This window comes from Cyrtonyx montezumae, unplaced genomic scaffold, assembly GCF_038088225.1.
Source record: "Cyrtonyx montezumae isolate F1298 unplaced genomic scaffold, pur_monq_1.0 scaffold_3, whole genome shotgun sequence".
NCBI lineage: Eukaryota > Metazoa > Chordata > Aves > Galliformes > Odontophoridae > Cyrtonyx > Cyrtonyx montezumae.
The window spans coordinates 61,099,176-61,243,354 of NW_027072034.1; the positions used below are offsets into that span (position 1 = coordinate 61,099,176).

General features: G+C 38.5%; 5 protein-coding genes across 7 annotated transcripts; 3 read left to right on the forward strand and 2 right to left on the reverse strand.

The window, feature by feature from the left end:
• Positions 1-16,244: 16,244 nt before the first annotated feature.
• CCT8 (chaperonin containing TCP1 subunit 8) lies at positions 16,245-26,933 on the forward strand. The gene is made up of 15 exons (XM_065741786.1): positions 16,245-16,353; positions 18,255-18,345; positions 18,904-18,983; positions 20,366-20,515; positions 20,776-20,956; positions 21,630-21,691; positions 22,368-22,505; positions 22,892-23,070; positions 23,833-23,899; positions 23,984-24,071; positions 24,177-24,292; positions 24,940-25,011; positions 25,166-25,330; positions 25,450-25,569; positions 26,726-26,933. Exons 1-15 carry the CDS (start codon positions 16,294-16,296, stop codon positions 26,801-26,803), a joined length of 1,647 nt encoding a protein of 548 aa, XP_065597858.1. The 5' UTR covers positions 16,245-16,293; the 3' UTR covers positions 26,804-26,933.
• Positions 26,934-28,246: 1,313 nt separating this feature from the next.
• USP16 (ubiquitin specific peptidase 16) lies at positions 28,247-46,022 on the reverse strand. Of its 3 annotated transcripts, none has more exons than XM_065741802.1 (18): positions 45,941-46,022; positions 43,967-44,065; positions 42,703-42,881; positions 41,916-42,019; positions 39,400-39,503; positions 37,525-37,700; positions 36,495-36,587; positions 35,800-35,930; positions 35,341-35,428; positions 34,953-35,031; positions 34,245-34,336; positions 33,430-33,486; positions 32,107-32,274; positions 30,853-31,516; positions 30,161-30,252; positions 29,090-29,176; positions 28,669-28,825; positions 28,247-28,557 (listed from the first exon to the last, which is right to left on the reverse strand). In XM_065741802.1, exons 2-18 carry the CDS (start codon positions 44,025-44,027, stop codon positions 28,433-28,435), a joined length of 2,457 nt encoding a protein of 818 aa, XP_065597874.1. In that variant the 5' UTR covers positions 44,028-44,065; positions 45,941-46,022; the 3' UTR covers positions 28,247-28,432. The 3 variants fall into 3 exon arrangements, with proteins under 3 accessions (XP_065597874.1, XP_065597873.1, XP_065597875.1); XM_065741801.1 differs by having other exon boundaries at positions 37,525-37,703; XM_065741803.1 differs by lacking the exons at positions 43,967-44,065; positions 45,941-46,022 and having other exon boundaries at positions 37,525-37,703; positions 42,728-42,814.
• Positions 46,023-46,431: 409 nt separating this feature from the next.
• On the forward strand, positions 46,432-49,051 carry RWDD2B (RWD domain containing 2B). Its single transcript, XM_065741813.1, has 4 exons — positions 46,432-46,646; positions 46,781-46,848; positions 47,532-47,897; positions 48,641-49,051. Exons 1-4 carry the CDS (start codon positions 46,440-46,442, stop codon positions 48,876-48,878), a joined length of 879 nt encoding a protein of 292 aa, XP_065597885.1. The 5' UTR covers positions 46,432-46,439; the 3' UTR covers positions 48,879-49,051.
• Positions 49,052-49,647: 596 nt separating this feature from the next.
• LTN1 (listerin E3 ubiquitin protein ligase 1) lies at positions 49,648-77,632 on the forward strand. The gene is made up of 30 exons (XM_065741789.1): positions 49,648-49,722; positions 52,059-52,262; positions 52,595-52,693; positions 53,449-53,679; positions 54,447-54,499; positions 54,878-55,058; positions 55,454-55,627; positions 56,494-56,684; positions 57,992-58,136; positions 58,443-59,231; positions 59,760-59,801; positions 60,979-61,171; positions 62,539-62,778; positions 63,099-63,252; positions 63,505-63,655; positions 64,302-64,503; positions 65,355-65,514; positions 65,724-65,828; positions 66,102-66,244; positions 68,559-68,694; positions 69,605-69,749; positions 70,286-70,499; positions 70,793-71,030; positions 71,916-71,990; positions 72,877-73,063; positions 73,513-73,684; positions 74,886-75,106; positions 75,579-75,773; positions 76,367-76,534; positions 77,243-77,632. The coding sequence occupies exons 1-30, from the start codon at positions 49,681-49,683 to the stop codon at positions 77,303-77,305; spliced, it is 5,313 nt and encodes a 1,770-aa protein (XP_065597861.1). The 5' UTR covers positions 49,648-49,680; the 3' UTR covers positions 77,306-77,632.
• Positions 77,633-79,323: 1,691 nt separating this feature from the next.
• Positions 79,324-82,680, reverse strand: N6AMT1 (N-6 adenine-specific DNA methyltransferase 1). Its single transcript, XM_065744070.1, has 6 exons — positions 82,538-82,680; positions 82,320-82,406; positions 81,614-81,704; positions 80,749-80,832; positions 79,941-80,082; positions 79,324-79,555 (listed from the first exon to the last, which is right to left on the reverse strand). Exons 1-6 carry the CDS (start codon positions 82,678-82,680, stop codon positions 79,446-79,448), a joined length of 657 nt encoding a protein of 218 aa, XP_065600142.1. The 3' UTR covers positions 79,324-79,445.
• Between the last annotated feature and the right edge of the window lie 61,499 nt (positions 82,681-144,179).

Below are 144,179 nucleotides of genomic sequence, written 5' to 3' on the forward strand. Positions count from 1 at the left end.
AATCTCAGAATAATATTACAGGATTACAATCTTCCTTGGTGATGCATGAGTGAATCAGATTCTTCCCTGGCATCACTGCCTTGCAATCAGTGGAAGAATATTTGCATTTGGCCCATTAATCTCAGCCTTTATAAGCATTAATATTTAGCTAACAAATAGAGTTATTCCGTAGCAATGTTACACAATCATTCATTAGAATTAACCAAAGTCAAAGAAAATGTTATTTAAAAGTCCTACTTTTTCTTAAAATAACTAATATTCTAAAATCATTACTTTAAATAAATCTCATTTGGAGATGAGGATTTCTTTTTATGCTGACACATGTTAAATATCAAAGATTATTCCCTCTTTCTATTCTTCAAGGCACAAAAATTTGAACTGATATCTGTAGGGCAGAGATGAACAAAGGTCAAATAACTGCTGCAGTGTATGATTTTAGTCTCAGAGAAAGATCTCTGCTGTCAATTGAATACTCTATTGTGAAGTGCACTGCATCAGACTAACATTTACCTTTTCGACATTATTGATCTGTTTTTCTTCCTCCAGAAACACTTTATGAGAAGTGTTTGAGGCATTCCATTTTTTAAAAGACAACAGAACTGCTGATCCAAAATCGTTTAATCGTATTTCCCTTCTCTACTCCCCAGTACAAGAGGAAAAAAAGAGATTTTGAATGATAAGCACATCCTTGAAACAAGGCTGCTCATAATTCTGCATCATTCCCCTGACATCTACTGTTGCAAGTGGTCTTCCACTTAGCAATTCATATCAAAGCCTAAGAAATAAAAATGATGCATTCTGCTAGAGGGTTTAAACTTCCATAGCAATATTGTTTGGGATAAACCTGTAATTTTATCCCTATTACATACTCTGTGGTCATCAGTATCTTTAAATTAGCTCTCTTAACCATTAGCTGTTTGAAGGCAAGGATCAATACTCTTTCAGTAAGTAATGGTGATTTTTATCGTAACACAAAAGAAAGTTTTCATTTTATTCTAATTAACACACAGTCACACACACACAAAAAAAAAATAAAAGCAGAAAAGAAAAGAAATCACATCTTTATACAGAGCAATTACTCTGCTATCTGGTTTCTTATATTACATTAATACCTTCGATCAATTTTGTGCAGCATCCTCTAGCTCTTCATCACAAAAAGCAATGAGAGTACAGAGAGAGGTGGAAGCATTCTGTGTGCAAACAAGGTGATACAGGAAACACACATCTTTACTGCCCCCATCCCACCCACTTTCTCCACAGACGATGAACAGTATCGCTGTAGACAGAGATGAACGTGAGTGGGCAACCTGGAATTTAATGTCCTTTAATGAGCAGCCCCCTAGGTCATGACAATTGCCTATACACTGGCTGCTGATGCTTCATAAAAAGTCTGTAGAAGAACCCAGATAATCTAAGTGTTGTTACAGCTCTATCAATTTAGTTCAGTTTTCACACCTGTTGCCTTACCTCACTTAGTGGAGTGTCTGCACTTGTATAATCCAGGGCCAGCCACTGCCTTGGCTTGTCGTTGCCTTTATGGAGTAAAGCTTCAATAAAAGAAAAGGCTGCACCTGCTGCATAGCAACAAACTGACAAGGTCTGAGAAGCTGAGACAGCTGTCAGGGCAACATGCTGCTACCTGCACTTCCCATGGGCTTTGCCGTCCCAGAAGATCACCCTTTTCCGCTTTTCTTCACAATTCCGCTTTTCCTTCCCCTCCTTTCCAGTGGCGAAGTATTATGATGCTGTCATGCTTCAGGGAGGAAAAAATCCTTCTGTCACAGGCATTATTAAACAGCAAGCTGTGGCGAGCCCAAGATTTTTAATTCATTAGTCCTGGCAAACCTAAAATACAAACAGACTTGCTTCATAGGACAGGAATGTTTTCAGCATGACCCAATCAGTGTCTGTGTCTATTCCAGCAAACTGGCAAAGATAGCATGACTCCAGTCAGCAAAAATGTCTGTGGCTCCAATCAGCTTGGGGTGACATTGCCAACTTGGACCGGCTACAGGCGGACTATCAAATGATAGCAGCAACGATCAGAGCTAACAACAAGGGATGGGCTCGGTGTTTTGGGCTCGGTTCGCGCTGGCTGCGGTGAAGTGAGGCTCGGCTAATAGCAGGCGACAGCACTGCAGCTCCGGAGAGGCAGCGACAGATTTCAGAATGCGTGCGCCGTGAAAGCAGATGTATTTATAGATGAACTGATAATGATGGCGATAACTGAAGCTGACTAAATCAGATTTGACTGAACTCAGAGGATTTCCTAGTGTGATTTCTGATATCATTTCTCAGCTTTGAAACTGCAGGCAAGTAATTAGTAGAGAAATCTTGAACTGCCACAAAAGAGAAAAATTCCTCCTGTTTAATATTTTTATCAGGCAAGTGTACTGCCTACACTTTATTTGATTGACTGCTGTCACAGAAATTAAAGAAATGGAGAAAAATGGAGAACAACTGCAGAATGAGCACACAGAATATTGTTATTATTGAAAATGGTTTATATATATATATATATAATATTTTAAATTATGTTTTGAAGGTATATTTATTTTATATCTAACCCAAGTGGAGGAATTGCTAGATTCTTCTATTGGCACAGCTAAGATGTACAGTGGTTGCATGGCAAGTCGATGTATAAAGGCTCTCTGAAGTCAAATCTTCATCCTCACCCTCCCACCCCTCCTCAGTTTCTGGCTTCAGCCCAGGGTTGCTCTAACCATTGCAGATCTCAGGAACTCAGCAGTTGCCCTCACCAGACCTTTATCATACTCTGAAATGACCGAACTACAAAGATATTCTATCCACATTGCCCTTCCGACAGCAATGATCCAGAAGGGTATCAGAGAGCCATACCATTAGTTAGGTGTCTGTTGAGGCAATCTCATGAACTAAACTGTGATTTCAGAGCAAGCATTAGGTCCAAAGCGTTAGTCAAAACCACAAATACAACTCTGGCTATCCTTACCCTTTTCTTTTATCTTGATGTATTTCTGAAAACAAAACAACAAAAAAAGATGGTGTTTCCCTGTACGTCTCCTTTGGAAGGGGAGAGACAGAATTTTTTCTACAATCATAATCACTACTTCGAATAACTTTCTACAGCTTAATAGCATCAGCAGTTAATATTTATCTCCAGCTCTAGAACCAGCTATTGGGTAAGTATTTGGAAATAAAGACAATCCTGGATTCACTCAAGTTACTAAAAAATACTTTTTGTTCTGTTTTCAGAGAGCCATGGTTTCACCAAAATCAGTTTTGAGCCCTTCAATGCGAGAAAGACATAAAGGGTCTGGAGCATGACCAGAGAAGGGCAACGGAGCTGAGGGGGGTCTAGAGCACAAGTCTGATGTGGAGCAGCTGAGGGAACTGGGGTTGTCAGTCTAGAGAAGAGAAGGATCAGGGGAGACCTCATTGCTCTCTACAGTCACCTGAGAGGAGGTTGTGGCAAGGTAGTGGTTGGCTCCTTGGTAACAGTGATAGGATGAGAGGGAACGGCCTCAAGTTGCACCAGAGGAGGTTCAGGTTGGGTATTAGGAACAATTTCTTCTCAGAAAGAGCGTGAGGCAGTGGCACAGGCTGCCCAAGGAGATGGTGCAGTCACCGTCCCTGGAGGTGTTCAAGAGCCGTGTGGATGTGGCACTGAGGGATGTGGTCAGTGGGCACAGTAGGGAGAGCTGACAGCTGGACTAGGTGATCTTACAGGTCTTTTCCAACCTTAATGATTCTATGATCCTATGTAATGATTCTATGTAATCTCTTCTGCATTATGTGGACATTTAGATGGTACAGGTGGCTTCATCACATGTTATTACAGTAAAGCCTAAAAAATCGTAAGACAGGCAAGATCTTCACTAGCCATAACAGCAAGGGTCTCGATTGAAAGTATGGCTGAATACCTCAGGAGTGGCTTTTCCAGACAGCTCTGAAGCTCTGCATTTCCAGACTGACACTTTGGTTATACTCTGTTTAAACAGTATATGTATTTGAAAACAGAGTTCATCGTCACTTTATGTTTGGAATCTACTGTGCACATATTTTTAAATGGCAGTGTTTCTAGTTAAATCCATATTAGTGTACATGGTTTACAAAAGAAGATGGAAACACCTGTGTGTCACTGAATGTACACACTCCTAAGTTGGGTTCTTCCCTGGAAGGCTATTAATCATGAGCTAGGATATCAACATTACACAAAGCCATCAGCCTGTGATTTAAATTCATTTAAATATCAGTTCTATTCTTTACACTAAGCTTGGTCATCTGGAATTGCTACTTTATTTAAGGCAGCAGATTTTAAGAATCTGAGAACAGTGTGGAATTCTGTAATATAGGACATTAAATCTGAAATATCAAGTCAAAAGATTTGACCATAACCATTTTTTCACATATTTACTATTGGAGTGCTACAAAAAAAAAAATAACAATATGGACTTAAATAGTGCATTTGAAGAAGTTTTTTGAAATTACTTTATAGCAATAAACTGGAGAAGAAATCCTTTTTAAGCAATGGAGAAATTGAAGTCCAGGGTGCTCCACTACTATGATTTGCTGAAATGAGTAGTTAAATACATTGTAAACCTGAGAAGGAAATACATCCCACTTCTCCTGTTCTGTAATTTGATTGAAATCTATGTATCTAAGAAAACTGTTTTCCCATTTATTGCAATACAAAGAATACTTCTTTATAACAGTCTGATATACACCTTATTGCCATATTTGTGAAAATTACAGGATGCCTATAACTCTGTTATTTTATTTTATTTTTTGCGCTGGGCACAGCCTGCCCTGTTTCCTTTTCAGCATACTCTCAGACATCCAATGTCTAATTGTACCCCCCCCCAAAAAAAAAAAAAAATATATATATATATATATATCCTTTATCACACGGTGAAACCCGTGATAAGCTAGAAGAGGATACCATGAAAAACACCTTAAAGAAACATACACTAAATTGGAAATACTGAAATTCATTGATGTTCAGTAGCAGAGACATGAAAACTTCTAACAGTTTTGAAGATGAAGATATTCTACAGATGTAAAAAAAAGCCAATATCTGCTATCTAATAAAACACCTGTTGCCTTCTCTTTTTTAGCTGTGCTACTCTCAATTCATGTCAGCTTCCTAGTATAAGTAGTATTTTAGTAGCATATGACCTCATTCATGCTAAAATGGTGTTTCACAGATTGTCAGTCGCTATTTAAAAATACACTTTAAATATTCCATCATATGGAAGATGTCCCAAGGAGAAATGAAAAAAAAAAAATCCTTAGCTTAAAATTGCTCATACAGCAAAATCTTCATTTTACAAATTAATCTGAGCACAAACAGAACCAGTTTTGAAATTTTTTTATGTTGTTGCATATTATTGCTGTAACAAAAAATTGTTAGAACAAGCCACTACAGAAGACATTTGGTCCCCTTTGTTCACACTGAGGCTGATGAGGGTGAAGCTGCTCTTGGCAAAGGAGAATTTACTTTAAAGGCATAAACATTGGTGACTTACTCTTTTAGGTCCACATTACATTTATAATTAAAAAGAAGACAAAACAAAAAAAGCAAACACCTGCATTGCAAAGCTCAGAATTTGACAGACATGAAAAACTAGATGGCATATTCCATTCATCTGTCATGGTAATTGAAAAAGTGCCTTCACACCACCCACAAAAATAACATTTTGTTATCGATGCAATCTCTTCTATAAGGATAACCATTTCAAGTTGGCACAGAAATGAGTAGAGAAGTGGGTTTTTTGTTTGTTTGTTTTCTGTTAAAGAGAAATTTAAAAAATTGGCTTAGTCAAGGTAATGCAGAATGACAGGAGCTGACTCAACATTTTTTCACCTGCCTTGTGATCATTTGGAAATAACTGCAGTTATTTCAAGTCTGCCTTGAAAAGCATCAGCAATTTGTGGACAAAAACTGTGGGAAGCTAATGATGCTGACAGGAAGAAAACATAAACCTCCGAGACAGGAAGCTGCCAAAGATCCTCAAATATTTCTTGGATGAAGAGTAAGATGAAAGCTGAAGTTAGAAATATTACTGGAAAAGGATCACTGTTGTCAGAAATCAACAGGTGCAAACATACACATCACATCAGCACAGAGATGCAAATAACCTTTAGAAATTAAATACAGGAAGAATAGCAGCAGGTCATCTGAATAGGGAATGATGAAGAGGGATATGGATAGACAGTATGCAGCAATGGACTGGGAGATTAGCTGACATGTTCAAAGCTAGCACTGGCTAGAAAGAAATATTAGCACTTTCCTGAAAGGACTAAAACACAAATACATCAAGTTTATTTCCTGTGTCACTGAACCATATCCAACTGTGCTGGGACAGAACAACTCTCTTACAGTCATGTAAAAGTAGTCACTGCACTTCAGTTGGATTTGCCTTGTCCTAAGGAAATGCTTAACTTATCTTGCTTAAGAACTTACCCTGAGGAAGTACTGCAGAACATTACAGACTTTCTTGATGATGGCTGAGGTCATCATGCTCACATGGATACAGGCACGAGACTTTCAAACCAGTACACTTTTTCATCAAACTTTGTTGCTGTCAGGAAGAATTCAGCCGCCAGAAGAACCTTTGACAGAATCCCCAGCAGCAGCTGATACTCTGTGCCAATGGTTTTCGTACTTTAAATGAAATATGACTGCTACTGGATTTTTAACAGTATTAGCAGTAAAGACTCCCAAATATACTGAATAGATTTGAAAACTCTTAATCCAGACAACAGAGAATAAGTACTGATTTGGCAGTCCCATATTTATACCTACCTCATATTATGAATAGAAAATAGATACCTGCTCTTCAATGCTGCCCCTTAGAGGACACATTCAAGAAATTCATCCATCTACTTTCAAAGAGCCTTTGAAGATAATAGAAAGAGAATAGGATCAAAACAATAAAATGTTGTGCCATTTGAAACCTATTAACGATTTTGATTCTAACTGTTCGCCAGCATGGCATATAACATGACAGTTTCTTAGCCACTTCTAGAAAATGCCTTTGCTTCAGCATTTGTAAAAAAAAAAACAAAAAAAAAAAAACAAGCTTGATTCCCCATACCACTTTTGTGTAAGTCCTCTAGTGACATCCCAGTTTTAACCTTACGATTTTCTTCACACAGTTATCCACAATAATCCAAGAATAAAAAGAAATCTCCAAACTAAACATGCACTCTTCTTTTTAAAAAAATTCCTTTTCCTTTTTATTTGTTTCCTTTTGTTTAGTTCTGTTTTCAGTATCAGCTGATTGTCTTAACACCATGAACTATACCCAGGCTGCTATAGCTCCTGCTTGAGAGCTCCCAATCCTGATTCTCCTGTGAGAGTAACAAGAATGCCACCTTAGCAGGGAGGCAGCAGGGAATACTGATTTCTAAATTATCTGATTTGAGGGTTCCTCATAAAAATGTTGAACATTCCCATCTTTCAAAAGGCAGAAACTCTATGCATGAAGTTTGATCACACTTTGAATGCCAATAGATGTTTACAGTTAGATTGTAGTATTGAGTAACTGTCTATTTCAGATGAAACGCTGAAACATTATGATATGTAAGACTGAAATCTCAACTATTCTCCAATGGCATCAGAAGAAAAGCTGAAAGGTAGGTGGGGTAATACATTTTTGGGGACAAATAGCACATTCTGGGTAACCGTTCAGATCATCACTCTTTTGGCCGTTTGAGTATTATGTCCTTAAACACAGCATAGAACTAAAAAAGTGGCTATTGAATTAACTAAAATGAAAGTTACTTCTGTCTATTCACTTGATTCCTACACTTTTACATTCATAATACAATGTTACCAATTTAAAATTAACAAAGCCAGCTATCAGTACAGCCCATGTTTCTTGAAATGTTAATTCCAGTGCCAGTAGCACTAAACAGTTTGTATTACCAGTACTCTTCTATCAGACTGTGCAATATTATGCAAAAGATTCACTCTAAGGAATTTAAGGGAGAAACACCAGAAGTATATATCTGGAAATCTTTAGCACAGGCACTTAGGCATAAAGCATAAGAATTTATTGCTTTTAGTTTTAAGGTAAAAATACTGTTGTTGGCACCCTTAGAAATATACACATCATGTTTTAATATTTTAGTTTGGACTTTGATCCCGGTATGTAATGTCAACTACTAGCTCTCAATATAATCTAAGTCTCATCAGAACAGAACCATTTTTTCTTGTAGTTCTTTTGTATGTGTCACTGATAACAGAAATTCAAGACAAACTACTGCAGAGGACTGAAGGCATGGAGGAAAAATGAAGTACCTCACTGGGTGTCAGAGTTCAAACTCTCAAGCTGAAGGCTTGAAAGGCAGGCATCAAACTGCCTATGAGAGCAAAGGGAGTTACACGTTCCTTCAATAACATAAATAGAACCATATATTGCTGAATGACTGCTGTGGGTTTTTCATCTTCCCAGCAGATTTCTTTCTGAATCCTTTTCTATGGTGTTTTTCTGAGTTTGTGCACAAAGTAATTGTCAAATGTCTTCTTTTATTTCTAGATCAAATTAAGTTCAAATGAAGCAAAATATGCAGCGGTATGGTTCAGAATTCTGTAGACTCTGCCTTCCAACACTTCCTTCTGTGAAGGTGGTGTCTTCTGGGCCAACTTATCCACATACTTTTATAAGTGATCAAGTAAGCCAATTACTCCCTCAAAGTTTCTGGAGTTGTTAAGAACATAGATGACTTCCTCCTATACACACAGCAAGCTGATGTTCAAAGTAACAGAGAGAGCGGTGGCATGGCTTGTTGCCACATGATGTTCAGCAAGCACTGGTTTAACATCTTCTGCTCTTGTTGCCAGCTGGCTGACAAGAAGGACATCTGCTAGTGGATAACCAAGAATAATCAGTGTGAAGCTTTAGCATGTTTTGGGCCATTTTCACCCAAGAGAATAACTACCAGAAAATCTGATGTGAATCGCATGGCAGTTCTGGGCTTCACAGTATAAAAAGGTTCTTGAAAGCATCCAGAGGAGGGCAGCAAAGCTGGTAACAGGGCTGGAAGGTGTGGTCTGTGAGGAGAGGCTGAAGACACTTGGACTGTCAAGTCTGGTGTGGAAGAGGTCAGTCAACAGGAAACCTCACTGCTCCTTGCATCTTCCTGGGCAGGGAAAGTGTAGAGGGAGGCACTGATCTCTTCTCACTGGGAACCAATGACTGTATGAATGGGAACAGCACAAAGCTGTTCTGGGGTGGCTCAGACTGACATTTGGAAAAACTTTTTTGCTATGTAGTCACACACTGGAACAAGCTTCCTAGAGAAGCAGTTGATGCCCCACGGCTGTCAGTGTTCAAGAGGCATTTGGATAACATCCTCAGTAAAATCCTCTAACATTTGGTTAGCTTTGAACTGATCAGGCAGTTGGACTAGACCGTCTTTTGAAGATCCCTTCCAAGTGAACAGCTCTGTTCTGTTCTATATATTTCATTTTGTTCTTTTGCAGCACTGGTACGTTCACAGTTATCTGTCTTAAAGTGGTTATTAAAAAATGTTTGCTGCTTATTCTTTATATTTCAACTGTATTGCACTGCTTAAACGATACTTAGGCAGTTGTCCATATACAACATTTATATAAATACATAAATGTTGCTTTTTATCTACTGTATAACTTAAATACCCATAGTATATTTTTCATCTGATCAGGTTTTTTAAGCAGTAGGTGATGTGACTGCTGTTCAGACACAGGACCACAGTTTAGGGATTTAATGTGCAATATTGAATTCCTTATTTATACAATGTGTTATCATATTTCCTACTTTGCACAAGTGCATAGCATTTAGTTATTAGTATCTCTTTAAACACTTAAGGAGTTGTGCAGGAAAGACTATGCATCACTGTACAAGACATGATACTTAGTTACATCTTGGAACATTAATGCAGGGCAGAAAGGGCTGCAAAGGTGTCCTTTGAATTCTTTTGATTCACGACCAAGCACAAAGTCAGGCCAATTGCCCAGCTGCTGGCAGATATATGGGATTGAAAGAGCAGCCAGGAAATGATAGACAGAAGTTCCCTAAGTCATGCTTGTCGGTCACGATCTATGCTGGCAGCAGGATGAAGAGAGCTCTGCAGTCCCTGGGCCTGATGCCCCATCTCTGGAACTGTCCAAGTCTAGGTTGGATGGGGTTTTGAGTAACCTGACCAAGTGGAAGAGGCCCCTGCCCATGTCAGGAGTGTTAAGACTGTATAAACTTTAAGGTCTCTTCCAATTCAAACCATTCTATTATGCTATGATTCAGAAACAGCTGGCCCAGGAGACCTCAAGTTCTGGAGACTTCACGGATTTCTCAGCAGGTATATTCTGAAGACATAATTATGAAACCTAAGAGTAATCCCCAAATAAGAACAGGGATAATACGAGAAAAAAAAAAATCAGTTACTTGGACAAGGTCTTTAAGACTATTTGGGTAGAGAAACAAAGCATTAAGAAACCGAAAAAAGGAAAAAAATCACCTTTTTTTCTAAAGATTTAGTATTGTTTTAGACTAACCCTTAGAAAATTCCATATTGGGCCTCCAAGTCAAGGCGGGACACAGTGAAGAAAGACCCCAGACCTCAGTGGCCCAAGTGCTAACCAACCTAAGTTGAGGTCTTAAGCTCACAATCTTACCTTAGCTATATTTGCCTTTTTTAGTGTCAGCAGAGCGAAAGAAACGCAGATCATACGTGATAGCAGCTCTTTTCTAGGACTCTGCAAACAGTTGTCATTTCTTTTACTCTTCATGACTTCAACTGAGTGCTATTTCTGCAGAAGTCTTTGGCTATCCAATCCTCAGCCCACCATCCTGTTCCAGTATTTCCTATCTTTTGAAAGTACAGCCTAAAATGACTTTCCCCCACTCCTCAGTTTGATGTTCTCCAAGTTTCCACATCCCATACATGCTGATAAATTCTTCCCACCTCCAACAAGAGCAGCCAAACATAATAGCAGCTGGTTTGTATTTCCCAGATACTGTGTAATACACTGGAAAAAAACTCACATATCACCATTTCAAAAACTGAAGAGTGATGATTCTCCAGGCCTTAACTGTTCCTGGATTTGGCTTTTTCATGCAAGACAGAACTCACCATCTAGATCTGTTACTTTTACCCAAACAATCTCTCTATGTTGTCAAAAGCAGAAAGGGCTCAATGATTTTCCTTTCTCTCATAAAGTAGTTGTCCTTGGATTGTGTTTTGGTATGTAGTGTACCAGTGACTCATCATGATTTTATACCTGGATAGTACCTGCAACATCAAATAATTCTAACAGCCCCACTTCCATTCTGAGACTGTCAGCCTTTCTGATATTGATTAAAAAAAACTTTTGATCTCTTTCCACATATGCAGTGAGAATCAAATGTTATGGATCTTTAGCTCAGTGAGGGGCTGCAGACATTACTTGAAAATAAGTAAACCTGTTCAAAGAATTCTATCCTATGCAAAGACAATTCCCCTCTAAAATTCCCAGAAATGGGGACTTTAGAAGTGATGAGCTTATTGGATTAGCTATAGCAGAAAGTTCATACATTGAGTTAAAAATACACTGGTGGTAAAGAAATCTTGCGTTCCTGTCTTGCTTGTACCAGCAAGTGAGATAAGCCCAGGATGCAAGTAGCATTTAACCCAGGAGATATGCACCAATGATCTAAGAAGTAATTGTAGCTGATTAGAGCACTCCTTCTCATTTTGTGACAGGTGAGATAAGCACAGTCTGGAAAAAGATTATGTAACTTACTGCTGCCGTTATCAAGAGAATAATGCTCATCCTGAATGCTCAGTCCTATGTGGTTCACACTTCTGTGTGTCAGGTATAAACAAACTAAGCGTGATCCTCAGGTTTTCCTCAACATGACACATTTTTCATGGATTAGTGCCGTTTGACAAACACAGTCAGATATTTTACTCACAATCTCAGCAAACACTTCTGTCCCTTATTTTCCAATTTCTCAGGTTCCCACTGCAGAATAAGTAAATAGAATTTAAGCCCTTTAGCATTCTGTCCTATGTACAAACTTCCCAAGATCTTGTTAAATTTTAGCATCCCAGAATTCGACAAACATATGGCGACAGATAAGTTGGGGATTTCCATGTGTACAGTAATAGATTTGGACTGTTGAAAGGGCAGCCAACTGCCAATAGCCAACCCTGTGACCTTTGGATGGTCCTCTAGCATGGTGATGTCTGTGCAGAATATAAATGAATAGCTAAAAAAAGATCAAGGCCAAGTCAAAGTCATGATTAGACACTGAGTCCCAAATACCTCCTGATTATAACAGGAAGAGTATTTTAGTAATAGTTCAATATAGCTTAATGTATACATGTATATGTTCATAATAATGTATGTATATACATATATACATTCTAGATTTAGTAACATTCTGGCTTAGAAAAGTGTAGCTAGCATAAACTTCACTGAATACATTGGACCAAGAGAGCAGTTCCACAAATAATAGGAGATAGCATAAGGCAGCACTGCTGCAGAGACTGCTGCCCTGTTCTCTTCTTTCCTCCTTACAAACAGAAACAAACACTGAGTACATTTAATTCTCAAAATAAATAGATAGATAGATAGATAGATAGATAGATAGATAGATAGACAGACAGACAGATAGATAAGATGCCTAAACTGAAGTGAAATAGGCAGCTGAAATGCCACAACAATTCCTGCTGGCCTGCATGACTTCGCTTTTTTTGCTCCAATCCCATCACTTTGCAAACTACATTTCATGTGTATAACCATAGAATCATAAAATATCCTCTCTAAATAAAGCACTTGATCTGGTAGAGAGGGATGTGGGAGACTGTGAGATGGCAGAGCATCACCTGCATACACAGCTACTCCCTTGTAGAAGCCGTGCTGTTGAAGTCACTGAAAACGTGCAAAAAATGGCAACAAACTGGGAACAGGCCATTATTTTGTTAACATTGCTTGGGAAGCTGGTGCCCACCTGCATCTGGAGAACCAGAGAGACAGCAAGGAGGCTAGAAGGGAGTGATTTGGGACCACGTGGGGAAGGGGAAGCAAGGTCTGGATGAGGAGTCGTCCCATTCAGACACAGCTTTATTTGCTCCCCAACTCAAGTGACAACATCCGTAAGAGATGCTGGCACCACCAGTATCCTTGGAGCCCTCAGCTTTCCAGAGAAAGTCTGGGCACTGGTTGGAAGTGGATGGTTTGAGAGCACTTGGTGGAGTCACAGTGGGAGCTGCGCTGTAATTAATGAAGAACTGTTTCAGGTGGAAGCACTGGGAAGGAAAGGGCCTTTCAGAGTGTGTGAGACAGAAAGCATGAAAGGCTTCATTCCTCAGCTTTATGTGCATGGATTCACCCCACTGCAACGTGACTATATAAGAATTCCCTCACTTCCTGCATTGGGCAGAGGAGGGGGCACTTGCTGTTCATAGGAAGGTACAGCAGTTGCTCCACACCAACTCTCACACTGCTCTGGTGGGAGCAATGCAGGGTCCAATACAGTAAGCCTTGGTAGTGGAGCGAGTGGATAGGGGTGGCAATAAATGTTCTGATCCTAATTTCTTTCTCTGCCTTTGCAGGTACTGTAGAGGTAGCATTGCTGAGTTGTAGAAGTGTGGATAAAATGTATTTGGGTTACATCCAATGAGTATGGACCCATGGAATGGAAAGATAAATAAATGGAAATTAAATGTTTGAATAATCAACTGTTTTAGTTGCTATGTCCTTTTATTTTGTTATTTTGTATGTGTGTTTTTTTAATGTATTTGTTTATTTAATGGTGAAATCTCGGATTGATTTTGTATTTTGCCTCTCAAAAGGCTACTGCTAGAACTGATGGTTATAGCATCAATGTAAAGGTTTCCTGTGACATTCAAGCTCTAGGTTCTTAGCCACAGAGACTGATGTTTTTATGCTGCATGCACTGAGAGTGCTCATCTTAATGATGTCTTCTGAGGGAAAATTAGGAGAGACTAATTAAGTAGCAGCATTTTAATTATTGAAGACTCAGAGAACATCACCTTCTTAGTAGGATGACTGCTCACAAGGTGTTACTCTACCATTATTATGGTTATTGTCAAGCAATAATAAACCAACTTAATTTCTGAGCTAACATTTACCAAGTTTCTGAGAAAGCACGTGCCTTGGAAAGGTCATTCCTTAAAAATCAGACAACGGTGACCAGAAGTCATGAAAAGATAAATATTTATCTTTTCTTGTTATAGAAAGGTTGCAATGAATATAAACTTGAGAAGTGTTTTAAATAGTAAAATCCCATTTCTTTAACACCATAAACACTATCGCACTGAATCTTCTATTGTCTATCTTGAGAAAAATCAAGCAAGGAGAATAACACCGGTGTATACCAGCGAGCTCAGAAATATTTTTAGTACAAATCAGTAGTGTTTGGGGCATCATGATTTACGTCCAGCTTGGCACTCCACCTTGAATGATGTAGTGCTGGAAAGTGATCAGACCCTACAGGAGAACAGCCACAGGGTTCCTGGCTGAAAACTGCAAAATTTTCAGGAAGCATTTCAACATTTAACCATTATGTTTCCTATCTGGAAAAAAAAAAAAAGAAAAAAAAAGTATAAGACCTGCAATAGTGAGGCAGGTCCAGATGATAGTACAGAACCTGTAAAACATCTGGTAAAAAAAATGACAAAATTTTAAGAGTTGAGTAGAGGCTTGTCTGCAGGTCATGCAGGATGTTTCAGAGAACTGAAAGTCATCCTGTGGGTTACTGATTAGCAGTTCAACCACTCGAACTCTCCTTTCTCTGTGCCCTTAAATGGATATCTCTAAGTAGAAGCACTCAACTATTAAGACCCCTGACTTCATGCTCATATCTAGGAAAAGTCATCTGCATAGACTTAGAAGTGTCTCCTCAAGAGCTAGGAAAAGATTGCATACGTTGCTTTATAAAATTTAATCTTGTCTGTCGGACAGGAATTTCCTTATTCCTAAGATGCACTGTGATGAAGATACATTGGAAAGGAAAAAAGAGAGGTAAGTGGGGCTGTGCCCCTTATGCCAGGTATGAGCACTTCCTTGTGCAGGTTAGATATTAGGAATAAATTATTCTCCACAAAGAGCAGTGAGGCAGTGGCACAGGCTGCCAGGGAGGTGGTGGAGTCACCATCCCTGGAGGTGTTCGAGAGCTGTGTGGATGTGGCACAGAGCGATGTAGTCAGTGGGCATGGTGGGGGTGGGCTGACAATTGGACTAGGTGATCTTAAGAGGGTTTTTCCAATCTTAGTGATTCTGTAATTCTATGATAAATCCTCTAATGACTTCTAGCAAAAGTTCACAGAGAGTTAATAGAATTCACTTTATTTTTTCTTTTCATTGCCACTCCTGATTACAATGTCATGATAAGTTAAAACTGATGACATTTTAAGTACTATAGGTTGGTAAAACTAAGCCAAATCTGTCCTCTTGAGGATGCTTAAACAACACATCTCAAGTGATTTTATTAACCTGCAGATGGTCTACTAGCAGATGCACTACTAGTGCAAAGGTGAATTAACTCCGTTGAGTTACAGGCTCAGAGACTGCATGGCCTAAATGCAGCAGTGGCCATCTGGGCCAGTTTCATTTAACATTTTTATCAGTGAAATCAATGAGGGGATGGAGTGCACCCTGTGTAAGTTCGGGTGGGAGCACTGATCTCACTCCTAGGCTCTGCAGAGGAATGTGGATGGGCTGGATTCATGGGCCATGTCCAATTGTATGGTTAAATGCCATGTGTGAGAACCGTGTCATAAAAAACTTCATGCAGTGGGGATGACCAGCAGCAGAAAAGGACTTCATCAACAGCCAGACCAACATGAGCTAGCAATATGCCCAGGTAGCTAATAGAGCCAGTGACATCCTAGCTTGTATCATAAATAGCATGGCCAGCAGGACTAAGGAAGCATTCAGCACAGGTGAGACTCCACCTCAGGTGCTGTGCTTAGTTTTGGGCAGTTCACTACAGAAAAGGCATTGAGTTGCTCAGCTGAGTGCAGAGAAGACAGAAGAAGCTGGTGCAGGGACTAGAAAACCAAAGGGGTGAGGAGCAGCTGAGGCTGCTTAGTCTGGAGACGAAGAGGCTGAGGGAGGACGGCCCTCTCTACAGCCACCTGGAAGGATGAACCGGAGCGCGCATCCCGGCCGCGCTGAGGAGAAGCGGGAGCGCGCGCTCGATCTCCCCGGCAGCAGCTGGCTGTGCCTGCGGGCCCGCCTCTCTCACCGCGCATGCGCGCTGCGAGTCCGGCCATCCTGAGGCGCGGCGCTACTGGAGCGGAGCGGAGCGGAGCGGAGCCATGGCGCTGCACGTCCCCAAAGCCCCGGGCTTCGCCCAGATGCTCAAGGAGGGGGCGAAGGTGAGAGCGGCCCCGCGCTGTGCGCGCCTCCATCGTCCATCCTTCATCCTCTCCCTTCTCCCGCTGCGAGCGGGCGGGGAAGGTTCTGGAAGAGCGCGGCGGCTCCACGCGGCCCGGCGCGGCCTGGGCTCCCGGCTGCGGCCCCCGACCCCGCGTGGCTGCGTGCTGGGGGCGGCCTTCTAGAAGGCTCTGCTGCTGGAGCCTCGTTGCGGTCGGAGATAGAGCCGAGGTAGAAAGGAAGCAGCTTATTTTTCTTGTGGGTGGGGAAAAAAGGAGGAGAGTTCTTGTTGCTCAGCTCACTTGCAGTAGCGCCGGCTCAGCACGCTGTTTGCGCCTTGGAGAGAAGGAACGGCCTCTTCTAGGGGTGGGGGAGAGCAGGGTGCTCTAGGTGCTGGTGCTCCAAAGGAAGAAAAAGAGCAGCCGTAGGGAGAGCTGTGTTCTACCAGACGAGCGAGTTCTGAGGTGCTTTCTTCTCATTTAGAGAATAGTTACAATGGAGCCACATGCTTATAGCAGCCTTCCAGTAACTGCAGGGGGCTTACAGGAAAGCTGGGGAGGGCCTTTTTATAAGGGCAGGTAGCAACAGGATGAGGAGAGATGGTTTTAAACTAGGAAAGGGCAAACTTAGACTAGATGTTAAGAAGAAATTCTTTACTGTGAGGGTGGTGAGACACTGGCACAAGTTGCCCAGCAGTGTTGTGGATGCCCTCTCCCTGTATGCATTCAAGTCCAAGCTGGATGGGGCTTTGAGCAACCTGCTCTAGAGGGATGTGTCCCTGCCTATATATTGCAGGTGGGTTGGAACTACATGATGTTAAAGGTCCCTTCCAATCCAGACTGTTCTATGATTCTCTCTTCTCTTATGGGGTATAGTCTGTTTCTTGCATGGTTTATAAGTAAGGCCCTCTCAGGAGATCCATTCTTCTAAACTGAAGCTAGGCTGATCACCTTCTCAAACACCAATAGTTTCTGAATCATAAAGTCATTTAGGCTGGAAAAAGCATAATGATCATTAAGACTAGCCATCATCCTGACCTGAGTCTAATGACTAATCCATGTCACTTGGTGCATGGACATACACGCTCCAATGTGTTAAATTAAGTCACTGAATTAAAGAAGTGCAAACCATTTTACTCTTAAATTTTTGAGCCCCTCATTTGAATGTAAGACAGTTAAATGATTTTGTGAAACAGAGTTGTGAGTAAAGAAGCAAAGCACTTTGTCACATGCCCCTGCTCTTCCCTTCTTTCTCCAGGCTGCTCTTAGTTATTTTCTATCTTCGTTTAGTATGCCATTAATATTTTATTTAGTAGCCTTTCACCATCTAAAGGAGGTCTTTGAGAAAAAAGGAAACAGGCTTTTTATCAGCGTTAGCTATTATGATAGGACAAGGGAAAATGGTTTGGAATTGAAATAGGAGAGATTTAGATTGCATATAATGCAGGAGTTTTTTTTACCATAAGGGTAGTAAAGCACTGGTACAGGTTGCCCAGAAAGGTGATGGATGCCCCATCCCTAGAGACAGTCAAGGTCAGGCTGGATGGTGCTCTGAGTACCTGATGCAGTTGTGGGTATCCCTGCTCATTGTAGGGGAGTTGGACCAGGTGACCTTTCAAGTTTCCTTCCAACTCAAATGGTTCTGTAATTTTTTCTTGAGAGGAAGTAAGATGCAAGCACTAAAAAATCAAGTCACTTATACAGCTTTCTGTTTGGAAACTTCCTGTGCTTGCTAAGTTGAGTGGGAGCACATGCAACATCTCAGTGTCTTTGGGTAAAGTTTAGTTTAAACTTTTTGTGAAGCATCAGTTCTATCTGAAAGTTTTGCTAACTTGATAGATTATCACTGCTTCTTTGAAAATTGACTAGTTCTGAGCAGTTTTTCTTCATCTGTTTGCTTTTAGCATTACTCAGGACTAGAGGAAGCTGTCTACAGGAACATCCAGGCATGCAAAGAACTTGCTCAAACCACCCGTACAGCTTATGGACCCAATGGTAAGTAAATCCTGAAACTGTTGTAGCTGATGTGTCTAAAGGCTCATCCTGCTTTGACAATTGTTTCTTGAATGAAGATGTTGGACTTACTGTACAACTCCAGGTGTAGTTGTTGTGGCTATAATACTCATTGTTTTTGTCTGGTTAGTTCTTCAGTTATGCACTGTGTACCTGCCTTTCCTGGGTTTTTGTTCCTGTTTTGCTGCAGTTATGTTGTCCTCTTTGCTGTCTTACTGCTATATGGAAGACCTACAGAAATGAGAGGGAAGGTGGTAACCTTGTAGATAGTCACGATCAGTGTAATCGTACTGTGTTCTGATACAGCAGAACAGTGGTGTTCTCCAGTGGTAGTTAATTAAACCATACTCCAATATTTCTGAAAAGAAAACTGCTTGTTCAGAAATAAGTTCTTTGTAATGTAACGCTCTCCCTAGTGTTACTTCACAAAAATACATAAGAATCTGAAGTTAAAAACAGGGCTCATGTTTTCATGTACCAGATGAACTGGGAAGCTATGGGAACTGTATTTCTGTGCCTAATGGATTTTTTCCCCATTAGGAATGAACAAAATGGTTATCAATCATCTGGAGAAGCTTTTTGTTACAAATGATGCTGCTACTATCTTGAGAGAGCTGGAGGTGAGTTCTCTTGGAATGGGTCGGTTGGAAGAGACCTCTAAAGATTAAAGTCCAACTACCTGACCGCTTCAGGACTAACCAAAAGCTAGATGCCGTTGTTGGGAATGGTGTCCAAATGTGTCCTAAACACCAAAAGCCATGGGGCATTAACAAGTGCAAAAGCCTGTTGCAGTGTGTGACCTTGATGGTAAACTTCCTGATGTTCAGTCTGAACCTCCTCAGTACAGCTTTGTAAGTGGTTGTAACTTGTTCCTTTTAGCGTGGGTCACTGTGGCTCCGTTGTTAGGAATTTTATGTCACCCTCCTATTATATATGCCATTTTGTGTTTACATTTGTCATTGGATTTGGGTAAAATAACTGGACTGTACCCAGCATGAGGGGTTGAACCCTTCTGTAAAGAAGCATCAAGCAGTTGCAGAAGATGGTTAGTAAATGACTACTTCTTTTCCTCCCAAACCAGTGTAGGTTTATAAAAGAGTAAGTCTAGACAGTATGGTGTTTGGCAAACTTGAATGAAATAGCCTTTGTGTTTGTCTTGTGGTGGTTGCCACGTTCTTCTGTTTGCTTAGAATATGATAATTGGATTTATGAAGATGGGGATATAACAGCACCCACTTCTAGGTAAAGTAAAAAAAATTGTAGGAAGGATGTCAGATGTGTAATAGAAATTACTGAGTTCTACTCTTAGATAAAAAAAAATTATTCTAAAATAGTTAGCAGTAAACTTTGTCAACTGTAGGATAGTTTCCTCAAACCAGTATCATTATCTTACGTAACCTGTTGCATTAGTATGTGGTTGAAGTAGAATAACTATGCAAGACTCAAGTCAACTTACTGCTTAATCTACTGGGAAAAGCAGTATTGATGACATTAAAGTATCAGATACTCCAGTTATATTCAAGAATGTAGAGTTTTTATTACACTTGAGGGAAAACAAAAGGGAAAGCAGTGTAGTCTCTTAAGTGGATAAAACACTAGACTAAACTACTAAACTGTAGTTTAGAAATTTACTTCATGTGTTACACATACAAATTGAACTTGAAGGTCTAAATTCAGGATTCTTTCATGTTGCAGAATGTGATGGTGAGACTTGGGCACACTGCAAAAATAGTATAGAACCGATAATGAGAATGTTGGACTCAAGTTGTAGGGAAGATGTTCAGTTCTTTGTTATTTTTCATAGATATTTGTACTTTTTCTTATTATAGAAATTACCCAATTGATCTGTTCTGCTTTTTTTTTTCTACTTTCTGCATTCTATGTATCTTCAGATAGAACTGAAATGAGAGCGCTTCTCCTGGGTGCACACAAAAACCTGGAACTGCAGTATAGATGGGGTGGCAGTGGTGTTAGTGACAAAGGTGTGCACCTTCTTTTATAGGTCCAGCACCCTGCTGCAAAAATGCTTGTGATGGCTTCCCACATGCAAGAGCAAGAAGTTGGAGATGGAACCAACTTTGTGCTTGTTTTTGCTGGAGTCCTGCTGGAGTTAGCAGAAGACCTTCTGAGGATGGGATTATCAGTCTCAGAGGCAAGTTACATTGTTAATGCAGTACATGAGTCTTGAGTTCAGACTGCAGCTGCTCACTGTTTTCAAGTCAGAGTGCTGTGAATGGTGTATGTCATTTGAATTAATTTTTAATTAGAGATGTATTGTGTTTGCTGCTTGTGATTGCTTGTTTCCCTGGTATGCTTTTTCATCTGTTTGATTTAGTGAACTTCTAAAAGGAAACATAGGCAGTGTGAATGCACAGTGAGGTACAGTAGTAAATATTTGCTGTTGTTGCACAGGTGATTGAAGGATATGAAAAAGCGTGCAAGAAAGCTCTAGAAATTCTTCCGGATTTGGTGTGCTGTTCTGCAAAGAACCTTAGAGATGTTGATGAAGTGGCATCTTTGTTGCATACTTCAGTAATGAGCAAACAGTATGGCAATGAAAGTTTTTTGTCAAAGCTTATTGCTCAAGCCTGTGGTAAGTACATAAGAACGTATCTGTGCATGCATCTAAAAAACTGAGTGTTTTTGCTTGTGGTTCTTCACGGCCTGGATGGTTTATCAAGTTTAATGAAATACATTGGCCTCTGGAATGAGTATAATGTTTCTGGTGTTGAACTCTTCATTGACTTTGTGGCTTAGAAAAACCCTGTACTTTCTACTAGATTTGGAAGTAGTTGCTTACTTTTATGTCTTTCAAGCTGAAACCCATCTTTCCTGGCCTTTTTTGACTTGAAGGAAATACAGTCCACTTCAGAAAAGCTGTTGCTAGTCTCAGCCACAGAACAATGAAAGCAGGACTGTAGTTGTATTGAGCTGTTGGTTTCTCCTTTTAGACTTCAAAGTAAAACATGTAGTTTAAGTGCTTCCTAAAAATACTCTGGGTCAGGCTTCATTCAAACATGAGTTTCTAAATGGATCTTTGGATTTCATTCAGGCTGGCAGTTAAATTAATGTTGCTTTCTGAATACTGCTACGTTTTAAAAAGAATTTAGTGGGAAAAAGTGGGAAATCCAATTACCTTTAATTAGGCAGTTCAAACGATAGAACTCTAGTACTTCAGGAAAAGCTCTAGGTTTTATTTATGGTGTCGTAATCTTACTTGACTCATTAAGCAACACAAATATATATTTTTTTCTCCTTCCAAACAGTTTCTATTCTTCCTGATTCGGGTCATTTCAATGTTGATAATATCAGAGTGTGCAAGATTGTGGTAAGTTGAGTATAGATTTACTGTAAGCTAAGAAGTTTAATGAAATTACTTAGTTTTTAGGCCTTTCTACTTTTGAAAATGCCTCTACTGTTCTAATCTCTGTTGTGCTGTAGCATGTTTTGGAAATTGGTCTCCACGTTCCTTGTTTACTGCCCAGTAGCTGATTTCAGAAATAGAAATTGATAAAATTTGCATTAAATCAGATATGTTAATTATCTACAGGGACTGCTGCTTTGTAGTAGAAGCATAGAATCATTAAGGTTGGAAAAGACCCCTAAGATCACCCAGTCCAACCATCAGCCCACCCCCACCGTGCCCACTGACCACATCCCTCAGTGCCACGTCCGCATGGCTCCTGAACATCTCCAGGGATGGTGACTGCACCACCTCCCTGGGCAGTGCCTCACTGCTCTTGCTGAGAAGAAATCGTTGCTAATACCTAACCCGTTTTTTCAAAGTGGGACTTTAGGCCTCAAGAGATTGTGTAGAACTGGAGCAAAGATTTTTCCCCTTCCTATTTTTTCCTTAAGTCTTGTCTTCTGTTTGTGTGGCAGTGGGGATTGGTAGGTTCAAGTAAATGTAGGGACTGCTTTTGGAAAGTGTAGTGCAGCTTTCTGGCAGTACATGAAATGATGAGTGATGCGACTTTCTTTCCCTTCTATCTCTTTTCTACCAGGGTGCTGGTGTCTCTGCTTCATCAGTGCTACATGGCATGGTTTTTAAAAAGGAAACTGAAGGAGATGTTACTTCTGTCAAAGATGCAAAAATAGCTGTGTATTCCTGCCCTTTTGATGGTATGATAACTGAAACTAAGGTATGTAGAAGCTCAAAATAAATTATGTATCTACATATGCTTATTTGTGGCTCTTAGCCTCTTATTTTTAGACTTAACTATAAATATTTTTGACACTTGGTGATTAAGATATATTTGTTAAGACTGAGTTCATTAGTCTAAAAAAGTTCATAGAAAACTTCTGAACCTAATTTTGCTCGATAGGGGTTTTGATGGTGTGGGTGGGTCTTGTGTTTTTTGTTGGTTATTCTTTTTCTTTTAATCCTGTGTTGCCTGGAAAGTGTGTCAGTGTGACACAGTAAGCAGAATTGAGGTTTATGGATAGGTTGGGAGACAGTAATTTGTCTAAAACTTTTAGGGTTTTTAGTTGACACTGAATTGGTGTGTTTGCGTGTGTTTTATACTAGGGCACCGTGCTAATAAAGAATGCTGAAGAGCTGATGAATTTCAGCAAGGGAGAAGAAAACCTAATGGATGTGCAAGTCAAAGCTATTGCTGATAGTGGTGCAAATGTAGTTGTAACAGGTGGCAAAGTGGCAGACATGGCACTTCATTATGCCAACAAATACAATCTTATGATAGTCAGGTAAGCACTAGAATACATGAGACATTTGCTTTACCAGATGTATGAAATGTACATGGTGTATTGTCTCTGGCCTCTCAAATGACTTACAGTGCAGAGTACTGCAGGCTGTTTTTGTAGTAGTTAAAAACCTGAGGTGCAGTGGTGGTTTCCTAGCTTATGTTTCCTGATAGTATTTAACCTTTATGTGGTAACTAAGTGGGTACTACTCAGCTGCATCCACAAACATGTTATTATCATGAGGATTCTTCCTGGACAGTCATTATATGAAACATTTGCAATGATGAGCTGCATCTCTGTGCATCACTGTTACGCTGATGAATGGAAGAACTAATTTCTAATACTTTTCAGCCACTTCTGTGGACCTTCAGTCTGCTTAAAAGTACATTCTGCAGAACATAAAGACAAATCACGTGATAGTGCCTTTCACATCTTATGTAGATAAGTTGCTAAAAACTAACTTTATCAATGCTGTCTTAAAATTGTGAACTGCTGCAGGTGAAGCGTGATTTCTTAGATTATTACAGAGGTGGTGTAAAAATCAGCTGAAGTGTTATGCAGTACAAGATTGGTAATTTCCATCCATTTGGATTACTTGTTTTCAAACTATTAAAAAAGTCATTGTATAGAATCTCTTTTAATTGATGCAGTACGTTTTGTTGGATGTCATAGTTGACAGAATGCTGTCAAGTTAAGGGGAGAATACTTATTTGTGTTAGAACTTGTGGAACTTGTGAATAACCAGGCTGCTTTTGTTTTTGAAAGGTTGAACTCCAAATGGGATCTGAGAAGACTGTGCAAAACTGTTGGTGCAACGGCCCTACCCAGACTGGTATGGGATTTTCAGATCAGGGGTGGATAGGAGACCACTGATGAGTAGGATCGCCTCCTGACCTTTGTTTTTTTCTTCTTCCAGACCCCCCCTACCTTAGAAGAAATGGGTCACTGCAATAGTGTGTATTTGTCAGAGGTTGGAGATACGCAAGTTGTTGTGTTTAAGCACGGTATGTATGTTCTGTAGAGTTCTAATGCTACTGTTCTATGAGGATGGTACTCATGTATTTACATCTAAAAAATTAGCTTGGTAATGAGCATCTCTCTCCAAACAGAAAAGGAGGATGGTGCTATTTCTACTATACTCATTCGTGGATCTACAGACAATCTGATGGATGATATCGAGAGAGCAGTTGATGATGGTGTAAATACTTTCAAAGTACTCACAAGGGTAAGTACTTAGAATGTTTCTGTTGTCAAAACTGAGCTATGGATTAGTTTGAGGCAAGGTCCCTGTTTGCTTTGGGGTTGTTTGTTGTAAAGGCATTAACTTCCACTTACATTATCAATTCAGGAGCATTTTTGATGGGTTGAAAACACTGTGCAAAGAAGATTGTTGCCAGTGTTCTCATCAGTACATTTATGGCTGTCTGTAGATGGCTTATGATGATCACTTTTCTGTTGAGAAGACTGGGAGTTCTTGAGTAAATGCTGGCTTGCCAAAGGGTTATAAAATTTTTATGGTTTTTTTTTTTTCAAACACAAACCAAAACCATTGTGATAACTCTTGATATATTAAACTTAGCTTATAGTAGATTCATTTTATGCATACTGTTTCCTAAGTACTTAACAGTTAGTGGAAAAGATGGAAAAAAAAACAAAAAAACCACCAGGAATTCAGTCTTCAGCTTATGAGTAATTGAAATGACTTATACGAAGAGAACAAAATGAGCCTGCATTATTATCTTTCTTGAAGGATATTTGGAAGAAATGATTACATTCTGGTAAATGTCTCTTGATAAAGTGTTCTAAAAAATAAAATTTCTAGAAATGAAGAGGTAAATGAGATGTTTTCTGTTTTTTGTGGTCTGTCCATAGGATAAACGTCTTGTTCCTGGAGGTGGTGCAACAGAGATTGAATTAGCCAAGCAGATCACATCCTATGGAGAGGTACAGCTGTTCTTTTGGTTGTTTCTGGGCTTGTTTTTTGTCTTACGTACATACTTATATACATAACAGCTACATGTAAATCAGTAGAAGAATGGCAAGAAAGTACTTCCCTATAATACTGTTGTTTCAAATGCCTGCACTGTGTTCTCTTTAGACTTGTCCTGGGCTTGACCAGTATGCCATCAAGAAGTTTGCTGAAGCATTTGAAGCCATTCCTCGAGCATTGGCAGAAAATTCTGGAGTAAAGGCAAATGAAGTCATCTCCAAACTTTATGCCGTGCATCAGGAAGGCAACAAAAATGTCGGATTTGATATTGAGGTAAGCAGTTTCTCACATTACTTATGGAAAAAATTACCTCAGAAATTGTAAACTTGAAAACGTAGTAACTTACTAGATAGAAGCCTGTAAAATCTTAAAAGGTTTTTCCTGTTTTAAAGGCTGAAGCTGCTGCTGTGAAGGATATGTTAGAAGCTGGCATATTGGACACATACCTGGGAAAATTTTGGGGCATCAAGCTGGCTACAAACGCAGCAGTAACTGTCCTACGAGTCGATCAGGTAAGCTTAAATAAAAGCAGTCTGCGTGCTAAACTGAAACCTCTGCTATAACTCGGTGTATAGAAAGCTAATACAAAGTACGAGAGTGTTCTGGGATTACAAGGCATATAAATCCGATGCTGGAAAACTTAGTTTTGTTGAAACGAAGTTTCAAAAGTTACTCTCAAAACATGAGGATTTGGTTTCTTGGGGAGCTCATATTTTGGAATATGAGTGGAGATATTTCAACAACCGAACAAGTGCTGTTCAGTGTTCCTTTTCTAAGATTTGGCAACTGATACCCGTGCCGAGGGTTATCACAAGAAACCCTTTCCCTTGTATTATTTCTGCGTTAAAATCTCACCTCAGGAAAATGTTTATAATCTTAATGGTAAAAAATGTTCACTTGTCATGCAGAATTCTAGCAAAAATGTATTTGCATGTAAAATTTCTGTAGATTATTATGGCAAAAGCAGCAGGTGGTCCAAAAGTCCCTAAACAACAAGGACACTGGGATAAGGATGACTGGAGAGATGAGCCTGAAAAGTAGCATCAGTAAGCTCTGTCAGAGAAGTACCAGTGTGTGAGAGCATGTGTGAGCATACTGACAATCACATGGTGGATCTGCTTTCTTTTTGAGGGCATGTAACACCGCTGTTTAATGTGTGCTCGTTTCTTATTTCATCCTCATTTGTGCCATAGTAAACAAAGTCATATCTCTTCAATGAAATATTAGTTTTAAGAACGACGAGGATGGTTTTAGTCTTACCTGCCACTGGAACGAGTGCAGAAAATAAGCCTCTAACCAAGCAATGCTAGTGGAACTTGTGCTTTAAAGGGAGCATCCAGGCTGGAGTTCTGAACAATAGCTCTGATAATTCTGCTTGGTTTCATGTGCAACCTGTAAAGCAGTCACCACTTAGTTTATTTAAGTGCTTGTGTTTTATTAGACTAACCTATTTTGCATGTAAAAGCACTTTGTATGTCAGGGCTCAGCTGCCAATTTCAAATAAAAAATACAAGTATCAGTAAGTTGGATAATAATGATCACATGTTTAGGTTCAGAGCACTGCATAACCTGTGAAATATTTTCAGTCAGCATCATAGGACTATAAATCAGAGGTGAGAGAAATGTGAGTCTAACTTTGTTTTTTCTGCTTCCCCCATCATCTTCAAGATCATAATGGCGAAACCAGCCGGTGGTCCTAAACCTCCTTCAGGGAAGAAAGATTGGGATGAAGACCAAAATGATTGAACAACTTAGCTATACTTCTTAAGTTCTGTGATAACGTGAGTTTTGTAATATTCCTGTTGGGGCCTGTCACGATGTTTTGGTCTCTTGCCTTTAAGTTATGAACTGCATTCAGTCAAGTTCAGAACTTGGAACACTTAATAAACTTACTACTACTACTGCTCTGTTAACTGTGATTTTATTTGGAACTGTTAGAGTTGTCATACTGTTCTTCCCTGCTGGGCACAGCTGTGTCAGGTAGGGGGCAGCCCTGGCCTTACCTCTCCCTGGGGGCTGAGCATCCCCCTGCCTGGGCCGCTGGGTCAGACTGATCACAAGCCAGCTACAAGGAACACAACTGAAAGCACACGCATAACCTTTGCACCTTATTACAGTCCTTGTTCCTTCCTCTGTCTGTGTAAAATGTCAACTGAGTTTTGAAACAATTAAGTACAGCAGTCAGGCTGCAGTCTGTACCTATATTTTGTGTTAAGGTATCTCTTTCATCCTTGTGCGTTCAGGGGCTCTACGCACTCAAAACGTCAGCCAGACAGCGGTGAAATGCATCTCGTTGTAGCAGCTTTACAACAAATGGAGAGGAGAGGGGGTGAGCTGGGAAGTATTTGAGCACGTACATGCAGAGCACTAGGAATTTTTCACATATGCATAGAATTTGCTAAGGTTCTAAATAGTTTGTGTGCCTTAAGGTCCCTTGCAAGAGCTGTGCTTGAAATTCAAGCCACTTCAATAATTCCTTCTTTTATTACTCCTGTCCGTACTCCTTCACAGCCAGAAGGGAGTGGACAGCTAAATCAAGTCTGGAACTACAGCATGCCTAAATATGGTTGCCATACAGCAGCTACACCAGAGCTTGCCTTACAGTTGGTAGCTGGCATGGCTGAAAAACTCAGCAAGTTTTTGGAAGGATTGGCATACTGATTTCATCAGCTGCACAAGTGCTACTGCTGATGACTTCAAGGGTAACAAGAACACATGAGAGCACTCATTTTCTTAGTAAGGGTGTTGTGAAAAATGCACTGAATGTAAACAGCTGCTGCTCTAGCACAAGGAGCCAGGACTGTATGTGAACCAGGGTGAAGCCAAGCTAGGGGAGAAAAGGACAAGCTTTCTTAATGCTCCAGAACACAAATGCTTAACTGAAGCACCTGTACTAAGAGCTGTGATCACAGCCCTGTCGCTGTGCTGCAGTAAGGTGCCTGTACCAAAGGCTTCCTCGAGAGAGTGCAAATGGAGGGCGCTACTGGAAATAAACCAACAACACTAAGGCAGCCAATACTGAACGTGTCTTGGCTCTAACCCGCCTAGAAAGTTCTGAAACACAGAGCTAACAGGTCGCTGTAACCACGTCACAGCTCATCTCTGTGAAATGAAAGAGCTGCTTGTTTGTACCAACATATGAATACTCAATAGAAATGTCAAGCTGTAATTTTGGAAAAAAAAGTTCTTTGTTTGTAAGTAGTGAAAACACTGGAAAAAGTATAAGTTAACCACGTGTCGGTGTGTCTGAGAAGCACGTCTATCCTTGCAGTTGTATACAGCAGCTCTAACACATTTGTTAGTATGACTTACATGTCCCTGCCTTCTTTTAGGGCACTGAAGGTGGTTATACAGCAAGAGGACTTGTTGGATGAGTTACAGCAGTCGCTCATAGAACAGAAGATAGGCTTGTGAGCTCAGCACTTTTGATGTAGACACAGCTTGTACGTGGGTATCACTGATGTGGAACCACTGTCCTTTCATTGGTTCAGTTTCTAAGGCTGTGAAAGCAAAGAGTTTCCAGAGCAAAAGTTACAACCAGGTATCAAAGTACTCAGTCCTGTTAGTGTTGGGCAGTAAAAAGGAACTGGAAAACACTGTTAATGGCTTACCTTGAGGAGGCTGTCCTTGAAGGATGAGATCAGAAAGATGGTTGTTCATATTTCTCATTTTAGCATAAGCAGTGTAGTGCCCAGACCTCATTGTTCCACTGTGTTCAACAACTCCATACAGAGAGTATAATACCTTTGTATTCCCTTCAGCCACGTTCTGAAACAGTGGAGGTGAAGGCACGTCAGTCAGGTACTGGCTTTTACACAAGGCTAGAAACACAAACTCTTCACTTTGATTTGTCGGTCATCCGTGGCAGTACACAGACCCAAGTGCAAGTGGCACTTAAAAGCTATCTTAATTTATCACAAAAAAAAAAAAAACAAAACACCTGATAAGCATCCAACACAGATTTTGCTAAGCAGCAGAATTGTGAAAGCACATTAAAAGTCAGGACAATACGAATGATACTCCACTACTTACTTTACATTTAACTGTACAGAAAGGAGCCAAGTCTATCACTTCTGGAAATTTGATATGCCTGTTAACCTTCCGTAGATTAAATCCAGCCTTAAACAGACAAAAAGAAGGAAAATTCATAGTTTTAAATGCAGTGCACTAAAACTATGCTTAATTACTAAACACTTCAGGTGTTTTTTTTTCAGCAGTACAGACTATATTTTATGTTAGGAAAGATGGTAAAGAAGCAAAATTGTATCGATTTTTCTCCAGTGCCCAGGGTGTTCTGGTACTGCCTCCCTGCTCCTACAGGCTGCACAAGATGGCTCTTCAACTTTCTTACAGTAACTCAGTGGGTAGCAGAAGGAGAGAAAGTATCAACTCAGTATAGAATCCTGTAACTACAAAGACATCTCTTCTAGATACTGCAGTATGCCTGATGTCCTCAGCTGTCAAAACTGATGAAAATTCTACCTCCCAGTATCAAACTGGAAAAACAAGTGAAAAGGCAACAAATGTCGTTTCCCTACTGTACAATCATCTTCAGGAATATCCTATACATATGCACTTTCTCTGTGGGATTGCTTTTCATCTACATAAAAAGTGACCTCTCTTATTTTTTAATTTTACCTACTTTGACCAAAATATTTAGATGGCTTTGAACTGAAAAGACACAATACTGTCTGCTATCCCCATCTGTTTCCTCTTTTTTCCTTTTCCCTTAAAAATTCAAAGCCCTAATGCAAAGTTTTTCCAAAGTCTATTTGTTAAATTCTTTTAGTAAGGCATCCTGTTTCTATCTGTACAAAAATCTAAGAGTTCATCAACTGCTGCAGTAGCAAGGAACAATGTTAACATGCTACTTAACACAGTTTGCACTCACAGTAGTGAAGTATTAATATACTGCAAATAAAAAAAACAACCTGGCATATAACTGCCTCCCATACTCTGGAAGAAAAACACAAACAACCAAAAAACCAAAACAATATTAGAGAAAAACAGAAATATGCTGACACCAGACCTCAGTAAAACTAGAATAATATGCAAATATACATATGAAAAACACAAATTTTTGAAATAACTGCTGTTCATTACCTGCTGAAATCTCTTCAAGTGAAGAGTTAAAATGGGAGGAGCAAGAGAAATCAGCATTTGCTTTTTGGCATTAGTATAAACATACTTCTCATCTGCAAAAAAGAAAAAGACATCAGTGATTAACATCTACATCCAAACATTCCACTTTAACATGATGAACTGTAAAACAGCTGCCATCATGCAGCACTCAGATCACAGAATCACTAACTGCTCATGCCACGTCTACTCAGAGCTAGCACATGCAGGACAAACTCTTGCATGTTCTCTACAACTCTCTTAATCTGAAACTGTATACAGCCTTCGTTGGTCTTTTGAGCAAACACCGACATGATTTCCCTATGACTGTTACAGAAATTTCACGCTTGAGAGAAGAAAGAATAACCACTTAATAGGGTGGATGAATTAAGCTTTAGATTGAAATGAAGCCCCTAAACTAAACCCATGCCTCTTTGACCACTCTTCTGTTCCAGTCCTCCAGTATTCTGTACCCAAGCTTGTGAGCACGCCTAACTTTGCTTGATTAAAAGCTTGCATAGGCCTGCGTAAAAGAGGTTCTCACAACCTACAACTTAGATTTGAAGTTACACAGGCGCTCTTTTAGGAGCACCCCCATCAACCACCCAAGCAGCAACCAGGAATTCTGTTCATTTAAAAGATTAAATTATATACATATTTATACATCTCAATCATACTTTTTGTGTTCTTTGGTCCGTAACGTCTTTGCGTACACACATCACAGAGCAGTTTATTGTTCTCGCTAAGTTTCTCATTATGGGTAAATTGATACAAGCAGTGATGGATTGAGCCTTCTTCTGGGTTCATGTCTTCCCTGTCGGCAAGAGTACAAAAAGCCTTTTCTGCATCTTCGGTCACTATTTCACATGTCTTAGCTGGAACAGTTTGAAGGTCATCTAAGATGTTTATATCAGATTCAGCACTGGCACCCAATCGTAGTTTTGAGAAGTCAGTGGCAAGTCCTTCCTCATCTTCATTTTCTTCATCCTCATCTTTCAAAGATAGGTCGTCAAGGCCATTGACAAACACTACAGGAGAATCTAAGTCTTCCGTGGGGAGATCCACTACAGACTCCTTTTCTACACATCCTTGTTCTGGCTTTCCTGTATTTTCAGGAACGCTCTGACTGTCTGTACTACTTCCCTGTGTATTTAAATCATTCTGAGGTTCATCTCTGCAATCATTTGATGAGTCCTCTTCTTGCTTCACATCAGGAATTTCAGACTTAATTTCTGCCTCTCTTTCCTGGTCATATGCTACATCTTTTTCTGATCCTTCAGTAGTATGGATATCTGTCAATTGAAGTACCTTTCCTTGGAGTTTTTGCTGGCGACGCTGGCTCTGCAAATTGGTATACATAATTATGTAAGCATAGAAAAAGAAGAGGAAGTTTAAATGATACTTAGCATTTCTGACCATTTATTTATCAAATTCTTTGCTGCACCTCATATCTGTGTGGAAAAATACCTACAATTTAGTGATCTGATGTCGGTTTAATCAACACTGAGTTTATCCTTGCCCAGATACAGCTCTCCCCACTGCATCCTGTCACATAGTAAGATGAAGACACAACGGGAACAGTAATTGAAAGACACTTCCTTAAGCCTGTATTCTGAAGATCTGTGACTATCTTACAGCCAATGACTGGAGAAACTGTCTGACACAAGTACGTTGCCCATTTGAAGTAGCATTAATTCCACATTCTTCTGGATATTAACATATTCCTTGCATAGCAGCTCTTAACAGGACGTCTAACTTCTTCATAGCTGTGATGCACACAGAATCAGCCTTTTTGGTTGTGCATTTGACTGAGGAGAAATTCTAAGTTGTCCCTTCCTCCATCTAAACTGAGGATGCAATAAGAAACAACTTGTTTTACCCCAAGTTTCAAGTCATCCATTAGTATAAATGGAATGCTTAGCAAAACCAACCTTGGCTTGTTTTCTGGCCTGTTTCTTCACTTTTTTCTGAAGGTGCTTGCTTATGCCAGGGAACTCATCTCTCTGTTTAATATAATAATCGCTTTTATCCTCTTCCTCTTCTTCAGATTCCTTTCCTTTGTTTTTTTTAACATTTCTCTCATTTGTATTTTTAATTTTCTGGTAGGAAAAAAAAAAAAGAAAAGAAAAAAGCCACAAAATAACCACAGAAACAAATACATTACTGTCCTGAGTAACAAAGCAGCATTCCAGAGAGAACTACAGGAACGTTAAGTGGGTTTTGAACTCAAGACATAACATTTTAATACTAACGTACTACCAACTCATTGATGCCAGCAACCCTAATGCTTAGAAGAGATGGATCTCACTCCAGATGAAGCTCATGAGAAATGATGACTTGCAAAATGAAACAGTAGGAAAAAGTCAGTATATCAGAGCTGAATTCTGGACCCATAAAAGGACAATATTACCTTTGCCTCTAACAGATGAAAATCTCATTGAATTCACTAAAGAGTATTTCACACAAGTACAGACATCTGCAGTTGAATGGCATGCCACACAATTTGCACCATTGTCATTTATTTGCTTCTGCTAAAATGAAATCTGTTCATTGCAGAAGACGCATGATGCCTTCGGTTCAGGGGATTTCATTTCAATATCCATTATTTGGGCAGTGCTACATGGCAAATCTGGAATATTATACATGCTGATTATCAATTTGAAGCACAAAGCAGATCAAGTATTCTGAGCACTGATTTTTGAGATCAATCAAATCAAATAAGTATTCAGACACTATTCTAACAATGTTTCTCAATTTTACACAATATGATTTTAGATTATGAAAAGTATTATTGCACTGAGTGTAGAAAAACAGATGAAAGGTCAAAAAATCAATCACTGAAGTATACCAGTAGGCAACCATCTCCATCATGCCATTTAGTTCACTAATGACAGCAAGGGAAACTGGTTAACATTGTTCTGAGCAACTCAGTCTTCCACAGTAGTGAGATGGCATCTGAGCTTACCAGATTATTCCTAAGCCAATGACTACACCAGAGATATTAACCAACAAGGCAGGATAATCACCAATAGACTATCACTGATTTTACAAGGGGAACCTACAAGCTGTAACATACAGGAGTAACTCTCAAGAAAATCTTATTCTCTGCCTTTTTGAGGCATGAATAGTATTTTAATACGTAAAGAGGCATTTAGAATGATGCATATATTAATTCCCAAATGATTATATAACATAGGTACTTTAAAATAAGCCAACAGAATTAAGTCAGGTGTCAAGCACATACAGGTCCTTACCTGATCATCTAGTACAGGAAGCGACAAGTCAAGGAATGATTCATGGACCAAGGATACCTTTAAATGAATATTTAAGAGTTCAATTTAAATTTCTGGATATGGATACTCGCTGGCAATAAGTTTATCTGTATGTATCCTTGTTGCAATGTCTTCCCCCCCTACTCAGGCATGCAAACGTAAAACATAGTCAATCTATATTCACAAACAACTATTCACAACCAAATTCTATCAGTTCTATCACTACAGAAATAAATACTTCCCCAGGTTTTAGTTTCCTAGAACGCAAGAATACGACAGAGGACCTACGAGATTGATTCTGAGATCTGCCAGGACACTTATCTAACCCACTCACTAATACCCATAATGAGTCCATTTTTGGGATGCCCTATCCCCACAGCGCCCTCTTCCTTAACTACTTTCCTAGGAACTCCATGGTAATTCCCATGTGGGAAAGGGAGACTTAACTGTCTAATGAAAAAGAGAGACTCCTGTAGCATACTGCTGGTAACAGAACAATTCATTCACTATCATTTGCACCACTGGAACGTGTTTACCAGGAATCTGATGATAAATTCTTTGGTAGAGGCAGCTTGTTGCTGCCACCCTTTTTTTTTTGGAACTCTTGAAGAGGAATGGAATATTAGCTTTACAGCATAAGGGAAAACAGACTTCCAGCCAACCATGCAGCTCATCAGATTGTATTAAACAAAGAAGATCTCTCTAATTCCACTTATTTCTACAAAGTTACTTCAACATTCTTCTCAAGAGGACATAAACTCATACTCCAGAGTATTCAAAGCAGGTACTTTACTTACTGTTCTGCATTCCTCACACATAATAGTACTGGTTAATTCTCCACCAAAGATCCGATCTACAAAGCTTTTTATTCCCTTCTTCTTTTCAAATTCTGAGAATTGAAAAAGAATATATTAAAGTTAATAATACTGCATATAATGTACAGGCAACCCATTTAATTACAGCATACCAAACCTCTAAAAATCCCACCAACATTAACATGGCATGTGTTAGCCTGCTCTAGCCTACTCAGGAAGTGCAGTTAAGACTCTTAGAATTAGATCCATTTATATATTAAAGGAACAGGTGGGAAAACACATTTGCAAAAGACATTCTGACTAAACTGAAAACTCTGTTACTTTCTCAACTCAAATGCATTTTTTGAACTCCTCAAAATTACCATACCCCAGCAGGAGTTCCCATTTTCTCTCAGGATTTACCTCAGACAATTGTCTGAAGCTAAAACCAAGTACTGGCTTTCATCAGAATAAGTCCTCTATAAACAAATCCAGTTTCCTCAAGCTATACTTCCACTGCAGCACATATTGTCTTACTCCACTATAGAAAAAACACCACTGTATATCATTTAATGCTTTCAAGTCATATGTTCTAGACAGACACACATTCAAGATGTGGCATTTAACATGTATCTGTTAGTGACAACTGCTGCTCACAGAATGAAAAGGAAGAATTTAAATGATCACAGCATCAGCAACACATATCCTTACCTTTAATCTTCTTTTTCAGTTCTTCTTCGTTTTGTTTGTCTGAGTCAGTCAGGGCCTTCAGTATTCCAACACTTATTCGCTGAAATTTTCAAAACAAATACACATTGCACAATTTCCTAAATAACTTCAGATAGTTTTGTAAAGTGCTTCAAATCAAGAAAAAAAAATTATCTTTACTGTTAAAAGAATCCATACAACACAACTGACTGTAATGACAGAAGAGTTCCTGCATTTTGATGTAAAAAAAATAAAATAAAAAGAAAGCCAGTTTCTTTCTGACTGAGAAACAAACCACGCTGCAATTCCTATATAAGGAAATTAGTCCAAGGATTAAATACTTTACATTCTGAAGAAGAGACTGATATGCAACAATGAAACGAATGCTCACCTGGATTTCTTCTGCTCTCATTCCATCAAGTAAGTAACGAAGCAATTCCTGACTGTCTTGCTGCTGATAACCTTTAAATCGTATTGCTCTGTTAAAGTAAACAGTAATTGTAAGGTACAGCTGATATTAGAGATAAAGGAGTAAAACCATGTACCAGACACACAAGTACAGAATCTCAAGCATCCACATGTGTAAAAGTACTAAACATCTGTATACGGTAGCTTTTAAAAACGTGAGGCTAGCCAATCAGAACTTGTCACTGTATCATGAAATATCTTTCATTTTATTTCTTTTCACTTACATTTTGCTTTTTATCCTTACAAACTGAAAGTACTACGGTAGTTTTATATGTGGTGATGTAAGCTCAAGAAAAAGAAGAAGAAAACTGACCTTTTGTTTATACAACACTCTCCTCCCCCTCCTATACTCATTAAGCTATGCAATTATGTAGATACTCACTTTTTACAAACCTGAGCAAAAAGTTCCTTAGGAGTGACCACCCCTCTCCTCGTCTCTTGCATTTCTGTCAGGAATTGATGCATGGCTAAAGTCAAAGGACCCGGCTGCTCTAATTTTACCATCTGAGGTTCCTGTTTGAAAAAAAAAACGAGTAGAACCAAACCTTAGTTTGGTGACTGATCCTTCTGGATAACTTCTTTCCTGGTCTGATCTCTTCTTGAAAATACTCTTATAAAGAATACACAAAATTTCAAGATGGCAATGTGTTACACCAACAAGAACAAGCAACAAATGGTTTCTCATCACGTGATATCAAAACAATAACCTGAGAGTCATTAACTACTTTTCCGCTCACTTACAACTCTGCATTGCGTGCTTTAACCCCCTTTTTTTTTCCCCAGCCAAATCTCCACTGGATTTGTGCAGGAGACATTTTCTAGTTCTCTACATTATATTCAGACAAATGCAAAAATTACACATTTTCATTACTTTGATCATGAAAGAGCACTGCTGACTTCGTTTGCAACTCTGTTAAATTCAGTGGTGAAGTTCACACCAATTCTACATTTTAATCTTGTTAACAGTTAAGCAGTTTTCCAATCTAGAGAAGAGAGTATTGCTTGGTTGTTGTTTTTTTTTTTAAGCAGACTTGAGAAAAACAAACAAATCCACAATGAAGGTTGAAACATATATACCATGAATAACTCAGGTGACTCGATCTTAACTGTTGTGTCAGGCATTTTAGCTTCTTTAAGCAGCTCCCTCAGGACTGGGGTCTGTGATAAATTCTATAGAAGACAAAAGAAAGAAAAATAGCCAGAAAACAGGTAGCCAGGGAACAATAGGAAGGGAAGTTCTACTTGCCACATGTTAGCAACAAGATTAATGGTAAATTATATCAGGCAACCAGAACTAGAGAGTTAACAACCCTGGATACAATGTTTAACTGCCAAAAGTAAATCCTACAGAACTAAGGGGAATTGCAAATAACTCCTCTTTATATTTGCTAGGTCGCAGAAGCTCCAGATGTATTATTCTTCAACAGACTGATCTTTTGACAGTCTACTTACTAGTGTCTGTTTTAAATCCAAAGGTAAATGCAGTGTACATATTTCCTTGGCCTAAAACGTATTGAAAATAAAATGAAACCGTTCATTAAATTCTACAAGTGCAATGTGAATTTTGCTCAAGTAAAGCTCAGGAGCCAAAGAGTACAAGGTAACATGCAAGCTTTAGAACATGTAAAAGAGGAAATTTATTTATCTATGCACTTCTTAGCTAAAAGACATGCAAGATGGCAATGCCATGTGCTGATCCAGTTAATACTTTCCTCTATTTGATTTCCTGTTGCTTACAGTGAGTATTTTGTTTCAGTAAACATCCACGGTCTTCGGGTATTAATGTCATATTCTAAGAGGTCAGGAAGGGTAACATACCAGACTGCTTTACAATGTATTTTTATGTTATTACTAAATTAGGATGTTGGCATGCTTAATCTCTATCAATAAAAGATACTGTCCCTCAAAGACAAGGCAATTGGTTAGACCTTCACTTAGAGCAAGTCTGAACCTGCAGTGCCATTCCTTCATATTCCTCTGGGCCAATGCACTATTTTTAAAGCGAACCCATCATTCTTGGCAGATAAATATCATATCCTAGTGGTGTCATTTCTTTGCCTTATTTTTTTTGTTTTTACCTCTGTAAGAACAGGATTAACTACTGTACCTGCATCACTGCATTGAAGAAACATGTATTCCCCAGGTTACTTAGTCCTTTCACGGTCACTTCAGAGTTGGTACTGGAATGAGAACTCTCTTTCAGCAAAACTTCTTTTTCTTGCTCATTTCTGCTGTCTTTCTCTACCTTTTGATTTCCAATGTCTTTCTTCTCTCGTTCTTTTTCTGCTGAAACAAATACATTAATTCAGCAACAAGGAAGTGGCAATGAAGTTGTAATCTGCAGGAAGAATCTACGATGTTTGAAACTTGAACATACGACAATTCTGTAATCCTACAGATGTAAGGCTCTTAACTCTGATCACACAGACAGTCTAAAACAAACAAGAAACTCTTAAAACAGCATTTTGTGTCAGCTTAGCATTTAAACACGACTCTGAGCCCATTCATGCCAATCCCTGAAACTCAGCATGTGTTCTCTGAAACTTCACCCCCTCCGTTAGGAGTTTCTACAGCACCCAACAAGATGGCATCTGGGCCTCTTGATATGGCATTATTGTCTGAAAGCAACCTCAAAAGGATCCCCACTGTGAAAAAATCCTTGTGTTTTCTTCATGAATATAATACAGATGAAACCAAGAGGTACATATTCTTCATGACACATTAAAGGTATTTTCCCCCAAATTAGCTTGGTGTATGGCTCAAAATTTCAATGACTTGTTTAACAAAACCATAAAGGAACACCAGGTAGTTTTCAGAATAACACCTGTACTGGTTCTACCAGTTTGGCTGTCTACTTCTGATAAGGTTTCTGACGACTAGGGCTGGGAGTTGAGATTAACTTTTAAAGACAATGAAATGCCAGCTCAAAGAAAGCAAGAAAATAAGACAATATCACATTTGTTGAAGAACAAGAAAAGAATAACTGCTGGAATTTCTGAAACAGACAACCATAGGCGGGTATTAAATCAGCAGTCTTGTTCAAATCTGAAAACAAATATTCCAGCAAGCAATCTAAGTTCAAATATTACACGTAATGGAACTACTTATTCGGCAAAGAGGGAGCAAACACACCCAAAGATTCTGATCCCCTTTGGGAAAAGCTCAGCTGATTCCTGAACAAAATATGCAGAGACAACTACTTGGCGTTGCTGGTTTGGGTGTGATCTGTTTCCAAAAGGAGCTATGATGTGACTCAAGCGTAGGATGATGTTGGAAATCTTGGTAGGAGTTAGAGCATTTATTTTGCTATGAAAACTCCTCCAAGTGGAAATGCCTTACAGAGAAATAGTTTTGCAGGGCACAGCATGTTGTGGAAACTGGAGTGGGAAGCTGCTGTTCTTTGCTTTTAAACAACCGCATTTTGAAGGCAGACTGCATAGCTCTCAATTCTCTGCAGCAACGTGTACACCCGCAGAAAACAAATTCTCAAGTATCCCAATGGAAGGAGTACACATGCTGCAAGAGCTGAAGACCTGCCACTCTAGCTGGTACACTTTAAAATGTCTACATAAATACATAAAGAAGTAAAAATCAAATTACCTTTAAGCAATAACAATTAATTTTTTTCCTCAGATCTCAAGAGAGACTGAGCAATACTGACGAATAAAAATGACCTTTCTTAGCACTGAAATCAATTATTTACTCACAGAACACTCTAATACATATTTAATTTCCTGCTATTCTTTTATTTTTTGGCTGTAAAATTTAGGGGATTAAGCAAAATCTGGTCCAATTAAGTCTATGGGCTAGGATATTTTGCTTCCAGACTAACAAAGATAAATAAATGAAGAAGTCAGTCATTCAAATTACCATAAGATACTCTTTAGTAAGAAAAGAATTACTGAACGTTTTTGAGTTACAGAATTATCTGCTGTTTTTAAGGGACTTTGTGGTTTACTCTGTGGATACTACAGTTACTTACCTAAACGTGATGAGTTGACACAAACTTGTTTTTTAATATAATCCACAGTCTGGCCCAATCGTGTAGAAGTACTGTATGGAACTTCATTGTCACATTCATAGCACCTGTAGTGGTCCACCCGCCCCCCCAAAAAATGATAAAAAAAATAATTAGTCCTATTTTTTTCCCCATTACAATTCCTAAACTACTTACTTGCTTCATGCAATAAATTACACAAACATAAAACATTACAAGTTACAGGAGTTTGGTTTTTTGTTTTTGAAATTTTTGAAGTCTTACAGAAGAATGTTAAATTTATTTCTGATTAAGAAAGTAAGTACGTTTTTAAACTTCATTTAACAATGTCAGGATGCAGTGATTTACAAACAAAAAAGGGACTTTGAAAGGGATGTGCTTATAAACCCAGGCTGCATGCAAAGGAAGTGCTGGGCAAATTTTGCCCAAAAAAAGGAAGTGAGATAACAGGCCCTGATTATTTTTGTGCTTCATTGATCCTGCATGCTTTTTTTCCCACCCCCGTTTTTGATATTGAAATAATTCTATTTGTCTCTACACAAGCAAAGAAAGTACATGCTTAGACCACTGATCTGATTTCAGCATAATTTTGATAGAAATTATAGTGACAAATGCTTCAGTAAGAGTTAAATTTTACTGGAACACATACAGCATATGGAGAGTTGTACATATCCATTTTGTAGCTGTACCCAATCAGCTATTTGAAGAGGTTTTAAAAGGTACTGAAGGGAATGCAAACACTTCTGCACTTTCAAACATGGCAATTACAGTTATTAGGCACAAATGCATTTAGCAGATCTCAGGATTATCTGTAACTTTCTGACCTTAAAAGCAGCAGAAGCCTGCAGTAAATTGCTTCCCTTAATCTCTATCATCTTCAGTATTAGCTGTAATTTTTCTATTTTTTCCAATGTTTTACTAAAAACAAACAAACAAAAACAACAAGAAAAACCCTGGTTCTACCTGTGGAATCTCTGAGTATGTATTTATTGTCAGTTTGGTTAATTGTACAAGTTGGCATTCTTACTCCTGGAATAACAAATTATAGTTACTTCTGTGGGCAATCTTTAACCCAGTAACCTTTCAACAACTGTTTTTATAGGAAGTCTTGAAGAAATGAAGAGATTGAAATTAAGTTTTTTCAGAGATGCCAATTCACTCATGACTAATGCGTGAAAACCATTACTACTGTTATGTATTACATACAACTGTTATGTCATACTGCAAATACGTACAACAGCATTTCTTGTAAGCCCAAAACAGTAGAAGATAATGAATTACTAGAACTCTCCTCTTTCTGTCCATATTCAAAACCATTTTTTGGTAACTGCTTATATAGGTATTATTCAAGTCCAGTTTCAGTCATGTATGCATACACACTTTGTACATTAATTCATAAATTCGTAGCATTAACAAATTTAGCATTAACAAATTCTGATTAAAACTGCTCTCAACTTTTTGGTGTTAAGGACTAATACCACTGTGAAATACAGCTCTGGACTGTAGTTCTGATTAACAACAATACTTTACACCCAATATTGTTCTCTGGTTAACTTTTTGTATGTGTCTGTAGAAGAGAAACATTCGAGAAGGAAGGAAAATATCTTGTTTAGACAACTTTCTCTCATTCAAGAGTACTTTCATTTTAAAACTATTGGCATTTTCCAAGAGAGAAAAAGTACATCAAAATCGTAATTTTAACACTCATTTCAAAGCATAAAGCAATCCACATGTTCTTAAGTAATATGTATGTATTACTAAAAATGTCCATTTCTATTCTCGAGTAGATTAAAAATATGAATCATTACATGTACATGCGAAATATGATCAAGTAAAGAGACAGCCTAACATAAAATCAACATAATGTTGAATAATAAGTTTAGAAAAAGGTGACACTAAGCAAAATCAGAATTATGTTAGATACTATGTTTCTGTACAGCACAGTTAAGGATGCTACCGTTTTCCAATACACACTAACATACTGTTTCTTTTAAGAGAAGAGAATATTACCAGGACAGAATTCATAGTAATTGACTCAACAGCATCTTTTAATCCTGCATCTGTGCTTCCTGAACAATGCATCTTGTATTAAGAAGTCATAATTACTTTTATCTTCTCACTAAATGAGTTCTTAATTAAGTTTGCATCAGAAAGGGAATTGAAGTTAAGACTGAGAGCTATATACATGTTTCTGAGACTGAGAGCTATATACATGTTTTTCTATGTATATGTTCTATATACATTTTGACCAAGCAAAAGCAGTAACATAAAGAAATAAACAGCATTTACTGATTGGTCACTTCTGAGTTCAATTGTGGAAAATGTTCTAGTTAGGAGTTTTACAAGACAGCAATATTTACTCAGCAGATCTTAAAGATTGTTGCGTGTGGAAATGCTTTATGTATTTCTAAAGAACTGTCAGAAATCACAAAGAAACACAAATGATATCCCAGCCTCTGTTGCCCTCTAGCTACATCTTAACTGTTTCCTGACAAACTCACCACACACTCCAGTTGTCCAAACTGAGAACCAAACAATGGGGATCTGATCTTGGCGTTGTGTAATGCTTTAAAGCATGCTGCTCTTGAGAATTTCTGCCACAGCCCTATAATGTCGATAACCAGAAGTGTCACAAAATCCAGTTGACTATCAATGAAACATACACAGAGTCAGAGTATAAAGAAAGTATTTAAATGAAAACCAATCAATTATGGTCAACCAATTAGGGTGAATAGATGGCTCAAATCATTTTTTCTGCAGTCAGAAAAGTACCTTACTGAGTGCAGAATAACCAGAGTCTTTTGGGGGCTGAAAATCTAATTTACTTAATTTTATTCTAGTTTGAACAGCTTGAAGAATGCAACAGAAAACAAAACAAAACAAACAAAAAAGCCCCCGAACAACCAACTGTTTGGCATGCAGAGTTCTAACTTCAACAAACTGATGTAAGTACAAGATATTACGGTGAAAATAAAAATATTTAGAGCATTATCACATATTTATATTTTCTTAGAAAAATAATTTGGTCTTGCTAGGAAAGTACATCCTCAAGATTATATTTTAGCCTTAAGTCTGCTAAATGCCTTTGTGCCAACCTTCCAAGTACTTCATTTGCAATTCAAGAGCAGACCTTTTTCATGAGACTAACGTATATCAAATCACTCACACAGCACCATGTTTAAAATGATAATAAAAAGATGTAACTGTTCAATTAGAAGCTCTGTTGTTCCACTCTATTACGAGGCACATAAAGATGTTAACAAAAATTAACAACAAAACAAGAGATACCCTATGGCCACATTTTAGACATAACCATATTGAAGGGCTTTCATCAGTTTCTTCCTCAGATTTCTCTCGTGTCTTGTTGTCTGCCTTGCAGTCCTGACAAACACACCATTCCACATTCAACAGTGCCTTTTTCAGATAACTTTGTTCCAGTCCTTTACGAATATGCTTGCAAACAGGTTCTACAAAACATAAAGCACAAGAATCTCGTAGGTACCATAACAAATGCAGACGTCTGTGGACTTCAAAGACACAGGATGTAATCCAGAAACTGTGATGATCTCTCTAAACTCAAAGGAACGTTGATAGACAATTAAGCAGACATGACAGAAAACCCTTTCAGAAGCCCGTACTTTGTTACTTCCACTCACAATCTGAGGATATTTTTGATACATCCTAAACTCTTGCATTGCTAAGAAACTTATAATTCAAGTATCACTCAAATCTACATCTCATCAGAAGAGCTGTCAAAGCTTTTGGTTACAAACCTATCTAGTGAGCCAGGCTATGACCTCAACCACAGCAACAAAATGCTATAAAATGTTCTTGCTGAGATGTAACTAAAGTTGGTACCTACAGCTTTATTTCCATACAAGCATCCCAGATTTTATCACAGTACAAATGATAGGCAATAACAGTCAAAATACAGATGTTAAAAGCTTTCTTTTAAGACTTCAAAATAAATGACTAAAAATAAAACAACAAAATTCATAACCTTCACCTCCGTCTTCATTTAAACCAAGTTTTTGTATCTTGGCTGCTACGCTACAATGGAATTACTCGTAACGGTTTCCATCTGCAGCCATATAGGACTTTGTCAGGGTAACCAAATAAATGAGAGGGCACTGGCAGTTACAACATAACTGATTTTTTTTTTTAACTGGAAAAAGATAACCAACAATCATAGTAGAGATAGATCTTGACAAAAGGGGGGTAGGGGGGGAAAGAAGCTAAAAATGCCATAGTATACAGAAGCTACCACAAGAGCAGAACAATAAGTTCTGTACAACAGGGTGGTGACTGAATAATGGTTTTCAAGATAGTATTATCTTACAGCACTTTAGAAGAATTAGTCACGCTAAAGTTTCTTTTAAAACTTCAGTTTCAATTATACAAACCTGCACTTTGTAATCATTACTTCAAAGCCAGTGAGGCCAGCTGGTGTAAAGGCATTCTGATATTAAGGAGTATTCAAGCTTTCTCTGAGGTTAAAAGAAATAATTCTGTTTTCCTCTGTAAGCCTAGAGACTTCTCTGCAGAAACATACCCACTATATCCAGAGACTCATCAGCCTGTGTAGTTTTGCCTTTGGTGCGTTTCTTTCCCATATTCGTAACTTAAGATTTTCTTTACACACAAGAGTGACCTAGTAAAGGAAAATCAGAAATTAGGTTTGGGTTTTATCTGTCAGCTGCTGAACAACACACTGTTTCTATGGCCAAGATGTTCCTTCAGGTGGATTAGCTCATAGATTGAAATTCTCAAAAGACATTAATTATAATTTAACAGAAGCAATTGTAACTGTGCTAGAAACAAGATGTCAGTATGAATTATTAACAATGGTTTAAAACCTCAAAGTAAAAGCAATGCAAAGAAGAACAAGGTGAATTAGTTATCTGTCAAAAAATCCCATACACTTTCAGGACTTGGACTTGAAGTAACCAGTGAAACAGGCACTTCAGGAAATGAAACTGAATTTTTCCCCATTCTGAAACTTATCTCACAGATGTCAGAATTGATGCCAGCTAAAAGAGAGAAAATTTATGCTGGATATAAGGAAAAAGTTCTTACAGTAATGACAGTGAGGCAGTGGAACAGGCTGTCCAGAGAGGCGGTGGATGCTCCATCCCTGGAGACACTCAGGTTCAGGTTGGATAAGGCTCCAAACAACCTGATCTATCTGTAGGTGTTCCACTCATTGCAGGGGAGTTGGACCAGATGGATTTTAAAGGTACCTTCCAACTCAAATGATTCTCTGAGTCTATAAAAAAGCTCATAACTGAGTCTCTGTAGATTCATGCATGCTTTGCAAGCTGGCCTGGCTCTGCTCTCCACCATTCCAAGTCAGCTGCAGGTAAATGTGTAAGCACAGAACTCAGTCTGACTCATAACATCCATCCTTTCAAAATGCTTGAGCTTGGAATCAGTACCACACCAGCAAAACAGCTGCCTGCTTGGTGCTGCCACTGCCAGAAAGAATCAGAGTAACTGAGATAGGGAGACTTTAGAAACAGCACATAGAAAGGATCTTTGCGTATGAAAAACCCTTTAAAAAGCATGCTTGTAGAGCTGACAGCCCAGATGTTAAATAACAAGTAGCAGAATGGTTAAATAACTTCAAGAGCAGATCCTAGAGGCACTCAAGGCCAGTTTGGATGGGGCCCTGGGCAGCTTGAACTGGTGGGGGGGCAGCCCTGCCCACAGCAGCAGGTTGGGGCTGGGTGGGCTTTGAGACTCCTTCCAACCCAAACCCTTCTGTGATCCTATGGTCACATTTATAACTATGCATTCATTTCAAGAATGAGTTCATCCAAAGTCACTCCACAGCACCTTTTTTTTTCCCAGCAGAAAATTACAGCGTTTGATCTTTTACAATCCGTTCTAAGCCATTACAGCCCTTCCCAAATTGCTTTAGCCCCAGCCATGCTGACAGGTCAGCACCAAGCTGTTCACGTAACCTGCTGCGGTCGGCCAGACGTGTCCGACAGGCTCTCCACAAGCTCTCCATCAGAAACTTACACTGGGAAGAGGGACACAGAACCCAACACCTAACCCAACAAAACGCTAGGGTCGGTTTCCCTTCACGACGGCTTTATTTTTCACCAAAGAGCACTCTGAACTGAAAAGGACCGAAAGCGCATCCGCACCCCGAGACACTCAAGGGCAATGCCCTCAGGCCTGCAAAGCCCGGCGGTCCGCCAGCGGGGAGCCGACACCTCCGCCCCGCTGCAGGAGGCGGGCAGGGCCAGAGGGTCTCGGGGTCGGGGTTGCCGCACTCACCGCGTCCCGCGCCCCTCACGTGTCACGCTCACGGCCCCGCTCCGGCCTCGCCGTGCACCCGCACGCGGCTCCAACCCACTCGCTTCCAATTGGCCGAAAACGCCCCCACGGCTTTACTGACAGGCGGAGCAGCCAATGGGAAAAGGCGAGCGCCTCGGCTACAGGAGAGACCGCGGACCGCCAGCGAAGCGAACCTTGGGATTGAAATAGCCGTGATGCTCGGCACGCTGCCGCCCCTCACCTGCTACCGTCGTAGCGCGGACGGCATGACTGCACGTGGCTCGATCCCGGTCAGCCGCGGCCGCTTCACCTCATCCCCGGACAACTTCCGGCGCGATGCATTGTGGGCCGCGAAGGCGCGGGGTGGGAGGTGGAGGAGAACGGGAGGCGGCGGCAGTGGTGCTGGGAGTGGTGGCGCATGCGCAGTGGGTGGGTCGCGGCGGCGGAGCGACGGCCGAGGGTCTGGAACGGATGCAGGTGAGGGGCAGCCCTGCCCACGGTAGCGGATTGGGGCTGGGTGGGCTTTGGGCTCCCTTCCGACCGGAAGCCCTCTGTGGTTCCGTCCCACAGCTGAATGGAATTGTCACCGTGAAGCTCACGCTTTGCCTTAACATACGTGAATTAGTTGTGATGGAGTTGGTTATAAAGACGAATTGGCTAGTGTGGGGGTAGACGATTAGCTTCACACATTCTTTTCTTCCCATACGCTTTTCTTCTCCTTTACTTAGGAAGCTGCAGGAATGACTAACCGAGAGGAAGCTGAGATACAAATATCGGAATTAGATTTACTCTCTAGCATGTTTCCCTATGAGGAAGAGTTCACTGTGACTGACCAGCTGGCCGTGGCAGAGCTAAAGCACTTTGTTGAAAATGATGCTGCAGAGATGCCATCTTCAAAAGTTCAGTTTATACTGAACGTGAAGCTAGAGGACCCTAACACCTCTATGGTATCCTAATGACATCTTTTTTCTGCGTGTTTTGTTTTGGAGAGAGTGTTTTGTTATTTTATTTCTTCTCTCCTAAGAATATATTCTGAGATGTTGAGGTTTCCTGAACTTAATGTATGCTCATTTGTTTTTAGGTAAGATTTTCTATGGTCTGTGCTTTACCATTTAAATATCCCTCTGTTCTACCAGAAATTACTGTGAGGTACGTTATTAAAAATACTGCTAATAAAAATACATAGAAGGCGTTCTAATATGTAAATAAAAATCTAATATCAATATACAGTCTCTTTTTTTTTTTTGTTAATTTACTATCAAATTATTCAAATTTGTTTACTGGTCATATTTGTCCAAGGTGGACAGTGGTGCTGAAGAAAGTCAAACCTAAAAGAATTTGATTTCTTCAGTCACGTTGGCAAATAAAATAAAAATGGGAATAGTGAGGAGGAGTTCCATCTTCTGTACAAAGTTTGTTAGTCCGATGCTCATGCAGAGTATGTTTTCCATTTTGACACCAACAAAAGGAGTGAAAAGTAACTCACTACTCTTTCTATTTCTTGACCAAATGTTATTACTTCCAGACTTCAGGTTTTTTTTTTTCTTGAACATTTCTCATTAAAGAAGTATTTTCTGTCATTGTGTGTTACAGAACATTAGTTTAGTCACCATGTTTTCTTCTTATGTCCCATTTTCTTGATTCTGATTTTTTGTACTCTATCTGTATTCAAGAGTTAGCACAATAGTTGAATGCCTTTTATGACATCTATAGCTCAGATGTCTTAAGTGTCAATAGCAGGTACATATAGCCTGATTTGTTTGGTACCGTAAGTAAACTGTCTGAAAAATATGGTAAACTGTAAACATATTACTTTTTTATTTTTTCTTTAGGTCACCATTATTAAGCCGTTCTCAGCAAGTCCAGCTGAACTCAGATCTAAAAACGTATTTGATGCAGAACTGCAGTGGCGAGCCTTGTGTGTTGAGTGCCAGAGAATGGGTTAAAGACCAGGCAGCTGCTTACATTGACAGAGAACTTTCACCTTCCTCAGTGACGACATCCAGTGCTGTGCAGTCAGAGGACGTTGTTTTCACTAGATTGTGGATCTATAGTCACCATATTTACAACAAGCAAAAAAGGAAGAATATTATAGAGTGGTCCAAGGAACTTTCTCTGTCAGGGTTTTGCATGCCTGGGAAACCAGGTGTTGTTTGTGTAGAAGGCCTGCAAAGTAGTTGTGAAGAGTTCTGGTCAAGGTTAGCTTTTTTTTGTGCTTAAATGCCATTAATGTGTGAAGTACTTTGTTTTTGTTTGTTTGTTTGTTTTTTGTTTTTTTTGTGTTGTATAAGTGGGCAAAGATATGACACCCAACCACCTTCCAACCTATAAAGGTCTGCAAACGTGGTGTTTTATTGTGTTTTATTTATTTTTGTCATAATGTGCTTGCTTCTCTGAATATCCGCTGTACCGATTGCTACAGCAGTCAAAGCTACTAACACTGCACAGTGCACTTATATTTCTGTTTTTATCTTGCTCTGTATTTCAGTGATATTGCAATGGACAGCATTACTCTAGTTCTATTAAGATGTGTATCTGGTTAAATTGCTTTATGTTTGTAATTTATTCTGCTCTCATCACTTGTATGGAGTGATGAGACTAAATGAACATCACTGTTTGACTAAAAGAATGTGAGAATGCGTGGTAAAAATGTTAGAATTCTTAGAACATCAAGGCATAAGTGAGAACTGAAATTGAAAGCACACTGTCATCAGTTATTTTGTGAGATGCGTAAGGGTTTTGAAAGAGATGAAACAAGCTGCTGCTTGTGGGGTATGTACATGCAAGCAGTATTCCTGTAAGCAACTAAGGAGCCATTACTTCTGTCCAGATAGATGTAGAAATTAAATTTGTTGGCTTTTGTGATAATTTCTATTTCATGCTATTTTCCAGAAGAGTCTGTGTTTTATAGGTAGATTGACATTTCTCCATTTTCTTTCAGAATAAGAAGACTAACATGGAAAAGAATACTGATTCGGCACCGAGAAGATATTTCTTTGGAAGGTGGATGTCTTGCTGAGATTCAGAAACAAAGAAAGTTCTCCACTTTGGAAGAAAAATGTTTTGATGCACATGGTGCTAGAGGAAATCATATGGACTTGGGGCAGCTGTATCAATTTTTAGAAGAAAAAGGATGTGGTGACATTTTTCAGATGTACTTTGGGGTTGAAGGGCATTAAATCACCACAGGTCCAACTGCCTACATTTCTAAGTTAATCCTCGTAGCAGATTCCTTAGCTGCTCTGCAACAGTTGATCAGAGAGGAAATGAGTGATTCTCGCTTAATGTGATGAGTCCAGTTTTCTATGAAAACAAGTGTTCAATGAATAATGAAAGTGACAGAATGAATGGACATCTGTACAACATGCACAGATACTGTTTTAGCAGAGGGTTGAACTCAGTTATCTCCAGAGGTCTCTTGAACCCCTGTGATGTTGTGATTCTGTGAATGCATTGCTACAGCTGCTGGTTTAAAGGACCTTTGGGTACACACCTAATTACAAAGAAACTGTGTTTGGTAACCTAATGGGTAGGATTATGAAACGTGGAATCGTAGTGCTACACTGAGACTTTTTCTGATCGTGTTTTCTTCTGCTTTCTTCTTGAAAACTCATGAAGCCATGAGGTAAATATATTTTTCTTTTAAGAGCAGGTTTGGAAAAGCCTCGTTTATGCAGATAGGATGAGGTCAGAAATCTTCGGTAGCGAGAGTTTGCAGTGGTTGTGCTTGATGCACGCAAATTTCCCTGGCTGAGGACATGCGAGTCGTGAAGTTCTTTTAATTTTACAAGATCACAGCGACTTTAATAAATGCCCCACGCCCTCCTCCAGGTGTGGGTGCGTTGAGGCGAAGGGGCGGGCTCAGCACATCGGGCGGGCTCATGAGGGAGGCGGGACTTCCGCTTGCCCCGCCTTTCCCGCGCGTCGTTGCTCGCCGTCCTTCCGGGAGCGCCGCGTTCGGCCCGTGCCTGTGCCGCCGCCATGGGGGGCAAAAACAAGCAACGGACCAAGGGCAACGTGCGGGTGAGCGCTGCGGCCTTCCCGCCTTGCCCCACTCTGCAGGGCTGGTGAACGGCCTGGCCCAGCCCGAGTGGGCGGCGGGGCCCTGTCTTGTGCTTCGTGGCCTCCGCCGCCAGTAGGCTGTTGGGGCCGCCTTTCTCCGTCTTTTGCCTTCGAAGGGGCCGCAGCTCGGGGTTGCGACATTGAGGTCGGCCGTGTTTATGCAGGCGGGCAGCGTAGCTGGGGCTGCGAGGCGGTTTTTCGCTGGACTGGGTGAAAGTTGTCCGAGGTTTCGGTGGGTGGTGTTTAGGATAACTCTGACCCAGCCTGCTGTCTTCTGAGAGGGCATGTCCCTGCTGCTGTGGTTTTACGCACAGGAAAAGTGTCTTACTGTTTTGACAAGGTGATTGGGTAATGCGTCTGTGTGTCTGATGTTCCCGAAGGGAGTTAGGAAAGTAGGCTGAACCTCAGCAAGTTGTTATTACCCGAGAACCAAGCTAACGATTGTTAGAAATAAAAAAAAGGTATTTGATGTGTATTCGTTTAGGAAAAGTTCTGCAGAGGGATCAGCAGTGTGTGGTGACTGGATGAGGGGAAGTGGTCACAAATTGAAGTATAGGAAGTTTGGCACAAATGTGTGTGGGAACTTCTTCACAGTGCAGTGACGGAGCAGTGGCACAGCTGCACAGAGAGGTGGTGGAGTCTCCTTCTCTGGAGACGTTCCAGACCCGCCTGGATGCCTACCTGTGCAACCTGGGCTAGGGAGCTGCTTTGGCAGTGGGGTTAATGATCTCTAGAGGTCCTTTCCAACCCCTACAATTCTGTGATCTGGTTAGACTGAATCAGGTTCCAGACCCGCCTGGATGCCTACCTGTGCAACCTGGGCTAGGGAGCTGCTTTGGCAGTGGGGTTAATGATCTCTAGAGGTCCTTTCCAACCCCTACAATTCTGTGATCTGGTTAGACTGAATCAGTGGTCTGAAGGAGCTCTTTTGAGGTCTGACCAGGCCAAGTACTGGGTCCCGCGTTTTGGTCACAGCAACCCCGTGCAACACAGCTGGCAAGCTATGCGAAGGAAAAGATTGTAGAAGTGTAGGTCATCAGCCAGTTGAATGGGAGGCAGCAGGGCATCCTGGTAGCCAGTGATATCCTGGCTTGTATTAGAAATAGTGCGGCCAGTGGGATCAGGGAGGTGGTCATCCCCTATACTTGGCACTGGTGACGCTGCCTGTGGAGTACCGTGTTCAGTGTTGCACCCTTCAGTGCAGGAAAGGTGTCGATCCAAAGAAGGACAGCAAAACTGGTAAAGGATCACGAGCACGGGGAGTGGCTGAGGAAACAACAGTTCAGTCTGGAGACCTCTTTGCTTCCTATAACCACGTGAAAGGTTGTAGCAGAGTGGGGGTCAGCCTCTTCTCCTGGGTAACAGTGATAGGATGAGAGGTAATGACCTTAATTTGTTCTGGGGAGATTCAGGTAGGATATTAGGGACAATTTCTTGTCAGAAAGAGTGGTAAAGCAGTGGCACAGTGTGCCTAGGTAGGTGGTGGTATTAACGTCCCTGGAAGTGTTCAAGAATTGTGTGGATGTGAAGGATGTGGTTAGTGGGGTTGGGCTGATGGTTGGACAGGTTGATCTTAGAGTCTTTTCTGATCTTAATTATTCTGTTGTTGTATTCTGTGATACGGTATTACAGATAACTTTAAAGCATCCCTCAGTTTCAGGACAGTCTCTTCAGAGGAGCATACTTGAAATAAAAATGAGGCCATTAGCATGAGCAAGATATTGACTTAACTGGGGCAAGCAAGATTAAATGCTCATTCCAAACCACTCACTGCAGTCTGATGGGGTAGAGTTACATTGTCTTATACATGTATCATTTTGCTCCATTTTTTTTCAAATTGTTCCTGACTCTTCCTGGTAGCATTCTTAGCTGCCTGACTATATTTTCCACCTAACACTATGAATATGTCATGGGAGCTATGTTGGTTTATTTACAATAACGTGAGAACTTGGAAAAAGCAGCAATGACGAAAGAGAAATAGTTTCTTAATAAACTGTTAACTTATGGAAGGGCTTTTCTATTTTTTTTTTGTAATTTTTTTTTGTATGTGTAAAAAATAATATAATTATTGTTCACTGATTAAGGTCATGATAAGGAAATGCAATGTTGAGTCTAAGGAGAAAAATAATTTTCTAGGTCAAATTTCTGTGTTTAAACCATGGATTTCCCTTTTAGTAAGGCTTTGTTTTAAATAGAAGATTATATAATATAAATAGTATCATTGTTTTGAATGCCTGATGCATGCAAAATTAAATAAGTGATTGATTTCTGTAACTGATTTCTCTGTTCTTTGTTAGCCTTCTAGCAGCGGGCGGGCTGCAGAGCTCCTCGCCAAAGAACGTGGGACAGTGCCTGGGTTTATTGGCTTTGGAACATCGCAGAGTGATCTAGGTTATGTTCCTGCAGTTCAAGGTGCAGAGGAAATAGACAGCCTCGTGGATGCTGATTTTCGAATGGTCTTGCGAAAACTCTCTAAAAGGGATATCATAACAAAATTAAAAGTAGGTGTATACTTTCTCCCCAGTAAAATTTTATGTTGGAAGATCTCTCCTGATTTTCTTAAGGTTGGGAGAGAAATCTATCAAGATGTTCAGTCATACATTCTTACCAATATATTTACTTGAGCTGCAGTATAGATGGTACTTTGGAGGTCTTCTAAGACTGCCTGCCAGGCAGTGCTGATAGAGCATTCATAACATTGACTTTATGGTTGCTTAATTTCAAGAAATAAATTAATTTTTGAAAGAGAGTTGACAGTTCTTAAATTTGACAGTTTTGTTTGACAGTTAAGTTTGACAGTTCTTAAATCATGCTGTTGATATCTATCTTTTAGGCTATGCAAGAGTTTGGTACCATGTGCAAAGAAAGAGAAGCAGAAGTTGTTAAAGGTGTTCTTCCTTATTGGCCAAGAATTTATTGTAAAATCTCACTAGTAAGTATAAAACTATGCAAATGAGAAAATTCCCTGGATATTTCCTGTGAAAACATTTAAGGCAGTCTTATCGATACATATATTTTTGTCGGAATTACTGTCTTATTCTAGGTAAAAGAAAACGAAGGGAAGTAGCATTCTTTGTTAGTAAAATGTTTCTGTACTGGTAGTATCTTCAACTGTTGATGCCTGGGCTCTGTCTGCACCTTGCCATTCTTTAATCATGCTACCTCCTTCTGGAATGGCTACTGTTAAAAATGTGATATTAACTGAAATGAATCATTAGGATCCACTAGAATTGTTCTTGATGTTTCCTTTAGGAGCCAAGAGCACAGGAAGTCATGATGTAAATTGGTGCACAGATAAATAAACAAACGTATACAAAGAAAATGGCAGATAAGTGCACAATTTGTGTAGGACTATGGTTGTTTAAATTCAAAAAGTGTCTTCAAGGCTTTCTATTTTTCTTCTGTCTTTCTGTTAAATGTTTATTTAAAAAATAGATGATGACTGTGGTTATGGAAATCTAGGAAAGGTTACAGTTGTAGATGTGTAACGTATCAAGAATATGTTGGTGTTAAGTTAGGACTCTTCTTTATTTAAGAGAGTTTGAATATTTTCAAATCTACATAGCTTGATTCATTGCAAAAATGGCCAATCTGAGAAAGAGCTGCTTCTGTTTATGTGTGTGCAGATAATTTTCTTTTGCTTTGAAATACTTGGCAACAAAAATATACTTCTTTTTGCTTCAACAGGATCATGATCGCCGTGTTAGAGAAGCAACTCAGCAGTCTTTTGAGCAACTGATCCTTAAAGTGAAGAAACACTTGGCACCTTACTTAAAAAGTATCATGGGATACTGGTTAATTGCACAATGTGACACTTACTCCCCTGCTGCTTCTGCTGCAAAAGAAGCTTTTGAAAAAGCCTTTCCTTCAAGCAAACAACCTGAAGCCTTAGCATTCTGTAAAGATGAAATTCTTAACGTGAGTTGATGTTTCTTTAAGGCTTTGTGTGTTTATCTCAACTTTTTTTACAAGTTTAAAACTCATCCTGTCACCTATTCATGGTTAAATTTCAGTAAGATAAATTTGTTTTTCACCTGAAACTATGAATGTGAAGAAAAGACTGATACAAAGATACCTTTTTTTTTTCTTTCTGTCATGTTACGATGACTGGAACCACACAGCCATAGAAATTAATGAACTGAATGTTTCTGCATGCATTTCTTTGTATTAATGCTTAGTCATTAAATAATGTTGCTGACAGGTAGAACAATGATGCAGATTAGCTGCAATAGTAGATGATTAAAGAATGCTGAGTGCTGTTTCAGAAAGCCTCAACAATGGAGTTGTTACCAAGGTTAATACTATTCTGCTATTCATATGTGAAACTGAATTTTAAAAGAAAGTTTGTATTGCCAGCCCATCACATGCCTACTTAACCATTTTGCTTTGCCTCAGTTTATTGTCTTTGTTTGCCAGAAATATGTCAGCATAGGACTGCAGCTTAAGAAGTCTTACCAAGTCTGGATTTGAGAACAGCTACTGTGTTTAACAGGGGTCATTAAAACTGTGTTCTTGCTCACTAGCGTGCCTGTAATACATTTGAAGAGGCTCAGCTCAGGGTTTCTCAGGTTTTACTGTAGAGCTGTTTCTGAGTAATATATAGGCTATACTATTCACATAAGTATTACATTCTTGTGTGTGTGTATGTATGTTATATATATATATATATTATTTTTTCTCTGTAGGTTCTTCAAGATCACCTTCTGAAAGAAACGCCTGATACACTCAGTGATCCTCAGTATGCTAACCTACTTTAATGAGTTTAAATCTTGGTCTTTTGGGTTGGGTTTTGCCCTCCTTGTTGAGGTAGTATTTCTAGCTCTGTTTAAAGAGAAGGAATGGTTGTGTGAGTCTAGATCCCAGCATCTTTCCTTGGGATTTCAGATTTGTGAAAGCATTTATACTTATCAGTTTCCTAATTCACATTTCTTTTAGAAGTTTTTTTCCTAATTCACACTTCTTTTAGAAGTAGTATTTAAGAATAACTCTGGAAGATAGGATGACTGGAAACTCTAGTACTTTATAGAGTAATTTGGTAGCACTGGAGCATATGGAAAGCCTGTTGATTGAGAGCTTGCTTTAATTTTTTCTTTTGTTTTTTTTGTTTTTTTCTGAGAACTGTACCAGAGGAAGAAAGAGAAGCCAAATTTTTCCGGATTTTGACCTGTTCCTTGTTAGCTTTAAAAAAGTTGCTTAGCATGCTGCCAAAGAAGGAGATGCAGTCATCAAAGGACAAATTAATGTCACTTCTGTCTCAAACCAAATTTTGGAAATATGGTAAACACAGCATGCCACAGGTAATTTTATGTTGATTACATTGTTGAGTTTTCATTCAAGATAATGCGTTTGATCTAAGCAGGTGCTAATTTCTTGTGTCTTTCAAGAATGAACTCCGTATTTTGCTGGATTATGTTTGAAACAGTTCTCAGATTTCTAGAGTGTAAATGGATAATCCTGTTCTAAAATTTCCCAAATAGGAAATGTATTAAGAAGTGAAATGTAATGTTAGTAAAATGCATGTTATCAATAGTTTAAAATATTAAATGTTATTTTATTTTACTAATACTTAAGCCTTTGCTGATGTGCTAAAATATGGAGCCTGCCTGTTGTCTTCAGAAACAATGATAAAGCTATGTATAGCAATAGTGTATTGTCATTTATTTAATGATTTTGTTCTTCTGTGGTCTGTCAGGTTCGTTCAGCTTTCTTTGAGCTGGCTTCTGCTTTTTGCCAGTACTTGCCTGAGCTGGTGAAAGCTGAAGCACCAAGAGTTTGTCCTGCTGTTCTTCTCAGCATTGATGACAGTGATGCAGTGGTGTGTCCTGCTCTTTGGGAAGCTGTCCTTTGTGCTATTGCCACCATTGAGGTAACATAATAAACCTAAGGGGCAGATGCTTCACTGGAATGTCACATTTAATTTTTCACCAGGTGCCAGAGTTACTTGTGTAGAATAAAGAACAAGTTATCTGGGTATTCTTCTTAATTAATAACATGAAATTATCAATGCTTCACACTCCTTCCTCCTCCTTTGAATATCAGCATAACTTTCAAATCTGTTGTATCCAACATTGGTATTTTTATAAGTTTATTAAATTAACCTGAATCTGTTGGATTAAAAACTGAACTTTTTTTCTTGGTTAGAGAAGGTCACAGAAATGACCTTCAGTGTTGTTTTTTTTTTTAATTTGTTTGTTTTCTCTTATAATTTAATGCTTAATCCTGAACTTTTAGTAACAGGACAAGCAGTGCTCCCCAAAAACATACATTGTATATGTTAAACAGCTTTGATGTAGATATCTTGAACGATGATAGATCAGAGGGTAAAGATCTTTAATGCGTGAGAAGAAATTGCTGAGGTATTTTGTAATTATCAGATCTTTTCAGGAAGTTTTGAAGTTAGTGATGCTTTCTATAGTTAATATTTTTTAATCAATGCTTATTCTTAATGATAAAAGCAGAGAATTAAATATAGAAGCAGTTAAGCTAATGACTTTTATGAAAGATTCTTAAGTACTGGATCATTAAAGAGAAGTCTTTAACTGCAGTTTTATCAGAATAACCTATAAAAATTCATGAACTCAAATAAGAATTTTTAAAAATAGGGGCAAATCAACTTAATTTTTACAATAATTTGCTTTAGCTACAACATAGCCAGATAAATTGAGTGTCCATCTAAGGAGTTCCTCTAAAGCAATGTATTCTCTTTTAATTTAAGTATATTTTTTTCTCTAGGACTGTTGGAGTCATGTAAATGCCAGAAAAGGAGTTCTACCAAAACTGTGGACAGTACTTCGAGAAGGTGGACGAGGACTAGCTACTGTTATATACCCAAATATCTTGCCATTCATTAGCAAGGTACCTCCTGACATCACAGCACCAAGGCTGGAATATTTCCGAACTTTTTTCAGCTCCATAATTCAAGGGTATGAACCACAAATTGTAATAATTTATTGTCAGTTTTGTGCTTAGAAATAGAACAGGACTAATCTTTAAGCATTTAAACATAGGTAACTATATCTCTTTGTTTGAGGGTATTTAAATATGCGTGTATCGTCAAGGGAAAGAAAAATACCTTTCTTCACTATGGTGTCTGAACATTTTCAAAGTACTTTTGCATATCCAATGCTAATGTCAATCCTTTGCAGCTATTCCTGTCCAGTTGAACCTCCTATGTGATTTTTATTACATATTTGTTGCCAAAAGCATTCTTTCCTTGTCAGAGTTTTATGTTTATTCCATGGTAAGCTTTAAAAGGAAAAATGGGAAAGAAATTTCAAGTTGAGTTACTTTGGAGAGATTAGGTTCCTCTTGCCGGCACAAAGGTCTCTATTATAGAGATGATTGCGGGTTAGCACTGTGGCTGGGAAATCTACTAGGTGCAGGAAGTTTGTTTCTCTTCATATTGATTTTGGTGGATTTGAACTGCTACAATTTTCCTTTAAAATGTCAAAAACAGCTGTCTGTCAAATGTAATTTATGTATTATGTATGCATTGTATACACAAACTTACATCTGTCTTTTTCGGAAAGACTAAAATTTAAGCCAAACTTCTTTAAAACCAAAATCACTTACTGATAGATGGTAAGGTGATCATTAGCAGAGTTCTTTGAGAAAGTAGTATAGTAATTTCGTGTGGTCTTTAAATGGTGAGTTAAACATTACTGTTGCTCTGAATCAAACTGATTGTGGTGAAACCTTCTTTCGATGGCTTTTTGTGTATTTTTTCTTCTCTTTGCTGTAACGATTAGTTCCTTTCTTTTTGTATTTATAACACAAGCTATAGGCTTAGTAAAATCATATAATCACCAATGTTGTGAAAGACCTCCTAGGCTGTCCATTCTGACCATTCACCAACCAGCAGTATTTCCCCACTAACTCATTTCCCGTAGTAAAACAGCTAAGCATTTCTTGAACACCTAAATGTGTTTACTGTGTACAGAAAACTGCAGCTAGGTTTAGACAAATAGCTGAAACTGTGAACTATATACTTTATTGGATAAGTTTTCTCAGTTTCCATACTTGTTTCAATATTAAAGTAAAAGACAAGATGAAAGTTATTTTAATATAATTTGCATGTCCTGTTGAATTCATTTCTATCTAACAACTAAATGAGTTTTGTCTGGATAAAAGCAATGTAATCAAGTTTGCATTGAAGTATTTCATGGAATTTCTCTGAAGCTTAGTCAACTGACTGTTCCTACTCCCACCTCCCAATGTTACCTTTCAACAGGTTGTCGAATGAGCGAGCACTAGCCAGTCCTTCAGAAAGTTCAGCAATTATAACTGCATTTATGGAATGTCTGCGCTTTGTCGTACTACAGAAAACAGATGAAGATGAACAGAGACAAATGCATCAAATGCTAATATACGAGCAGGTATTTGTTAGAACTACCTAGTGTTTTCTTTAACTTTGAATTATTATGAAAAAACCATCAACTTCTGTAGGGACTTATTTCTAAAGACTTATTTATTGAAAGCCTCACTAGATCTTATGGGGAAAAAAATAACATTACCAAAATTTTTCAATATTTTCCTTGCTATAAATTCAGTATTAACAGTTCTAAGATTTTTTGGTATTGCCTCCAGAATGTTTTTCAAAATTATAGAATTTCCTGCTATTATAAATGACAAAAAGCTTTTCTAGTTGGGTCAATTTAGGTTTTTTTTTTTTTTTTTAATAGCTAATTCCTCTAACTGATGCTGTACTTCAGGAGCCCAGGTTACAACATGGACCATTATTTTATCAAATAGCAGAAACACTAAGCTCCTGGGAAGCTAAAGCTGAAGTCTCTAGTGATGATAATACAAATGAAGTTTACCAGAAACTGTTGTCAAACTTTTGGGACCGTCTGTTAAAAATGTGTATACTACACGTTGATAAGTTGGAGGCTGATGAGAAGACGTTGTTTGCCATATCTGATATGCTGGAAGTTCTTCAAAATCCGAAGACTGCGACAAAACCGAGCATCAGAAAGTCTCTAAAAGTAAAATTCTTGGATGAAGATGAATCTGAAAGGAACACGGAGAGTGCAAAGACGACGGAAGTGAGGAATAATACTGACTCTGAAATACAAGCTGACCTTCAGCATAGTTCAATTCTAAGGAAAGAACCATTAGAAAATTTGGTCTGCAACCTTTCTGAGCTGAGTATTGTGTATGTCAATGAACAGAAGTCAGAGCAGCATTTGAAATTTCTTTCTGCCCTCCTCAACTCTTTTTCTTCAAACAGAGTTTTTCAAGTTCTTTTAGAACAGGGAACCAACACAAGCTGTCCTCCGGCTGAATCCCAAGAGGACATAAAAGTTAATAATGAAAATCCATCTGTACAGTTTCTGTATATGAATTTAATAACTTGGCTGAAAGAAGACTGGAGAAAAGACATGCATTTTCTGGTTGATATCTTGTACAGTGTGCTTAATTGTTGCAACAGTAATGATGAGAGAAAAATCATTCTTGATGATTTAACAAAGGTATGTCTCGTATTTTCTTTGTAGATTTTATTGAAGTTAGTACTTTTTTTTTATGGCATGAGATTGTTTAATTTATTGTGGGGATGTGGAATGAGTTATGTTCTATGTGAACTTGTTAACAAGTTCAACCTAACAAAAGTAGATTTAGATTTAGGTTTAGAAAAGGTTGACATTACAGTGTTGGAGTCATTCTTTTTTATTTTTGTATGTGTTTATATTAAAAACATCTGTTTATAGGTATATTTACATATATAAATAAAAGTAACATCAGAAGTTAGCTATTCCTACTTCTTCATACAATGTGCTTTTATGCTAGTCATGGGAGGCCTTTCTGTTCAGTACAGTCCTATATTGGTGCTTTAGGGATAACTGGGAGAAAAAAATAACTGATAAATATCTTTGTGACTGAAACTTAGCAACTTGTGCTTATTACTTGCAGAAAATGCAATTTTACAACGGTTAAAAATGCACTTCTGATACAGCAAATACTTTCTATTAAATTTCCTTGATTTTTGTTTTTTCTTCTAGATGGACCTGAAATGGATTGTTTTTCTCCAGATAATTCAGAAGGTACCTCTTCAGACTTCTTTGTTGCTTTGCTTAGGTTTTTAATATTTTTCTGGTTTTATCTTCAAGATTTAGATGTGTTAGACCCTTTTTTTTCTTTTCAAAGCATTCATAAAGTAATGTAGCAGCACTTTCAAAGTGGTTCTTTTAATCTCACTTACATCTAGAGCTAGTCCTATAAATGAAGTGATAATTTAAAAAGTAGAAAAAAATAACAAAAACAAAACAACAGCAACAACAAAAAAACTCACAAAAAAGCTCACACACATGCACACAAAACCTCCATGCATGTGTATCCCTTCTATTTTTGATCATCTTGCCCTTTAAGTCGGAGGGATTCCTAATTGATTTCCAGTCCCACCTTCAAAGCTAGAGAAAATGGAGTTGGGTATTAGAGTGATAATTTTAGGATAATCATTGGTATTTGTGTGATCTCTCTCTGTTGATTATCACTGAGTTCATGTTTACTTTGAAAATAGATATGTAAGCTCCTGTATTGTTTTTGAAGACCATAAAATAGTGATGGATTAGGGATCTAGACAGCATGCTGTCAAATGATTATCATCTGTACATTGTTTGCACAAGAAAAAATATAGTGTCCCATTATTTCTGTACAAGGATATTGAAAAACTGGTATGTATGTGATTGCCTGGGATGAAATATTAGAGCATATTGCAAATGTTTGGACAAGAACTTGTAGTATTTGACTGATAATCTGCTGGGCTGACGACAGTGCATTTCCTCACAGATACTGTATATTTTAGGAGCGTTTATCACATTATTATTTACAGTGCTTTTCTGATTGTCACCTGTCATCTGGTTTTAGAGAAATCCAGCCAAAACTTTTAGTTATCTGAAAGTTGGCTTTTTTTTATGCTGACTTAGGCATTCTATGATCTCTGTAGTTGAAGAGGAATAAAAACAGACAGCTTTTAGAAGGTGTCTTGCTTTACCCTAAAGTAGAAATCTGGTTTAGCAGTAAATTGTTGTTTTGTTTTGTCTTTAGCCAATAAGGAATTTAGGGGAATGATCACAGACATATTCTTTTTAGAGATTTACTGTTGGTGATGCAGTAGGATTCCTGCTCTGCTTGTGTAGGTTTGTTTTCTTAGGACTTCATAAAATAAGTGTAAGTTAATAACTTCAAAAGATTATTAGAATTATTTTTTTTGTCACTCAGGCATGCTCTAGCGCAACAAAACTTTCATTAATCTCTGACTGGCTGAAAGGAGATATGCTTGGAGAAAGACTTGTAATGCTGGCAGATGATCTGTGTCACCTGGGTTTAAAACAAATAGCAACCTCAACAGAATCATCCTCTTCAGAAAGGTGGACCGTCCTGAGCTTGGTGTTGTCACAACACGTTAAAAATGGTAAACAATTCATCTTTGGAGTTTGTGAATTGTAAATACAGCACTTAGACTTGTTTTTTTGTTAGCAGAATTCTGGAAGTTTAAGTATAGAGGAGCACCAGGGGAACTCCTTCCTCTCTCGAGGCAGAAACTTCAAAAAACTTGATTCCTTATAGTTCAGTGGTGTTCTAGGACTGATTTCTCAGTGACTTGGTGGTTTATAAACTTGCAGAACTTGAAGGTATTGCTAAGCTTAAGACATTGATTTAGTGTTGGGTGCTGTTTTACTGCAGGTTGGATGAAGTCTTAGAGACTATAAGGATTCTTCTTGACTTCCTGATTTAGGTCGAAGTAGAATATATATATATGGACTTTCAAAAAGATTTTTGATGTGTTCTCTCTTCATGATAGTTTACCTTGAGAAGTACAGAAATAAAAGGAAAGGCTTTTCATGGGTCAATAATCTATTAAATGATTGTAATTTTTTAAGATTGTAAAATTGAGTAAAGATAATAGGAATACAGGTTTTTAGGAACTACTGTGAAGAAAAACTGAGGATCAGTGAATATCACTGTTATCACTATGATGTCAGTGTCTTGATTATGATCTGTAGTTTTGGCCACTTCAGTATTCTTGTTTACTAAAAAAAAAAAATAAATAAAAATGCTGTAATAAAGTCAGAAAATATCCAAAGAATTTGTTAGACAAAATAGTGGTTTCTGCTTAGAATCAGACTAATGAGAACTCTTCTGCTTACAAAGAAAGTTTACAAATGGGATTGTTCATAATAAAGAATCATTAAATCCATAATTCATGTGGAAAATGTGGATAAGGAAAGGGTATTCTCATTGTTTCTTAAAAGAGAAGAACTCAAGGTTTCTATGTTTAAAGCTTGAGGAATGACATAGGTATGCTGCTTCATACAGTTGATAATGAGTGGAACTCAATGCAGCAGTGTGCTGTAGGGTTTGAGTATAAATGGGAGTAGTCTACGTAGGTTCAATCAGAAGGGGGCTGATATTCATAGGAGATGGATCTGATGCTTAATTATATCTAATGTCCAGATGGATTCTCTGCTCGCAGCGGATTACCAGAAATTAGAAAGACAGAAGGGGTTAAAGGTATCACCCTGCATTTACTCTGTTCTGTGTCTTTGATCTAAGCCGGTTTAGGTAGAGAAAGAATATATGTATGTGTGGATCCTTGGCTACATGATTCAAGATGGCTGCTGAATGAGAGTTGAGCTATACATAAGGCTGAAACTACTTTGCCCTCGATTTTTGCATTCTGTATTAGTAAATAAAAAGAAAGTATGTACATACTGATATGATGCATTTGAGAGATTGTCACCTTATCAAAACTCATTGTCCTTTTCCTACTCCTAATAGAATCTTTGATTGGTGAAACTTATGTTGAAAAGATTATTGACAAACTTCAAGCAGCTTTGTCTAAAGCTAAGGACCTTTCAGAAGCTGGAAATACCGAACCATCAGTGTCTTTCATCTGTGATGTAGCCTCAAGCTTTTTCAGTTCAGTTAAAGGCTGTTTACTGATGCCATCCTCAGAAGACTTGCTGCTTACCATCTTCCAGCTCTGCGCTCAGAGACAGGATGCTACGCATTTAACAGGTGATCTGAAAAACAAATTGTATTTTTGACCGTGTCTGATTTTGTACTGCTATTTTCTTCTTTTATTTTACCTTACCTCTTAGGTCTTGTTGTGAGATGGATTATTAGCTAGAGGAGTGAGAAAACCCCTCTAACTCTTGTACACAAGTAATATTTTATCTGAGATTAAATTTCAAGTTGTTCTGCAGCTAGAAATTTACATATTTGCCCATGACAGTAGTCATATGTAATAATGTAGAAAAGAGAATTCTCTACTTGCTCTAGCACCATTAGACATGTCATCATTACAATAAGATGCAACTTTTTGTTTTTTACAATAGATTTACTGGTAGGCAAGTTGAAGCACACTTGGATATCTGGTGTAAATTCACTTGTCCGTCAACTTCGGAGCGTGCAGAATCAGAGCACCTTTTTGCATAAATCTGCACTGTGGATCAAGAATCAAATTCAGTTGTCCTTTTTGGATGTCAAAAGGTAATTGTGATGTGCGTGTCTATGTCATGATATGCTGTTCCCCAAAACAAATTAAGATTAAAGCTATACAATTCCATATTTACTTGATGTAATGCATTATTTAGAGGTTTTTTTAAGCCTGTCAGAGGTGGGAACTATGGCTTAGAAGCATAATTAAAGCCTATCATGTAAGTAGCATTGTATATTGTATAAAACAACAGGACTTTACTAGATAGTGCCAAACTTGTTTGCAGCACTCTTTGTTTTTCTCAGCCTTCAGATTTTGATCTCTGCAGTTAGTGATTTATTGTCTGCGCTTCTGGAAGCTGACATAGAGTCTGGATGTCTTGTGGGAGCTTATGTTGAGCATGTTATGCCCAACAGAACTGAATGGGAGAAGCTGCGTGAAGCTCTTCCTGCTGAGGTATGAAAACCATAATTGACTTTCACACTGTAGTTAGTCTTAACCTGTTTCCAATTGCATGACACTGCAGGTGTGATTATAGATGTCCCATGATTCTTTTTGGTCCCTCTTCCTGCTGTAGGACAAAATCTGTAAGCTTATGGCTGTGTCAGTACTACTGGAGGCAAGCAAAATCTGTGAAATAATACTTATCAGCATGAAACATTGGCAACTTTACAACTTGGAAATTTTGTCTGACATGAAGATATTCTATAAGTTAACTATTCTATAAGATTATTTTTTGTGAAACACTAATATCTGCAGGGTAAAATGATGTGCTGTTTATAAATGAAATGTTGGCATAACTAGATTGGGAGAGAGAAATAATTTTCTGTCCAACTACTAATCTTCAGTAACCCTATTTTTTTTTAAGATGTGTAGTGTTCTAAAGGTACATATTTCTGAGGCAACAATGCAGTCTCAAGTAACTGTTGTGGATTTATTTCTTATATACTTGAATGGGTGAACCTCAGTATTATGCTCTTGGTGTAAATTTCTGTCCTTCCATGGTTATTTGTTAATCACTGTGAATTTTTAATATTCAATATGTCGTGTATCATTACAATGTTAATTACTTGTTCTTATATTTTTTATGCACATTTTACAGTGGATGCACAAACCTCTGTTGGAAGGGAGGCTGAGTATGAATTGTGAGCATTTGGGATCGTGTGTTAAGCTATGTGGCACAACTAAACTTCCAGGACATCTGTGTACTTCAGCCTTATTAAGTAAAATGGTGCTGCTTGTACTAGAAAGTGATATGGTGAAAGGAAATGAGGAAGCTGAAAGAAAGAAAATGGACAGTATAAGTAAGTTACAGTGGTAAAACTTAAAGGAGTTTAATTTTGTAGTAGTTCTAATTGTCAACTCCGGTTGATTTAGAATTGAATATGAGTTTAGCATATAAGTACCAGAAATATATATATTTGCTTTAGGTCTCCTTTAAAAGTATGAGTATGTTCTTATACTTCTAGGGCCTTTTGCTTTATATACATGCTATCTCAATAGGATTTTGATTTTGAGATTCACCGTAAATTCAGACATCTTTAAAGTTGTTCCTTGCCAAAGCATGGAATGAGTGGACAGCAGTAGCTGTATCTGTGTCATCAAATAAAAGCCTTTAGTGTTTAGTTGTAATTTTTCTGAATTCTGATGGATGAAATTTCATTTCCTTTGATTTATAAAAATGTAATATCAGGGATAGCATTGTCAAACTAACAGTTCTACCTTTTGATTTCCTACTGTGAAGAAAAGTGTAATTGTTCAATGTAGGTCTTTGTGAGACGATTTAGGAAAAACCAACCACATGCTAGCTATCTATTAGCATCAGATTTGCTTGTAGCTTTTGTTTCCTGGACTTAGGTCTTGATTGCCTTGTCTGCAAGAAATGTATGTTAAAAAATGAAATGCTATGGAGGGGATTTAAAGTTCTTGTTGTGTTTGACTTCCTTTAAAACTTCCTGTACATCTAGGGTATTTTATTGTTTTTCTCCTTTTGTGTTATATCATATAACACAACTTGTGTTCTGAAGTATGAGATTGTATATAAACGTTGTTGTCTTAATGCATTAAAAATATTTTATAACAACCCAACAACAATAACAAAAAACGAACTTCATATTTATGCATTGAATATACTCAGCAGTTAATTTTGTTTTAGTTGCAGAACTGTTGTATTCATTACAATGGATTGAAGAATTGGAGAATCCTCCTTATCTACTTCTGGAATATCTTCATATGTTAGAAGAAATGCATATCACGTATGAGAAGTTCAGTGCACTTAGTAATACTGCTAACCTTCAGCAAACAATATTTGATAGGTATGTCAGAAAAAGTAAAACCTCAAACACAGTACAGCCCTTAGCTCTGTCTTTATACTTTGCAGTGTGCAGAATAACAGCTGTTAAGCAATTCTCTTAAGTGCTACAATATTTCCTTTTGTATATTGATTTGTATTTCATCCAAACACTTGTATTGTGAACTGCTTGTGTGTAGATATTAACCAGGGTCTCTTTTTCTTCTTTTAAAGATCAGAGGAACACGGAAGACTCTGGTCCTTAACCATGGCCAAAGTGATTCATGGAGAAAACGCTGTATCCTGTGAGATGAAAAAGCTTTTTAAAACGAGTGAAGGGTATCTAAATACTGTTGCTTATAATCTCTTAAGCAAAATTTGCATTGCAGATATCAATGATGTTAAATGATACTGATTCTGATGATTGATACTTGAAGACTGAAAATTTGTTGATATATGTAATATGTAAAAATAAAACACTGTGTATTGTGTGGGATTAGTTACACTGCAGGATATTAAGTGGCCTCTTGATCAATATGAACCAGTTATCAAAACTTTGAGCAGTAAGCAAAATGAGATTGTTTATTTTTGATGCTCTGCTTGTTTGAATAGGTTTCTTCCATTAACAGAAGGCAGATTGCATACACTTCAGTGCCTGTCATCCTTTTTAATTGAGGAGGAAAAGAAAGAACTTGTTTTCCACTGCGTGGCCAAACTTATGACATGTACGCAGACAGAGCTCTCCAGTACTGATGGTTAGTAGTGTTTTCTACCTCAGCACACTTCATTATAACTTATGAACATTATTTAGTACTAATGTTTGCTTTCATATGGACTAACTATAATCATATCAATTTTACTAGAAATGAGTGTGTTTGCAGTTTGTATATCTCTTCTAGGCTGTTTGGCATTGTGGTTTTCTGTCTTTTTAAGGAAGTGTGGCTATACGTGCCTAGTCCAAAATTAGAACTTAAAAGATTGACAGTATCAGTCAGAAGTATTTTGATACAACCTTCTTATTTAGTCTGTCTGATTTGGACACATTTGCAAACACAGGAGTTTCCATTTCATCATTTAGGCTTTACGTAGCATGCAAAATACTTATATTGTATACTGGTAGTGTTGTGACTGGTTTTGAATGCTGCAGTGAGAACTCCTTTGAAATTCAAATATAGAATCATAGAATGGCCTGGGTTGAAAAAGAACCTCAAAGATCATCTAGTTTCAACCCCCCCCTGCCATGGGCAGAGTCACCAACCACTGGACCAGGCTGCCCAGAGCCACATCCACCCTTGCCTTCAATGCTTCCAGGGATGGGGCACCCACAACCCCCTCTGGGCAACCTGTTCCAGTGCATCACCACCCTTCTGTTATAGGTGTGAAAAGAACGATACACACCATTGCCAATAGTAAGGAATTTGAGCAAGCAATAAACGAGCGAAACAGCACTGGGCGGCTGGGAGTTTCTGCTCCACCAGAGGCGCGCAACAGGGGCCTCCCAGTCCCTTTTTATTGTCTCTTATCTCTGCATTCATGTTTTATCTTTCTCTTCCTGGGCTGTACCAGCTGTTATTTGGGGTTCGTTCTCTGCCTCCTGGTGATCAAGATGATGAAGGCTGTAGTCCTCTTCAGCTCCGATCATGCGCACTTAAGAGGAGATTTTCAGTTATTTTTCTTTTTCAGTTTCTCTTAGAAGGTCACTGCTATCCTGTTGTTCATTGTCCAGGTGTTAGAACTAAGCGCTGTGGCTCCAATTTGCACAGACTACAAAGTTTTTAGACAAAATATTTATATATCTATTTTGAGACTTCTACAAACTACGTAACTTTCACAAAAAAAACACTGAAAAATACTGATACATCTGTCTTGAGTTGGTTTGATTAACAAATACAGAACTTATTTTTATCACACTTCGAGTGGAAAAACTTCCTTCTAACATCTAACCTAGAAGTCTGCTGTCCTAGTTTAAAAATTCCCCCTTCTCCCATCACTTATCAACCCCTGGAAACAGTCATTCCCCCTCCTGTTTATACACTCCCTTCAAGTACTGGAAGGCCACAGTGAGGTCTCCCCAGAGCCTTCTCTTCTCCAAGCTAAACAAGCCCAGTTCACTCAGCCTTTCCTCACAGAAGATGTGCTCCAGCCCTCTGATCATTTTAGTGGCCCTCCTCTGGACCCATTCCATGAGCTCTGCATCTTTCTTGTGCTGGGGACCCAGGCCTGGACACAGATGGGGCCTCAAAAGAGCTGAATGTGTTTTTTTTTAGTATAGTTTTTATAAGGTTTTTTAATAGTTTTTGAGTAGTTCATTTAGTGAATGTCACTTAAGTTGAATCAGAACTGCTGTACATGTATATCTAACAGATTTTGAAAAATTACCTAATGAGATTATTGAGATGTGTTATAATTGCTTTGAATGTCCTGTAGAAAAAACACCAATTTTCACAAACTTGAAAGTCTTCAGAAATGCACAAAATCCTTCTACATGTTTGAATTACATGTGATCTTAAAACAAACAAACAAAAACAAACAAAAAACATTTGATCTTCTCTTGGTACTTTTTCCATGATTTCTTGCACATCATGTTATTGGTCTGCATGAAAAATTGAAAGTTGATTCGTATATTTTTGGTTTTTTAACAGAACTATGCTTGAATTGAAGGAAATCTCTCTGGTCACTTTAAACTGTTGACATCTCTCCCTTGGTAGCATCCTCTTGTTCTCAGACAAGCTCTGTCAAATGAATGTCTTTGAAGTATGGAAATTTTCAGTATTAGTTTCATGCAGCAACTGAAGACAATGTTTGTACTGTTAGAGTTTCCATAATGCTTGTTCCTCAGCCTTAGTATGTTGTGAATCTTTCAGGAGTTTTTTGGTCATTGGTTTGAGCATTTGGGTTAGCTATAGTATTTTTGATTTAGCAATGGCATCTGTGGATTAAGTGTTAAAAGAAAATAGCTTAACTGCTGTCTGATCTCTGTTATTAATATCCAATCAGTACGCATTCTAATGTTTGTCTTACCTTGATAATTGACACCTCCTGAAGGATAATGTTTTTATTCTGTTGTAGGAGCTTTTGGGTGTCTTTCCATTTTGAATTCCTGCTTGAATGACAGAAGTTTGGGTTGTGATCACCTCTTACCTGGAATACTAAAAATTATAATGTCTTGGAAAAATGATAATGAAGACAGCTTTCTTTTTAGCTGGTAGGTACAACTTTGAGATAATTTCACTGTTTTTCTCAGTTTCTAAAGAGTTTAAAAATACAGGGTGGTTGTAACTCAAACAAGATGAAAAAAGTGATAACTTAAAGCTGTCATCCAGCATTTTAACACTATATTTTTAAGTTGTTGTCGAACTGCATCTTGCAGTTTAATATAGCTGTGTTTAAGTATCTAATAAGTCATACTGAAGGGAATTACCTGAAGAGAAGCATGCATTAAAAAAAGTCAGTCTGATAGTAATGTACGCAAAGCTAGGAAACAAGGAGTGCTTTTAAGTTATTTTCAGAGCATCCAGAACTGACAAGTTTTGCAAATGTAGCTGATTATTCAGTTCAAAATTCTGATTGCTTAAAATAGGATAAAGACACTTAAGTCTGCTATCAAAGTTTTCTAAAGTTCTGGACTTGACATTATAACTTGCAAATCTAAAGTTTGAGTGAGGAGATAAAATATGCCAATATTTCTTTGAGTAGTGAGAAAAGTCTAGGCAATACCTTTTGTAAGTAATTTACAATACTGGGACTTTTGGGGTCTTGTATTTTAAGTTATTAATTAAAAAATTGTTTTTCTTGCACTGATTTTGTTAAAATTGCTACATTTTGCTGTTCATGTAGGCATATCACTTGGGTGAATATGTAAATTTTACAGTTTGCAGAATCTGTTAACATACAAATGAGTAAATACCTCTGATCATCTATTTTGTACCTGCTGACTTTTAAATTGGTAGTTAATGTAGTATTCTCACTTTGAAAGACAAAGTGTCTAAAGCGCATAGGGCAGAGAGCCTGATACAAGGTGAATCTATCCTAAATGGGAGAAGCAAAGGCAGGGAAATGAATGTTTTCAGTTACAACATGACAGTACATGAGCTTTAGTTGTATTTTTATTTCAGCAATCTGAAAGAAACAAGTGCTCAGTTGCTTGGTTTCAACATAGAGATGATCCGTTACCTTCCTATATTGCTGAAGTATTCTACAGCTCCTTTGGATGATAATGAATGGGATTTTATCATGTGCTCCATGCTGGCTTGGTTGGAGGTAATATGAAACGGACAATTATTAACCATCACACTGTAGTTCATAATGCAATCCTTTTAATGCTCTTGGAATGGCCTAGGCTAACTTAGGCTGGGGATGGTAGCTACATCTTTATAGATTTTTCTTTTTCCTGCAATTTGGAAATGTAGGCATGATATGGGTATGATTTTATGTTTGGAAAAGTGAAGTGATTTCATATTGCATTTTTGGTTCGCTTGGCTGTGCAAGTGCAGTAGACAAGTTACAGATGCTTACATTTCTTTTTTAATCCACTTGGTGGCAGTTTCTTGTCTATGATTGTAAAGAAGGTCATATAAGGGAAGCAGTCTAGGATTCTAAACATTGGTGAGACTTAAGTTCATTTCATCATGTCTTATTAAAACACAGATTACTTTTTCAAAGTCTTTGAATAGTTATAAGAGTCTTTGCAATTGAGTCCTCTGTGAAACCGTACTTTGAGCTATAGGGAAGGAATAAAACATCTACTTTAAGCCAAATATAATTATGAAATCTTCCTCCAATTTTTTTCTTCCTAGACAACATCAGAAAACCATTCACTTTATCATGTCCCACTTGTGCAGATATTTGCCTGTGTCAGTTGTGACCTGGCATCTGCCCTCAGTGCTTACTTTGAACCTGCAGCTCCTAAGACTACTGAGAACCTTCCTGTGAATTTGGTCAGTGAATGGAAAGATTTCTTTTCTGAAGGAATTCACAATTTGCTGTTACCTCTGTTGGTGAAAATCACGGGTGAGTGTATGGTAACTAGCTGTTGTTGAAACATAATCAGGCTATGCTGAAGTAGAACTGGATGGGCCATATTTTTTAGTTCATAGGAATATAATGTTAGCATAATATTATGTTTATAGTTCACAAAAGTGAAATTGTTCTTTTTCAGTACGTGCTAGTTAGTACAGTAATTGTACTGCGTTCCTTTTAAGGTAGATTCTTATAAATGTAGTCTGAGTTGTTCCTAGTTATGCTTGTTTATGACAGTATCCATCTGCTGTGTGTCACTGCTTACCTGTCTCCTTTTTATACAGGAGAAACAAAAACTGCAGCTGAAGGCTCTTTTCAGAACTCTGTATTAACATCTTTGGGTGAAGCTCTAACTTACATCTCAAGGGACCAATTGTTAAACCATAAGCTACCAGCAAAGTTTGTTGCGGGTCAGAAAACAAATCTTCCAGATAATCTACAGACTCTGTTAAATACATTATCTCCGTTGCTGCTTTTCCGGGCTAGATCTGTACAGATTTCAGTCTACCACATGTTATATAAGTAAGAGTCAACATATGTCTCACTGTTTTCACTTTCTTCCCCCTTATTTATTTATTCTTAGAATATGTTCTAGAAGAGGCACTTACCTTTTTAGCAAATTGATATGCCTTTATAGGAAAAAAAAAAAAAACCACTTAACTGGACAGCTTGTGTTCTGGATTAGAGCACAGGATATAAAGCCATGAATGCTAACTTTATTTGTATGTATTTAGTTTACTTTTATAATTAAGTTTTACTGCAGTATAGGAAAATGTGATTTTATTTTCTGAGCCACAGTTAAGTAGATATTGCTGTAACTGAAGTATTTATTATTAGCACATGTTTTAATACTCTTTAAATCCCGAAGTGCAAACTGAGACATTCCAAGTTTGATTTGGTAACCACAGTATTATTAAATAGTCTGACTTTTTAATTTTCACTAACTCAGATCAGAAAATGAAGAAAGTAAAGAAAAATGTGTCGTGTTCTTGTAAACTTTTATCTTTAATGAAAAAAGAGCAAATATAGAATTTAAAGGTTGGTATGTGCCTTTGACTGTTCAAAATGCAGATAGCGAGGCAGCTGACCAGACCATAAGAAGCTCCCATTATACTGAGGCATTAAGTTGTAAGAGCTTTGTTCTGAGATGGAGATGTTTCTTTAAGTATGACTTTGGGTTGTTGGGAGGTTTTGGAGAACTAAGCAAGGCTTGCATGCTCTTTGGCTGTTGTCAGTCAGGGACCAACTTTAGATGACGTGACTTAGAGTTTGTGATGTTATTAACAAGTAATTGCTTGATTTTTATTCATTGCCAATAATATTGACGTTGGTAATTAAAAAGCTATGCATTGGATACATTAAAAGTAATTAAAAATTAAATCTGCTTTCTTTTTCATTTTCCTATAGGTTAATGCCTGAATTGCCTAAATTTGATGACGAAGATCTCAAGTCCTACGGTGATGAAGAGGAAGAATTAGCACTGTATGTATTTTGCCTTGTTTTTTTTCTTTTTAATACTGTTTTACCTTTTATTATTTATTAAAAGAGTTGAGAATTGCAACACAATAGTGGTCTTTCAGAAGCTGTTAAAATTTAAAAATGACATGATTATGACAATAAGAAATTTCAATATTGAAAGTATACAATATAGTTGATTACATCTATATTTTTACTAAAACTGGAAACAGTATTACTAGTTGTTTTCTGGATGCAGATACTAAAGTAGTTGGACCATGTATGTTCTATTGTAAAATCTCAATAGATGTTTAAACCAAATTGCTGAATTGAGAATATTTCTTGCTGCACCAGTAGCTTCAACTTCCTGGATTGTTCCTTATATGTGAATTTATCCACAAAATAAATTAAAAATGAAGCTCTCCAAAACTGACCTGGGTATTTCATATAGATTGAATCTGAACAAGCCAACAATTTAAATGGGGAATATGATAGTTGATTTATTTATTTACCACAGTCCAATGATTAATATGTTTTAGAACAGCTGCAAAAGGTACTTTAATCTGTTGCCATAACTCACACCCAACTCATTAGTTGCTCCATTGTTGGTGTATCTTTACTAAAGAAAAAAATTAAGCATTTTATGATGGAGTTTAAATCAGCTCATAGACCAAATTCATCCTTTCAGATTATGATCAGCATTCAGTTTATAACTTTATTCTGAGAAGGAGATAAACTTTTTTTTTAAAGGAGAAAGCACTATTAAGGTCTAGCAGTGGTGCGTGAATCTGAAAATAAGCTTTCCTATAATGAAAGACTTCTGTGTTTTACATACGTGGCTTTATTTAAAGGATGCTGGGAAGGTTGTGAATATAAATTCAGTTTACTATGCCAGATAACATTTTTTTTGTAGATCACCTCCAGCAGCTCTCATGTCTGTCCTTGCCACTCAAGAGCTCTTACTAGAAAACATCCTAGAATGCATTCCAGTTGGGGAGTTTGCAGTTATTCAGCCCCTGAGTGATGAGTTCTGCCTTGTTCTAGGATATCTTCTCACTTGGAAGTTAATATTAACTTTCTTCAAAGCAGCTTCTTCTCAGGTACATGCTCAGTTTTTGTTTGTTTTCCCTTTCAAAATAATTTTTTTGTATGTTTACTAGATTTGGGTTTTGAGATTTTATTTGGCCTCTTTCTTTTAATTGTATGTTGTCCTACTTCCTCTAGACTTAGTGGGGTTCCATTCCAAAAGCATCAGTAGCAGTAGATGTTTTACGGATGGCAGTATTAGAGTAATGAAGATTTAAAATTAATGTTTCTTTTTGCTGGTTTCAAACAAGCTTGTGACATTTTATGATCAAGTCATTCAGAAGGTTACGAAGAACTACATCACTCTTGTAAACACTCATCTTGAATCTCAGGATAGCTTGTTCTCCATATAGGAACATGTTCGTATTATTTGCAGAGTAAACTTTTTATTCTCATCTTTTTTAATCTTTTTTTTTTCTTTCTTTTGTCTTTGTTGCTTGTGTCTTTGTTCAAACACCATCAGCTGCGAGTTCTGTATTCACAATATCTTAGAAGAACAAAAAGCTTGAACAAACTCCTTTATCACTTGTTCAGGCTTATGCCTGAAAACCCTGTCTTTTCTGGGGTGACTTCTGAAGTTCCAAATAAGGATACAAAAACCTTCTTTACTGAAGAGCTTCATTTAGATGTCAAAGGTTAGTAAAAATTATATTTGTGTATTTGAGAATTTTAATACCTTTCAGGCTTAAAAAAAAAGTTTACTTATAAAATAGATGTATTTGTGTTTATGTACACGTGTATATGTTTAATGTTTTTTCCCAGTAATTCCCCATTTGAAGCTCAAAGAAAGTTAATTACTTAACTGGAGAGAAAAAAAAAAAAAAAAGAAGAAGAAACAAAACCAGAATATATTATATTATATTAGTTACCTAGTAATTATGTATTTTTTTTCTATGTATGCGAAGATTTTTGAAATACAAAAATACCTAATCTACCCTGGAATTTCTCAATTTCTTAATGCTAAATTGATTTTTTTTCTCTATAAAAACAAAATTAAAAAAATGTTTCAATATACATTTTAAAATATTTAAGTTTTTGAAAGATTAAATTGTCTGTGTTGCTTTTACCACTGTGTTCAGAAGAGTCTTGATCATTTCTGATAATCTACCACTTTTTCTAGCTAAGAAACATGGAACAGAGAAATGGTTTTAAAAGTTGCTTCATTAAAAATGTTTTTTTAATGTACCTGTATAGCTGTTGATACATCTATTGATGTGCCTGTGAAGACACTGAGTTTTCATTTCTTAGTCTTGTGCTTGAACATCACTGTATGTTGTAAAGCATTTATCTGGATGACAGAAAGAAATAGGGTAGTCTGGGGAACTACTAACACAACATTCTGAGAGAAAGATTTCCTTCAGCACAGAATCATAGAATGGCTTGGGTTGGAAGGGACCTCAAAGATCATCAAATCCCAATCCCCCTGCCACAGGCAGGGTTGCCAGCTGCTAGATCAGGTACTAGATCATCTCTTTATGCACTTCTGTAGAGCACTGCAAATCTCCAATGCACTCCAAACATCACTCCAAAGTAAGCAGTTTGTAATTTCCAGTATTCTTGATTTTGAGTATTCTACCTAGTGTTCATCTAAAATTAGAAGATGCTTTCCTAGCTGTTAAGGTATTCCAAGAAACAAAAAAACAAGGCAGATGGAGAAAGGGGTATTCAAACAAACAGTTATACTAAGAAATACAGAAGTAAACAGAATTTCAGTTTCCACAGTTATACTGGTATCAGTTAGTTATTTTTCTCTTGGCTGTTTCTGCACGTGATGTAGAACCAATATTTTTGATTAATGTATTATAGTATTTTAATGTCCTTTCTTTTCTCTCACAGGGACAGGAGCCCTGTCATCCCAGATTCCACATTTGGCTTGTTCTGTGTATCATATAACACTGAAAGACTTGCCAGCCATGGTTAGGCTTTGGTGGAATAGCTGTGAGAAACGTGTCTTCAATGTTGTGGATAAATTTACAAGCAAGTATGTCAGCAGTGTGCTTTCTTCACAGGAAATATCTTCTGTTCAGACTAGCACGCAGCTATTTAATGGCATGACGGTTAGTAAGACTTCTTGTCCCTTTTTTTTTCCCCACTTTTTGTAGAACTTGAAAGAAATAGTGTTTCTTTACTATTACAGTATTTTACATGTTTGCATTTTAATATTCTACACGGCTGATGAGAACATACTTAGTTTGCTATCAATTCAGTAAGTTGCTATTTATGAGTATTCTGTTCAAGTTAGAAAAGAAGGGTTTATGAATGTTAGAAAAGGAGAAGAGGTTAAGTGGAAGATTTTGCTTCATTTCTTTTTGGTTCATAAAAAATCAGTCATTAGATTGAAAAATGGCTGTTAATTTCCTAGATTGCCAAGAGTGTTTTTTCTTTTTTCTTTTGAGAAAAATGTTTTTCTAGTCTAAGAAAACTATTTAATGTTTGTAGTACTTACAGGTCCTATATTTTAAGAAGGCTAGAGGAAGACTTCTGTCTTTCTGATGGTAGAGGTTTGTAATATTTGCATTTTTTTCATAGGTAAAAGCTCGGTCTGCTGCACGGGAAGTCATTGCCACCTATTCAGTTGATGATATATTTATTGAGCTAATAATACAGCTTCCATCCAATTACCCACTGGGGTCTATTACAGTTGAGAGTGGAAAGAGAGTTGGTGTGGCTGTTCAGCAGTGGCGCAACTGGATGCTGCAGTTGAGCACATATCTTACACATCAGGTGAGTTCCGAGAAAGCCTCTAGTTTTGAAAGCATATGAGAATACTCCTAGTAATATACTGTTTACTTATATAATACATCTCTTCAGATCTCAAACTTCTTTCTAGAATTGGTCACTCTTAACATCTGCTTTTCTCCAGATGTTAAAACAAAGAGGGACATAAAATTATCTGCATAGTTAGTCCTGATAACTCCATAGCCAAAATTCAGAATTATAAGGTCTCGTAAGGCATGGGCCAGTAGCCACAGTATGTGGCAATGCCATCTCAACTATAGTTTGAAAACAATATACATATTCCTGAGATTGGTGTTGCTGAAGTTGCAACATCTGTTTAGAACAAAGAGAAAATGGTGACTTACAGTTCTGGAATCAAAAATGCATTCTTTCCTTCGTGAGGATTGTTTGCATCTCTTAAAAATTAAACTACTATCTGTAGTTCATATCTTGGTTTTGTAAATTACTTAACTGCATATGTTGCCAATAACATGAAATTTTTGAGTCTTCAGGCTTGATTTTCTTTATGTACTTAAGAATATATTTACTGTAATACTTAAGGAATTCTATAATAGTGATAACTGTTTTTCTTCTGTTAGAATGGAAGTATTATGGAAGGCTTATCACTGTGGAAAAATAATGTGGATAAACGTTTTGAGGGCATCGAAGACTGCATGATCTGTTTTTCAGTCATTCATGGTTCCAACTATTCTCTGCCCAAAAAAGCTTGCAGAACATGCAAGAAAAAGTTTCATTCAGCTTGCTTGGTAAGTACTAAATCCTTTGAAACAGGCAAAGTATCTTTTAATAGTTTCAGGCAGGTAGTTCCACTGCAGTGCCATCAGTTCTCCATTGTGTTGCTGAAGTATCTGGGATTAAGTGAATTCAAAATAATTTGCATGAATTCTTTGCTAAGATGCAGTGAGGGCGGAATTCTACTCTGGAGTTTATTTTGTATCTAAAACATAATCATTACATCTGGCAAGGGTTTAGCACGAGCATCTTGATGTTAGCAGATTAAGGAAAGGAAGAGAAAAAGTTAAAAATAGTTTATGCAGCATACTATTCATCTGATCTGCTAAACTGGACTATTAACTACATCTAAGATGTCACAGGCATTATTGTATGGTTACTGACTGTCATGGAGCATATTGTCATCTGTATTGCCAAACAAGAGAGGAATTCCTGCTGCTATGAAAACACTACTTTTGACTAAAAATAGTTCGGACAGGAATCACTTTGTGTGTGCATTTGGTATTTGTTTTTAGAATAAAACTTCTGCACGTGCTGTGTGTGTGTATATACACACGTATGTATGTAAGGGGAAAGGGCTTTTTAACTGTTTCTTGTGTTAAGTAAAATAAATATTCTGACAGTTAACTTCATTCGCTAGTAATACTTATTACCAGTGACAAATCAGTGCTCATGATACTTAGCTTGCATTCATCTACTAAGCTGTCATATTTCTTTTTCAGTACAAATGGTTCACGTCAAGCAACAAATCCACCTGTCCACTTTGTCGAGAGACATTTTTCTGAAATAAAACCATCTGTCTTTCTGTGAGCTAAGTAATAAATGAAGAAGAGGCAATAAACTGTTGAGAAGCAAACTACTTGGATATAATATAAATTACCTAAAATTCTTGACTGTTGGGACATGACACATTTACCTCTGGACTGTTTTTTGTAAGAGTTTGAAGAGTCTTCTTTGATACAAAGAAATATATAAGAATAATTTATTTTAATTTGTATATTTTTAAGGTATTAAGATACATTAAAAATTCATTAGTGATGTAGAGTTATATCTGAAGAGTGGTGTTTAAACCACAGCATAGTTAAACCTTATTTTCAGTATCATGGTGGCATGCACTTTAATAGGCCAGGTCATGCCTATTAAAATGCCAGGTGAATTTGATTGCAGTATATGTGGGTTCCTTAAATGGGGAGGTAAAAATACATAAATCAATAAATGAATAAATGTTGTTGCTGTTAAACATTAAGGCATGGAATTCGGGCAATAACTTTCTGTTAAAGTGCAAAATTTGAACACAGCATGCTCTGAATTAACATTTATAAGATGAGCTTTCACCTTCAATCATCTTATTTATTTTCTGGAAAAAAAACTTCAGCCACCCACCACTTGAAAACCATGAAAACCCTGAAGCTTAAGAGAGCACTGTCATTCCTGCATGACAATGAAAAACACTCCTACTTATTACAGATTGGCATTTAAGAAGACATGCACACCAGTTAATTCTTGTATTTTCATTCAGTTAATGTCTTTGTTAGCTGATGCATAAGCTATGACTGAATTCCAGTGTCCCATATCAATAAGGGCTCTAAATGAACATGATAGAAGTATCAGAAGTTAACGTTTTCTTCATTCCACTAGTCTAATTTCATGGTTTGTGTTTTTTTGTTTGTTTTTTTTAATAGGAGTATGGTGTTATTATATGGCAGATTCCTTGGAAAATTCTATAAAAGGGGAGGAATGAATGAATGTTGTTAGTCTTTGTAGTTTCTGGATTTTCTCATCCTCTGTGTGTTAAAACTTCCAGAAATTAATAGTACACATTTTCAGATGGTTTTTAGTATAATCGATTGGCTATCCCTCAACAACTGATTGTTTTAGGTGCTCTGTTCACTCAACGTTGGTCCCTTTTGAGAGCAACTTTAGAAATAATTTTTAGTTGCTAAGTCTTTAACATAAAAAAAAATTCTCTTCTGGAAGTTTCAGTGTTTGTTTTGTTTTTGAGAGAGAGAATTTCACAATTGGTATTGAAGAGGCCTATTTGGAAACACAGGTTAAAGGAGTAAGTTGAATTATTTTCCTAATTACTGAAACTCTGGTTATTTTGTCTGTTGTATCACTGTTTCAGATAAGACTATCTGACTTAATTGCAAGTTTGATAACTGTTTTGAAGACCAACTGATGTTAACCAGGTATTGCTTGAAAAGAGTGACGTGAATCTCTTCTGTCAGACCTAAACTTGCAAAACTGTCTGAGTCTAAATAACTGGTTTAATTGTGTAGTTTTTGTCTTAGTCTAACATAACCAAGTGCAAATGGTGGCATGTCTTTTGATATGGGTATGGGTGCCACTGTCTGTATCTGAAAAACAGCTGACAAAATTAAAAAAAACAAAAAAAACTTGTGACTTTAGTTAGCTTTTTCCAATGGGGACTAATCATTTAAAGTTTCTGTTAACACAGAACCTTGAAAGATCAGTTTCTATGTAAGATGGCCCTCATGTTACATCAAAATGAATAACGATGATCCCAAATTTTCTTTTAAACCCAACAGAGGTATAGACTAGCTATTAAAATAGGAAAAATTACATCAAGTACATTCTTTCAATAAGACACACAATAAATACACAAACTCCTACTTATGAAAGTAATGAAGTGCAAAACATGCATTGTGGTATCTTCCAGTTCACCCACACTTCTTGTGTGGATAGCCAGGGAACAGCTGTACCTGACAGCCAGACAAAAGCTGGCTGACATCCAGAAATAAAAATAAGGACAGAGTCTTGATCAGTTTCATAACAATGATCAGTTTCATAGCAACAATCAGGAAGTGAGGATGCACCTCATCCAATTTCACTTAAAAACTGATTTGACAACTAAAGTACTCTGTATCTGACCTTCTGCATGCCTATAATAGGTAACAAAAACAGTTATCCAGGCTTCCTAAATTTGAGGATAGTAAGCATCTCTTGTCCTGCTTGTCTGGAAAGCAGCTGCGTGCCTTCTAAGCCATGTTTCTTCATTGTTTCCAGAATTTCATCTATAATGAAAAGTATAGTGTTACAGTAAGTTTGCATGCAGAGAAGTCAGCTACAATAGGCAATACTAAACTGTCTGCTAAACATAAGCTGCAAAGATTACAAACTGTTGTATTAGAGAGTAATTTATAGGCAAAGTGGTCTTCCACCCCAAACAAATATAGTTTACATTTTGCTAACCAAGACTGAGTATTAAATATTAGTAATAACAATTAATAATACACTGTTGCATTTCTAAAAAATGGGCAAGAATACCTATTTGGATTTCAATCTACACCATCAAATATTGTACTATTTCTACAACAGATTAAACTTCTGTACTAAGTTCTTGTTTGATTAATGGTCTTAAATCTGGTTGGAACAAAAGGGTCCAAGGAAATTGATCACCTGGGTTATTTTCTTTAATTGTGACCAAGTAGAATAATCCTCCTGTCGAAAGCAGGTCTGCTACTAATGGAAAAACTCTGTCCATTACTTCTCTGCCCTTTTTGCCACCAGCCCAGGATGCCTCTATTCCATGGCTTTGCACCTATAAGGAAAGAGAGCAAAAACCATCTTATTCAATACAGAATGACAGAGATGTCAGTGGCTCAGTATCATCTGTCATTAGAAATCTGATGGTTTTGATTCAGCAGTTTAGTTTATACAGCAGAATTACTTCAGAATTACTTTTTAGAAGATTAATGTATTACGTTTGTTTCAATATCTACTTTAACATCAAATTAGAAGAGCTGTATTTTAAGCATGTTTTATGTGTACTTCCTTGTACTACGACATTTGAGTGGCTTTGAATATAATTCTGAAAGAGTCAATCTGTGAAAGCAGAGTATATTTATAATGCAGGAAAAAATGTGTTTTTCATTGAAAATCTGATGTATTAGCATGTTTAACATAAGTCTTACATGGTTTATACTCAATGGAGGAACTAGTGAGCAGCAGCAACTAGCAATCCTTGTTCCCACACAGTCTTATAATCAGATCTAATAAATCATTTTTGCTTAAAAAATTCCATTGTAAGTACTAGTTCCACAACACTATTTAATATGAAAAGCAAAAACCAACCTGAAGCTGCAAATTACAAAGAGGTAATTGAATCGTTACAAGCTGAGTTCTCATACCTCAGCTGATTTGATTTGCCAGCTTTCCTGACAGCAAAAACAGTACATTTGTGTATTTTACATCTATTTTTTCCTACCTCTTCAGAAGGTGTTACCACATACGGTGGATTAAAGAGCAGTAGATCAACCATCCCATTTAATCTTGGTAACAGTCCTTTGACCTGTAGATGAAATTGATTCTTTTGGTTTTTCTTTTTATTTATTTCCATTTTGTAAAAATACAGTTACATATTGGCTGGCTATTTTTCCTATCCATTTAAACTGCCACACAGCCAAACTTGAAATAAATTAATCAACAGAAGAAGGTGTAGCAATAAGTTGCAAAAACTTGAATTGAGTAATAACGAGAACTCAGACCCAAAGATAATCTAAGAATAACTAGGACGTGTTTAATAAATTTGTTTCAATTCTGAATAGTTACAGGTTGTTTTATATACAATGGTAGATGTGATATGTTTGCCAATTTTTTGTAATACCACTCTATCACCATTCTAGAAAACAAGGTATTTGTCCATCTGTCCATTCTGTGCAAGTCCAATAAAACTGGAATAGTACATATGGATTCTTATTTGCTTTCTTCTTGAGTGTAGCATGCTGTCAGCTTTGGTCTGGTTCTAAGCACTTTGGCCTGACCAGATTTTCTACATGCAAGAGAATCAGAACAGTATTCCTAACACAGTGTTACATGACCTGTAACAGAACAGCAAGATTATATATATATATGTGTATATATATATATATATATATATACATACACACACACACACAAACACAAAGGTAATGTTTTATTCTTGCACTCTGTTTATTTCACTGTTTTTCAGTTTGTGCTTATGAAGAGAATGTTCTCTAGAGTTTGTGGTTACTTTTCAGTATCTCTAAAAAGATACAACTATAAAGAAAATTCCAAAAAATATTAAGAAGTTATTGTTGAAGCTATCTTACCAAGTCAGTAATGACTGGCTGAAGGTGAACATTGTTCAGCTGCGCTGTCTCCAGTGTACAGTAAGCTGCCATAGGATTGATGTCTGTACACCTTAAAGCAAAACACTGTAAGTTACTGGTCCCTGTATCTGCAAGATGAACGCTGCAAATTGTATGGTGACTAAGGCAATCTCAAGAATAACCTTTACTTTAAAAGAAACAGTGACAAGTAGACAAGAAAATGTACATAACGTATCAGCAGCTACACCAGTCAACACTATACTGGAAGCTGGGTGCAGGGAGTAAAACTAGATGATCCTTAAAGGTCCTCTAGAACTCAATTCTTTGAGTTCATAATGACTGAAAGCAATGAAATACCAGCTCTGTATGTAAATATATATGCATACGCTCCCTAGTAAATCTCAGTTACCAACAACCAGGAAACTTAATGTTGTGTCATCAGCAGGACTAGTCAGAGGCTGAGATTTTAGATTAAACCCAGAAAACAACAGGTGTAAGTTTAGCAATTGGTCTAGGGAGTGGGAAAACAGAATTCAATCCACACCTCTACCTAATGGGTAAACAGCTAAGGCTCTGTTCAGTCTGACTATCATCTCTGTAGAACTGATGTGGTATTTCTCTGTGAAAAGGGGAATCTTCAAAGTGAGAAGTACACGCTGCGAGGTCTAGGAAACTCTTCACGCAGCAGTCTCACTGTTATACTTACAGGTAGAGTGCACTGGCTCCGACGATGGAAGCTAGGAATGCTGAAACCACACCAGACCCAGACCCTATCTCCAGGCAGACGTCGATCCTAAAGACAGCAAACCGGCTGAGTTTTTTGGTGACACGAGCCCCTCCAGCAGCCACACTATCAGTCAGGGCAGCGTTAGGACGCGTAACCCACCCCGTCCCGCCTGCCCCACGGCTGCGTGCCGCGTGTACCCCGCCTGCCGGAGCTGGGCCGCGTCCCGCTCCAGGGCGTCCAGCAGCAGGAAGGTGTCCTCGGCCGGCTCGTACACGTCACGGAAGGGGCCGCGCGGCCCTACATGCTCGTACCGCGGCGTGGGTACCGTGGGCGCCGCCATCAGCACTCGGACAACCGCGCATGCGCCCGCCCGCCCGCCCCTACGTCCAGGGCACGGGGGGAAGGGCTGCGCCACCAATGGGAGGGCGTCGGATTCGCCCCGCCCCGAGTGCCGCCCTATTGAATTTCAATTGGCGCGCTCGTGGCTCTGTTGTCTCTGGGGGGGGGCGGAGGTACCTGCGTCCGCAGTGCAGTTTTCAGTGAGGCTCTGACTGGTTTCGTTTTATTCATCCGCGTTTATAATCTTCACTAGTCAGGGACTTGCACCTGTTTAGAGTCACAGAATCCTTAGAGTTGGAAGGGACCTCTGGGGGCCATCTAGTCCAACTCCCCTGCAGTGAGCAGGGACACTACTGCTAGGTCAGGGCCTGATCCAGCCTCACCTTGAAGGTCTCCCTCTTCTCAAATCTAGCTGAGAAATAGCTCTGCACCACAATTAGCAGGAAGCCAAGCTGAAGGGGCACAGCTGATGCCCCTGAGTGGAAATTCTACAGCAAAGAACATAGCAGAAAAGTTTTCATTGCCACTCAGTGTTCACACAACTACGTATTTAAGGATATGCCCGTGATTCTTGACATCAGTCTCAGCTGTATGAACACCTCATCTCAAACTGAAATAAAGCCCTGCAAAACTGGGAATAGAGGCCAGCTTCAGGACAGAGATCAGGAGAAGAGCAACTTGCTTTTGATAGCAAATGGAGGAGGGTCAGAGTTCTAGTGACCATGAAACATGTCCCTTTGTCTGTGTGTCCCTCTTGTTCTGAAAGTGGAACAGATACTTAGATCAATGAAGGACACGTGCAGAGCTATCAAAGCATTTTTATAATCATTTCAAAATGCTCTTTGAAGATTAGCAAAAGAACAGAATCCAGTGAGTTAATTTTTGTTGATTAAGGAACTTTAAGGATTGAGGTGTTTGGGACAAGCCTGCTAGTGAGGCATCTGGAAGACTTGGCTAATATTTCAGTATTAGTGCTGCCTGCCTGCCCTACATCCACCTTTTTCTGTGACCCATCTTCAACATTTCCTGTAAAATCTGCTCCCTATTCTAGTCACAAAACCAATGTTTTTCCAGTTAGCTAACAGAAATTAGGGAGAGTCATATTTAATATATCAGAAATATGTGCAGGACAGTACGATTAGCTGGTAAGCTATTTTACCCCACACTTTTGGGTTAAGTCATTGCAATCAGAAATGCGGAAATTAATAACCAGAGATCCAACGATGAGTTTATGACTCAAAGATCATTTTCGTTCCTTTACAGAAATGAAATCAACAAGATCTGTCTTACAAGAGTTCAGGTTCCCTACACCACCATTCACTTGGATATTTTCAGTTTTCAGACTAAATTTATTCCTGGACTCGATCTTATACAAATATTACCTTTTAATTTGAAACATTGTTTTCTCTTAATTTATTCCACCAAGTATATTGAGAAGTATTGTCATAACCAATCTAAGCATTTATTTTGCAACAAAATTAACAGTTGTTTCCTTCTTATTTATCTCTGAATCCTGCTCTGTCCTGCATTTACTTCAGTAAATTACTCAGTCTTTCAGCATGGTGTCTTCATAGAGCCTAAATGAGATCTCAGTCTGTGAGAAGTTAATCATAGTTTTCTTTTTTTTTTTTTGTAAGTTCCTTGTCTAATGCCCATTAAAATTATTACTGTTGATAACTGTGATAATTCTATACCTCTTTCTATGTTATCTTCATCAATTGAGGCAGACAGGCTGTTTCAGGGAGCAGCAGTGAGTAGGAGCCTGACTGGAGATGGCACCAGGTTTTCAATGAAAAATGACATTCATTGGATACTCTTTCATTTCATCCATCTTCCTAATTTGCTTCTGCACCAGAGAAACAAGTACTTATAAAGCATTTTAAGTTTGCATAAAATTCCATTACTTTGGTAAAATGACAAGACTGTAATAACAAGATTAAGAGAGAGAGTTTTCCTCTCCATCTGTATTAGGAAAATTAATTCTTGGGATATATTTTTAAAATCTCCACAGGTGGTCAGGCCTTGGACTGCAGTAGAAGAAATGACTTCACCACCTTCAGCTGTACAAGTTGTTGGTTTTGGCTGTTGAATAGTTCATGAAATCTGGTTAATTATTATTGTTTGTTTTAATACTTATAAGTCCTTCTGGGTGAATTTTATAAAACATTTATTTTTATTGCTTATATAACTACCTAAAATGTTTTTCTTGGTGGGTAGCTGTACTGTTTTTGCCAAAACAGATTCTATTTCAATTTGGGGAAATTGTTGGAAAGTTAATATTCCCATTTTCAGTGGTGCCTGTGCCATGCTATTAAGCTGAGCTTTACAGAGATGAAAAATTGCTCTTGACAAGGATCATAGCCATCTGTTTACCCTAACTGAGCTGTGTGGCCCTGTCCCATTTGGAATTCAGTGCTGGTTCTCTCTCACACAGCGATCCTTAACCCATACCTTCCTAGCTGCCTGTCAGCCCTCAGTGATCTCAGTCTTAAACTTCTCCAACATTCCATGGTAGCTTTTGGCCATCCATGTCCTAAGCAAGATGTAGGCCTGCACTGGACTCATGAATGTCCCTGTTCCTATGCATGTGAAGAAACAGAGCAAGCAGGAATACTGCAAGGTCAGTGCTGCTAAAAAGTAGGCTAGAAGAAATATCTCTGTGTATGAAATCCAGCAGGCAGCTACATCTTACAGTATCTTTCTTAAAGTGATCAAATGTGTTCATAAAAGGAGCTAGGTTTCTTAGCTGTCAGTATTTCTAATGAAAGGCACTTCATTTCAAAGGCTTCAGTGCTCCAGTGGTAACCTTGTAATTCCCAGTGTTAAGGTGGTGGTGGTTAAGGTTCATACTCACTTATTCTGGCAGCTTTATCAGCTTAAATAGTTCACAGTTTTTGTTTGATAGACAAAGAAAGGCTCTCATCAGCCTTTGTTCTGCTTGACTAAATAAGAAGTTTCCTTACCATATTTTCAGACTGCGTAAGGATTCAAGTGTGACTTAACCCTGAATTTTATTTGCACAAAATACTCCACTAAGGGTAATTCCATAGTGCTGCTTGACAAAGTACAGTGGCAGTTTCATCTGGGATACCACAGTATCATATTTGCATTTTCCTTCAAAAGTGTTAGGTTTATTTTATTTTATTTTATTTTATTTGTATTTGTTTATACTTTTTACCATTTTGTGCTCACCTGTTTTTCCTAAGCTTTTCCTCAGTAGTTTCCAGATAACGGATTATAAAGTGAGGATTCTATAGTGTGTTATGGTTTTACTAGTCTACTTCAAGAGTCTGTTGTTCATGTTCTGATCATCTTGCTCCCTCTGTGTGATGTCTCTTGACTACATATTGTCATCAGAGTGATGGCAATGATGACAAGAAAAAACATTAAGTTATTTCAACCCCAATAGTGATCTTTAAGGAAGTCAGCATTAAAGACTTACTTTTAACTTGATATTATCCCTTTTCAATATGATATATGGCTGTATCATCTGTATTGAGTTCCATGTTCACCTCTTGTTTCCTCTGCCAGTGCCACCATCCCCAGCTTAGCATATACTTTTCCACATAACACCACATCAAAAGCTTCATGGGAATCTAAGTAAATTCACTATGTTTCATTTTTCTATTTTAATAATGGAGGCAGACACTGCAGTAATGCAGTAAGATGTACTGCTGTTGACATCATGTCCAAAATCATCATCTGTCTGTTTTTAATCACTAACCCAGCTTAGTGGTACGGAGGTCCTGCTTCTTTCCTTGTGTTTCCTCAACATGTGTACAAAAATTTTACTTTATTTTTTTAAATCTTCATTGAGAATACTTCAAACGTTTTTAACAGTTCTCACTTTACATTGTATTTTCTTGCCTCTGAAGCATAGGTTTCTAACTGATCCATCTTTTTTTCTCTTACCATTTGACACTCTGTATAATATCTAGAAATATCTTGCTTGACACAGTTATTTAACCAATTAGATCCAAAGCATTCTGCATGCATTCATACCTATGCCTCCCCTTTAACCACCATCAAATATTTTCAGCCCTTTTGACTTGAAGCAACACAGTCCCCTCCACATTCACTTGCTGAAATTCAGTTCATAGTTTATTACAATCAATTACTTTTGCAATTATCAAAGCTTATCATTTCAGAATAGTGAGGTTTAGTTACAGAATTGCTTTTGTTTCTCCTTTGTTTAATTATATTAAATTATTCCCCAATGAGCCATGAAATACTTAATTTCCTTGATATACCTGAAGCAATGAAGTCAAAAGTCACGAAGTAGTAATATCTTTTATGATATGAGTACTGTAATATTTTTACTGCTTCCTTGAACATTGAGTGAAAAACTCTGCAACTGTTCACGTGAAGAAAATTTGGATGTTACACGTTTCTAGTCTTCTATTTTTCCAAATGTCAGGTTTCCCAATTACATTTACCTTTCAAATTGCACATAGGTCACTCTGAAACTAATGCCTCCTGTTTATTTCCATGGAAACTACTGAACAGCGCAGTAACACTATTTGATAGAGCAAATTCATGGCTACAAGACACTGTTCTTTAACATAATCACCACTATTAGTTGTGCATTTTCACCAGCAATGAAGAGAAACCTGTGTGCAGCGCTTGTAAAAATCTGCACCAACAAATCTTTCTCACTCCACATTCCCCACAGATGCTGTCACATGAGTCAGTGCTATTTTTTACACATTTCTCTTTCTTTTACATGTCTACAGTTTGAATCTTTGTTCATTTCCCTACTTCCCTACTGACTGGTGAAAATTCTTGCCCTTACGTCATGACATTGCTTCAATACACTGTGGCATGGTAATGTTTAATCACAGCTATGGAATTTCTAAACCTGCTAAGAAGAGGTCCAGAGATGACATACTGTAGAGGAAGAGTGATGGATACTTGTTTGTATCCCATCCTGGAAAGATCCCAGAGCATATACTAAACTTTACAAACCAATTACAAACTATTATATTGAAGGAATTGCATCACTCATCATTGAAATGCAGTTACCTCAGGGAAAAGGTGAAAAAACATTTTAATAGTATACAGAAGTATTTCAACACTTTGGGAAAGAAAATGAGTAATACCGTATTCAGCTAAGCAGAAAGAGAAGATTTAGTTAAGGAGTCATATATAATTATTTTAACTGGATTTGGGCCAGAAACCAAGTAAAAACCTACTGCTAATGGAAAAAAAAAAAAAAAAGACGGGATTTTTAAGTCACAAATGATCAAGTCCTTTGACATTACATCTTAAAATATAACACCTAAAGCAGCAGATTTGTAGTGCAGCTTTTATAACTGAGTTACCAAGATTGCTTCCTTTAGAGGTTAGGAGTGATGTCTGATCTCCACAAGAAACTACAACAATGTATCTGGAAGCAGATAGGCTCCTTCAACTATTTTAAGAGCATTGCCTCATTTTCTTGCCATTATAGACTGTTAGTTTTGAAAGGAAACTAAGGCTAAAGGTGTTTTGTATCACTGGTTTCTAACAAACAAAACAGCAATATTCACTTACTTCCTGCCTGCCAAATAATGAGGTGCTTGATCGTGACTGCTAGTGTTGACATTGCTTTCTTACTTTGTCTCCAAGATCTCTGGAGAACTAAGAGAGAGAGAGAAAGCACGAAAATAATATGCATTCATATGGCAAAATGCTAATTTTCCTTCTTAACTATTATAGATGAATGGAAGTCCTTTTAAGAAAGATTAAAAATAACATGAGTTAGTTAGCCTGCACAGTAGAATGTCAGTAGTAGTCATGGTAGTCTAAAAAGCACTTTCTGAAGAATAGATTAGGATGCTAGAGAAGGAAAGAGTAAGAATAAAATGTGATTGAAACTTATAAAACTGAATGTTGAAAATACACTGCATGAACTGAAGACTTTGAAACATGGAACAAGTTCTCAGGAACTTGTAAGTAAGAAATACTTTTTTTTCATGGTATATAATGATGCAATAGAGCTAATTTTCAAAAATATGTGCATGAAACCAATGGTCTGAAGAAGTAATTTACTTAATAAATAGTCAATTTAAGACATTAATCCTTCATGGGATGCAGCCATCCACAAATGGTCATTTAGAATAGGATGTATTAAACAGCAAGTTTATTAAAACATTATGCATTTAGTTTTAGTTCTGATGTTGTTATTCTACATGAACAGTGGCTGCTGAGAGATGATCACATTAAAAAATGTAATTTTCTGATGACTCACTGAAGTGTGTTACACTAGAAATGTAGGGAGAAACTCATTAATCAAAGTGATTCACTTTTGAGTTACCTTCTTCATTCTTAATTATCCTAAGAACATCCAAGCATTGTGATAAGGCTTGAGTTGTTATTTTTTAATCTTGCTATTTCTATTGATCTAATTACAGGATGAAAGTGTGACCCAGGTGGAAAAGACCATGGAAGGTCTCTGGCTACATTTTTTGCCCCAGGCAGACCCAGCTCTGGCATCAGACCAGTCTGCTCGGTGCGCTTGCCAGCCAGTTCTGAAATCCTGTGAAGATGGAGCGTGGACAACCTCAATGGCAACATGCTCTGCTGCCTGTCTCTCAGGGTGAGAGCATTTTTCTTTAAAACCAGCTTGAAGCACATATTTCAACCTGTGTCCATTGCATCTTAAAACTCCAGATCAGAACCGGTCCTCTGAGACTGCTGTCATCCAAAAACTTGCTTGGGGATTGTTTATTATATAGCACAGTTGCAAAAATGGCACTGAAAATACCCACCATGTTGAAGACTCTGTGTACCTTCTCCTGACTGATGCTGCTGATAATGATTACACTGATGCTGATCTTAGATTAACAGGCAGTGATTCTTGCACTTCTAAATATTATGTCTCTTTTTATCTTTTTGTTTGGATACGTTATGAACATTTTGCCAGCACAGTCTTATCCGTATTATTTCCTGGACAATGCTAATGTGTTCAGATAACCAGTGTGACTGTTATGAAACTAAACATAATCTGCATGTAATTACATTTTGGGTGGCAGTTTTCCCTGTGTGTATTTTAATATGAAAATCTAATAAAGAAATATTAAAAAGGATTTTTGTTTCAAAACAATCTTGAAATGTCTTTAATAATGACTCCATTACTAATACTCATGGTTCAAAAGGGGGGGATGTCAGGCAACTGTCTACCAACATGGTGACTGTTGATACAGCAAGCTTGGTACATCTCATTACACACATCAGAAGAAAGATTTTCTTGAGTGTTATGTAAATAAAGCATCTTGACAGACTGTAGGAAAAAGACACTAATGTAAAAAATATGAGGGCTGCTCTGAAATGAATGTGTCCTATTTTGTTATGTTGGCCCACAGCGTCTGAGGTGAATGTTAGAGGTATGGCAGTAGAGGTTGAATCTTCCCATCAGTATTCTGTTGTGTTTTGTTGGTATACGACAGATGGCAGCAGAGGAGCTGTGTACAGAGCAGAATGTCAGCTTCAGTGCATTGGAAATGATGGTGGCAACATTGGAATATAGCAAGGGTTGTGCCAGGAAGGTCCCACAGATGCTAACACAGGAACACAAAGAACAATGTATACAAGTTCGCCAGGACCTATTGAACCTAATATAAGGCTAAAGGTGACAGTTTTCTGCATAACATCATTACTAGTGACAAGATATGAGACAGATTCAAAACAGCTGAACATAAAGTGGCAACATATGAATTCCTCTTTGAAGAAAAAGATCAGGACACAGCCCTCAGTGGGTAAACTGATGTGCACTGTCTTTTGAGACAGAAAATATTTGATCCTTTTGGATTTGGATCAACTATCAACTCTGGCTGCTATATCGTGTTGCTGGCTAAGGTGGAGGCTCAAACTTCCAGAGTCAAGCCAGAGAAGAAGACAACCTTTCTCATGCAGCATAACACCAGGCCCCATACCAATCTGAAGTCCACAGAGCACATTGCCAGTCTAGGCCGAACTGTCTTGCTACACTCACAGTATGATCCAGATTTGGTGCCTTCTGATTTCTACCTGTTTGGGACAATGAAAGATGGACCACATGGGCAATATTTTCCTATCAATGACACCACTGTAGCAGCTATGAAACAGATGGTCACCACCCCTGGTGCAGATTTTTATGAGCGCAGCATGCAGGCTTTTGTTCATGAGTGGCAAAAATACATAGCTAATGGTAGTGACTATGTTGAAAAGCAGTGTTTTGCATCTGAGAATTTGGTCTAGGAAACAGTGCTATTGTGCTCTTCGTTGTCGTTTCCATGGAAATAAAAAGAGACATTACTTTTGGAGTGACCTGTGTATATCTTGTTTCTATAGCTGTATGTTTTGTAGATGATTGATGAGTATACACTGAAAAAATTCAAGTCATACTTATTCGTGTAAGGCTATTTTAGTAGAATCATTCGTGAAGTCATACATTGTTTAGTAAAAAAAGAATAGCAGAGGTTGGCCCCCTGTGAAAGAATTCATCATAGCACAAGGCAATCAATACAATATTGCCACCAAAATATTCTAACTCAGTGCCAAGGTCTATGAATGGGTCTCCACATTTGCAATGGCATTCTGTAGCAACAAACATCTACTAGCACTTCATAACTCATGATATGATTCTGTATTACATGGGTAACAAAAAAAAAAAAAAGACAGAAAGAAAGGAAACATATTTTGTGGAGTCTGCAGATTATCTTCTTTCTGTTTGAGTGTCTGCAATCAGAATGAGAGATTTGGGGTTTTATTTTTTATTTATTTATTTATTTTTGGCTTGTAAGGCTACATAATGTAACATTTTCATTGGACTACACTCAAGCTGAGGCTTTGTCCAGCAACAACAATCTCCTTAGGCTATCCTTGTTTTTTTTCACATGCACACCTGTTAATATATTTTAAAGGAAATGCTAAAAATATGTTACAAGTAGAGACATATGTCAGTATGGATTAATGAGGTGATTTAGAATTGTATTAAAATCTTCAAGATGCCTGGTTGGTGAGCCATGCTCAAAAGCACTGCTCATTGACCTCATCTGGAAACAGGATCCAGCCAAGCAGGAAAAATGATTGCAACTGATCCTTGTTACTTCTACTGTCTCTGTGTAGCACATTACATGTAGACTTTTGTCTTTCATCGTGGAACTAACATTTGTAAGAGATGTCAGGTCTGTGCTGAATTGAGTCAAAGCTCTGCAGATCAGCATCTGTTGCACTGTTTCTTGTAAACTTGGGGAACTGAACTCAAAAGACCCATTTTGTTTCTTTCAGCAGAAAAGAGGGAAATAAGAGTGGGGACTTAAAACTGTGAAGGTTGAGAAGTTGAAAAGGTGCTCATGGGACAAATGTTCCAGCAAGAGGAAGCATTTTAAGGCACAAGGTAAGCTCAGTGTTGAAGCAGGGAAGAAGTTATTTGCTTTAGAATGATCAAAATATTTTTGTATCTGCGTCTTTACCCGCATTCTTCAACTCTCACCTGTCTCAGTAGTAAATTGGAATGTGCCAGGAGAGTCGATTTTATGGACTTTTGGTCTCTGAAGATATATATGTAACCTGGAGGCAAGGATTGGCAGTATTTGCTTTTTTGGAGAGTTGTTTCCAGAAAGCCTGGGGAAGTCTGCCCTCTTAAAGCATGCCACTGAGTACATCACCAGAGCTGATGGCTGCATCCTTCCCAATCAGGGAGGGTTTAAAGTCTTTGAAGACCACCAGATGTGTACAGGCATAAAGATTGGATGAGTGTCTACAAAAATGATTAATGGATGTGTTAATTTAAATGTTAGACTACCATAAATACAAATGTGAATAATAGTTAGAAATAAAAATTGCCATTACATTTTTTCACCTAAACAGTGCTATACATCTTGAAGTAAATATTCCCTCAATTACTGACACTCTCTACAATACTCTCACTTTAAAACGATTTCTGGAAACATCACTTTAAAAACTCTTAATAAACAGATGTTCAATCAGATGTATTTTGTGAGAGATGTTATAAGCTCTGGGAGGTAAAATTTGGAACTGAAATCAATATTTATAAATAGATACACAAACAAGCTCACTATCTAATAGGTCTACAAACACTGCATATGGAAAAAATGTTATACATCCTTTCTGCCTGCCATAGTCCAGTACATATGTTAAATAAAGTAAGACTAATCAAATACTGAAGGATGGGCTGGTGGTCTGATTAGCTAATATAATTCTCCTAAATATAATTAATTTTTCTAAAATATTCTAGACATTGCAGTTAAAACTACAAGTAGAAGACCATATGGCCATGTTGGTTTTTCTTTTTTCTTTTTCATTTGCAGCTTAAAACAACAACGCTGACCTTGGCATGAGGTATATTTTAGAGATTAATGACCAGTTTGGGTTAATGATCCTTGGCCGTACTGCTGACCTTCATCTCCTCCCAGCCAGTCATTAATCCTCAGGAAATTCAGTGCACCTTGGTTGTTATTACTTATATGGCCCATATATAAACCTCAGGAACTGTGGTAAATATGTAAGTGGTGCTTCACTTACAGAACCCTTACTTTTCTTTGTGAAAACAAAGCAAAAGCAGCTTCCAAACTTTTAAAAGGCAGAATGGCAAATCATATGATCAAATGTATTAATAACCTTACTTTCATTGTGCGCTGTTTTCTCTGTATGAATCTCATAATATTTGAGGAGGAATACTGCAGAATTTGAAAAATGTAGTATTTGGCATTGACTGTCTAGTTCAGGTATTTATAAAACAGCTATCAACTTTGTATTTAGAAGCCAAATACAATGTTTTGCTTTGGTGTAATTCTTCAAAGTACCACTCATCCCTCTTTTACTGGCAGTGGTGGAAATCAGAACAATGCATTTATAAATGTATAAGATGAGTGAGTAGGAACTCAGGTTTTTGCTCCTCAGTTATTTTTCCATGTCCACCTTTCAGATAGTTAACTCCAGTAATGAGCTGCAGGTGGAGATTCTGAGGCAGAGAGATTTGCTTAAGTCCTTACAAATAGTCACATATGGAGTTATAGTTAGCAGATGAGTTTTTTTCTAGTTATTGCTGATAGTGGGCAGAAACTGGAACAAAGGAAGTTCCATACTAACATCAGGAAGAACTTTACTGTCAGAGTAACAAAGCACTGTCACAGTTTTCCCAGTGAGGTTGTGGAGTCTCTTTCTCTGCAGATATTTAAGACTTATCTGTGCAACCAGTTGTAGGGAACTTTAGCAGTTAATTGGACTCAGTGATCTCCAGAGATCTCTTCCAACCCCTACAATTCTGTGACTCCATGATTCTGTGATGTCTTAGTAAGTGGTTTTGTGAAGGAGACAGGATCTATTTCAGTTGTAAGTCATGTGATATTTTCTTCCATTGTTTTATGTGTCCTCATTTTGTTTTTCTACCTAACTAGGCTCTGCATTGCCTTCCAGCAGTGTTTTGGTTAAACATGTCTAGATGAGAAGCTGTGGAATACAGCCATATTTTAACCAAGTAGGAAGGCTCTTATTTTTTCCTCCATAAACAACTGATTACAATGACTTCCCATCATTCGCAGGTTTGCCAGGCTGAGATGCAAAACAGCCACCCAAAACACAAAAGCCCCACAAACCAAACAGCAGGAATAGAAATAAACCAGCTAGCAAATGTTTAATTTCTACTATAATTTCTGGCTCTGTGCATATGCAGACTCACCATGCAAAGGAGTGATTTTCCTAAGAGAAGCACGCACATGAAAATACAGTTACTATATAAGGACTGTTGTTAAGGCAAAAGCATTTTTTAATGTGAAGGAAAAGAGTCATATTTATTCACACACTATTTATAACTTCATAAGTCCTTCCTTTGAACTATTTGTATGCAATATAAGCTGTACTAAAAAAAAAAAAAAAAAAATCAAGACAAAACAAACCAACACAATGAAAACTCTAAAAACTCTTACAAAGTCAACATTTTATTGGGTTTCTATTTTGTGTTTTTGTAATACACAATTGAAAACCATTTAACTTTTCTCCAAATCTGGGAAGATTTTACTGAGATGAAGGACTTCAGAAGTGAGTCAAAAGCCTGGTTTTAGTGCAAATGAATCTCTTTGCAATGGAAGGGAAGAAGAAAGGGAACTGACTCAGTTTACTTCTGCAAACTGTGACCAGATGAAGATGGATAAAAATTTTCAGTCAGTACAAAGATGCTTAGAAAAAGAAGTGGATTCTGCTAAGGATTTATTTTCTGAGGCCACTGGTGAATGCTGGTGAGTGAACAACCAGGCATCTGGTTGCCATAACAAGGAACAAATGGCTAAGATTTTCAGGGGTCAGCCATTTTGGCTGCAAAAAAGGAGGAGTGAATGGGTGAAAAAATGAAGGCAGGAATAGGCACAATCCCCCTCAAGTAGACTGCAACAACATTGCAGTCTATCAGGCATCTTGATGCACATATTGGATTACAAGCTAAGGTGAAGATTTTTACTTTTTTTTTTCAAGGAGACTGAACTTACTAAGAAAATGTGCATGAAGCAGTACTAAATACAGAAAACATGCATACATTTAGTACTGACAGAAGTAGCTTGGTGTCAAATGAGATTTTCCAAGATTCTTGCAAAATCCTACTTATCATAGAATCATAGAATGGTTTGGGTTGGAAGGGCCCTTAAAGATTACCTGTTCCAACCCCCCTGCCATAGGCAGGGACACCTCTCGCTAGACCAGGCTGCTCAAAGCCCCACTTAAAGAACTGTTTTGCGAGATTATGTATTTATGGCAACAATGTGGTGATTTTTGTTAGAAAATCCATTTTTAAAAGATGCAGAAGATAGCATATCCATCTTTTTAATAGATTAACAAAACATAACTTTCCATGGGAAATAAACTAAATGTTCATGTAATTAGACTATGAAAATACAGTACGTAGAGTGAGGGCATCAAATTAATATTGCCTATAGATGAGCTGATTTATACTCCTAAACTTTTGAATGCCTTGCTTTACAACCTTAATTTTCTTTTAGTGTGGTTGAATTGAACAATGCAAATTACATGGAGAGAAGAAATTTAAAGGAAGAAGAAATATGTGTATATATCTATAGATATATACATATATCTACATGTATATATCTATATACCCATATAGATATCATTTATATTTCACCCAAAACCTGCTGTAAAGGTAATGGATATTCTTATGCTAACAGTAGCTTGTCTAAAGATCTTCATGTTGACATTTTTCTTCATTTTTAGTGGTGACATTTTCATAGGTTCATAGGTTCATAGGTTCATAAGGTTGGAAAGGACCTATAAGATCATCTAGTCCAACCATCCTCCTATCACTATCCCTACCCAACTACTAAATCAAATCCCTAAATCAAATTTTACTGCTTCTTAGATCCTGCACCAAACGGTGTAGATAATTTCATATTATCCTCATTATAATGTTATTGAATGTTTTTTGCTGTGAGGAATTCACATGAAGAAAAGGCAAAAATATGTCAGGAAACAAGATTCAAAGGATTGTTATGGTTTTCAACTATATATGTACATATATAAAATCATAAATCCTTTAAGTTGAAAGGGACCTTTAAAGGTCATCTAGTCCAACTCCTCTGCAATGAACAAGGACACTGATGGCTAGATCAGGTTGCTCAGAGCCTAGTCCAGCCTAACTTTGAAGATCTCTGGAAACAAGTCTTCCATATCACTGGGCAATCCGTTCCATCTCACTACAGGTAAAAGACTTTTACAGGTAAAAGACTTTTTCCTTATATCCAACTGAAATCTTCCCTCTTTTAGTTTGAAACCATTTCCCCTTGTCCTATCATCACAGACTCTTCAGCAGAGTCTGTCCCCTTCTTTCCTATAGCTCCCCTTTGATACTGAAACACCCCTGTCAGGTCAGCTGGGAGCCTTCCCTTCTCCAGGGTCAACCAGGTCTCCCAGTGCTCTCAGCCTGTCCACCCATCAAACCCATCTCTCTTCAATTTTGAGAGAAGGCTGCTGGAGGTACCTTTTAATAAATAATCACTGAACACCATTTTACTCAAGGAGTATGTGATAAAAGCTACAGCAAGGGCTACACAAAAGTTCTTTCCCAAATAAAACTATTAGTGCTTAATTTCTTGCTACCAATTTGAATACATGCTGCAGTTAAATACGGTCACACCCAATTCACACCATATGTGCCAGAACAAGAGTAAAACAATTAGTTCTTCTGTTCTATTCAAATCGAATTCATTGTGAAGGAAAAAAGTTTCTTTCTTTATGCAGGAAGATTTTTAAAAGGGATTCTTTTTCTCTCTAGCTAGGCCAACATTCTTTTCACATTAGGAAACTTGAACAGATTTAAGCCCTCATTCAAAGTACAGTTTGTAGTACAAACATGCTTCAGTTCTCAACACACAATGCACAAACACACAGGGGCAAAAATAGACAGAGTGAAGCAGGCAAGTGCTCCTATTGCTAAACTGCTGGTGGGAGGAGGAGTGAAACTATTTTTATAAACAGCCAGCCAAGCTCATCGAAGTCTCAGAAAGTCTATATTTGGAGTAATTATACGACTATGTTACATCTTGGCTAATTGAAGCGGACGTTAAATAATTAAATTATTCAGCCATTTCCTTTTGTGTGAGAAATGGTCCCAGATGGTCACTCTCATCCATTTCATACCAGTGCAGCATAGCAGTACTGCTTATTAAGAGCATATGGAGGAAATATTTTAAGTGTAGTGTAAGTAGCTTTATACTGTAGTTCATTTTAGAGAAATAAGCAATCTGCAGTAATTCCTTGAATTTTTTTATTCCAAAATAAGTGCCACAAAATTCTTGTTATAGTCAGACTGTTGCAAAATAATTTGACAAGGTGGCATAAAATCAGGTGTTATAAAAACTAATCACAGTTCTGTATGATTCATGACCCAAAAAAGTGGGAAAACTGACGTTGCTTGTAAGATTTAATATACATGTTCAATAAGAAAAAATGTTCAATCTCTATAAAATACAGTTTACCTCATCACACTTCTGCTTCATCTTCTTGGATTCCACAGGTTGGATTTATAACACAACCAAGGAGACAAGAGTTATTATTGAAATTCCACCTGTCCCACTGGTATGTACCCAAAAATGATGCCAAGTCTCTCATGATGTCAAAATGAATTCCCTCACAGAAGAACAGAATCAGCCTAACTGCAATCATTTGACATTGTCCAGACACTCTTAGAAGAGGGAGAAAATTTAAACTGGGATGAATTTTGATCAGGGAAAATATTATGCAAAAATGAGATGCTAAGATTTCTGCTGAATATTCATCTTTGAAAAATACCTCATCAGTCTTCTCATTTAGTGCTTTGGTACTCTGGGTCAGTGTTGTGCAGCAGAGCAACAGCAGTAATATACACAAGGCTATCTTATTGCATCCTAATTGAACGCTTCAGTGTTCTCTAAATGGTTATGCACGTCATTAAAGCCAGTATTAGTGGAACAGCTCCTGAGAGCCTTAACCTCAGAGATGACAGAATAAAGCCAGAATCACGCAGTATTTCTGCATTTCCAGTCCCAATTTGGTATTCAAGAGATCAAAAATCTCTTTATTTATTCGCTGGTGGCCACGAATGCTAGTTTCAAGATTTTCATATATGCTATTTTTTACAAAGTGTTTCTGAATTAGAAACCATCTGGAACACAGTTCTGGATGAGGTTTTTCAAGATTCCTGAAAGCTATCCTTATAAGAAGCATAGGTTGCCTAAAGTGGGGACTTCTGTAATTTAGTGTTGAAATTGAGAAATATTTTGAATTCAGTGTCTTAAATAGTATTATTTCCTATATCTGGAAGTATAACTTTGAGAAGATCCATAAAGACACAAACTTAGAAAGTCATGCTGCAGGATAAAACCAGTCTTACCTGAGTAGAGGTCTCTAGCACGGGTGAAGGAGGGGGCACTGAAGAAGCTGATTATGAGTGCACTGTGGGTTTAACTGGGGAAAATTGCTTTGTGTGTGAAATTGCAGAGGGGATGTTAAGTGGAGGAGTGGAAATACATCAGTTAGGAGGTGAAGTAGAAAGTGTGAAGAGATTTTAAAGAGGATACAGCCTCTCTTTTACTAATGACAATTAAATGGCAAGTGAGGGAACAGTGAGGGTACCAATTGTTAGCACGAGTGCCTACAGTACACTTTTTAGTGTTCTTGATGCTTCTGGAAAAAACTCAGCAACTGTTCTTGATGCTGCTGGAAAAACAGGCAACGAATTCACTGGAAGGCTGGAAGTAGCATGATGTGCACAAATCTTTTTCAGAACAGAAAAGATTGTCACTGAGGGATTTCATGTATGATTTCTGTAGACAATTATTTTGCATTAAATTGCTGAATCATCACTTTTAGTGTCCATGGGGTTCATAAGGGTCAGCGTTTCTTTCTGGTGTCATGTTGCAATGCAGTTGTTTAATGTAGTAGTTAGCATACAGCTTTTGAACTTTTTTTTTCCCTTGAAAAAAAAAAAATTAGGTGAGACTCCTCCCTATTAACTCAGGCAGATTTCTCAAGAGGGTGGAAAAAAAAAAAGAAAAATGAATAAAAGAGAAGAAAATGAGAAAAAGATCCAGTATTCCCTGGCTGATGAATCTGTAATGGTATAATGGCTTATCCAATGGTTATAAAAAACATTTAGTGTTCAGATTTGACAAGACAGTTGTTCCTTGAGAACATAAAATTCATATGTGTAAATATTGGAAACATATTGTAATTAAAAATGCTGCTTTATTAATAGGTGGTTTATGAGCTATGTGATTCTCCACCCCAGCAAGTTGGAAATAGGACGAACAGCCATACTTTATGAGCTGAAACAGTACCAAGAAATTTAACATAAGTACAATCTATGACATATTCAAACTGGGAAAAAGCATCCGTATGGATTAGAATACAGCATGAAAACCTATGAGATTTTGAACTGGGGCTCCAAGAATCTTTATTTCTGTAAGTGCAAATTTTAGTCTGAAATCTACATGATTTCCTTTGTCACACAGTACATGAGATCATTCCTCAAAATGTCTTAGGATGGCTCTACTGAGACTTAGTGTTCTAAGAGAATGATATTTGTAAGACAGAGCATTCCTAGCACATTGCCATCGCCCAGGCACTAGAAGGTGCTATTGTAATAGCAAAAGATGTCTCTTGATTTGACAAATTAGTGCTTAAAATAAATCTGCCCATCGTGTAGTTCAGCATCTTGTATTTCAAAAGCAACCAAGCCAAATGATTGCACAATCTAATTGTTTTTAATCAAGCAAGGCCAGTTTTGGTTATTGAAATTATATATATAGCTATACTTTTCAAACAGCTTCAGTTGGTCTCTTGGGTGTCTTCAGGCATAGATTTATAAATTGTATAAATAGATCCTATTGTCAATGTGAGGGATTTGGCTAAGTGTGAGTAAATAAATGTCAGTATCACACGTACATCATGCAATGCTAGAGTTGACATAGACTCTGTGGTCTCAGGCAGGGAAATTTTGCAGGATTTCCTCACTGTGGCCTGGGAGAACAAGTAATTGGATAATAGTTTTCCACACATTTATTCCAGGTCCTAACTTTACATGGAACTTTCTGTAGGATTAACCACTGACCCAGTTCTTTTCCTTAAACACTACCCAATATCCTGGTATGATCTGGCTCTAAAGCACAACCATTTTTAAAATGTTAGCATCTTCTGTAGAAATGAACAGAACAATTTCAGTTAATTCCTACAAGATCTAAACCAACTGGTATTTTCTGGAGGAAGATGGCTCTGGTATTCTGACTACACAGGAAACATTTTATTGTGCTCCTTAGTATCAGTATACCAAAGCTACCATTCTCAAAGGTTATTTTTATGATTCTCATAGATCATGATCTTTCCTTGTTTGAAGATATTCTGTACCAGTAAGAAAATGCTGTGAGGTGTAATATTATGAGTTTAGCAGGTAATGAGAGAACCATGAGTACTTTAGCTCAGGTGCACCAGTAGAGTTAGTGGATTCATATATACCTAAGTAGATAAATGCAGCCTCATTTTTGGGGGTGTCCAAGCACCTGTAGGGAGGTGGAGCAGCAAGAGGTCAGTGAGTATGACAGCCCAAGTGTTTTATGATGACTGCAGATGCCTATGAAAACTTTGGCAGCTGTATTTTAGTTTTGGCCTGAGGGGCTTATTTGACTGCAATTAATTAGAAACATGATTAATTAAAGATATTTTTACACAAGTTTTTGGGTAATACTAATACCTATTTGTAAAATAGATCTAGCTTTTCAGTCTATTTGTGGCCTTTCCTATTAAAAGTATTTTAGAAGTAAGAGTAAGCTGCCTAACATATTTTTAGAGTCTAGAAAAAACTCTCTTAAGTTTCTTGTAATATGAGCAAGTGCTAGTGAGACTACGTTAACTACATGATCCTATATTGGCTTGTTATCTTCTTGCCTTGTAAATTAAGGCATTTTAATAGAGTGGATTTGGAAATGAGCCACCAAAGGGAGTCGCACAATTAGCAGCACAGATGGGACAAGGCAGTTCAGAAAAACGTCATCAGTAGGTAACTTTTATCATATACACTCGAAGACCACACTCTGAGCTGGTAGCCACTGCCAGTTGGAGAAGCACTGTAATAGGGACTCGCATCATATATACACAGGTGATCAGTATGGCATGGAAACCTGTCATAGAACATCAGTCTAAGCTGACCATGTGTATTACTGTCTATATTTCCACTTCCCTTGCTTTCTTTTACTTTGGTTTCTCAGTGAATCGGCAATTTCGGTGTTGCAGTTTCTGCAATATATAGACATTTTGAATATAAAACATCTTCAGGGAGTACCTGATAAACACTCTCAAAATTGTCAATTGTTATCCTCTCTAAACTGACAAACGCCTTAGAGTTCAGGTTTACTGATGCATGTCTGCATACAATGAAAGAGCATCAACATACTTCTATAACTCTTGATTATTTTTCTGAGGGATTCAATTTTAAATACTGAATGTAACTATCAGCAATTAAATGGAATATATTAACTTGATGCTATTTCATTTGGGAAGAGCCTTTCCAGTGTAGAACTATTTTGGGCAATGAAAAGGTATCCTGAGGGGTATTAGCCATTTGAACTGCAGTGTAAAGCATTCAAGGTGCACTTTCTTTTTTATGTAGGGGGAATTGAGGCAGTAACTCTAAACATACAGAGTATTTTAATTTTCTTAAGCACTTGCACAGTCTTCATTGGTGTAGCACTTGACCTCTTCAGTCAGCAGTGTGTAAATATTATCAATATACTTGTCGGGCAAGAAAGGACTATTGCTCAATTGTACTGATAGGGCAATTCAGGTTCAAAGAGATGAATGGCCTTTGTTCAGGTTGCTGAAGATATATATTGCAGAGTAGGGAACAGAAAACACTTCAGATCAAAGATTTTGACATAAATGTGCTTTCTCTCTAAATTAACTGATTTTTTTTTCCTGTTTTAGGCTTTCTATGAGCTCCTACTGTATATCTCTTACTTAATGAAAGCAAAGATCAGATGAAAACACAAAAAAAATTATTCCGGCTTTTAATTTACTTTGAAAGAGCCTTTATACCTGGAGAAAACTTTACGTACCCTTTTATTGTTGTAAAATAACTAAATTTTCATCAGACTTTGGAATAAAGGAAAAGAAAAATGCCTGGAAAAGATACTTCAAAACCTTCTCTCATACAAGTAAAGACTGAAAAATTCTGATGCAGGACATGTGGGTCATTACCACTGACAGATGCAACATCAGCTACAATTAAAAAGTAATCCACAATGATTTTACAATATAACCACCCAGTCAAACTTAGAATTTCTTAAGCAAGTTGGATCTAGAGCATCCATTTCTATGGATGGACATAACAATTTTTTGGGCAGGGTGCTGATGGTTTGATGGTTGGCTGAGATGATCTTAGATCTTTTCCAACCTTAATGATTCTATGATTCTGTCAAATAGGAAGCAACACTTTTTTTTAATCTTATATTTTTAAGGAAATATTGCCAGCTGTGCTGTCAAAGGACTGAATAGTGCCTTGCTAAAGAACACATAATTAATTGGGTACACAAAAGAGATTATAACTCTTTGATAGCATTTCTCCTTCATACCTGAGACCACTCCTCTTTGCATTATCAGGAAGAACTGATATCAGGCATGATCCACCTAATTTTCTGTCCAAAGACCCTCAGTCTAAAGACTGATCTCTATCCTTTCACCTGTACTGTTGTCTCCTACAGGAAATTTGCAGGAAGATCCATGTAGTCCCTTCTTTGGTAGAGGTGTGTAACAGTGCCGATTCTCCACACAATTTTCTCTTTGAACACTACCTGTAAACAGAGCACCAGCTATGTTCTCAATTTGGCATGGCAACAATATTGCGTGTCTGGGATCACAAAGAGAATGCTGCAACGCTAGGAAAGATGTGACCCCATTGCCATGGCAAATGGGAGGCCACTGACATGGTGTGTAGACAGGAGAAAGACCTAAAGGAGTTTAATGTGCCTTGGGAGTAAAGTCAGCAGCTCAAAGCGAACCCACACTACCCTGCGAGGGGCTGGGTGCAGCCACTTTGTTTAATATGGATGTTTTCTTCCCCATCCACAACTGTCTTGTTTATTGCCACTTGGAGATGAACCAGCGGAAGTGGTAGAGGTTTTGGGGTCCAGTCCTGCTTTGTGGTTTTGAGGGAGGATGAATGAGTCTGTTTGCATTTATGTTCTAAATGTGAAGCTTTATTTACAGCCTACCGCAGTTGTCCTTGTTAGCACTGGTATGCACTACAGACTGGAAAGATATGCCAACAAGTTTCCATGCAAGATTTGTCACTCAAAAGAAGAAGAAAAAGGAAATTTTAAATGACATGATCACATCTGTAGTCAGTAGAATTCCTATATGGCAAGGCACAGAATTATGGATTTAACACATATTGCCCCAAATGGACTGCCATGTTCCTCTGTACGGACCTTATTACTGCAATAACTTTGATCTTTAAGAAGGCAGAGAAACTCACACATCCTCAAACAGCAGCACCAGACCCCCTCGTATATTTTGCTCGGTAGAATGTACAAACAGAGAAAATAAGAGATAAAGTAATAAATACACCTGAAGAATCATTCCTCTTTCCCTAAAGGCAACTCTGCTCATTATAGTGATATCCACTGTCCTGACAACTTGTCATGCTTGAACTTATATCCATGCTTAATTTAACATGAGTATACAAATGATGCACTTCTCTATTAACAGTGTCCTGGCCTCTGCTGGTTTTGACTGAGGATTGGCAGGGATTGGCTCATCCCCAGGCTCACAGTACAGTTTCCATTTGTCCATTTCCATGTGTATTCTCTGCGAGATTCGCTCCTTAAATGGATCTCACATTCCACCAACCATCCCTCTCCCCACAACAGATGCCCGTCAGAGGACAGATCGTCATGAATGGAAAAGAGCCAGTGTGGTCTTATTTCTTTGATGGATTTTTGGCAAAGGAGCAGACACTCTGGAGCATAGATGAAGTTATGAAGTGCAACTGCCAAGTCACAAGGCATTTTCCTTCTCCTGATCAGCTCCTCTCAGCTTGCTCTGATACAGAGGTTTCAGCACTGCTGCCTCATGATGTCTGTGATTTTTCACCACCCAAGTATATCAGACTGAGCAGCGTAGTTCTGGTGCTTTCCCTCCTGCAGCCTGGCCTATCAGCACTGAGAGGGAGAGGTGGACTACCAAGCAGAGAGGCTAAAGGAGGAACCCTTGTGAACCAAGCATGGTGCTTTGTATGGACAAACGCAATGAATATCACCGGTCAGAGGCAGACAGAGCCAGGAGTGATGCAGCCATTCTATAAACTTCATACATATTTTTAGCATGGTTGCATCCCCTCTGACCTTGTATTTGTCTTCCTTTTGAAAACAACCTGTCAGTCATGCACCACTGAGCACTGCTTTTACAGTGTGCAGGATGACCTCTAAAGACATCATTAAGATATCTCAAAAACTGGGCTTCAAACCTTCCCATTTGGAAGTGCTGGATATCTGCTTGAAAGCACTCTGACATCTTGCAGAAATCCAGGCTCCCTGTGCCCCCTCTCTCCTTTCCAGAACTTGCTTTATATTGAACAGAGCTGGAGGAAGTTTATTTTGTGCCGAACATGAGTTTAGTTCAGGACTTTGTAATCAGTTAGCTTGTTTCACATAATGCTGACTGTGGCATGCGGCAAATGATTGCAAAATGAATAATAAATCAACTGCAAAAAATGCAAAGCTTTTGCTCGTGACAGATTTCCAAACAAAAGTGTTGGAAGTAAGATGTTATTTTGATTCCTAACACCTGCAAGTGCAAGAAGATTTCTTTCCCCACCATACACAGATGCTACAGAGCTATTTTGCTCACACTGCCAACCTGTTCAACTGGAGTGTAACTTCTGATTAAGCCTTCAGGTAACAAAGCAATAGCAACCATTAAGTTGTGCAGTTATGCCTACTATAGTAATGCTGTGCTTCTTCATCAGATTTTAAATTTTCATACAGGCATTTATTCTTCAGTTCATCCTGGCAGCACAAGAAATATTCTTCATGAGTCTCTTGAAATCCTATGAGAATGTATGTGTATCCTTTGCATACATTCATATAGGAATGAGTTTCTGACAGTCTATTAACAAGTGTGGAAGCTATTTCTAATCTGAATGCTAGCATTTGTGTAGGTGTGCTATGGGATACTCTTAGTTTCCTATCAATTTTCATGCAAGCAATTGGCTCCATCGGCTTATGGAAAACATTGTGTGATTACCATGTATAACATCTGAACCCAGGGCTCCCATTATGCTGGACAGACAGTGAATTAGTGGATTGGTTTTCCAAGGATACAATAGATGTTTTTGTATGCAATACATTAAAATATGTTTACATTTTGATATCTTTTTGTTCTTCTCTTGCATTCCCCGAAATTAGAGAAAAACACTTTAAATTCACTTTGATTGATGGAACCTTAAATATTTTTCTTCAGTGGAACTTACCCTGCTGGTCAACACACATTAAACACTTGCTCTATAAAAGCGCTATTAAGCTCACCAAATTCAGATGAAAAAAAAAATCCACAAGAATTTAAAAGAAGTTAAAGGAATAACCTAACTTTGGGCTCCCTGGTACAAAAAAGACAGGGATCTCCTTGAAAGAGTCCAGCAGAGGGCCACAAAGATGATAAAGGGCGGGAACACTTCCCTTATGAGGAAAGGCTGAGAGACCTGGGTCTGTTCAGCCTTGAGAAAAGAAGACTCAGAGGGGATCTGATCCATATCTATAAATATCTAAAGAGAGAGAGGCAAAGGGATGAGGCCAGACACTTCTCAGCAGTGTGTGACAATAGAATGAGGGGAAATGGCCACAAACTGAGGCAGTGCAGTGACGGAGCAGTGGCACAGCTGCACAGAGAGGTGGTGGAGTCTCCTTCTCTGGAGACATTCCAGACCCACCTGGACGCCTACCTCTGCAACCTGGGCTAGGGAGCTGCTTTGGCAGGGGTTGGACTCCATGATCTCTAGAGGTCCTTTCCAACCCCTACAATTCTGTGATACTGTGATTCTAAGTTTAAAAGAATGTAAGTCCTTCTCTTTGTCTTATATATGCATTTTTAAAACAAAATGAATAGCCTGTAAGTGTACCTCTTGGTATATTCCACTTTAGTTTTTTAAGACTTGTAATTATATATGAAATCCAACGATAAAGCCTTCGGAATCATTCTGTGATGAATGTGCAAGCATCAGGAGAGCCAGAAAAAGATGCTCTCTTACAGAGACAGTTTCCCTGTTAAAATCTCCACCTGGAAAGCAGATCTGATGATGATTCCCTTCTTCCTCCACTAACAGCTGTCTGAAAGGTACTTCTGAACTGTGGTGGGCTCTGGCCAACTTTAAGGATTTTGTCTCTGGCACAATGGGACCAAATATGGGCTGCAGACCAATGCCTAGAGGCTGCCTTGTGAGCTCACAGCTCTCCAGGCTGCATCTTTCCAGGAGGCGGCCTACTGGGTGCATCTCCACAGAGTTCTGTCTTACTTTTGACATAAAGTGCAGGCCTGCCCTTTGAGGTTTAGTTTGGATAAACGAAAAAAGTTTTTTACAATAAGGGTGATGAAACACTGGAAACAGTCTGACACTGTACTTGAATCATTAACATACATTTTTCTTGTAAATTTTGTGGGAGCAACTAAATTGTCACCCACCATATTTGCTACCACAGCAATTACATTTTTGCTGTGAAAAATGTTAGGTTTGATATTTCCTTAAGTTTAACACTTCTTTCTAGGTCTCAAAATAATGCACATTGGATAGCAGCTGTGGCTCCTGAGAGCTGTTAGCCATTTATGCGAAAGAGTTGGATAGAATTGCTTTAGCTCTTGGGGGCTTGCGTTTACATCAGTGTCTTCTGCCTTCTAGCTCTCCCCTGCAAAATAGAGATAGCATTGTGTTACTTTGCCTGTTTCAGAGGAGACAGGGAAATGTTTTCCTTCATTTTTGTACTACTGAAATGTTGCCAGGATCTGTGTTCACTATTTTAAATACTGTATTTAGTTAGAGACTTTCCTCCCTACATTCAAGCTGTTTCCTTTTTTTTTTTTTTTTAAACCCTCAGTTTATTTTCTCATCTTAAATTCTGTTTAAAAATGCCATTCAGATTTGTTAACAGTCGACTGCTTATGTTGGAAAATAAGCTTCAAGAAGATATCCAAAGCAAATGTTTTTTTGTGCAGTTCTTTAGATTGTGGATACAAAGTGAGTGACTTGTATCATTTAATTAATATACAAAATCACTATTTATTGAATTACAAATTTAATTGGCAGTATGTTAAGAATTCCAGAAATAACTGAAGTTTTAAATTCCTACACAAATATGTTACTGAGTTGTTCTGCCTCAAATCATCGGGAAGAATGCTTTTGTTTATACAGCCTGTACAGTGATTAATCTGCTTATTTCCAAATAAAGCTGATCTGGGTCTTTGCTAAGAGAATGGGTTCTCTTCAGACTTTGTCAAAGGCTGAACCTCATCCATCCATCTCAGAACAGATGTGGAGAAGGTAAATTACAGTCTCTCAAAGCAAGTAAGGAAGAACAGCCAGTGCTGTTCATTTCACTGGACTGTGAACTCATCTTCATGAATAGATACCAGGGTGGCCATACACCAAAGCACTGCTCTCGTCCTAAGAGGGCTCACACTGTATTAGAGAGAGTGTACATCAGTGTACAGTTCATCTAGACCGACTGAAAAGGCAGAAATGAGCCTCACCTGAGTTGCACTGAACATAAAGTTCTTTGGTTTGTTTTCCAGCCTAAGAGAACTCTTTTGAAAGAGTTTTAATTGTGATATTCAACAAAATTGGAGTGGTGCACTCCTGTCTGGAATAGCTCTAGCAGGAAATGAGGAAACAAAGGAGCTGGCTTGCAGACTTTGTGCAGATGGCTCGATGGCAGTGCTATCCATGCATCCAATTAACTAGGGAGGTCTGATCCCCACTCTTCCTGTAGGGCTTGAATTTACACTCCTCTGCACGAGTAAATTGATGGGTATCACAAACTCTGCTCTGTGCCCTGCTGTTTGAGAAATGTGTTCCCTGGTTAACAAAGCTCAACTAATCCTTTTAAGTCCTTAATACCTCTCTAATGAGGGCCTCATCACCAACTCTCATCTACTGATCTGCTCCTCCAGTGCTGCTTTGCTTGCTGATGTCTGTAGTCGCACATACCTTGTTCTTTAGTCTGGCCTATCCTTCTGGTTATTTTTTCTCCTGAGTACTTCTGCTCTGCTTCTGCGTGGTTTAATCTTTTGCATTTATCACTGCAACAAAAAAGGAGGATGTCATTTTGTGAACAGCAGATCATGAAGTCACAACAGAAATTACAGAGACTGGGACTTTCCAGCAGAAAATACTTCCCATCTGCACACACTCATTTAAAAGAGATTTATTTTCTTGTTTCGGCTGTTTCTTCTGGTAAATACTGTACTTGCATTTGGGTTTTTCAGTTTTTCCTTGTATTTTTGAAATATCCTGGTTCATCTCAGCTTTTGGACTCTGGATACTCTTTCATTCTACATGCACACTGCAAGGCATTCACACCCATGTTGTTTTATAAGAGCCATGCATTTGGTGCAGTGGGGTGTGGCGGATTAGTGTATAACAAAATAAGAAATACAGTGGAGATGTGGTGAGAAGATTTCCAAAGACTTAATGAATATGTGTCAGAGAATGTTTTACTTCTGGAGATTTTCAGTCCCAGTGCAAGATTCAGTGCAGAGAGATGCTGATGGAGGGCACAGGGCAGTGTTGACTCAAGTGATGGCAAGTAATTGTATGCACTTTGATACACTAGAATTGAATCATAGAATCATTCAGGTTGGAAAAGACCTTAAAGATCATTGAGTCCAACCTTTACCTAACCATCCTACTCTAACTCTAACAACCCTCCTCTAAATCATGTCCCTGAGCAGCACATCCAAATGGTTTTTAAACACATCTAGGGACGGTGACACAACCACATCCCTGGGGAGCCTGTTCTAATGCTTAACAACCCCTTCTGTAAAGAGGAGTTTCCTGATATCCAACCTAAACTTACCCTGGTGCAACTTAAGGCCATAAGCTAAACACAGCCACTAGCTAAACACAGTCCTGTGAACAATGGAAAACAGGCAGCTGTGCATTCTGTTTTGATACAGTAATTTGAGAATAGGGATCAAGATTGCAAAAATAGTGATTGTTTTGTGTTTGCAAGACCATTTTCAGTTGACATAAATACATTGCCTGCAAATTTTCAAATGGAATGTATAGAGTTGCAATTGAATATTCAACTCAAAAGTTTGGTCATGCCTCCTTACCAGGATTTTATAAGACCTCACATACTAGAGAGAAATATCCCTGCCTTCACAGACATGACTTATTCATGGCCTTGCTTTTTTAGCAGTAAGTGTATTTGTGAGTAATTGTCAAGGATGAAGCACAGGAAGGGTAAAACTTCATCAAAAATCTCTGATGGACACCAGGAGAACTCATTAAGATTTGCTGCCACTGCCACTAGACAAGACTGTTGCGTTGGTTTCACAAAAGCAAAGTTTATGTTTTTGTTGCTTCTCTCTTTTTTGTTGTTTCAATAAAAATATTAAAATAAAAGAAAATGCTTTGGTACTTATATATTAACTATAGCATATATTTTACAAGGGCTGCTCCAAACGTAATGCCTTCTTTTTGTGATGTTGACCTGATGACATCAGAGGTGGATACTGGTGGTATAGCACTAGCACTTGAACATTTCTGTCAATATCCTCTTGCATTTTGTTACCGTGTGACAGATGGCAGCAGAGGGGCAGTCTGACAGAATGGTATCTGGTATGGAAGTGCAGATATAGCAAAGGTGTAACTGAATTCCTCCATGCAAAAAAATTGTGCTTATTGACATGCATCAATGCTTGCTGAACATTGATGGAGACCTAAGAGTGGATGTGAGCACAGTGAGGAGTGAGTGGTGCATTTTGGCAGAGGCAACAGTGACAGTGGATAACCTCCACTGGTGTGGGTTTGGGGAAGTGCAGCGTGCAGGCTGCAGTTAATCACTGGTGACAGTGCGTAGATGACAGTGTTGCCTGTGTTGAAAAATGTTTTGTAGCTGAGAATTTGCTCTATAAAACAGTTACTGTGTTCATTGTATCTGTTGTAGGTTCCATGGAAATAAATAGGAGCCTTTAATTTCAGAGGGAAATATGAGGCCCAAGATGATTCCTCTTCACTCAATGAGTCCCAGGTATGCCAAAAGGTTGGACAACCAAGTCCCAAGTCATCAAGTTGCAGAATTAATCGACTGCCAGGAAGTGCCAGTAATAGGACTTTCTAGCCAACTTCAATGGCCTGGAGTTAAGTTTCAGTTCTACAGATATGCTGATCCCTATCTCATTTACAGTGCGTGGTAGACAGCAAAACATTTCTGTATTCGATTTTTATGAATAAAAGAGGATTTATTTTTGGAAATTAGGTGTTCGTCTGAAATAGGTTAAATAAAAACCACACAATCTTACAGATGATAATAGTGTCTTGGAGAGATTTTACCTGCAGTTTATCACAGTGTCTCCTGTTGAAGAGACAGTTTATCGCCCATCCCAGTCTAGCAACCTTCCCTTGTGTTGCACAAAGGATTCAGTTTGGCAAATGTGTACTAACCACAGGCTTAAGCCCTTTTGCTGAAGTGGGGCCATATCAGATGACGTCTACCACAGTATTTTTTTTTTAAATAACTTCCAATGATGATTTTGATTTGGAAAGGCCTGGGATTCTCTTTAAACAGAAGACACTCATAAATTTTGATTAATCTCTTTCCATACTCCATTGCCAATATTCTTTTTAATATTTTTTCACAACCCCTTTTCCACTGAATTTAAACTACACATTTTAAGGCAACATATCCTATCCTAAATATTCCCATGATAGCTGCAGCTTAGCAGCACTCAGAAATCAGAACAGAGATACCCAGCACTGTGCTTGGAAAGCGTGTTTGCACTGATGTATTGATGAGGTGCAAGGAACGCATGCAGTTTGTGTATACTTACAAATCCTTCACTGTGATTTTCCAACCTGTATGTTTGCTGTATCTACACACCAGCTCAAACAAAACCTTAGTATTCACAGCATTCTGAAAAAAAAAAAAAAAAAAAGATTTGTTTTTTCCAGAACTTGGATCCTACAAGCTTAAATTATTGCCCTGTATTTCTTATAGGAATAGGAGACAGCCCCTTCATGTCATAATGTGATTTCCTAGTTTTCCTTCAAACTCACTTTCAGATGTCTCTTTTCCTGTCTGGAACAGAAACTGTCCCATATCTTTGATCATGCTTACTGTGCTTTTCTGGTCAAGGATGACCACACACAACTTCAACCCTATCATAGAATCATAGATGACATCAGTGACTCCTCCCTTATCCATTGATGCAGTTATGCCACCAGATTGGCAGGACTTGCCCTTGGTGAAGCTATGCTGCTTATCCACTATCACTTCCCACTCATCCATGCGCTTTAGTATAGCCTCCAGCAGGATCTTCTCTGGGATCTTCCCTGGCTCAAAGGTGAGGCTGTCAGGTCAGTAGTTCCCTGAGTCATCCTTTCCACTCTTCTTAAAAATGGGTGTGACATTGCCTTTTTTTCAGTTGCCAGGAATTTCACCTGACTGCCATGACTTTTCAAATATCATTGAGAGTGGCCTGGTGACCACATCAACCAGTTCCCTCAGGACTCTGTGATGCATCTCTTAGGGACCCATAGACTTGCGTCTGTTCAGGTTCTTCAGGCAGTCATCAACATGGTCTTTGCTTACAGTGGGAGGGGCACCTCACAGCCAGTCCCCACCTTCCAACCCATCTGCTTGAGGGCAGTGTGTAGAGCAGTCACTAGTGAAGACAGGCAAAAAAATTGTTGAGTACCTCAGCCTTCTAGTCTGCTGTTACCAGCCTGCCTGTCTTACTCACTAGGGAGGGTATTCCCTCCTGGACTTTTCTTCTCCACTTAATGTACCTGTAGAAGCCTTTCTTATCCTTTTTTTTGTGCACCTTGCCAGGACCAGTTCTAGTTTGGCCTTGGTCTTCCTAACCCCATCCCTATACAGCCTAACAGCATCCCTATACTCCTTCCAGGTTACCTGTTCCTGTTTCCACTGCCTGTGTATTTTCTTCTTGCTCTCTACCTTGACCAGCACTCCCAGGTTCAACCATGCTGGTTTCTTGCTTTCCTTTCCTGACTTTTCACACCTGGGAATGGAGAGCTTTAGTGCCCTAAAGACAGCTTAGCTAGCTTTGCTAGATCTACTCCACTCCCTTGTCCTTGAGGACAGATTTCCAGGAGGTTTTGTTGACTTCCCTGAAGATGTTGAAACCTAGCATTTATCATCCTGATTTTACTCCTTATCAGCCCTTGCTGAGGCTGTCTATTGATCGGCTAAAGAGGTCATCCTCTATACATTCCAGGAGGCCCCTGGATCACCTACAGCTCGCCATGCTACTTTTCCAGTATGTCATTGTGGATGAAGTTCCCAAGCAGGACAAGAGACTATAAAATCCTATATCTGGAAGAAGAAAGCTTCATCAACAGGCTCCACTTGATCAGGCAGCCTGGAGTAGACATCAGCCACAAGGCTCCCTGTGTTGTCTCAGTCTCTTACTCTCACCCATGGGATTTTGACTTGCACATGGCCATTCTTCAGGGACAGCCCTTCACGCTCTATTCCAGCATGAGAATCAAGGAATATAATCATATACTCTTAGTTTTTATAGGTCACTTGAGCGGACATAAATAATTCAGAGCTGGTGATTGTCCAGGACAACAGACTTTACCAGATACTGTTTCACAACAGCAACAAAAGTTACCATAAGAATCTTTACCGACCTTGAAGACTCGAAATCCTATAATTTCACTGTTTCATGTATTGACATAGTGCATCCTAGGAGTAAGCCAAAGCACTGAACTTATCCTGGTGAGTCACTGACACCCAGGAACAGTCTGAGGACTCCAAACAAAATGTTGACTGTGTTTGACCCTGTGTGATTTGTACTAGATGAAATCTTGATTTCGCGTGGCTAGAACAGATCAGTAACATTCTTCATTAGTTTACTGGCGCCTCCTTGAATTTGGAATCGTGCCCAGATGTATCAAATCCCTAGAACTATTTGTTCAAATTGGCAAAGGTTTTGTCTTTTTTAACCATTAATCACTAAACTGCAAAATAAAGACTGGAAGAAAGAGCTAGACCAGCGTTTGGCCACAGACATAATAAACATCTTACCAAGACTATTAGACTAAGTCATATGTATAATTTGCAATTTATTTATCTTTAATACACATCAGCTATAAATGAATTAGAGAACATTTGGTGACGAAATTTGTCTGCCATAAGGAAAATATTTTATAGAGCTACAAGAGTCCTGATAATACTCTAAGAATAATAATGACAATGCTAATACAGTACCTGAAAGAACTCCTCTCAGTCATAATGTGGTTTTACATCTGTGGATGGAAAAGACAAAAAATTTACTTCATCAGAAACATTTTGAAAGCCAATTAAATCATTTCACTTTCACAAGTAGTGTCATTTGGCAGTTATTTTATAAATGTTCCTTAACTCAAGCAAAAATGTTTTCCATTAAAAAAAAATATATTCTTTTGCTCTTCTGTTGCGTAAGACAAGCCTGAGACATCCATTTTATTGCCGAAATCTGTTTAAATCTTGTGACTAATTGGACTTTGATTAAAGTACAATAAAATAGTGTCTGTAGGATGAGTCCAATGGGTGTTCTTTTTTCTCAAAATATGTCTTCTGACCCCATATGGTCCAATATTTCAGGGTTTTTTATTCTGAGGAACTACTGATGCTGTAAATACTTGCAATACTTGCAAAAATTGCTTACAATGTGTAGCATTTTATAATTGCTTGCAGAAAAAAAAAATACCCTACTATAGAATACAACATATTGCTGTGCTATCTTTATAAAAATTATTATGATTTGCTTGTAGAAACAGTAAATGTTAACTCTCAGGATGGGAGCTAGGAATTCCATATATCCAATACCATTTATGCTCTGAGCATCTGCCATAAAATCTTGTCAACTTGCCAACTCTACAGGCTTCTGACCTTCTTAATATCCAAGCAGTGTTCTTGAATTCTTCATTATCACTATAAATTTCCACCAGTCACCATGCCTTGTGTTGCATTTATGCAAGCACATGTTCTTCAGATTCTGGTTTTAATCTTTTCCACTCCCTGTCTTCCAGAGGATGTTTGGAGAGACAAGGGATTATAGCCTTGCATTTGGAATACATTGATGCATGACGCAGAACAGAAAACAGTTAACACACAATGAAGAACAGAAAAAACATACATGATGCAAAACAGAACGTAACTGATTCTTCTTGAAGTACCTAGAAGAATTACAATTTAGAATAAATATCTACTTCAGTCATATTCTTATTACTCTAAATATTGGCAGGAATACATTTGTTTTACAGATCAGCATTCTAAATTTTGCTATGTGCTAGAGTCAACACCATGTATATTTTAGAGGGTAAAGTAGCATGGTCCACTGGTTAACACAGGACTCAGAGGGCTCAAGTCTCTTTCTTCATGTAACTTCACTTTAGTAAGTCACCTAAACCTCTTGTGATTCACTTCCTTGCTTCTTAGAAATCTTATTAAAGCAAATACAAACAATATTTATTGTAAACATAACTAAAATGGACTCCAATAACTAGGGTTGCTTATTTTTTTGTACAACTATATAATGGCAAATACTCTTTATTTTGATTAGTTTTCCAGAAGGACCTATTAAACACATTATGATGATCATGCACAAATCGCTGAATTCATTAATAAAGTTTTGAAGCTGTTCATCCTGAAGTGTTTTCTTACAGTTAGTAGGGCAGCCAGTGTGGTTAATTTATTTTTCTTAAGCTATATTTCTTCTCAGAAAATGCAGATAGTTCTGTGACCATATGTGCAGAAAGCTTCTCTTGATGGTCCACTTAAAATGTATTCCTAACATCAAGGCAGATTATGAACTATTTCAAGAGATGTGCTTCCTGAAAATTTGATATTTTCGAAAGTACCTCGGAGTTAATAATTTATGTTCTTCATTGTATTTGGTTGTTACATGGTTATTTCAGATGAGCTGCTGCACAGAAATAAGTCAGAAAGTTAAAAGGAGTCATTTACCTGGGCATAAGAAACACCAACTTGCATTAATGGTACTATTAAATCTGCCATGAAGGTGGACCTTGTAGCTCCTCCTTGAGGGATGTGAGTAGTGGTGAGAGGTGAAAAGCAAGTAGTCTTGCCAGGAAGATGGAGTATGGGATGTGCACACCAAATACCTTGTTAACTGTCCCCCACACTTTGCATTCCCTTAGTTTGAAGACAATGTGTTTAATATGGTCCTATTCCTCTTCAGCAACCAATCTGAAATCTCTTGATTCAACCAATGCTTTTGTAGACTCGTTTAATTAAAGAAGTTATCTCTTGAAAGACTGTGGTGAAACACAGAGATTGCTGTACTACCTGAGGCAAGTCCATAGGTATCACTGTTTGACATTAACAAAGTCTCTCTTTTTCCCTGTCTTGCAGCTTGATTCCTTTGCTGGGTTTGCTTTCATGGGTAGATCTCAGACATTTCAGAAATTTAAAAAAATAAGAAAGAGAGAATAAGAGATCATGAATCAAACATAACTCCAACAGTGAAAGAGTGTCAAATAACACCCAAATAACAACATTTCAGGTAATTTGAACACCTGTGTACATTTCTCGTTTAGGATACTTCTTTCCCTCCCTCAACATCCTTCACCCCACACACATTTGCTACTATAGATATTTCAGTAAATCACTCATGTTAACTCACACATGTATCATGTGGTGATGAAGCTCTGGGCTTTCACCACCACAGGCTCCAACGTATTTTTAGCAGCACAGTGAGAGATGCAAGGCTGCTGGCAGCTCAGCTTAACAGCTTAGAGTGAGTGCGAAGGCTTCACTTTGTATCTGTGCTATTTGCTGATGACCGAGGCTGCACATCCTGGCCCTCAGCTATTCAGCTGCTGTTTTCCAGAGCTGTCTCCCAATCAGTGCTGTCATGTTGACCAATACTATGTCTCCAGCAATTTCCAGGAAATCTGTATGTTTCATTTACCTCCTGGCTTACACTGTCTTATACGTGGACAACTTTCTTTGGATAGCAACCACCACTAGTTCTCTGGGCCATACCTAACCTCCGTGGTAGGTTGCTCCATGGCTGAATTTCCAGGCCACTGTGGTGAGGTGAAAAACAGACCAGTTCTTCTTTCACCAGGGAGTGAAGGCTACATAATTCATTGTTTTTTAAGTGTACTTTGTAATCTACTGAACTTGTTGTCACATGGGTATCTCATCACCTGGCTTCTAACCTCTTTCTGAGGTTTCTAGATTGCAAGGCAAACCTGGACTAACCATCTTTTGAAAGAAGGGCCTTAGGTTTGGTTATCCAAGGCCCTATCTAGCCACATCCATAGCAGTGAAGAATGATTCTGCTACTGAATTGATTCTACTATGTCTCTGAGCAACCATTTTTAATGTGTAGATCTCAGAGTGAATACCAGTGAATACATATATATATATACGTATGTCTCCGTACATCTACCTATCTCTCTAAAACTACCTTTTAAAATCATATAGTCATCTTGTTTGGAAAAGACCTTCAAGATTGTCAAGGATAACCCTCAACCCAACCTAACAAGTCCCATAACTAAACCATGTCCCTTACAGCTCATGTTCCTAAGTACTCTTGGGTGTCAGAATACTGTGATTATATTTTCTATGGATTTTTCTAGGTTGAAATGCTTAACTCCTTCAATTTTTCATTTTACATTAAGTTCTCCAGCAATCTATTTATTGGTGATTGTTATGTACCAGTCTGACTGGTACATACAATAAAAGTCTGGATTTTTTGATGTCTCTTTTGAGCAGGCAGAAAGCAAAAGCTATCAAGCCAGGTGTGGCTTGACAAGTGCCAAGTACCGATGAATAATCACATCCCTTGGTTTACTGGCTGTACTCTTGCTGATGCAGACTAGAACACAGTTTGCCTTCTTCTCTGCCAGGGCAGGCTGCTGGCCTATGCACTGCTTGCCGTCTGCCCATACCTCCAGGGATCTTTCTACAGAGTTGCTCCCCGGCCAACCAGTCCCTAGTTTGGACTGTTGCTTGGGATTATTCCATCCCAGCTGCAGGACTTCACATTTGTCTTCATTAAATCTCAAGTATTTATTGTTTTAACCTCATGTTAAATAACAATCCTGTTGGCTCAGTCTTCCAGCCTACTGAGACCTCTCTGTGTGGTGGTTCATCTCCTTCTGGCATATTTACCTCTTTTCTTAATTTTGATGTCATCTACAGACTTGGTGTGGGAATTCAGACTCATCAACCAGATCATTTTTAACCAGAATGAATAGTACTGGATCCCACACAAACCCCCAAGGAATTCCAGTCATGACTGTCTGTCAGTCCAGTTTTGAACCATTAATTAACCATTACATGTTGAGCTTGGAATTTTAGTTGGGTTTCCACCCCACTTGGTTTGATGTATTCTTTGGATTTCAAAGAGATCAGTGGTGTCAGTGCAGATCTGTGGGCTGCAGAGTCTTCTAGAAAATACAGATTGAACTTCCATGTCAGAAAAGGCAGCTGATAAGCAGTACTTTTAGGTGTAATATTTTGAATTCCTAAGGAAGAGGAAAAAAATCTGAATTAAAAAAAAATGAAGGAAGATGGAGGAGGATCAAAATGGGAGAAGCAGTGTGCATACATTGGCCTCAGAAAATAATTGCAGCTGGAAACTGAGAGAAAAAGTTTTGCAGGTGTGACAGTCTGAGTGGTAGCTAAGCAGCTAAAAAAGAGGGGTCTTTGAGAGGCATCAAACACGGAAGTAAAGCGGTGAGCACAGAGTCTGAAAATGAAGGAAAACAATGGGCAAAGCTAGGGAAAAAAAGGAAAGAAATGAGCACTAAAGAAGAAGTTCAGTGAGTGAAACTGAAAGTGATAGGGCAGTACTGACAGTCCATCAAATGAATAGAGCAGATGAAATGGAAAACATAGTATACCCAACAGTAAACCTATGGAGTAGTTTGAAAATTGTTATAGTTTTACCACAGTGTGGTACTAACAACTAATTCTCGAAGTTTAAAACTGTTATGTAAACCCACATAATACTCCTGATCTGTTTTAACAAAAGTTAGAGATTCATAATTTTCTTGGTGTTTCTGAAGTTTTTTTTTCGAACTCACCATTGCCACGTTCCAATGACAAACAGAGCAACTTGTTGTGTAAACATGCCTACTTATTATGAAAACTTCTGTAAGAGTCCTCGCTTTCCTATACTATAATAAATGCTAGCATGTTCTGCTGGAGCCCACAGTATTGTTGGTGTAAAACAACAGGGTGTGGTCATAGACTTTTGGCTTAATCTAGCTCCCACTGAAGTTATTGGAAGAACTGCCATTGACGTCAATGGGAAGAGAACTGGGCCCATGATAGGAACTACAGTGGTAACAACAATGCATTTGACTTATATAGCTCTCTCTGTGTGCCAGAGGCCTTTGAGCACTGCATGTAAATGAATACAAAACAATAAAAAAGATTAAAATGTCTCTGATTCCTGCAGGATTAGAGCAGACAAACAGAGAAAATCAGAGTATGCCTATATATGGGCCATTTCTTATGCAATGCTTCTGACTGTGTCGTCACACAGTTTATGGCAGGTCAGTGTGTACTGATCTCCACAGAGCTGTTGTGGATAAATTCATGAAACCACTGCCCACTTAGAATTGTATTAGCATGCAAAGAAGCACAGAAAATGGATATTGATAAAAGAAAATATTTTTAGGCTTGCAAATCAGCCAGAATCAGTCAAATTCTTGGCCCCAGCCATGTGCTGCTGAGTAGTGTCAGATGCTCACACATACACAAATTGACATTTACAAGGCATGCTGTGCCTAGTGCCAAGTTCAGAAATAAACGGCCTCTTTTGATAGGTTCACCAGAGCCTCCTAAGTACACCAGAGCCTCCTAAGATTCATTTATTGTTTGCTACTGGAGGGACTGGAATGCTCCTGGACACAGAATGAAAATCCATTCAGCTCAGCATAAGGGAAACTGCATAAACCAAAGTACAATAACTGTGAAACTGCAATTTCATAGGGTAATGTATTCAGCGTGCTACATATGGTAGATTAGGTGCTTGGCTGTCATTAACAGCAGTGTGGGCTGCATTAATTAACTCCATGTGTTATGCTTCTGAAAACCTACTCCAATAAATACCAATGCCACTTACCTGGGGAGCATAAAGGAGGATGGATCTGATCCCTGGAGCATTGCTTGTAAAGCGTAAAGGTTGGAAAAGGCTGCACAGGGGTGATGCTGATTGCTGGTGGATCTCCCCAAGAACACTAAGTACTCTGCTGCTGAAAGCTGAAGATCTTAGCTTTGTCTCTTCCCTTATCTGGGACCCATGTGAGATTAACTTCTCCCTCCCATCACTGTCAGAGAGTCTGTACATATCCATATTACAAGAAATAAGATAGCCCTACTTGATCAGAAAAGCATCACACTATCCTTTAGCCTGACCGGTACTGTTCATGGTAACTCAAAGCAAGCAGATATTTCCTGTGTGCAACTCTGCAATACTCTACACAGTAATTAGATGTGACGCGTTCTAGACACCACAGCCATGAGCTTACTTCTCAGAGCCTGCAAAGCCTATCTGAAAATCTTCATGAGGCTCTGAGAGTCAGCAGTTGCCAAATTCAGATTTCTCGGGCTTTGTTCTCTTCCTTGGACAGTATTGCCTCCTGGAGAAGGAACAAGCACTGACTTTGCTGACAGGACAAGGTCTCAGTAGCACTGTTTTTTTTTCATAGGTAATTACCATATGGGTTTGGAAATTTAAAAATGTTGATCTCTGCCACATGGTGCTGTAATATTTATCAAAGGAGTTGACGAAGAAAAAGCTTTACCACAGAGTGACAAAAACTTATGGTCACAAACTGATGCATAGGAAGTTCCACAAAAATGTGTGTAGGAACTTCTTCACAGTGCAGCGACGGAGCAGTGGCACAGCTGCACAGAGAGGTGGTGGAGTCTCCTTCTCTGGAGGCGTCCAAGATCCACCTGTGCAACCTGGGCTAGGGAGCTGCTTTGGCAGGGGGTTGGACTCCATGATCTCTAAGGGTTCCTTCCAACCCCTACAGTTCTATGGTTCTGTGACTGGGGCAATGGTGAGAGTTCCTGTTCTCTGTTACAGTAATGGAACAGACTGTGAGAAACAAATGAGGCAGAAAACTTTCATAGTAATTGTGAAAAAAAGAACTTGTGTGTCTTCCAGCTTCTGTTGTTTCAGACCCAAAGAAGGTTTTGAGTTGCTGTGGTGCTGCCACTAGCTGTAATCACGTTGCTGTGATGGTCTCCCATAAATGAGAACATACTTCTAGGGAGGAGTATGGTGCTCTAGCTTGTATAGATAGGAAAAACTGAACAAGTTTGGGGTATGTGAGCCTCTTTTGGCTCAGAAGAGCGCCTCACAGCTCACTTGTTTCTTCCAGTTTTATCAGTATGTCTAATAAAAGGCATTGCTTCATGCTGAAAACCTTGCTGTTCTTACATCCACAGTTCTTATTAGCTTTAGTAATATTTCAGAAGGATTTGTTCCATTTAAAACTGGCCAATGCATCTTCAAGCACTACTATGAAAAAGCGTTGAGCATGTGACCTGGCCTGGACTTCAGCAGTGACAGTCTTGGCAGCCATGGCTGGGATGGCTGCTCAGATTTTGAGAATGTTAAAGATCTCAACATGTACTTGTTTGTTGCTTAATGTCTCAAGAATTTCTTGCAGCCACCTGTCATCATTTGACGCCTCTGGCTAGAGTGAGCTGTGAAGGCCTGCAGGGAGGATTTCTGTAGTCACATACTTGCATATCGGCTGCCACTCTTGGAGCAAAGAGGTCCCGAAATTAGTTATTAATTTCATTGTCACTGCTCAGAATTCCTTCTTGTGGTTGTTACCAGCTGTGAAATGTGTTGACCTGACATACTGGAAGACAGTACACTTTGCATCTACGCAGGCGTCTGTGTTGCAAACACTGCCCGCTGCCTAGCAATGAAGTCCAGCGAATTTCTGTCTTTAGATAATGCTTTTATTTTTGAGGAACTATCAAGACAAATGAAATTAAAGACATAGAATGGTGTTTTCTTCCTCCCTTTATTATGCTTAGTTTTAAAGGTGGTGGGAAAACAATTTTCTAGTAGGTACTTTGAGGTGCTGAGGTGGCCATGGGAACTCCAGGGGCAGAACTGGGAAACCTCATAGAGGCAACGTATCCCCTCATCTCCACAGCCCTGCATCACTGCTTTTAAATACACTACTTCTAAATATTTCCACTTTTTCATGGCTGGAAAGTGGAATCACCTTGTGGGTGGAAGAAGGAAATAAGTTGAGGGAATACCTTTCCCACCCTTCGTCCTTCTTGTAAGAAAGAGGGCTTTGAATGTTTTAGAGGCAGGCTGTTGGAAGTATGTTTAAACTGTGAGGGAGCCTGCAGGAGAAACGGCCTGAAAGCAGCGGCCTGGGGAGGATGGGAACACCCAGAGAATAAGAGAAGTGAACTCCCACTCTTGCCTATTGGTGCCTTAGTAACCGTAACCAAATAGTTCTCGTCCGTTTTTATTAGCAGGCTTTATGTGTTTAGGGATAAATGTTAAATGCTACAGTTTGGTGTGAATGTCAGCTGCTGATGAAAAGCAGATCCCAGCTGGGACAGCAAGGACATTACATCCAGACTGTGTTTGAGGTACATGAGTGGAACAGTGTGGGAGAGATCTGAGTTTATTGCTCAAGTCCTGCTTGGGCCATTTCTTCTTTGTAACTTCAGCTGAAGTCATTTGATCTACTTTGGCATGTGGCTCCATTCTGCCCTCAGAAATACCTCTCAGCACAGTGACATTAATTCCTCCCTTTCTGTTCTATAATACTAAAAATAAACAGCAAAGAGTAAGAAACACCTTCTATTATCAGAGATTTCTGCTTGTGCTAGTGCCACTTGCCATCAAGGATGACACCCACACACAGCTTCCCTCTGCCATGTGGAGGATGCCTGGATACATATCGTGTGCATACTTGCCATGGGGTTAAACTAGAAAGGTCTTGCAAGTACTATTGGAATATATGCCCCTAACTTCATGGGACATCATCCCAAACAGCCCAGGTTAGGAGATAGATCTTTCTTGGCTCCTTCATGGAGAGAGAAAGACATGAACTCTGGATAGATTACAGCACTGGGTATGCTCTTGCTTTGAATTGTTCTCTTGAGGAGCCTTTCCTAGTGTACATGGTATTTATTGTATTAGAAGCTGTGAAATATTCACAACAAGCAGGCGCAGTTTTCCTCAGTTTATGTAAGGATTCAAGTGCCAGAGCAGACCTTGTACTCAACACTGCAGCTGTGAGATCATTTTTTTTCTCCACAAAGCCATGAGAAGAAGGAGGAGAGAATGGTCAGCTTTTCTTATGTCAAGTTTTTTCTTCTCTGCTTCCCATCTTCACTTTGTTTTATTTCATCCCATTTGCTAATTCTTCCTTGCCCTTGAGGAGATCTATGGGCCTTGATCCTTGAGACCTGGTTCCATGATGCTTGTACCAAACCCACATGGTGAAGTGGAACATAGTGCAAAGATTGCAGCGCTCACCTTGTGCCCCTGGGGTACTGGGTGTTCAAAGACTACAGGTGAGCAGCTGGGTTCCTCAGCTCTGAAAATGACAGAGTCAAGAGGCTGCACGCATTGCTGGCTTGGCTGCTGGGAGCTTGGAGTGTGGATGTATCCTTCAGCCCTCGTTGTGCATCATAGAATCATAGAATCCACATAGCACTGTCTGAATTGCAAGGGACCATTAAAAGTCACCTGGTTCAACTCCCCTGCAATGAACTGCGACAGCTACAGCTAGATCAGGTGCTCAGAGCCCCATCCAGACCAACCTTGAGTGTCCCCAGCAATGGGACATCCATCAGATCATCTCTGATCTCATTCTCTTTGCCCTGTAGGCTGAAAAATGGAAAACTCTCAGGCTCCTGGGACTTGGAGTGGATTAAAATGTATGTGAGGATAGTTACCGCCATTATTAAGACTGTAGAAGCTAAGATTTTCAGATCTTCCAGTTTCATTTGGGCATGTAAGCACTTACTGCTGGTCACTGGAGACTGACAGAAGGGCAGATGTCTGCTGACCAAAAAAGGCTGTTTTTTTGTGCTTCATAAGCCTTAACTCCGACATTAAAGGAGAAGAAAAATAACAGGAATCCATGGTTAGAAGCAATCCTTAAAATGTAATGAGTGTTCAGCCAATTTTAGAATTTATGTTGTTAGATACATCCTTAGAAAGACTGGCTTTAAATTAAGCTCTACTATTAGACTGGGATGTGCAAATGGAGATGGGGTTAGCAAACATGCAAAAGCAGAAAATGAAATGAGAATTAGTTTATCCAAAATCTTAACGATTGCAACTTTTAACACACTGTGGGAGCCACATACCATTCAGATGAAAAAAGGGTGTATGTCACCATGCTCTAATAACATAGAAGTTAGTTATGACCAGGTGCATATTTAAATGCTTCGCACAAGCCACAAGATGTCAGTCTGGCTACATGAAAATTCAGCTTCAGCGCTGCACACTGATTCATTCAGTGATTTTTAACTCTAATATCTTCGGTAACATAATCTCTTTCTTTACGTTTACAGTTTGTCTTGCATTTTTTCTCATATAGCCATAAATCTCCTTTATCCCTGCAACAACTTCTTCAGACAGGATAAATATAACAAAGATAAAAAAATATGTCAGGGAATGTAATTTACCTCTTTTTAAAATGGTTTTTAATATTAACATATCCTTGGTCTTTATATTTTGGTTACTGATTTGCTAAGCTAACACTTGCAAGTACACATACTAGCAGTAGGGATTAGATGTACTGTTGTGTACCATTTCTGTGAAGCAGTTTGTGCAATAGAAGCATTGTGTATTACACAAGCCATGGGTCACTTTCTGTCCCCATTTCCCTATTTGATCCCTAAGACAGAGATTAAATTTGAACATACATTTCCTGAGATGTTTACTCTAACAATTATGTATATAGATTTTGTTGTCATTGATACCTGGGGGCCTGCAAGTGCTCAGGTCAGGGTTCCCTATCATCAGTTTCAGGGCTGGATGCCAGTTTGGAATCCTTCTTGCCAATTTTCTTGATGTGATAGTTTTTCTAGCTATGTACCTGAGTCAGATGTGTCTCTAGATCAACCCAGTGTCTCCTAAGAGATTCCTGAGGCTACTAATTTGACTGGACACTGGAAGAAGCATTTGTCTCAATGTAGTGCTGACCAGCAGCTGTTACCCAGCAGCATCAAGGAGGCTATAGTTGCACGTGTCTGGAAGGCAGGATCTGGGCCATGAGTTGCAAGTGAGGCAGCACTAAATGTTTCAGAAAATGCTAATCATTCTGCATTAGTATCTTGAGATTATGGATCTTTTCAAGCTTATTCTTCATTTCAGACCAAAGCCTACCAAATCCTTATATTACACTAGCAATATTGAAGCAATGTACTTTGAATATTTGCCTTAGAGCAGGTGTCCCCAAGAGAGGGTGTGGGTGGATTTTAAATATCAACCAGCAGGACAGAGACAGGAGCTTGGTGCTGCACTAGCAGTAATGCATCTAAACTGGACAGCAGTCCCAGCTTCTCAACCTGCTATTTTTTAATCTCAGTGAGAGTCAAGAGCTGCTGCCTTACAGAGAGGGGAAAGATAGTGTGGTTAGAAGGCACTGTACCCCATGAGCTCAGTGTTCCCAGCTCTGCTCACTCACTTTTCAAGGGCAGCAGCCTATCTTGCAGCAGGCATGTACAGTGCGTTCCATGTCTTCAGACTGATGTGTCGCTTCTGGACAACAGAGGGAGAAGTGCAGAAGAAACGCCAAGCTATCGCTCAGTCACTCAGCTGCTGGCAGTTCAGATTTGCACTTGATCTACATTAGGGTTTAGGGGGATTATGGTAAATGGTACAGCTGAGCTTGAGCTGCTACCTTCAAGGCAGAACTTGATGTTCCTAGCTGCCTTATTTGCTCTTTGACAGCCAGCGAATATTCGCAGTTTAGCTTACAGCTATAAAACAGTCTATTCTTTCTAAACCAAGTTTTCATGTTTATTTTCTCAATCCTTTTTCTTTGGCTAGGAAAGGTCATTATGATTGTCCTGTAGCATTCCTTCTCCAGCAGTGACTATAACCCTGCAAACAGTGCTAATTCTCTGCTTTACAGTCATCAACCAAGATAAATTCATCCCAAAAGAGAGGATGGGATTGGCCATGTGAACCAGCTACCACAGCTTATTACATTATTACCTCTCAGATGACGAGTGGTCAGAAGCATTACCTGTGGCACACTAAGGTGACTCATTTGTTTCAGCAACCCACAGAGGTTATTTTATTTCACAGATTGTCAGAAGTCTCATGGAAAATCATGGTCCACTGTTGATACATGGTGCCTTGCTAAGCCACTGTACCTCTGTGCACTCAGCCATGGGCTGCTTCCTGATGGAATGGCCCAATGCTGTGTTTTGCTGATCCCGTTCCATAACTCAGAGCAGAGCAAAGCTAGAGACAAGCATCTTCACTGAAAAAGCACATTATAACGTTTAGGAAACTTGCATACAAGAAACGATGCTGGCATTTCTCCAGCTGTAGATATTGAAGGATATGTTCTGTTAAAACTCAGGTTCAATTCTGTAACAACCATGACATAGATTAAAAAAAATAAATCAGTATGTAGCAAAGGCATTCTGTGTGACTTCTGAAACACTCTGTATAATATATTGCACTCAGAGTCTGAAATGCATCTTCACTTTGCAAAGACGACAGAAAGGTGAGATAGAAAGCTAAGAAGGCTGGAAAAAGATCTAACATTCAACTGAAAAAAAAAAAGTAAAATATTGATGTTTTTCCTTCTCATAGCTGTGGAAAAAATCATCTGATGGCCACAGAACACTCACGCTTTGGATCATGCCATTGCTAAGGTCTACACATGTTTTCTGTATAGAAATCCTGCTGCTCTCTGAAGGCTGTAGATGGCACTAAAGGACTGCAAATAAATCCTCAGTGACAAAACATGAAATAATTCATCTTCAAAATTGTTCAGTTTTGATCCAGTTTGCTGTTTTGCAGATAAGTTATTTAATTACTCTTCATAATTTATGATGAACCTTGGTGCTATAATAAAGGCTTGCTGCTGCTGTACTCACTCTGTTATCTGAATTTCAGTTAATTTGCCCCCAGATGGCCATCCTCCTTCTAAGCCTGTTCCTGCAAGTATAGAAAGTAATAATTGCTGAAATGAATGACGTAGTTTAGCAGCAGATGTAAATGGAAATTTATATTTTATAATTAGATTTTTGTGATATCACTGATTCATACATTTGTGCTTCTGATTATATTCAATCGTTTTTTGTGGAGCAAATACACCATTGCTTCAGGAAACTTGAAAAGAACAGGTACAGGCTCAGGCTCTGGCAAACCTTCAGATTTCCTCCTAGAACCTTCCAAGACACAGCTTAGCTGTGCTAGAGCTGAATTTTACCTTGCAAGAACGATTGAAAACAAATCCAGGCCCTGATCTTGCAGACGTGTTTTAGTAGTCTGACACTGTGTAGGATTAGTTAGATGCAGAAAGTATGGAACTGATGGTGATGATGAAATACAAAAACCAGAAGGCCATACTTCCAAATAATAAAATGAGACACGTAACATTTTTGCTACATAGAAGAAATTAATTACAGAATTATAGTCAGTTTGGGATTTGAGAGGCCTGGATATGAATTCCAGCTCTTTTACAGACAATCCCCTGTGACCTTTGAACAAGGCAATTTGCTTACTTTGAAACAGAAAACAAAGCTCCTTTAAGGAGAGCTACAAAAGCCTTGGAATATGTATTATTTGTTTCTAATTAGACTAACTGCAAGAGATAAATTCACTCTCTATGCAAGAATCTGTGTGACTTATGATATTCTGCCAGTGCAAGCAGGGAGAGATACTACAGCAGTCAGGCTTAAAATAAAAGTCTAAGAAACTACAAAGGAGAACCTGCACACTCTATAGAAGCTTTTATCACTGTATGCATGTGTGTCGCCCTCTGCCAGTGCTGTTACATCATTAGTATCAGGTGCTCTCCATTTCCTGAGGTGCATACTGCAAATGCTTTGGAAGAGCAGAAACACCATGTACTGAGCCAACCATTGACTGTGTCTCCACCTACAAGAAACCACAGTTTGTGACTGTAAATGGTGCTTGCAGAAGACTCGCTTTTGCTGGGATAGAAGATTTTTGTGAAGTGGAAGCCAGTATTGTGTGGTTTGGATGAGGCTCTTTTGAGATTAACAGCAGATCAGTAGGTTTCTCCATGGCCTCTTGCTATTATGAGCAGAGGGATGATCAGCCTGAGATGTGGAAAGCTGAGCTTATGCCCAGTGCTCATCCATGTTCTCCTTGGTGACCTTGGGGCAGGGAACTGGAGACCAGAACCATGAGCTGGGGCACGATGGGAGGAAGGCAGGGGAGAAACAAATCCTCACCCAACTCGGTTTGCCACAGGTATTGCAGTGGTGGTTTCATCCACATCTCAGTAGGCCTCTAGGTAGGTACCTGGACCTCAGCCCACTGCCTCTTGACCCCTCCATCACCTCTACACTGCCAGGTTAACCTGTTCTCCATTGATGTCCTTCAACACCATAAGCAGCAAGTCTGAGTTAGTCCCTGCTGTTTTCCTTCAACTGTGTGAGGGAGAAGCTACACATGCAGTTATTCTGGGAGACCTGAGCAGGTGTGAGCTGCTGGCGAGGGGAAAAGTAGATGGAGCAGGTGGGAACACGGATACCTTCACTTCTCACAGCTACAGCTATGGTGGGAAATGTGGAAAGAACCTCCAGCAAGCTTACCACAAGAAGGAGGCACCTAACAGCCATTTATTTTGAGTCCCTGTAGTTCCAGGCCTTAATTTCTTCCTCTTGATAACGTAATGATAATGGAGTCTCCTTGCCTCACCCACAGGGGATGACAGCATTGATGTAAACATTACTGAGGCAGTCAAATGGGACTCGCGTGTGTCCTTGGATTGGTAACAGGTTGAAATGAATGTCTGTGTGGTTATTTCAGTCTAATTCAGAAGCCAAGTCAGAGTTTGAGTTACACTCAGCTCTGGGATGGAGTTGGGAAGCCAGTGCTGCGGGTGGGTCATGGGTGTGCTGTTAAACTCACCCTGATCCATCTGGTAGATAACAGAGAAGTGAAATGTTTAGACAGACATGGTAAAAATGCAAATATTGACATTGACTACTAAATCTGAAAAAGTGCCTGTTTGTGAGAAGATCCAAACTGCAAGTCTGTGAGCATGTACTCCTCTGTTTATCCACAAAGCTGGTCCAGCCTGGGCAGCAACTGAACAAGCTTCTCAGGTTTCCTCATCAATGTGCCATCACTTTGTCCTTCAGGGACCATGGGTTAGCGATGCCTAATCAGTGCCTGGCACATGGCCACTAATTCATGGAACACAGATTTCTACATAGCTACTATATGGCTTCTGGCTGTATCTGGACTCAGACCAGTGACCAGGTAGGTGAAAAAGATCATGTTTTCCTTCCCACTATTCATGCTATTCAGTGTCCACTTCTCCCAGGCCTGCAATTTTGAAAGCTGGAAAAAGAAGCAAGTGAGCATCAAATCTTTGCATAGTGTCAGCTTTCCAGTATGAGGAAAGGAAACCTTCTTAATTATACCTGTAACAGTAATGTGCTGTCTTCAGGTTTTTAGAGGCTGGGAAGCACATGTACAGCAGTGCTCACAGATTCACACAAGATAAAAAGGATTTTTTTTTTCCTTAAGAAACAGACCAAGAAATTGTGGTTGTTATGGTACAGATAGCCTATATGTAAGGCAGAGCTTGCAGTAAAAAATACAGATGAGATTAGGAAAGTTATCTCTTTATATAGAAGAGATAAGAAACAGATAAGTGATAAAATGATAAAGAACACCAAGAAAAATATTGCAAACTTTGGACTAATTACAAAATGTAAATGACTTTGTTTGTCTCAAACATTGCAAACTAATTAAAATAATCAGCTGAAACTGGAAAGAATCTGTAACATTTAGTTCATTTATTTGGTATAAAGTATTCTTTTCCCTTTGCCTGTACAGATTTGAACAAAGTGATTTTCCTGTTCCACTTACCTCTTGGAAAATTTTGGGTATCAGAAGAACACCTAAGCACTGGTAAAGTGCATACATAAGTGTCTTGTGCGTGGTTTGGCTAGTGCCATGCTCCCTATTCCCAAAATATTTTTTCTTCCTTGTGTGAGAAAGCTGCTTCGTTTTCTCTCAAAGCTGTCACCAAAGCAATTGTTTGAGTCTTTGTAGCTGGTAATGAGTTACTTTTCTTCTCAGTATTATACTACAGCAGTTTTAAAAGACAGTGGAATTAATCATAGTGAGTACATCTCAGTACGTCATTCAGTGGAGACTTTTGAGAGGTTAGACTCATTAGAAAAAAAAGAGTCTAATTGATTAGCTTGACTTGAGTCAAACCTGTTGTCCAACCACTTTTAAGGTAATGCTAGATGTGGAGTCTGGTAGAGGATGGGAGAAACCAGGCAGAATTTGGTGGGAATTTGTGTTGGAACAGTTCTATGCAGTCAGCATATGCAAACACTTCAGCTGAAACATCATAATTTATGATTACAGACAGGTGTGGGACATTGACTTCTCCAATACCAATACTGTCATTGCCCCAGTGGTGGTAACTTTGTTATGCTTGTGTCCTAAATTACTTTTAAATAGGAATAACTGGTTATGCTTTTCTTCTGGAGTACTCCAAAACATTTGTAATGATTAAAATATCATCAGAAGCAATTCATAAAATTACAATGGTGAATCAGGCTTGTAAATGTCCTAAGTATCAGAATATTGTATGGCTCTAATAAGCTACCAGGGTCACCTCACTGTATGACTGAGATCAAGGTACTTCCATTGAGATGCTTGTATTTTTCCACTGAGAATTTAATTACGATATATTAAAAGATAACCATTGTTGAACTGTTGTGTAAGTTTGAGCTGTAGAACAGCATTACAGTTCCATAGTCACGTAACATTTCATAATCTTAATTTCCTTGACTGTCTTTTTAGATACTTGAGCTGCTCAGCTAATTGCATTAAGGAGATGTCCCCAGACAATTAAAAACCACTAGAGAACAGCAACTTCTGCAAGTACCTAATTATGTTAAACTGGAAAATGATCTGCCTCTCATACAACTTACCAAATACAAATAGCCACATAACGACTGCCATCCTCCTGCGCTCAGTATTTATGTACTTAATTGTGTTTTCCTTTTGCCCTTCTTCATTCTTTGCTAGTCACATGGCTATGCAGAGTTCCTAGGAGTATCAACATCCACAGTGAGGCACAGGATCCCTTTTGGCATATGTATAGGGGTATATAGTAGTATAGGTATACATGTGGGAGTGAGAAGTATGTACACAAAAGTGAAAAAAAAATATAGTACTACTTGCTTCAGATTTGAATTTCTGAATTTCTGTGTCAATCTGAATCACAGTATGTAATGTTTTGTTGAGATGGGGTGAGAAAAACAACCAACTGCGCTTCATAATGATATAAGACCAGTGGTTTCATATTATCCATCATTAACCAAATTCTCCAAAATTATACCCAATTCACCTTCTTATTAAATTCTATACTAAAAATTCTTCACCATTAAAAGCTAACCTCGTGTGAAATTTCCCAGATAGTGACCACTTGCTTATGGCTCTTTCTAAATCCATTTTTTGAATGCACAGACTACTTTGAAGTCCTTTCTATTTAGTAGCTTTCAAAATTATCTTGCTACATGGGCACCTTGCATACAACTTTGCTATTGGCATTCCAAACTGGAGTGGCAACAAGAACAGTTGGATTCACATGACAAGATTTTAGTAGCAGAGGCTGAGAGTAGCCATGAAGGAACAGTAGAGACAAAGTCTTATGGACTGATGACAGCCCCAATTATCCCCTGTTGGTCTGTCCTTCATGGGGACTACCACTATGTGCTGCCACCAAAAACCATGTGGGCTGTCAACAGTGAACTGTCCATCACTTTCTTTAGCATTGCTGCTGCTATTCTAACGTTGTCTTTTTGTATATTTGTGCTATTTTTCAATTTTGTGTAATGTCTTGTAAAACTGCACTTGCCGTGTGCATTACAAGCATCTCTAATAAAAGTGCCCCTAGTGTGCCAACCTTTTGATTTAATGCCAAAATGTTTAATACCAAATAATAGTTTGGGATTGATAAAACCATTTTGTGTATGTGTGTGTGTGTGTGTATTTGTTTCCTTAATAAATTAACCAATAGGCAACAGGCCAAGGTCTTTATTTCCATTAAGTGCTATCAAGTTATCGACAATTGTATACTCATTTATGATTCTGGCTTTGCAACATAAGTATTTTTTAATGACACTAGCATAGGAGTGCCACGGACTTTTGTTTTACTTCTTAGGCTATTCATTTCTTTCAGTTACATTATACAACTTTCATCATAGCTGTATTTATCTGACAGCAAACAAGCACTCTCTTGCAGCAGCTCACAGGTATCAGTAACATGACAATAACTAGTTGGTAATGAACAGGAAGCAGCTTATCTCCGTTCTGGAGCAGTGTACCTTTGCGATTTAAAGGATCTTTCAGATTTGATGAGAATGTTTGTTTCACTTCAATACACAGTAATACTTTCTGTGACATGTTGTATCATCAGTGGCAAATTCTGATTATTTTTGCTATATATATATATATATTTTAATCCTGAAAAATGCTCAAAAATGAAATTCATTGTCCTGATACACTAGTTTTGACAAAGACTTTGCTGGAAATTTTTTGGGGCCTGAGATGAAATTCCTTTTTATTCAGCAAAGGAATAAGCAGGACAAGAACTTGCATCTTTTGTGCTTGAAAAATAGTCCATATACGTATTTTTATTTTTCCTCTCCTCTCCTCTCCTCTCCTCTCCTCTCCTCTCCTCTCCTCTCCTCTCCTCTCCTCTCCTCTCCTCTCCTCTCCTCTCCTCTCCTCTCCTCTCCTCTCCTCTCCTCTCCTCTCCTCTCCTCTCCTCTCCTCTCCTCTCCTCTCCTCTCCTCTCCTCTCCTCTCCTCTCCTCTCCTCTCCTCTCCTCTCCTCTCCTCTCCTCTCCTCTCCTCTCCTCTCCTCTCCTCTCCTCTCCTCTCCTCTCTTCTCCTCTCCTCTCCTCTCCTCTCCTCTCCTCTCCTCTCCTCTCCTCTCCTCTCCTCTCCTCTCTCCTTCCCCTTCTCTTTTCCTCACTTATTTTTCCATATGTCATCTTACAAGTCTTCTTTTATTTTTTATTTTTATTTTTTTTCCTGTTATAGGCTATGAGTAACCTGGGCCTGTTCAGCCTGCGGAGAAACAGTTTGAGAGTCTGAGATGGGGTCTGATAAATGTTTATAAATATCTAAAGGGAGATGGTAGGCAAATGGATGAGGCCAGGCTCTTACTGGTGTGTAGAAATAGGAATTACAGCCTAAAACTTGAAAGTAGGAAGTTCCGTATTAACATGCAGAAGATCTTCATGGTAAGGGCAATGGAGCACTGGAACAGGTTGACCAGAGAGGCTGTGCAGTCTCCTATGGAGATATTCAAGAACCAGCTGGACATGCCTACCTGTACAACCTATTGTAGAGAACCTGCTTTAGCAGCAGGGTTGGCTCGATGATTCCCTGCAATTCCATGATTCTGTGATCCTTTTTCTTCTAAATCTCAAATGACTATAGCAAAGGATGGCTATTATGCATTCCTTCTTGTTTGCTCCTAAAAGTTCACAATACAAAATATAATGTTAGAGCAACTGCTCTGCTTCTGTCAGACAGACTCCAGCAGATCAGATTACATGCTGCTATTAAAGCCTGGAACTCAGCTATGCAGGAGAAAATAGCATCTTGCATGATTTGGGAGCTCTTAGTGATATTAAAGAGGCAGGAGAACTTGTGGAACAGTGACAATAAGCAATTAATGGCTCATAGCCTGAGTTTTGTGGCTAGTCAGTGCATTTACTATCCACATCTAAATCAAAGTAACACTTCCTATGAACTTGTCATCATGAAGTCCTTGTGCCAGTAGCTGCCTAGCAAGACAAAAAGAAAGGGCAAAAGACGCATGACCAAGAATTGTACATGAAGTCAGACTTCTCAGCAGCCTCGTGTCCCGTGTGGTTGTGTGTCAGCTATGGAAGGGCCAGCAGGATTTTGGAGGCAGGGTGTGTGTCCAGGCTGCATGCTGCACCTTTTGAAAGGGGCACATGGCAGCTGAGGGAAGAAAGGACTTTAGCTAGGAACAGGCTCAGAGGATAGCAAAGAGAAATTCATAACTGTTTGGTCCACATTCTGTTAGGAGAACACATCTCCATAGAGCTGACCCTGATGGGCCCTGGAGAAGACAATTTTCTTCTGTCCATTTATCCCATATCTATGGCTGCCTGCATCACCACTCCGATTTCTTAAACCTTTCAATTGTATCACAAAGAACAGCCACAGCTGCAGGCTGAACCCTGCAGGATCATCTAATTTCAAGTCACTCTCTTTGCTTGCAGGTGCAGGCACTGACTGTCAAAGAAAGCAGTAAGGCCCAAAATCCTGTAGCCTTTAAGCTATGCCTTTAGTAATGTTACAAGATGTAAAAGATCTGTTTCAAGAGCATAGTGTTACTTAGAACTGTGGTTTTCATGAAAAAATTGCTCAAGATTTAATCTGATAAGGTAAAAAGAGATTTTTGGGTTAAGAAATTAGATGACATTTGATCATTAAATGTACTGCAGCAAAGATCTTAACAAAAGCAGCTCTTGTTGGCTGAGCACAGCAGATAAACAACTACAGAAAAAGTAACCCCAAGAATCTATATCTGGTTTAAATACAGTTGAATAGTGTAAAGGTCAGAACGAATTAGTAGGTAAAAAGTAAGATCTCATTTTGCCTGAAAGATGATAAAATAGATTTAGTGGTGTTCATTACTTGCTCTCAGAACTGCATGCACAGCATGTTAATGCATTGTGCCTTCCTTGTATTTTATAAGCAGAAAGTTGGTTGATTGAATTGCCCTGCATCTGTTTCTTTCAAGTTCTCTCTCAAACTTCTCTAAAGTTAACTTCAAGTAAATAAATCTAAGGTAAAAGCAGAGATATAAAGTATGAGAGCGAGCAACTGCACTTCACAGTTTTTTTTTTAGCTGGAAGTGCTCCCAGTCTAGCAGGACTTGCAGTGGGAATACTCAGCTTTGCTGCCTGGCTTTGATCAGTAGTAGCACAGGATTTCTGCACTGTCATGTCCTGCTGGGTGGTATGGACACATGAGTCTGTGCTTCTTAGCATCTGCTTCAGCATGGGCGTTCTCCAGAGCTGAGAAACAGAGCAGGAGCCACTAAGGGCTGCTGACATAATGCCAGGCCACCTTGGCTAGCCCATGAGGTGTCCCCAGCTATTTTTCCCTCTCTAAGTAGCTGCAGATGGCGATGTGCTTTGATCACCGGATGGACATGGTGAGATCCTGGCTGCACAACCCATGGGGACATAAGCCCTTATAAAAACCACATCACTCTTGAAGATTAGGGAAATTATCGAAGAGGATCTACTTCACACTGTCCTTGCTTTCAATTTTGTGTCTACACCCACAAGTGAAGAGTCAGCCTCAGAGGTGCATAAAAGGGCAAATTGGTGCAGGAGGAGATGGCAGTTTCTCCCTTGGGGACTCATGGACGCACAATGAACACATGATCCAGTTCTCAGCAGGATGACTGGACTAGCTGTTCACAGAAGTTAGTGGAGGGGCTTTTGGTTTGCCAAAGCAGTCCTCTATGGACAACAGAGCAGCTTTAAAGAATGGAGAAAAATGCTTGGCACAGAGAAGAAAATGTATTATTTGTGACATATGTGCTCCTCGGGTTCTTTCTGTGGGCCTTTTCTGAGGCTGTTCTTGCTAAGGATAGGAATGTAGCATTTGCTGTGTGTAAAGCTGTATGCAATAATGAACCTCCTGAAGCTAGTTTTATTTTGAATGCATGAGTTGTAGGTAGCTCATTTTAAAGTCTTATCATGGGACAAAGGGGTTGTTAACAAGACATTTAATTAAATGAAAGTTCCCTCAATTATAAAACTCCCAATTCAGTATGACTCTCTGAGAGCTGAACCTGCAAATTTGTTCAGGTCCTGGTTTGGGTGTGCATTCACTGTTTATTTTTCAGTTGATAAAATGATTTAGTCCAGCCAGAATGGTGGGGTTTTTTTGTCTATGTTTTTTGTTGTTGTTATTGATTTTTTTTTTGTTTGTTTGTGTTGTTTAATACGGTTATTTTTCACATAAGTGTCAGAAAAAGATACTTCTGATAAGACTTGAATCATGATACACTAAATCATGCTGACTTTCAGCCTTTTTTGGTTAAAAAAACTGACACATGCTGACATCTAGCATTGCCATATGACTATTTTCAATGTTTTCCATGACTTTTTTCCTGGATCTCATATGTTCTTAAGTGATGTATTTCCTAGCCAGGAATTTTAGCTGTGCTCTCCATCCAGTTGAGCGGCACATTGTGAGATTCCGTCAGAGCTGCTTCAGTTTTCAGAGAGCTTCTTGGCCAGTTGGCAGCCCAGACACATATGGAGAAGATATCAGCTGGAGAGGTTGCACAGGCTCTCATTTTTTTTCACTCAAGACCTGTTTGAAAACTCCCATCAATTTTGTTTTTAAATGTATTTATGGAAATGGTCTAAATCCTCTACATGTTGATTCAGTTTGCTTTCTGAGACCGCAGCAGATCATTTACTGGTTAGTTACACTTGTTCAGATTGAGAAACCCGTAAAGACTCAGTAAGACCTGGAAATCTAATTATTAGTTGCTTACAGCTTCCAAGGGTGAAACCTTGCTTTCAGGTCCTCACCTCTTGCTACTGATTTATAATAATAATTTACCTATACTTTATATATATGTATTTTGGTCAAAAATGCATGTTGCTTGATTTGAACAATTTTAGCTGGGGATTGATATTGTCAAGTGCTTATGTGCTTCAAGAAGATTTGAGAGGACTGTGCACCCAAGATATGAAAGCAGTAGAGATGGCCTGTTTGTGGATGTTTTTGAATAGGGTTTCAGTTACATTCCTCTGTTGGAAGGGGACCCTCTGGAACATGGTAATATCGTCATGGATACAGTGGTGATTTGTGGCGTGAGATCTAGGGAGGCAAAGGAAATGGCGTATTTTTCATGTTGGTGAGAATATCTTTTAACTCAATGTATGAAGGCTGCTCCAAAAGTAGTGTCTCCCATTTTACTATGTTGGCCCACAACATCAGAGGGAGATGGTGGTGGGAAGGAAGTAGAGGCTGAGCCTTCCCACCAATACTCCATTACATTTTGTTGCCCTGCGATAGATGACAGCAGAGGAGAAGTATAACAAAATTAACAACTGACATAGAAGTGTGTGTGAAGAAAACGTGTGTCACCAAATTCCTCCATGCAGAAAAAATGGCACTCATTGCCATTCATCAATGCTTGCTGAAGGCTGATGGAGATCAAGCAGTGGATATGAGAGCAGTGAGGCAGTGGGTGGTATGTTTCAGCAGTGGCGACAGTGACTGTGGGTTACTTCTACTGGTGCAGATTTCTATGAGCACAGCATACGGGCTCTTGTTCATCACTTGATGAAAATGCACAGTTAATGGTGGTGTCTGTGTTAAAAAATAATGTTTTGTAGCTCAGAATTTGTTCTGTCAAACAAACAGTGTTATTGTGCTCTATGTATCTGTTGCTGCTTCCATGGAATTAAATAGGAGACATTACTTATGGAGCAACATACATGCAAACCATATCAAAATTAGGTATAAATTTCTGTCAAGGACAAGCTCTAACATTGCACATTTAGCGATATAGCTTTTGGATATATTCTGATGTCAGCTGGGAACTTTGAAGCAAAATGTGTAAGTAACGGGCTCTCGGCAAACAGTTAATGCAAGGTGGTACAGTATAAGCAGCTTTCATTTGGCCTCCAACTACTTTCACACTACTATCTGTTGCTGCATAATTCAATAGTAGACAATTCTGAGAGTGTGCAAGAAAATTCTTCCAAATAAATGATTTTCTGGATATGCAACTGGCTAGTAACTGGTTCAGATGCTGTTAGTGTTTTGTCCAGGGAGCCAACACAGTTTTTGCACAGAATTTTCACAGATATTATCCAGAGATATCTTGCTTTTTTTGAATTTAAACTGCCCAGAATTAAGGTAAATGGAAGAACTACTGATAAAAAATGGTTTGATTTTCTTCCTCCTAATTATATGTAGAAAAAAATGTGCAAAATATTCATTTCGTAAACTTGGCAGATGATCATGGTAATGCAGATATTAAGTAGGAAGCTGAAGCTCTCTTTTAATTTACCTGAAGTTCAAATAGATTTTTACATCAAGTCATGGAGAATTTTAGAGACAATGTAAGAAGATTGTTTAACTTGTTATACATTTTATGTCCATTTGGGGAACATTTTAATTCCAGTCCAAAGATTCAGAAAATACCTCACTCAGCAATTACCAGTTCCTTGTATTAAAAAATTCAATGTCAGAATTAACTGATCAGTGGAACAAGATGCATAAAGATTTACAGGTGAAATCACTCCCTTGCAAGAAGCCAGAGCTAGTTAAATTTTGCTCTGCCTCTGCTTAGCAAATTCCAGTGAATTTGAATGTTGAATAGGCCTCAGAATGGCTCTTGCCATATGGAAAAGTTTCAAGTGGGTGAAAGAAAAGGGACAACTCTCACTGGAATTGGATTCCAGATTCGTGCACAAAAATCTAATCACCAGAGAAAGGATTTAATCAAGAGAGAATTAAAACTGAGAAGAAAGTGCCCACTCAAACAATAAAATGTAAAACCTGTTCAGGAAAGGTGAAATCAGGTTTTCTCTTTAACTTTTCTTCTGTATTCATAATCACTTACTACCTAGAAATTGAAATTTTCAACTATTCCTGTTTAAAATTAAATGAATACCTATTGATGGTAAGAATTCTAAGAGCATGCTTATTCCTTTCTGAGATTTCAGAAATACCTTAAATGTATGCGGTGCTTCTTTATCATTGGCATGGATTCTGTCTCTGGAGTTACTTGATTAAAGGATAGAATAAAAGTTGGAGCAAAGCAATGGCAGACTTCACAAAAGAGTCAAGCAGAAAATACGTATGTTTTTTTTTCTGTATAAATGCATTCAGATACATAATCCTCATTTTATCCTTTACAGCTGAATTTTATTTTCTGTTAGAGTAGATTTAAAATCTCTGGTTATTGCAATCAACAGACATGTATAGTGAGATGCAAACCTACATGAGTAGAAAAATTGCCTAAGAACCTGACTTTAAGTTGATAACACATAAACATTAATTCTAACTTGCTTGTGTTCTATTGTGTATATGAATGCATACACCTCTTCATTGCTGCGGTGCCTCACTGGCCAGAATCTCACTGACGTTGGTTGACAAGGGAGTTTGCCTCAAATAGAAAATGAGATCATAATTTGTGAAATAATAGGCAGCAGAATCAGCATCTTGTCTGGCTTGTTTAATTTAACATTTTACAAGCAGGACAATGATCAGTTTTAGGAAAGATTTGAAGAATAACAGTGAGGCAGTTCATCGTGTATTTTCACACATTTTCAGATTCAAATCTATATGCTTTTCCCAAGTAGACATGAAAGCATGAAGTGCTACCTCAAAACAATTTATTCTTATGTTTCAGGTCTTCTGGTTGTTTCATTTGTGACTGTGTCTGTGTTCACCCTTTGGATGTATAGGTGAGTTTCTTGGTTTTATACTACAGAAGGCTGAATACTCCTGAATTTTTGGAAAAAAAGTTCTGCAGTGAAATATAAGAAGGAACGTTTCTGTATTGAAGGATGTCAGTAATTTCTCTTGAAGTAAATGCATTATTTATGCTCAAGGCCTTGGAAAGTTTGCATAAGTAATTGATGAAATTAGACACAATTATAGAGAATTAATGAACAAAAATTACAGAGCACTGTATTCAATAAATGCAGGGAGCTCAATTTACTGTAATTAATGGAGTATGTATATTTTAATCATGTTCCGGAGGCATCTCTGGAAATATTATTTCTGAAGTGAAATGCAATTACAGGTAGAGAGTTTGATAAATTAATGTTTATATTCCTATGCATTGTGGAGAAACAGTTGAAAAGAGCTCTTTCATTAAACAAGCCAGGACTGAAAATGAAGGGGAGGATTGCACAATGCACAACTGCACGCATTTGTTGAGAGATGAGATCATCAGTGCAGTTAGGAGTTAAGACATGTGGTTTGAATTAGGGATACCTACTTTCCAGGCGCTTAATGTATTTGGTAGAAGATGTCTCACAAGCACATGCCAGCAGCTCTATGGAGAGTAACACCTCTAGAGATCTTGGAGTACCAATGTACTACAAATAACTGTTTTTCCATAGCAACATCTTTCCCATCATCAAAAAGTATGAAGTCTCTAGCTGCAAGATAAGATAAGAATCCAAGCTGGATCTCAGTGCATCACGAGAGGTGTTTCAGAGAATGTTCATTTCTTCATATAGACAGTGAAAAAAGTAAATGAGTGAGTTTTGAAACAGAGCAGTTTAGATATTCAACGCTATTTAAGCATAAAGGATTGTTAGACAGTTGAGCCACTGAAAGAGGACAGAATATGCTCTGTATCTGTTCCCATGCTAAAAAGTATATACTTCCATGGCAGTTTAAAATAGTATTTTTGTAACTGCATGCCCTATTGGAAAAAGTAACATTTATAACAGTGATGTTCTTCAGTCCTCTGTATATTTGTGCTCAGAAACACACAGCAAGGAGACTCTTCTGAGTGTCAAGAAGAATAATTTGAACAACTATGAGTTGAATACAGAAGGACAAAAGTATTCTTTTTTGACTACATTTGGTAATTTGTTGGGACGAATACAACTTAGATTCATGCTGATGTGAGGTCAAGACACAGGCACTGCTAAGAGCAGTGGTGGAACATTTGGTGGTAATAGCCCCCTAGCACGTTCAGCTGGGCACTTTTCTGTACCTCTGTGGTCTGCCTGTCAGTGTGGTGCCTGATTATGCATCTGTACTGTGCTCAGAGATGTGGAAAAGCTTGTAGTGCTGGGTATGATATTGTAGGAAAGTATCAGTGTGGGGTAGTGCTGTGACACATCTGTGCTGAGGAGCCTTTCTAGGCCTGGAAAAAACATAAGGTTCAACACAAACATCTAAACAAGGGCTGCAAGATCCACTCTGGATCTGCAAGCTAGTATTTTCACTATTTGAGATGTTTCTGGCCCCTGTTTGCAGTGAAATGGAGTAAGTGACATAACTGCATAAACTCAAGTATTTTCCTTGGAATTGCTGAAATTCCATGTGGCCTATGCATTTGATTTTCATATACACACCTCTTGGGGCTGTGTGTCTTTGAAGAAGTCCAACCTTTTGTAAGCGAGCTCCTCTGCAGCACAGCCTAAGAAAAATTCTCCAGTTTCACCTACCTGAGGGATTCTTTTTATATGTAGCACAACACTTGATGTCAATTGGGATTTGTATTATGTCACAGAGGCATTCACTAGCTGACCACATTTGAGCTTTTTCCGCTTCTGTTGATGTTGATGACACAGATCCAGTCAATTTCAGTTAAGGAAAGGAGTGCCTGTGCAAGCCTGCTCTTACCTTTATGTTTAGACTGAAGAAAGTCTGATTTCCAACATATGATGAGAAGGAAGTCCACTGTAATTATAGCTCTGGACATGCTCCCCAAAATGATAGCACTGTCCTTTCTTCTCTGATGTTAAAAAATAACACTGTGATTCAGTGTTGCTTTTCATGGTGTAAGAGCTTATAGGAATTATTATTGTGCAAAATTACTTCCTGAATCTATAGTTCTCCACTGAGAAATTTAGCATTGCTTGAAAAACACAAGGCTAATATTTAGATTGAGACTCGATATTTGGAAGAAATTGCTTTCTGTGAGAGGAGGCTAGTGAGACACTGGAACAGGTTGCCAAGAGAGGCTGTGGATGCTTTCACCTTGGAGGTATTAAAGGCCAGGCTGGATGGGGCTTTGAGCAACTTGGCTTAGTGGGAGGTGTTCCTGCCTACAGCAGGAGATTGAAACTAGATGATCTTAAACCAAAACGATTCTATGATTCTATGATCATTTACTTATTTGCTTTTCAGAAGCACACAAACACCCACCAGGTATTGAAAGGCTGTGAAGGATTTTCAGAAAGAAAACAAGGCAGCATCCCCAGTTAAGACAGATGTAACATACTAGGACATCTGTGGTTGTCATAAAATACCTGGATCTTCTAGGAAATGTTTTTACAGCTTTAATAGTGATCTGATTCTTGGTTTTAACAGTATTACTCTTATTATATCTCCAAATGGAAAGGAAGTAAAGCAAGACAGCAGGTGCACAGGAAAGGTATATGGCATTTCTACCAGGCCCTTTGCATGCAGGTCCTGTGGAACAGGGGTTACTAGACCAATAGGTAAGATTTGCCAGCTGTCATCAGGCCACTGGTGCAATAAATCCTAGGTTGCTGACTCTTGGTGCTAAGAATGAGTTGCTTAATAGGATATACTATGCCATCAGGGAATGAAAGCTCTCAGATGTGAAAATAAATGAGCATTTAGTCCTTTTCAAGCTACAGTAGAGCAGATAGATGAGTACTGAGTTTTGCACTAACCAAAATGTGTCTCAGCTGGAGTTGATCAGAAACATCATTTTGCTAAGCTTTTGCTTAATGTGCTCTGTTTAGGAAAATATTTTCATTTCTCTTTTCAGTGGTGTCCTGTGCCAAGGCAAGAGGCAATGGGCATGAACTGGAACACAGGAGGTTCCATAGAAACACCAGGAAGCACTTTTCTACTTTGGAGGCACTAGAGCACTGGCACAGGCTGGAAATAGGCTGTGGAGTCTCCTCCTTGGAAATGTTCAAAAGCTGCCTGGACGTGGCTCTGGGCACACTGCTTTGGGTGCCCCTGAGGGAGTAGGGCTTGGGCCATGTGTACTCAAAGGGCCCTGCCAACTCAATCACTCTGTGATTTTGTGACTCTCAATTTCTTGTTGCTCTGCTGAGCTCTCAGACTATTTATGATGTTTGGGTAATATTAACTGTAAGCATTTTGAATGATTTAGTCAAAATTGTCCGTTAGATTTGTCAACCAATTTAAGTTTTCCTGTATCTTTGATTCAGAACATAAATTCTTTGGGGTTGTACTCTTTAGATTTTCTTTGTCTGACTGACAGATGCCCTTCTAAAGAATTTTTCTAATATCAGATACAGACTCAGAATGGTCACCCAAGAAAGCAGCAATGAATATCCACTGTAGACCAAACTCATGCTCCTCTCATGCAGTGACTACGCATGCATATGCGTATAAGAGGAAAGGTATCTATAACATATTCTCTAAAACTGTAATTTTGTAATAGAAATAGGTAGAAAAGAAGAACTCAGGTAGGAGAGAGAAGCTGGCTCAGCTCATGAAATGTACTGTCTTTCACTGCTTTCTGGGAAGGTTGTTTATGGACTCTGACACCACTCATCTTGTGTGGTTCAAAAATATTGTTATTGCAGGGCTAGTCTGTGTGCACTGGAAAAACAACTACTCTGGACACCTCACAGGGATGATATTGCTTGGTTATTCACCAATAATTCTGTGTATTGTGAAGGGGTGCTCAAATTCTAAGTAAAGCCTACATAGTTTAGATTCAAAACCACCTTGACAACAATAAAACAAGGCTAATAAGCAACCTCCTTCCCCTGGAGTCTTTCACAGTTATTTAAAGAATTGAGTTGAGAAGAGAAAAAGAATGAAAGAGAAAAAGAAAAGGGAAGAACAGGAAGGAAGGAGAAGCAAGAAAGCAAGAAAGACAGTAAGAAGTAAAAGGACAATTCTTCCCCACATCCTCACAGATAAATGAAGGGCTCACAAAAGCGTTTTTCAGTGCTGTGCTGTAATGTCTTATTTTAGGTTCTGATCTGAAATCCTTTGACGTCAGCTCACTTCCATTGACTTTAATGTGCTCTGGATCAAGCCTGTCATGTAGATATCAGACTTACTGTCTGTGGATTAGCTTTCCAGAACAAACACATAACTTTAAAAAGGAATTAGGCTAATATTTTAACATAAACAGGTTTCAATATATATGTATATATATATATGTCCCTGAGTTGATGGGTGTTTTTGAGTGATGTGTGATCAAGTCATATTAACAGTGTGATTTATGTTGGGGTTTACAATATTTAGGTTAATGGAAAAGATGCCTGTCTTGTGAAGAATTTCACCAGAAATATTGGAGTCTAAACAAAAATCTTTTCCTATTCTGAAAAACATGTGGAGCTGCAGCATTTTGCTCCTTTTCCTTTTGTATGCCCACTTTACCTAGCAAGTATATCCATGTCATTACAAAACATCTAATCTACATCAGTTTATAATATATATAATCTCTGTTACATCACAAAAGACTGTATACAAACATACCTACCTTATTCTTCTATAATATTAAATATCTTTAAAGCTCCAATGCCATACATTATTCCAGAATCATGATTTCTTGACATTTCTGAAATTCCATGTATTATTAAAAAAAATAATAAATTACAACCCTCTTAGGTTTGATATCCATCAGTCTTTCAGTTCTAACTCATGGCTCTGTTCCAGTCTAATACCTGTGTGTGCACGTTAATTGGCCATACACCAGCACTACATTGTGGCCCCAAATATCATGGGCTCAAATAAGACATAATACTGGAGTAGTTAGACATCCCACAAGCAGAAAATAGCCCTGGGGATC

What these genes read in the sequence shown, in the direction of transcription:
- N6AMT1 (XM_065744070.1), bottom strand. Translation starts at nt 82,680, where the DNA reads ATGGCGGCGCCCACGGTACCCACGCCGCGGTACGAGCATGTAGGGCCG. An exon ending in TGGTAACACCTTCTGAAGAG is followed by an intron (nt 80,083 to 80,748) that starts GTAGGAAAAAAT and finishes CTTTCCTTATAG; the next exon opens with GTGCAAAGCCATGGAATAGA. An exon ending in AATTAAAGAAAATAACCCAG is followed by an intron (nt 79,556 to 79,940) that starts GTGATCAATTTC and finishes TTTTCATTATAG; the next exon opens with ATGAAATTCTGGAAACAATG.
- RWDD2B (XM_065741813.1), top strand. Translation starts at nt 46,440, where the DNA reads ATGACTAACCGAGAGGAAGCTGAGATACAAATATCGGAATTAGATTTA. An exon ending in CTACCAGAAATTACTGTGAG is followed by an intron (nt 46,849 to 47,531) that starts GTACGTTATTAA and finishes TTTTTTCTTTAG; the next exon opens with GTCACCATTATTAAGCCGTT. An exon ending in TGTGAAGAGTTCTGGTCAAG is followed by an intron (nt 47,898 to 48,640) that starts GTTAGCTTTTTT and finishes ATTTTCTTTCAG; the next exon opens with AATAAGAAGACTAACATGGA.
- CCT8 (XM_065741786.1), top strand. Translation starts at nt 16,294, where the DNA reads ATGGCGCTGCACGTCCCCAAAGCCCCGGGCTTCGCCCAGATGCTCAAG. An exon ending in CTATCTTGAGAGAGCTGGAG is followed by an intron (nt 18,984 to 20,365) that starts GTGAGTTCTCTT and finishes CTTCTTTTATAG; the next exon opens with GTCCAGCACCCTGCTGCAAA. An exon ending in ATGTCGGATTTGATATTGAG is followed by an intron (nt 25,331 to 25,449) that starts GTAAGCAGTTTC and finishes CCTGTTTTAAAG; the next exon opens with GCTGAAGCTGCTGCTGTGAA.
- USP16 (XM_065741801.1), bottom strand. Translation starts at nt 44,027, where the DNA reads ATGGGAAAGAAACGCACCAAAGGCAAAACTACACAGGCTGATGAGTCT. An exon ending in TGAGTCTCTGGATATAGTGG is followed by an intron (nt 42,882 to 43,966) that starts GTATGTTTCTGC and finishes TATGTTTTGTAG; the next exon opens with AACCTGTTTGCAAGCATATT. An exon ending in TGTCAACTCATCACGTTTAG is followed by an intron (nt 37,704 to 39,399) that starts GTAAGTAACTGT and finishes TATTTGTTTCAG; the next exon opens with CAGAAAAAGAACGAGAGAAG.
- LTN1 (XM_065741789.1), top strand. Translation starts at nt 49,681, where the DNA reads ATGGGGGGCAAAAACAAGCAACGGACCAAGGGCAACGTGCGG. An exon ending in AAATGCTAATATACGAGCAG is followed by an intron (nt 58,137 to 58,442) that starts GTATTTGTTAGA and finishes TTTTTTTAATAG; the next exon opens with CTAATTCCTCTAACTGATGC. An exon ending in CTTTTTAAAACGAGTGAAGG is followed by an intron (nt 65,829 to 66,101) that starts GTATCTAAATAC and finishes TTGTTTGAATAG; the next exon opens with GTTTCTTCCATTAACAGAAG.